This window comes from Trichosurus vulpecula, chromosome 7 (assembly GCF_011100635.1).
Source record: "Trichosurus vulpecula isolate mTriVul1 chromosome 7, mTriVul1.pri, whole genome shotgun sequence".
Lineage (NCBI taxonomy): Eukaryota > Metazoa > Chordata > Mammalia > Diprotodontia > Phalangeridae > Trichosurus > Trichosurus vulpecula.
The window spans coordinates 251,782,809-251,923,565 of NC_050579.1; the positions used below are offsets into that span (position 1 = coordinate 251,782,809).

The 140,757-nt window shown below is 44.2% G+C and overlaps 1 protein-coding gene across 1 annotated transcript; it reads left to right on the top strand.

The window, feature by feature from the left end:
* Nucleotides 1-28,725: 28,725 nt before the first annotated feature.
* MDGA1 (MAM domain containing glycosylphosphatidylinositol anchor 1) lies at nucleotides 28,726-113,078 on the top strand. Its single transcript, XM_036768721.1, has 17 exons — nucleotides 28,726-28,792; nucleotides 82,765-82,904; nucleotides 87,802-87,976; nucleotides 89,425-89,621; nucleotides 90,932-91,064; nucleotides 91,466-91,735; nucleotides 93,832-94,161; nucleotides 96,155-96,451; nucleotides 98,493-98,771; nucleotides 100,940-101,091; nucleotides 102,850-103,027; nucleotides 103,595-103,618; nucleotides 104,329-104,481; nucleotides 104,982-105,116; nucleotides 111,172-111,302; nucleotides 111,723-111,831; nucleotides 112,987-113,078. Exons 1-17 carry the CDS (start codon nucleotides 28,726-28,728, stop codon nucleotides 113,076-113,078), a joined length of 2,862 nt encoding a protein of 953 aa, XP_036624616.1.
* The last annotated feature ends 27,679 nt before the right edge of the window (nucleotides 113,079-140,757 follow it).

Here is a 140,757-nt window from a genome sequence, read left to right on the forward strand (position 1 = left end):
ATGGTATTCTCCTATCCCCATTCTCTTCATGGTTTTACTATAGAATCATAGAACAAGATCCCTCCAGGTCTGATTATTTCAGTCTGTTGTTGTTCAGTCATTTCAGTCATGTCCAATTTTTCATGACCCCATTGGAGGTTTTCTTGGCAGAGATACTAGAGTGGTTTGCCATTATCTTCTCGAGATCATTTTATAGATGAGGAACTGAGACAAACAGGGTTAGGTGACTTGCCCTGGTTCACGCAGTCAGTAAATATTTGAGGGCAGGTTTGAACTCAGGAATATGAGCCTTCCTGATTCCAGGCCTGGCACTCTATCTACTGTGCCACCTAGCTGCTCTAGGTTCCCCTATCCCAATTGTTTTCATGGTTTTATCCCAGAATCATAGAACAGGATACTTCTCGGTCTGATAGTTTAGTCTGTCTCCCTTCTTTTACTGAGGAAACAGGGGCCAAGAGAAAGGAAATGACTTGCCCAAAGTCCTGCAAGCTATTCAGTAGCTCAGCAGCAAATCAAATCTTCATGGTGCTAAGTTCCCTCAGCACTTCTTGATCCTTACCCTCAAGGAGCTTACTGTCTAGTTGGGGGAGACAAAATTAATACTTATAGAACAGCTAAGTGACAATGCAAGACCAGGCTATAATTAACGAGCAAACTGTGAGATAAGATTTAAATCTCTGTGGTAGAGAGAGCTCCCTGGAGTATGACTCCATGTGCCATCCCTTGCCACCGTCTCTGCAAGGCGAATCTCATACTTAAATCAACCTAAATTCTTCCCAACATTCAAATTGGCGACTTTGATTTCCCTTCAAGGGTTGCCCTTGGTGTTCACCATAATGTGATTTTGAAGGATCAGAACTGGAAGGGACTTTCAGGTTGATCTAGTCCAGGGGAGTCCTGGTAAATATTTAATAATTGGCTCTCAGAAATAAAAGGTGTATGCAGGAGGCACTTTTAAATTTGATCTTCGTCATTAACATTTTCTCTATCACATTCTTAAATCTAGACAGTCAACAAAACAATTAACCAAGCCTTGATGTGTAATATTTTCTGATATCTGAAGTGCAAATACCCACACTGAAAATTTAACAATCAGCTTTGAGCTCCAGCATACCCCTGATCTGGTTCTCTCCTTTCCCTTTATAGATGAAAGTGAGGCTCATGGCTATTAAGAGACTTGTTCAAGCTCACCCTATGAGAAAGGGGTAGGTTCTCTAACTTTAAAACCAGTTTCTTTCCTCAATGCACTTTATTGGCTGAAAAGTAGGAGGTGGGCACACAGTGTATTTTCTCTTTCCAACTTCCTAATCTCTTGAACCCTCTCATGCCCAGGCCATCTGAATCATGAAGCCATAGGATTTAGAGCTGTGAGGATCATAGGTTTATAGAATTAGGGATTTTAGGGATCATCTATTTCAACCCCTTCATTTTACAGATGAGGAAACTGAGGCCTACGGAGATTAAGTGATTTTATCCAAGGTCACACAGATTACAGTGCAAAACTGAGATTTGAACTGAGAACTTCTCACTCCAATTTTCTGTGGTCTTCCTACTGCACCACACTGACATTCTGACTTATAGAAAGGATAATTTTTATAGTTAACTCCACTTTCATTTTACTGAGAGTTACAAAGGTCAAGTGATTTGTCCAAGGTCACACAGGAGCTGTGATTTGAATGCAGGTCCACATAATGGAGCTGGGGGAGAATGTTTGAACTCATTTTTTTGAGTCCCAGCTGAGTCTGAAATGAAATCTCTTGAATAAGCAGACAGAAAATAAGGAGGGGGAGCATTTTTTTTTTCTGGGAAAGGTGGAGGAACGGTGGGTGAAGGAAGAAATGCCCCTCCTCCTTCCTCGCTGTTGACATTTGAAAAGGGCAAAATTAGGAGAAAGGTAAATGTTACTCTTCTATTACTGGGATCAGGGAACAAGGGGGTGGAAACAAATAGTTATTATTGTTTAACATTTGTGGGCAGGGAGAGTCCCTGAAGGACACTGGACGGAGACAAAAGCTTGCCTTTCATAGGGCCAGGCAGAGACACAAGTCCAGTTTGGGTCTCTCTGCTCGTTGTGGTTAGAGTACTGCTGGATATGTTTCATTATGCCCCACTGGGGTTTTGGGTGTGGAGGGCTGAAGGAGATAGAGGAAGAGTGATGCCCCCTTAAATGGTAGGAGAGTAGGGGTGCTCAGTACGTTCCTTTCTCTTTCCAGGACTGCAAGCTGGTGGAAAATTGGCATATGGAGGGTAGTCAGCCCCCCACCAGAGGCAATGGAGGGGGGCAGGGGAAAGATGGAGCCTTAGGCATTCAGCTAGCTTGCCAGGTTCAATGTTAATGAAAGCCTCCCTCACGTCTGACCCAGGACACACCTCTTAGCTCAGCAGCTTACTGGCGATTCGCTAGTGTCTGGCTCAGCTTGGCCGAGTCTGGTTGGAGAAAAGAGTGGCAACAGTCATGGCAAGGAGAAAGATTTGGAATCTTCAGAAAGTCTTCCTAGATTGATCAAGGACTTATCCTTTTAACTCTCAACCAGCCTACCCATGAAGTTGCTTCCCTTTCTCCCCAAACATTATCCAAATAGTTATAAACCTGCTGGAATACTCTTCACCCATATGCTTTTGTTTAATGCATCATATCCTGTTAGCCTCGTATGTGTGTTTGTGTGTGTGTGTGTATGTGTCTTTTGTGGGAGTCTGTTCCACTTGTTCCATCTGTCTCAGACTGTGAGCTCCCTAAGGACAAGAATTGGATCTGTTTAATCATGGAGTGCTCATATGTAGGGAGATTACAAAGCAGTGATAATGACAAGGAGAATGATATCGATAGTGATGGTGATGCCAATCGTGATCAAGATAGTGGTAATTGTGACAGCAATGGTGGTAACGGTAAGGGAGATGACAAATAGCTGGAGATTACAACATTGACAAGATTAATATTCTGATCGTGAAGAGGAGGATGAATGAGTGTTTACCTAATAGAGATGTGGATAGCGGTTGTGGGGTTGATGGAGAAAATAATGGTGATGATGGTTATAGTAGGAATGGCAGTGATAAGTTATTATGGTGATGGGGATAATGATGAAAGTGAGAATGCTAAATCAGTGATAATGATTTGGATAATAATGATGACAGCGGTAGTGCTGATGAGGAGGGTGAGGTAGTGATACTGTTGGTAATGCTAATGGTAGTGCTCATAATTCTGATAATGGTGGTGGTAATTACAATGATGTCATTAAGAGTAATGGTGATGTTAAGGGTAAAGATGAATCAGTTGGTGGTAAGAGTGGTAATAAGAGTGATCACGAAGTTAAGTTACAGTGAAGGTGGTGTTGAGTCAGTGGTAGAGACAGTTGTGTTCCTTTCTTGCTTCTCTCCTTCCTTCTTACTCCATCATCTAGGGCCATTTTCTAGAAGAGATAGAGAGTGAAGCTGAGAAAGAAGAAAAAGAAGGGGTAGAAATACAGGAAGTCTCCTCATCCTTAATGTTTATTTAGGAACTTCAACCAGGAACCCCAATCCAAATGTTCATTCTTAGGAGGGGCGTGGTGGTGCAGTGGATAGATTAGTAGATTTGGACTCAGGAATACTTGAGTTTGAATCCTTACATGCTTACTAGCTGTGTGTCCCTGGGCAAGTCATTTAACCTCTCTCAGACTCAGATTCCCTATCTGCAAAATAGACATAATATTTTCACCTATCTCATAGGGGTGATGTAAGGACCAAACAAGGTAACATATGTAAAACACTTTGCCAACCTTAAAATGCTATATAAATTCTAGTTATTGTTATTAGGGAACCCCCTTTCAAGGAAATAATATCCTAGGGAAGGAGGAGCTAGGAGGATCCTGTACAGTCTACTCTTTCCCTAATCATCAGCAGAGGCTTGAGCCTTCAAAAAGACCATCATCATCAGAGTCACTGCCATCACTGTCCCCACTATCACCAGTGTCATCATCATCATTAGGATCAGTAGCATCCGCATCATCCGTCTACATAACCATCATCACTATTATCATCATTATCCCTATCACCACCAAGATCACCATCACTGCCATGACCTCCATACTCATCACTATCACCATCATTTTTACCATCATCACAATGGTCATTGTCACTCTAAGCATCACAACCATTATTATTACCCTCAGCATTACTACCACCACCACTATCATAACATCCTGACTACAGCCATTATCATCCCACCACAATTATCACCATTATCATTCCTACTACTGCCATCAACACCATTACTTCCATCTCTAGTACAATTTTCACTATTGTCATTATCATTATCATCAACACTGATTCCAAGTTGTCTGGGTCTCCCCTTGTTTCTGATTCGTTGTATGTGTGTGTATGTGTCTGTCCCTTTTACAAGCCCTCCGACACGATCGTGATCGTCGATAACATTTACGCAGTGCTTTAAGGTTTGAAAACCGCTTTACATAAATTATCTCATTACTATAGTTTCACTACTATAACCGTCTTGGCAAGCCCAGCTTGCCCTATAACAATGGGTGTGGCAAATGGTGGAGGCTGATGTTGAGAACTCAACATTTTCCTTTGGGTTGCTTTTCCTGGGATTTTCACTGAAATGCTGAGTCTAACCACCGTATTTTCTTATAAACAACCCATAACGATAACTAATTTGTTTTCTTTGGTAAGCTTGCCCTCCACCCCCCAATCATAACAAAATAAGCATTAATTAGTTATTGGAAAAAAGGAACAACTAGCTTTGGAGCCAAAGAAAGTAAAGTGTGTGGAAGAAAGGGAAATAGTTAGCTATGGGTGTTATGGTTATTAGGATGGGACTTTTTTGCTGTTCTCTCTTGGAATGCTAAGGCCATCAAGTGCCTCTCATGAATCTTGCCTTTGTTGGAATGGGGCTGGTAAAGTGGGACCTTTTTGTCTTTTGTTTTGGAGCGCTTCTCAGTGCTGAGGTAATCAAGTACCTTTGATGAAGTCTTGCCTTTCAAATGTAGTGGCAAGCAAAATAGGACTTTTTGCTGATTTTTGTTTTAGTGCTTCTCAGCACTGAGGTAATCAAGTGCCCCAGGGCCTTGACATGTATATATAAGATCTGAGGTTGGCATTTTGTTTTGGGGGCACATTCATTGAAAGAGTGTTGGTGACGAGACTCTGGGTAGCCGTTGAAGCAGCCCCCCCCCCCACCTGCTTTGAAAGCTCAGATGTTGGTGCTTTCTCTCTCTGGTAACCATTTGTGTACGACTTGGACAGACAGCTAGAAGCCTGTCTGCTGATCTGTTTATTTGCTCTGTTTATATAATGTATGCTTGTAATTTCTGTTTATATTCTCTCTGAAGTTCAGGGTGCTGGCTTTTCCCCCCTGAACTAAGTGAATGATATATGTGTGTTTAATTAAAGTAAGATTGTTAACCCCTTAAAGTTGCTTTCCTTAGAAAAGCAGATCAAAGGACTTGTGCTAGCAGCTCTCCTGTGTGCCCTTGTTGTTGGTCTTGTTGGTCTTATGCCCCCACAGGAGCTGCTAGCAACATTTTTGTTACAATGGGTAAGGAGAAGTAGACTGGATAAGTTGCCCCTTCCAGGGGAGAAATAACTGAACAGAATGATTATTGGCACCAGACCAGGTCTGGGCAGCAACTTCTACTCAGTGGACTGATCATTTTCTATCCATACAGGTTGTGTTTGTCCTTCATTCTTGAAGAGGACCATGACATCAGGGAAGTGATGACATGACTTGCAGTTGACTTTGATTTGAGTGAGGGAGGACTGTGCAAGGTCACTGGCCTCACTTTCTCCTCCAGAGCCATCTGGGTCCAGGGGCCTAAAATTTACCAGGATGACTGGAGATAGTCCAGGATGCAATGGGAGACCCTGGCCCTTTTAGGCTAAGGTCTTTTCAGGTTTTCACTTTGAGTGAGGTAACTGCCCATTCAGTGAATAGGCCTCTTTAAGAAGTTAATTAAGGGTCAGCCCCTTTAATCAAAACTCAAAAAAAAATATCAAACTGGGAGGTAAAGACCCTTAGGGTTCCTGTCCAAAAGGGAAACAGTTACTATTTAATATTTACAACTTGACCCTTGGGAGGAGTTTCTGGGTGTGGAACTTCAGTGGGGAGGGTGGGGCTTCCAGGGACTAAAGGGACTAATCTTCTGTAACCTTACTAGGGAAGATTCTCCTTGTGGGCTTACTTCCTACCACAAGGAAAATACAGGATGTTCCCAAAGTCTGGACACATAGGCAAAAATGCATATTTTCAAGAAATGAAATGAATGAAATTTTCAACTACATTTTATTTAATTGGAATATTAACAATTAACATCTTCAACATGATTTCCATCATTTGTGATGCAAAGGTTGATGCGCTTTGCAAGATTCACGTGAACTCAACACAATAACTCCACATTGCTGTCAATTTCCTGTGTTCAGACTTTAGGGACACCCTGTAGTACACTGCCCTCACAGGGAGGGACTTGTTTTTTTTTTGGCAGGGTAATTGGGGTTAAATGACTTGCCCAAGGTCGCACAGCTAGTACCTGTGTCAGGTGTCTGAGGCTGGATTTGAACTCAGGTTTTCCTGACTCTAGGGGCCTGTGCTCTACTCACTGTGCCACCTAGCTGCCCCATAGGGAGGGACTTGTGAGAGCTAAGGGTAGGGTAGTAATTGCGGGGCTGGGCTCTGACCTCAGAAGGAAGAAGAATTTTGGACTTGACATTCATAGAAATTCAAGCTGGAAATACCCTCTTTAGATCTTCTTAGTCCAGCTTCCTCATTTATCTGGTGAGGCTGATGGACCTCACTCTCAAAATTATATTTTAAAATGCCTAAAGTAAAATACATAGGGTTACAAAGGAAACATGTTTCTCAAACCTACCTTTCTTGCCCTAATCTCTCCACTGAACCCTAATCCTGCATCTCCAGCTACTTTTCAGACATCTTGAACCAGATGTCCAGTAGACATCTTGAACTCCATGTATCCAAAACAGAACTTGTTATCTTTCTCCAGAAACCTTCCCCCTGACTCCTTCCCTATTACTGTAGAGGGCAACACCATCCCCCTTAGTCCTTCAGGCTCACAACCTAAGAGTCATCCTGGGTTCCTCATGATATCTCACGCCCCATGTCCAATCCATTGCCGAGGCCTGTTGATTTCACCTTTGCAACAGTTCTTGAGCACTCGCCCTTCTCTCCTCTGACCCTGCCACCACTTCAGTGAAGGTCCTTATCACCTCATGCCTGGACCATTGCAATAGCCTCCTTTAGGAAAATCACTTTAGTGGCTGAATGGAGGATGGATTGGACTGGGCTAAATTGATTTTCCTAAAGTACAAGTCTGATTGTGTTACTTCTCGCCCCCAATAAACTTCAGTGATTTCCTCTTACCTCCAGGATCAAATACAGAATGTTCTGCTTGGCCTTCAAAGCCCTTCATAAACTAGTGCCTTCCTACCTTTCCAATTTTCTTACACCTTCCTCCCTGACACATATTCTTTAATTAAGTGACACTGGTCTCCTGGCTGTTCTACAAACAAGACACTCCACCCCTCAGCTCTCGGCATTCTCTCTGGCTGTCCCTACACTTGAGATGTTCTCCCTCCTCCGCTTCGACTGCTGACCTCCTTGGCTTCCTTTAAGTCCCAACTAAAATCCCACCTTCTATAGGAAGCCCTCCCCAACCCCTCTTAATTCTAGCATCTTCACTCTCTTGCTTATTTCCTATTTATCCTGTATATGGCTTGCTTTGTATATACGTGTTTGCATGTTGCCTTATAAGCTCCTTGAGGGCAGAAAGTCACAATTGTAAGCTCCTTGCCTCCTTTTGTATCACCATCTCTTAGCACAGTGCCTAACACATAGAAGGTGCTTAATAAATTGATTGATTGAAATAAAGATGCATTTTTCTCCATCCAAATTTGTGACCTCTAGGTGTTTGTGGATTTCAAATTAAGAACACCTGTTCTAAGGGCAATCCAGTTGTCTTGCTGCTAATCCACAAAAATAATTATTCACATATACACTCCCATACACAAATATTCATTCATGCAAACACATACCTTCGTTCACAAACCTGTACATATGTTAGGTGTGAGTAGAGGAGAATGTCTAGGGTAAGGGGGCTGGCCGATCCATTCTGAAGAATGTTAGGATCTAGATATTGGAGAGAAGGCAGTATCCTGAGCTGGGTGGGTCCCACCTCCTTTCCTGAGTTGTCTCTACCACCCTTCTTCTTCTCCTCCAGGGCAGAGAGGAAGGAGTACATTTCCCTAGAAGGAGAAGAGAGCTTAGGGCCTGGTGGAAGGTGCCCAGAATTTCTGGGCTCTGGCCCAACCAGGAGCAGTGCAGGCTGCTGTTAATGGAGTTAATCAAAAGGGCAGGAGGCTTTTCCCATGTAAATAAATGAGAGCAGGAGAAGCTCAGAACATAGCCCAGGGAGTGATTCCCCAGCTCCTTCTCTTAGATCCCTTCCTGACAGTACAGAAGTGTGCAATCTCCTACCCTTCTCAATACTGGGAATCCACAGGGTTGCCAATCAGCTTGGGCACCTTCCCAGGGCAGAGCCCAAATTGTCACAGCATACACTGAGGGAGATGTGAAAGGACTTAGGGGACACTGGAGAAGTGATGGAGGGCAAGAGACAAGGTACTAGAGAGTGGAAGGAGCTAGGGCACATTGGAAAAGACATCCGGAAACCCTTGGGGATAAGGAGGGTGCTGGAAGATTTTAAAGGAAGAAGAAAGGAAACTAGTATTTATTAAGCACCTACTAAATGCCAGGCATAGTGCTTTACAAATATTACCTCATTTGATCCTCAAACAACCCTGGCAGTGAGGGGCTATTATTAGGAGGCAGACTGAGGTTAAGTGACTTGTCCAAGGTCTTAGTAAGTATCTGAATCCACATTTAAACTCAGATCTTCCTAACCACGGTGCCACTTAGCTGTCTCTAGGGAGGGGATGGGACTGGTGACTTCTATGTATTTTGCATATGGAAATGAGACCTTGTGCTCTCCTTTTTCTTTTTTGACAGTAACTAGAATGGTAGATTAAGGAAATGCTTTTTACCCAGGACAAGGGCTGCTAGGTGATGCAGGGGATAGAGCATTGGGCTTGGAATCAGGAATATTCATCTTCCTGAGTTCAAATCTGGCCTCAGAAACTTCTGAGCTGGGCAAGTCACTTAACCTTATTTGCCTCAGTTTCCTCTTCTTTAAATGAACTAGAGAAGGAAATGGCAAACCACTCTAGTATCTTTGCCAAGAAAACCTCAAATGGGGTCACAAAGGGTCAGAATCAATTGAACCACAACAAAAGAAATGTATAATGCCATATACATTCTAGTCCTCAGACCACATACTATATGTTTTTTTTTGAGACTGGGTCTCTTAATCTGGGAGTGCAGAAGCTATTCATAAGGCCTAATGACTGGCAAGGAAGCTTTGACTTGATCCATTTCTGACCTAGGCTTGTTTGCCACTCCTTATGCAGTCTGGTGGCCCTTCTGCCTTAGAGGATCATCATATTGTTGCTAGATTTAGTGCAGATGCCCAACTGGCTTAGCCCACTGCAGCTCAGAACTCCAGAGCTCCAGGAATCTATCTACCCTGAGCCACTTCCGTAGAAGAGATTATAGCCATGGGCCATCACACCCCGCCATGTTCTGGGGACCACATTTAAGTAAGGATATAGATCAGTTAGAATGTTTCTAGAAGAGATCAGTGTGGGGTGGTCAGGGGCCTGGAGACCATTCAGTAGGCAGATGACTTGAAGGAACTGAATGTTTATTTTGGAAAAAGGAAGACTTTGGCAGGACACATAGATAGCAGTTTCAAATATCACAGGGCTTAGATTTTTTCTGTTTGGTAGAACTAGGAATAATGGGTGGAAGGGGTGGGAGATGCAGAATTAGGATATAGGATGAACCTCTCGACCATCAGGGTTGTGTAGAAGTGGAATGGACTTCCAGGGGAGGTGGAAGCATGAGAGTGGAGCTCTTCAAAATCATTTCCCATTTCCCTTCCCCACTAAGTTCATTCAGACTCTGTGGGATGATGACTTGCCAGGCGTACATTGGAGGGAATTCTAATTTAGGTACAGATCACATTAGATGGCCTGTGAGGTTCCTGCCAACTCAGAGAGTCTGAGATTCTATGATTCTGTAAAGATGCCAGACAATATGAAATCAGCTAGGTCTGGGAATGGAACCAGCAGAGGGGGCAGTTGAGTGTTGTCCTTGAGAAATCAATCAATCAATAAACATTTAGATAATAATTTAGAAAATAAATTAGGGGCAGCTAGGAGGCACATTGGATAGAGTGTTGGACCTGGAGTCAGCAAGCCCTAAGTTCAAATTCAACCTCCGACACTTATTAGAGGAGTGATCCAGGGCAAGTGACTTACCCTTTGTCTGCCTCAGTTTCCTTAACTGTAAAATGGGGATAATAAGAACACTTACCTCCCAGGGTTGTTGTGAGGATCAAATGCGATATTTGTAAAACGCTTAAGAAATGTTTGTCCTTTCCTCCCTACTTCCCTTCCCATAGGCTAACAGGTGACAAGGTGAAGGAATTTATAAAAAGGCAGAATTTTATTGGATGAATCCTAGCAGAAAGGATGTGTTGGGGAACTTAGGACCTCCAAGATATTTGAGTTCCTGTCCCTTAACTCTTCTCTCTAGGCCAGACTCCTTTTCTAGCCTTCTACTTCTTTGCATCTTTAAGATCCTCTTTCCTCCCCTCCTGTCTCATCTTTAGGCCCTGGCCCTGATCCCAGTTTTGCTGAGCTATTAAACATTTGATCCACTTTCTCCCTGAGCCAGAGGTGAGGGAGAGAGTAAAAAAGAGAAGACCTCAGCGAAACTAGATCTCACTCCATCAGTCCAGGGTGGGCAGGGACAGACAGGGGATGAGGAGGGTGGGACATGGCAAGTGGGGCAATAAATGAAGGGTAACAGTGGAGCTAAAGACACTGAACCTCCTTCGAAAAGATCCTTGGTCCAGATTGGGTTCATTTCAAAATGACTTGGGATTAAATTAATAAATTGGTATTGATTGATTGATTAAATGTTCAGCCCCATCTTTCTCTTCAGGCTCAGCTGAGTGTCCATTACACTTGCATTGTCTTTGCCCTTTACCAAGGAGATAACTTCCCTTACCTTACTTGTTTAAAGAAGAATTTTCCAGGACTCAGCCCCTGTCTGCCCCCATTTCCCTTCCCCACTAAGGAATGGGCTGTCCCTTTAGCAAGCCTAAACAAAGTCCAAGCATTTATTTCATCTTGTCTGTTTATTCTAACAAGCTGGTCTGGTCCAGGGATTTCATTAATGGAGGGAACTTTTGGTGAGGAAATTCCTTCTCCCAATGCAGATAAACAACTGTTTTGTAACTTAGAATATTAGACAGGTGCCTGCGGCAATCAAGGAGTTCAGTGATTTGTCCAGAATCAGAACCCTAGTAAGAAGTCAGAGGTGAGAACTGAACCTAGCTCTTCCTGGTTTCAAGGTGGGTTCTCTGTTCATTATTCCAGGCAGACTCATTACACAATAACTCATGGCCAGTATTATTATCCCCATTTTACTGATAAGAAAACCAAGACTCAGAAGGAGGGAAGTGACTTGCCTAGGGCCACATAACTAGTAAATGACAGAACCAGCCCCGAGCCTAGATCTTCTGAATCCTGGGAGTAATGGATTTTCTTTTTTTTTTTTAATTTTTTTTTTTTGGGTAGGGCAATTGGGGTTAAGTGACTTGTCCAAGGTCACACAGCTAGTACATGTGTCAAGTGTCTGAGGCCGGATTTGAACTCAGGTCCTCCTGACTCCAGGGCCAGTACTCTACTCACTGCACCACCTAGTTGCCCCCATGAATTTTCCAATATACCACTATTTATTTGTCCTGCGTCTATATGTACAAATTACCTAGGCAATTTTGTCCTCCAATTTCTAAATAATTCAAACTGTGCCAACTTTCAACTTAAATATTCGAATAATTCAGTTATTTTGATGAACATTTTATTAGCATGAAAAGAAGCCAATGGAAAGAGGTCTGGATTTGAAGTCAGAGGACCTAGGCAGGTTTGTACTGGGTTTGTGTGACCTTGGGCAAAGTACTTAATCCCTCTAGGTCTCAGCTTTCTCTTCTGTAAAGGGAGGGGGCTGGATTAGATCATTTTAGACTGGAAGGCCTCTTCCAGTCTCCATGTTGATCCATGAACTAGACACTCCATCTCTCTGCTCTGGGTATTTTCTCTGGCTGTCCCTTATGCCTAGAATTCTCTCCCTCCTCATCTCTTCTTTCTTTCATTTCCAACTAAAATCCTATCTTTGACAGGAAGTCTTTCCCAACCCCTCTTAATTCTAGTGCCTTTCCTCTCTCAATTATTTCCTATATATAGCTTGTTTGTCTCCCTCACTAGATTGTGAGCTTCTTGAGGGCAGAGACTGTCTCTTACTTTCTTACATATCCCCAACACTTAGAACAGTTCCTGGCACATAATAGGTACTTTGTAAATGTTTATTGACTGACATGATCTAAGATCATATGATTATAAATCTATGATACTTAATAAAGACAGATCTAGATAATTGGAGAAATATTAATTGCTTATAGGTAGGCTGAGTCAAAATAATAAAATAACAATACCATATAAATAAATTTACTTAATTCAGTGTCATACCAATTAGACAACCAAAGGATTATGTTGTAAGGCCAGAAAAAAATAACAACAAACTTCATCTGGAGGAACAAAAGGCCAAAAATCTCAAGGGGAATAGTGAGAAAAGTGATAAGGTAAGGTTTAGCATAAGCAGATTTCAAACTATAACACAAAACAGTAGTCATTAAAAGAATTTGGTACCGTGTAAAAAATAGACAGGTCCATCAGTGGTACATATTGGGTACACAACATACAGAAACAAACAGAAACTAGTCTAGTGTCTGATTAAACCCTAAGACCCCAGTTACTGAGGTAGAAGTCACTATTCAACAAAAACTGTTGGGAAATCTCGACAGCAGTCCAGCAGAAACTAAATATAGACCAACATCTTGCACTATGCAACAAGATGAACTCAAAATGTGTGCATGACTTAGAAATAAAGGGTGACATCATAAACAAATTAGAAGAGCAAGAAAGAAACTATTTTTCAGATATATAGAGAGGAATAGAGTTCATGACCAAACAAGAGATAGAAAGAATCACAGGACATAAATGGATACAACTTTTTTTTTAAAGTTTGTATACAAACAAAACTGATGCAACTAAAATGAAAAGAGAAGCAGGTAACTGGGAAAAAATCTTGGCAGCAGGTTTCTTTGATGTAGATTTTCTTTTCAAGTTATATAAGGAATTGATTCAAATTTGGAAGAATAAGTGCTATTCCCTAATAGATAGTCAAAGGGCATGAACAAGCAGTTTTCAAAGGAAGAAATATAAGCAAGCTATCAATAGCCATATATAAAATATTCAAATCCCTAATAATTACAGAATTGAAAATTAAAGCAACTCCGAGGTTCCATCTTACACTCATCAAATTGACAAAGCGGACAAAAAAGGAAAATAATAAATGTAAGGGCTTTGGGAAAGTCGTTAGATTAATGTACTTCTGATAGAGTCGTGAATTGATCCAGCAATTAAACGCTTGTTGGTCTATGCACTGGGTGTTCCCAGCTTGATCTGCAGCCTTGGTTTCTTGTTTGGTTGTGGTTGTTGTTATTTGGAGGGAGGCAGGGTTACTGTGCCCTGGTAAGAGTTAACAGGGGCAGTTAGGTGGCACAGTGAATAGAGCATCAGCTCTAGAGTCAAGAGGACCTAGGTTCAAATCCAGCCTCAGACACTTACTAGCTCTGTGACCCTGGGCAAGGCACTTAACCCTGATTGCCTCCAAAAAGGGAGTTAACTGGGGAAAAACTTTATGAAGAGTGTGAGATTGTAAAATCACTGAACTAGAAGGGGCCTTAGAAGTCATGTAATCCATCCCCCTCATTCCACAGATGAAGAAACTGAGGCCCAAGTGATTGCCCAAGGTCAAACAAGAATTTGAATCCCGGTGCTTGGACTCATATCCAGTAATTTCCCCACTGTAGTATCAGGCTGGGAGCCTTGGAAATTAAAATGTATTTTGTGGCTAGAGGTGTGGGGGCAAAAATCTTAGGCTTCCCAGAGGCATTCTGATAGATCTCAGGATGAGGTTGATGGAAATGAGGTGGAAATGGGAATTCTTGTGGGATGGGGGGGTGGTATCAAAAAGAAGCCCAAAGGGCTGAGCTCCCTCTTTAGGAGGATCATGACCAGTCCTCTTGCAGGTTTTCCATTTCTCTCCCTGCAAACACTCTTGGTTCCCAGAAGCACATGGAGACATTTGAATTAGAAGAAAATATCCAAATGAAAACACCAGTTTGCTCCCCCTGGGTCTAGCTGCAACTTGGCAGTCTAGAGTCAACAAGATTTGAAAGGTATGAAACAGTTGTAAGAATAAGTACCAAAAAATGTAAACAGTACCAAGCTCAGTCCTTGGCTCCCACGCCCTTCAGCACTTAAGGAATCCAGTGGGCAACTGATCAATCTATCAACCATTTGCGTTTATTTAGAGCTTACCATGTGCCAGGCATTGTGCAAGATGATAGGCATGCAAAGACAAAAATGAAATAGTTTCTGCTCTCGAGGGGCTTGTAGTCTAATGGAGGAGAGAACATATATGCATATAATCATATACAGAGGGAATACAAAATTAATGCAAAGTAATTTGGGCAGGGAGGGCACTAGCAGTCAGGGGAATGAGGAAAGATTTCAGGTTGAAGGTGTCTTTAACCAAGTCTTGAAGGAAGTAAGGTATTTTATAAGGTAGAGATGAGGAAGAAGTGTATTGCAGGTGTGGGGGACAGACAGACCAGATAATTGGAGGAGGAGAGGAGTGCTATATGAGAGGAACAAGAGAAGGCCAGTTTGACTAGACCATTGAGTGCAGAGAGGGGAGTGATGCATAATGAATGAGGCTGGAGAGGTAAGCTGGATCCAGATTGTGAAGGGCTCTAAAAGCTCAGCAGAGGAGTTTATATTTTATCTTAGAGGCAGAACCACAGTAATTTATTGAGTAGGGGAGTGACAGGATCAGACCTTCGCTTCAGGAAAATCACTTTGGCAGCTGTGTGGAGAATGGATTGGCATGGTGAGAGATAGGAGGCAGGGAAAACAACCAGGAGGCCATTGCAATAGTCTAGGAGATGGTTATGTAAATAGTGAGAAGGTAGTGGATGTAAGAGATCTCATGGAGGTAAAATGGTAAGGTCTGTCAACTGTCTGGGTATATGGAAGAGCTGAGAATGACATTAAGAGTGCAAACCTGTGAGCCTAGAAGGTTAGAGGTGCCTATGACAGAAACAGGAACATTTGAGAGAGGGGTAGACTTCAGGGAGGGAAGACGGAGAGTTATCTTTTTTGACAGGTTAAGGTTGAGATGTCTCTGGTTCAACCATTTCTGAAATGTCCAAAAGGTAGTTGGTAATTCAGGACTGGAATTTAATAAAAAGACAGGATGGATACACAGAACTGGAAGTTTTCAGAATAGAGATCATTACTAAACCCACAGGAGGAGATGGTCTCACCAAATGAGACAGTGTAGGGAGATAAGAATCAGAGCCTTGGGGTATATAGCCAGTTAAGGAACATGATGATGAGCTAGTAAAGGAGACCAAGGAGGAGCTGTCTGACATGTAGGAGGGAAACTAAGAGAGAAGAGTGTCACAAAAACCCTGGAGAGAGTGCAGTCAGAAGGAGAGGGTGGTCAGCAGTGTCAAATGCTGTAGAGAGATCAAGAAGGATGAGTACTGAGAAAAGACATTAGACTTGCCAATGAACAGATCACTGGTAGCTTTGCAGAGACAAGTTTCACTTGAGTGATGAGGACAAAGGCTTGTTTGCGAAGGATTGAGAAGTGAGAGGAAAGGAAGTTGAAGCAATGAACGTAGATGGCTTTTTATGAGTCTGGAGAAAGGGAGGAGAGATATATGCAGAGTTGTTTGTGCCAGAGCCCTCTCTAACCAGAAATTTGAAATGTGAGAATTTATATTTCAAAAATTAGCAATTGCTACAAATAAGGGCTTGATTTATCATTTTGTTGACTGTACAGATTTAATAAAGTATTAATAAGGCAGATTAAACTTAAAAGTGTGTGTGTGTGTGTGTGTGTATGTGTGTATAAAACCGAGAGAGTCCATTGTTAAATATTTACCATCACATCCCTGTATTGCTCTCTGCTTGAGCTCAGCAGAAGTGCAGTAGAAGGCTCAGAGAATGAAGTTATCACCAAACTGAAGGCTTTGTGACTATATGATAAGAATAATATTATTACTGTATATAATAAAATACACAATAATAATAACTGGCATTTAAGTACCACTTTAAGGCTTTAGAGTGCTTTAAACACATTATCTAGGGAGTAGCTAGGTGGAGCAGGGGATAGAGCACCAGCTCTGAAGTCAGGAGGACCTGAGGTCAAATCCTACCTCAGACATTTACTGGTTGTGTGACCCTGCTTGCCTTCTTAGGGAGGGTGGGTGGGGAGGGAAGGGTGGAGAGAATTTGGAACTCAAAGTTTTAAAAACATGTTCAAAAACAAAAAAAGGTTTTTGCATGCAACTAGGAAATAAGATACACAGGCAATGGGGCATAGAAATTTATCTTGCCCTATAAGAAAGTAAGGGAAAAGGGGATGGGAGGGGAGTGGGGTGACAGAAGGGAGGGCTGACTGGGGAATTGGGCAACCAGAATATATGCCATCTGGGAGTGGGCAGGAGGATAGAAATGGGGAGAAAATTTGTAATCCAAACTCTTGTGAAAATCAATGCTGAAAACTAAATATATTAAATAAAAAAATAAAAATAAAAAAATAAAAAAGAAGAAAAAAATTTAAAAAATGTAAAAAGAAGTGATCTGGCAAAACTAATCGACACATCCACTGTATCTGACAGTATACACATTATTCCATACCTAGAGCCTTCCATCTCTGCAAAGAAGGGAGAGAGGTACATTTTCTTGATTCTTCTCCAGAGCCAAGTTTGGTCATTTGAGTCTTTTGTTCTTTCCATTACATCGTTGAAGCAAAGTGCACATTGTTTTCCTGGTTCTGGTTACCCCCCTCCCCATCAGGTCATTTAAGTTTCTCCATGTTTCTCTCAATTCTGCATATTTATATTTTTCTTGCTCCAAGAAGCTGTAGCATACACAGTGGCCACAATCTGGTAAAACTATCTTGGCAGACCAGCTAAATAAGGTTGAGGATAACTGACAGGCCTCAAACCTGTTGGTTAATTAGGGGGATGTCTATCACAAGTTAGTTAAGAGTTCCCCTGACAGAATGGATGGATGAAAACAATTTGTTCCAATGGCTGTGAAGGTAGAGGAAGCAGGTGCTGTGGAGCACTTAGAGCTTAGTCAGACACTGAAGATACCAAGGTCATCTACTTCATCCTGAGCCATTGCCACTTGTTCTGACTTTTCTCTTTCCACTAGACTCTGATGATCCTGGAAGAAAGAATGAGGCTGACAAATTTGTGCGACTCTGCAACTCAAGACATCACCTGTGATGCCATTGGTCCTCTTTGAAAATGAATGGATGAACAACAGTAACATCACATAAATTGTTTAGCAATTCCTCAATCAAATGATATTCATTCCAGTTTTTTTTCGCTATTAAAAATGCATGCAGTTAACATCAAAACACCAAGGGGGGAGGAGCCAAAATGGCTGCTGGAAAGCAGGGACTTGCATGAGCTCCCCCCCCAGGTCCCTCCAAAAACCTATAAAAATGGCTCTGAACAAATTCTAGAGCTGCAGAACCCACGGAATAGCAGAGGGAAGCAGGGCTCCAGCCCAGGACAGCCTGGATGGTCTCTGCATAAGGCCTATCGTGGAGCTGGGAGCGGATGTGGAGCAGAGTCCAGCATGGGCTGTGCCCGGACCAACCAGACCAGGAGCTGGGCAGAACAGGCCCTAGTGCCCTGAATCAGTGAGCTGTGGCAGTTACTAGACTTCTCAACCCACAAACACCAAAGACAACAGAAAAGGTTAGTGGGAAAAGCTGCTGGGACAGAGTGAAAGGAGTTCCCGGTTCAGCCACCACCCTGGGGGCAGCAGGGGTGGTGCAGCTACAGAACTACAGCTGCAGTTGCTTCCCGCCCCAGGCCCACCTGGCGGGAGGAAATAAGTGGCGGATCAGAGTGGGAGTGCAGAGCCTGCTTAAGATCTGAGTTGCGACTGGGGCTGGTGGTTCTTGGGGGAGGAGGAGCACTAGTGTGGCAGAGTTTGCTGTGCAGAAATAGCTCTGAAAACAACAGTGCAACCCCTCAAGCTTGGGACAAAGTACTCTCTACTCTACAAGCAGTCATACACCAACGAAAAACTCAAGGGTCAAGTAGTTGGCTGGGAACATGGCCAGGCAGCGAAAATGCACTCAGAGTCAGACTCACACTTTGGAATCTTTCTTTGGAGATAAAGAAGACCAAGACATACAGCCAGAAGAAGTCAACAAAGTCAAAGAGCCTACATCAAAAGTCTCCAAGAAAAACATGAACTGGTCTCAGGCCATGGAAGAGCTCAAAAAGGATTTGGAAAAGTAAGTTAGAGAAGTAGAGGAGAAATTGGGAAGATAAATGAGAGCAATGCAAGAAAACCATGAAAAACAAGTCAATGACTTGCTAAAGGAGACCCCCCAAAATACTGAAGAAAATAACACCTTAAAAATAGACTAACTCAAATGGCAAGAGAGCTCCAAAAAGCCAGTGAGGAGAAGAATGCCTTGAAAGGCAGAATTAGCCAAATGAAAAAGGAGGTCCAAAAGACCACTGAAGAAAATACTACCTTAAAAATTAGACTGGAGCAAGTGGAAGCTAGTGACTTTATGAGAAATCAAGATATTATAAAACAGAACCAAAGGAATGAAAAAATGGAAGACAATGTGAAATATCTCATTGGAAAAACCACTGACCTGGAAAATAGATCCAGGAGAGATAATTTAAAAATTACTGGACTACCTGAAAGCCATGACCAAAAGAAGACCCTAGATATCATCTTTCAAGAAATTATCAAGGAGAACTGCCCTGATATTCTAGAGCCAGAGGGTAAAATAGAAATTGAAAGAATCTACTGATCATCTCCTGAAAAAGAACCCAAAAACAAAACTCCTAGGAATATTGTTGCCAAATTCCAGAGCCCCCAGATCAAGGAGAAAATACTGCAAGCAGCCAAAAAGAAACCAATTTGAGTATTGTGGAAACACAATCAGAATAACACAACATCTAGCAGCTTCTACATTAAGGGATTGAAGGGCTTGGAATATGATATTCCAGAGGTCAATGGAGCTAGGATTAAAACCAAGAATCACCTACCCAGCAACACTGAATATCATGCTCCAAGGCAAAATATGGACTTTCAGTAAAATAGAGGACTTCCAAGCTTTCTCCGTGAAAAGACCAGAACTGAATAGAAAATTTGACTTTCAAACACAAGAAACAAGAGAAGCATGAAAAGGTAATCAAGAAAGAAATCATAAGGGACTTGCTAAAGTTGAACTGTTTTGTTTACATTCCTACATGGAAAGATGATGTGTATAATTCATGAGACCTCAGTATTAGGGTAGCTGAAGGGAATATACATACATACACACACACACACACACACACACACACACACATATATACATACATACATACATATATATATATATATATATATATAGACAGAGGGCACAGGGTGAGTTGAATATGAAGGGATGATATTTAAAAAATAAAATCAAATTAAGGGATGAGAGAAGAATATATTGAGAGAGGGAGAAAGGGAAAGATAGAATTTGGTAAATTATCTCACATAAAAGTGGCAGTTCTGTTGGGAGGGAAGAGGGGGAATGAGTGTATCTTGCTTTCATCGGATTTGACCTGAGGAGGGAATAACATACACACTCAATTGGGTATCTTACCCCACAGGAAAGGAGGAAGGAGATAGAAAAGGGGGGAAGATAGAAGGGAGGGCAGATAGGGGGAGGAGGTAATCAAAAACAAACACTTTTGAAAAGGGACAGGGTCAAGGGAGATAAAGAAGAATAGGATAGGAAGGAGCAAAATATGGTTAGTCTTTCACAGCATGAGTATTGTGGAAGGGTTTTCCATAATGATACACATGTGGCCTATGTTGAATTGCTTGCCTTCTTAGGGAGGGTGGGTGGGGAGGGAAGGGTGGAGAGAATTTGGAACTCAAAGTTTTAAAAGCAGATGTTCAAAAAAAAGTTTTTGCGTGCAACTAGGAAACACGATATACAGGCAATGGGGCATAAAAATCTATCTTGCCCTACAAGAAAGTAAGGGAAAAGGGGATGGGGGGGAGTGCGGTGACAGAAGGAAGGGTTGACTGGGGAATGGGGCAATCAGAATATATGCCATCTTGGAGTGGGGGGGAGGGTAGAAATGGGGAGAAAATTTGTAATTTAAAGTCTTGTGAAATTAATGCTGAAAACTAAAAATAGTAAATAAATAAATAATGATTTTTTTAAAAAAACATCAAAACACCAAGAGATATGTCCCTCAAAACTGAAGGGCATGAAGGACCAGTGGATATGGGACAAGCTGAGAAAATTTCAGGGATGAGAAAAAAAAGATAGAATAATTAACCTGTAGAGTCAAGTCAACAAGCATTTATTAAGTGACTATTACGTGTGAGACACTGAGCTAAGTACTGGGAATACAAAGAAAGACAGAAGATAGTCCTTGCTCTCAAGGAGCTCACAGTCTAATGTGGGAGACAAAATGTAAACAACTATAGGCAAGCAAGATAAGAATAGGATCAATTAGAGATAATTACAGAGATTAGAGGTGAAAGGGATCTTAGAGCCAAAAGAGCTGTCATTTGTTCAAGATCAAGAGACAGATTTGATGAGTAATGTGGTTTATCTGGAATTATCACAACTACAAGAAATAGAGAAGATCTCAGAACCCTCCTTAAAGTCAGGGACTACAAAGCATAGATTCGTAGAAAGGGAAGCATACCACTGGAACTGCCTTGGACCTATTGGAGATTGGTAAATTTTCAGAGAGAAAAATTGCACCTTGGAAAACAACAAAACTACAAATCAGGGTTAAATTTATCATTTTGCTGATGGTTTAGACTTAAGAAAGCAATGGAGAAAATGTTAATGACATATATTAAACTTAAAAGTGTGTCTTGCATACATTCTCCTAGAGCTCATTGTTAAACATTTACCAGCACACCCCTGGTGGAATGGAGCTTAACTGTTGTTGTTTGGTTGTATCTGACTTTTCACGATCCTGTGGACTATATTATCTATGGGGTTTTCTTGGTAAAGATACCAGAGTGAGTGGTTTGCCACTTCCTTCTTCAGTGGATTGAGGCAAACAAGTTAAGTGATTTGGCCAAGTTCACATAGCTGGTGAATGTCTGGGGCCAGATTTGAACTCAGGTCTACCTGACTCAGGCCCAGTGCTCTAGCCACTAAGCCATCTAGCTGCCTCTTGGAACAGAGCTTAGGCTTCATAAATGGAAGCAGTCTTAGATATCATCTAGTCAATTTCCTCCTGCCTCTACACACTTGTTTTACAGAGACCAAGACCTATGGAGGGAGAAGCCCAAGGTCACACAGTATTAGCCTGCTACTGAAGAGTTTTCTACTTCCTAGCACACCTCACCTTGTGTCTCTGTTATGTCTAGCCATAGCTTCGGGTTCTAGTTCTAACCCTGTCATGCAGTTTCTAGGTGAGCTGGGTTACTGATAGGGTGATAATAACTGCTTTACCTTCTCACCAGGTCATTTTGAGGCTCAAATGAGATGGAAGAGTGACACAGGAGTCTGGTAATATTATTAACAGCACCACAGTTTTCTCTAGCAGTAGACATTAGCCGGTTGCTGACTGGCGGGAGGGAAGGAGTAATCAGGAGAGAGGGAGGAGCCGAGGGTCATTTTCTCATGGTTTAGTTCTGTAATTATGGGCATCAGGGCAGAACTGGAGGTACAGGGCAAGGAAAGGGGGGTGGATGGGTTCACAGCAGTGAAAACAAGGCCTAAGAATCCCTGGATACATCCCTTCTCCAGAGGAGTTATCATGGGCTCACCTCATTGCTGCTCTCTGGCTGCCCGATTTATAATGGGAGTTAACTGCTTACTAATTAGCAGCTGGAGCCATTAATTGGCTATTTGTTAGAGCCTGAATTAATAAACCTGGTCTTTCTGCGGGGTCATAACTCTCTCTCTAACTCCCCCTATCAGTTCCACTCCTACCTGACTGGGAAGATGTCTTATTCTAGGCATGAATCGATACCTTGCCCCTGTATTGTTTTCAAAGACAATTTCCCTCACCCAAAGCTGTTCCTCCCTAGAAAAGCCTCCCCTCTCTCCTTTTCTCTGTATATGGTTTAGAAGGCTCTGATTCTGGGAGGTGGGGCAGCAGGAAGGGATGGTAACCCTGAAGGCTGGAGTCTGCCTTTCAATTAATGTTTTAATGGCAAACATATTGTTATCCACCACAGATGAAGGATCATAGCTCTGGAGCTGGAAAGGCAAACCCCTCATTTTACAGATGAGGGAATTTAGGCTCTGCCACTTGCCCATGGTCAGACAGCTGGTAAATGGATAGAATTTGGTGTGATTATTTCTTTGGCCACAAGACCTAGAATTAAGGAAGGGTCCCGAAATAATGGGTACTATCCAAGGACAAAAACCAAATGCTTAGTCTTCTTTCCTCCACCCTTCATAAATAGAGATGAAGAAGTGTTAAGATTTGGACTGGACCTAGGTCTTCCTGAATTCAAAGTCAGCATTCTATGCAATAGACTAAATACACACATACACACACACACACACACACACATACAACACACACACATACACATATACCTTCTTTCTCTTAGGGCTTTATACTCCTAGTCATTTCTAAAACACCCTTCCCAACTCTTGTATCATAGAAAGCAAAGCAGTTTAATGGAAAGAACATTGCTCTGGAGCAGAAGATCTGAGTTCAAAACCCAGAGCCCTGTTATTTAGAACATAAATGATTTGGTACAAATAATTTCACTTCCCTGGGTTTCAATTTCCTCTGGGCTAAATGACCTCTAAAGTTCCTTCCAGCTCTAAATATTGTGAACCAATATGTACTGGGCACATGCTAGGTTCAAGGCTGTAAGTTAGAAATATGCTAATAGTACCCCCTTCCCCATCATCAACGGCATGTGTGTGGCAAACACACACAAAATTCTTCCCACATTTTCACTTAACCCAGTGGTAGGGATGGGTTGCCCTGATCAACTACAATGTCAGCTGGCAGGTCTGTAGGAATTGAACTGGTCCATACAGGCTTGACTTCATCACTGAGGTTCAAAGCTGGCACAAAATAATTGTTTTGCTTTAGGCGAGGTTTGAAAATTTCATCTGTTGTGTTACTGGTTTTTGTGGCTTTACTATAATATGAGGCTTGACTTATCACAGGAGCCCAGGATTGAGAGCTAGAAACCATTGTCTTACAGATGAGAAAGTGGAAGTCCACAGAGATTAAATCATTTGTCCAAGGTCATGGAGATTACAGAGGCCTGGAGACATAGTAGATAGAGTGCTTGACCTGGAGTCAGGAAGACACCCCTTCAGACACTTACCAGCTGTGATCCTGGGCAAGTCACTTGCCTTTTGGGGGCCTCAGTTTCCCCCAACTATATTATGGAGATAATAGCACATATCTTCCAGGGTTGTTGTGAGGATCAAAGGAGCTAATATTTATAAGGTATTTACAAACCTTAAAGTGCTGTATAAATGCTAGGTACTGTTACTGTTTTAAAATAAATATTTAGAGAACATGGAAAATAATTTTCTGGTATTGAAAATCTCTGTATTTGTAAAAAGTATAAAAACTAAAAATGACTTTTGTGTGCACTTTCATCATCATGGAATGTTTGGCCGTAGGCAGGTACCTACTCTGAGATCTGGCTCTTTTTTGGTTCTTTTATTGGCTCTCACCTCTAGGGTTAGTAGGAGTGTTCTCATCACTGAGCCAAACAAAGGCAGATGAACCTGGGCTGCTTCACAAACCTATGGGTCTTCCCCAGGCAAGAGTCCTGCCAAGCTTTGAATGGCTTCCAGGTTAATCTCTATGCCACTCAATTTGGCACATGGGGGTGGGAGGGAAGAGAAGAGTTCTCTTTATATTAAGGAGATTACAGGAACTCTTTTTCATTTTCTATCCCTGACACATGGCAGGCACGGACTCTGCCCTCATTCCAAGGCAGATGCATGAATATAGACAGACATGGGGAGGAGATGGCAGGATTTAGAAGAGGTTTTTTTTAAGCTAAACACAAAAATAGGTTATAAAGGTGTTTACTCTGCATACAACCAGCTCTCCAGGATTCAGGTATGGATTATTTGCAGTAAATATACAGGCCCAGACTGGCTACTCTCTATCCCTCTTACTGTTCCCCCCAAAGACAATAACAAATCTTCCTCCAATCCATAGGTGGGCATGTGTTCAGAGAAGACAAACGCAATTTAATGGCCACCTGAGCCAAATGGAATTAAGAAAAGAAATCTTTTTCTTCCCCCACCCAGTGAAAAAGAAGCCACAGTGTGGTAAAGCCAAATATTAATGATTTTTAAAAATTCTTCCCTGGGCTTTTTATTTGCGATATTTTTGATACCCTGATGACTGAGAAGTGGCTTCACATGACAAGAAGCAGTGTTTTTCTGAGGTGAAGAAAAAGGAAAGTTGCATGTGGAGGGGGGAGGAAGAGTGGATAGGGGTTCTATACTTAGATCAGACAGAGGAAAGTCAGAAGCACTCACTCTTCTTACTCTAGAAGGCATCTTGGAGGAGGTTGGATTTCCAAAACTGTTTAAATAATGAGAAGTAAATGGGGGGAGGAGCAGTAGAGTGTCTTGACATTTTTCCCAGGTGTGGTACCCCTCCTCCAACCAAAAGATGCCATTTCTGTGAGGAAACTCTCTACTAATGTAATTTGTAGTTTTGGAGAGTTGCACAGAGAGGTTAAATGATCTGCCAGGGTCACACAGCCAGTGTATGTCAGAAGCAGGACTCTATTCTAGGTCTTCTTGGCCTTCAGGCCTGCTTTCTATCGACTATGTCTTAAAATATACTAGATGCAACTCTCTCCTTTTGGTGGAAGAATAGCATTAACTTGAGAAATGATCCTGGACTCTTGATTTCTCTGTTGGGATAAATTACGGTCTTTTGGGTAGTCCTAGTCCTGGGTGTGAAGGCTGTGTGTGAGAGGTGGGGTGGTGGTGGGGTATTTGGTGTTGGACCTGAAAAGGGCATCAATCCTGATACTGTCTAATCCAAGAGGCAAAGCTGGTGAAGGAAGGGGTGTTGGTGATAATGGAGGAGGGGTGTGGGAGGAGACATATGCAGAGAAAGGTCTGGATGATCACCCCTCTATGGAGAGCACCCATCCGTGATGCCAGGCCAGGAGCCAAGGACCAAGGGGTTCGGGCCACTGCTGCTAGAACGGGGAAATTAAGACAGGTGCCCCAAGCTTTAGGGGGAGAGTGTCACCCTACATTTAGAAGGAGACTGGGAGTCAGGTAGTCGAGTGGGGTTGTGTGCAAAGACTGTTCTTAATCTTCCCTGTTGTTACCAACTCCCCGAATCAGAGCTCCCACGGGCCTCCCTAATAAAAGCCATGTAGGTACGCAGACATAAATAACAGCTACAGGAGAAGCAGGTTAGATTAGACAGGCTGCCTGTGTGCATGCGTGTGAGGGCAGGGGCAGGCACAAAACGGGTTTAGGAAAAATAGAAACCAGGACAGAGAGTAGTGCCAGGCAACTGAAGGAGAGTGACCCAGCTGTCCTCTCAGTAATCTGTACCGCCCCGCCTGCTCCCTTGCCCCAGGGGAAGCGGGGACACCAGCCCTAAGTGCAGCTCTCTACCGCCGCCCTCCTCCAGGCTCCAGAGCCCGGGGTATGCTCTCGGTCCTCAGGACATAGATGTACGCTAAGGGGCGGGGAAGGGGGCGCTAGACTCCCAGGGACTGGAAGGGTCGGGCGTCCCTTATGTGTCTGCCCGGAGGTGGAGGGTAGGCTAGTCTCCCTAAACCAGCTGCTAGAAGTCCATGGAGAACCTAGAAGACGCAAGAATCCCAGTGCAAGGAGATGGCAGGAGTATGAGATGGTCGGGTGGAAGCGGGAGCCGGGCCGCGGGCAAACCTGTTGGCATCTTTGGGGCAGCAAGGGCGAATGTCGCGCTCTGTCTCCGCCTTCGGGCTTCGTCCCTTACTCGGGTGACTTCAGAGGCTGGATGCTGACTGCCAGAGCCAGCGGAAAGAGCCTGCCGGGGCTGGCTGGAGGAAGGGCAGGGACTCCGACCTAGGTCGGGGCCCTGCGGAGGACAGCGCGCAGACAGGCGAAAGCTGTAGGGGCCAAATCCCTGGCAGCCGAGAGGGCGCACACAAGTCTCCAGGAGCATTTCGCTCCTCTGGTCACCATCTCTCCATCCCTACCCTATAGCCGCCCTCAGACCCCAGCCTCCTGTCAGAGAGACGTTCACCTTCTCCATTCCCCACCCCACTCTTCCATAGTGAAGAAAGTGGACCAAAAAAAAAGGGAAAGAAAAAATAGCGTTCAATACCCCGCGGGCTTCAGTTCCTTGTCTATGCATTCACACTGAGTATGCTACGATTGCACACTTTCCGTGCGACCATGCAATGCAGCCTGCGTGTGCAGCAGCAGCTCGGTTCTGTGTGTGTGTGTGTGTGTGTGTGTGTGTGTGTGTGTGCACGCGCGCGCGTGCGAGTGCGGCTTCCTAAACCAGTTCTTCAGCTTGCTAAAGCCCACGTCCCTCTCTCTCTCAGGGTCCTCAGGATAGATGGATCCATTTCTGCTTTCTGACATTTCCTTGCCGGGGGGTGGGGGTGGGGGTGGGGGGGAGAGGGGCAGCGAGAGCAAGAGCAAAGGAGGGAGGGGGCGAAGGGGGAGAGAGGGAGGAAGGGGTGGGAAGGAAGGGAGAAGCGGGGGAGGGGGAGAGAGAGAGAGAGAGAGAGAGAGAGAGAGAGAGAGAGAGAGAGAGAGAGAGAGAGAGGGAGAGAGAAAGGGTAAGAAGCCGGCTGCTACCCCATTCTTGTTTTGTTTTCTCTAATTGGTCCTGGGGGAGGCGAGGAAATTGGACAGAGGCAGGGCTCTGCCAGAGCTCCGCTCATTTTAATTGGCTCCTTTTTTTTTAACTGGAGGGGAATCAAACAGGAGAACGAGCGACAAAGGGAGGGAGAGCGAGAGACCGAAGGAAGGAGAGGGAGAAGCGGGGGGAGGCTGTTGAAATAAAAAGCTCGAGGGGAGGGGGGTACGGATGAAAACCACACGGAAGGTGAAGTTACTGAGAAGGAAGGTCTAGTGCGATCGGGGCTCTCGAACCTACTGGACTGCTCTGCTCCGCCCCGGGGGGAGCCCCCAGCCAGCGCCCCACCCCGCCCGAGAGGGCCCCCAGCAGCTGGCCTGGGAGGGAGGCAGGCGGGGGCGGGGGCGGGGGGAGCTGGCCAACTTCGGGGAAGGCTAAGCCCTGTTCTCCTGAGAGCTACCGAGCCAGCTAGCGCCAGTCACGGACAGACAGCGGCAGAGGAGGAGAGCCGAGCCGGGAGAGAGAGCTCGCGGAGCTCACCACCGCCGGGCCAGGGTCGAGCCCGAGGCTGCAGGAGGAAGAAGCTGGTCGTTTTCATATTTTTAAAACAACCCAAACTTTTCTTTCCTTTTTTTCTTTTTGGGGGCTGTCTTCTCATGAATTTCCCCCTCCCTCTCTTTCGCGCGGGTCCCTGGAGGGGACGAGACCTCGGATTTCTTCGGAGCCGAAGCCTCCTCTAACTTTGCTCTCTGAAGCTCCAGGATCCAAGGAGGAGAAGAATAGGGAAGCTCCGAGGACAGTCGGAGGTGAAGAGCTGCCCCTCCCTGGGGGAATCCTCGGCACTAGTTCCAAGGAGACTGAACCGCCTCCTCCATTCCCGCCACTCCGGGAGTAGAAAACCTGCCGGGCTTGGAGGCTTCTCTGTTTTGAAGCGGGGGGCCTGCCTGTGTCCGGCCGTCTCCTACTTTGCCCGGGCGTGAATACCTTAGATCAGCTGGGCTCTGACTAAAGCTGTCAGATTAATTTATTTGGCGCGGGAGACACCTCTTGTTCTGTTCCCTCACTCCTCCCTCCCCACGGGGAGTGGGAGAAGACCGCCAAGTTTGACTCTTTTTGGTCACCAATTTGTCAGACGCTCCATAGAAGAAGGGACCCCACTGACTCGCCCCCTCCCACAGAAGGGGGAGGAGTCCTCCGCCTCCCCCGAACTCCCACGTCTTTCGCCCCCAGAGTGGAGCGGGGCAAGCTCCTTGTTCTTACTCCTCACCTCGACCCTCCCCGCTAGCCCCCGGAGATCTGCGACTGAGCCTCGCTGTCCTTAGGTTACTGCTGCCCCTGGGCGAAGGGCCCGGGGCGCTGGCTGGATTGTCGGGGTGGACCGAGCCGCCCTGCTCCCGGCCAGCGCCCCCTGGATCTCCGCTTTGACAGCGGCGTTTCTGGAGGAGCAGCTTTAGCTGTTGTCGCTGCCGCCGCCGCAGCTGTCGCGGCCTCAGTCTCTTGCTCTGGTCGCCGCAGCCACTGTCTCCAAGCGCAGCTTCGGGGGACAAACGGAAGGCAAGGAGGCACCCTGGTGGATGCGCTCCTCGCCGCCTCTGTCGCTGCACTGCCGCGCGGGGATGAGGCACCGGCGGTGAAGATGGAGGTGACTTGCCTTCTATTACTGACCCTGGTCCCTATGTACTGCAAGGGACAAGGTGTCTACGGTAAGATATCCCTCCTGACTGACGTCCCTTGCCAGCTGGGCTGCAGAGAGCCTAAAGTTTGCCGGGGGCGCAAAGTGCGCGTGGTTGTGAGGGCGGGCGGGGGATTGCTGTTCTGGTCCTGGCTCCCTCCAAGGAGCCTAAGGAAATGAAAGCTTGGAAACTGGCAGCCCTGGAACTCTGCTGCCAATTGGGGGTTGTGACCGGGAGGTGACTGCAGGTGAGAGGTCCATGATGTCCATCTCTCCCTGGCAGTCCCTGGCGAGGCGCAGGGAGTGGGGCTCAGGAAAGCAGTCTTAGCTCAAAGTTGGCGGGCGCGCCCAGGTTCTTTATACGGCAACCTCTTCCTCCCAGGCCTTGCTCCCACAAGGCTTGGTCTCATAAATGAAAATTGAGAGGAATTTGGGTTGTGTAGCGACTGGGTTGTGTGTGGCGGGTAACATATAAGGAGGCTGCTAGGCGAGCCAGTTTCCAGTTCCCCAGGCCGCTCTAGAGTTACCTCTGCACCCCGATTTCGCCTCTACTACCAGCTTTGTCTTTTCCAGCTTCTCCTAGGCTTGGGAGGGCAAAGGGCTCCTGTGCCTGACTCTCGGCTTCCCCTAGCACCGTCGGAACAATCTGCTGAGACACTCCTTTCCCAGACACCCCTGTTATTTACAGAACACATACCCCGATATTCCTTCTCCCGATACTCCCTGTAGCCCAGGAAAACACACACACGCAGCGACAACTTAGCAACACCCCCCTACAGACACACACACACACACACACACACACACACACACACACACACACAAATGCACACTTTCTCTCGGAAAACAGAAACACAACACGTACCCACAAGGTACCTATTTGTACAGATCGTAGTACACATCACGCCACACCACGCCACACCGCACACACATACACACATACGCACACACCAGGGTCCTTCTTGAAAATGTTTTCAGAGCTCTTGTCAGGAAGAAAATCATCAATGCCTGCCCTTTTTTCCCTCCCTCCCCCGCTTCCCCCTCTCCCCAATTAAGTGTCCCCTTAGATTTGCCGAGAAGACCAGGGAGCTGGTGCACCCGTTCTCTTTGCCTCTCTGGCCCCTGTCTTCCCGTTCCTCCGCCCCTTCCCTGGCAGGCCTTCTCCGAGACAAGCAGAGCTCGCTCGTTCGGGGGAGGTGGGGTTAGTTGGTAGTTGTGGTTATGGGGCTGTTGGACAGTTCGAAAGACAAGAGGGGGTGTTCTCCCCCGGAGTCCCAGGAGCATAGGCAGTCAACCACCCCATGGCTCTTGCTTTGCTTCCCCTAACGCTGTGGCTGTCTTTGTAGGACACTTTTTAATGATGTGTTGCTTTGATGGGAGGAACGAAGCTCTTGCTTGTACTTTCTTTCTCTCTCTCACTATCTCGAGGGCTAGGGGGCTTATAATGTGAAGCTCAGCTCTGATGGTGGTCAGTACAGTTTGGGATGTGTGTGTGTGTGTGTGTGTGTCTGTAGGGGGGTGTTGCTAAGTTGTCGCTTTCTTCCCAGAAATGCCAGACTTGAGGTAGAAAAGAAATCTATTTCCCGGTGTGTGTGTGTGTGTGTGTGTGTGTGTGTGTGTGTGTGTGTGTTTAGCCTTCTTGGTGGGAACACCTTGTAAGGAGGAGAAGGCCAGCATGTCTGGAGGTGCGGTGGGGAAGTAATATGTTCCCAGAGACTAGAACGGCCAGTGCAGGTTTAATTCCCCCCAGGGCGGGGCTGGCAGAGGCTTTCAGCCAAACTCTCAGCTTCTTAATTAGTTTGCGATTCTACTGCTGCCTGGTCCTCCGGAGTGGCCAGTGTGGGCAAAGAAGGAGGAAGAAAGAAGCTGGAGGCGGAAAAGCCAGCAGAAGACCTCCACCCACCCAGTGGCTAGAGTGCTGAGGTAGAGGGAAAAGAGAAATTCAGGAACAGCTCTTTCCTTCCTTCCTTTCTTCGTTCCTTCGTCCTTTCCTTCCTTCGTTCTTTCCTTCTTTCCTTCCTGCTTTCCTTCTTTCTCCTTTCTTTCTTCCTATCTCCTTCTTCCTTCTCTCTTTTGTCTCATTTCTTCTTTCTTACTTTCTCCCTCTCTCTTCCTCTCTCCCCAACTCTCGTTGTCCTTTCTCTCTTTCCTTACCTTTCTCTCTTCCTTTCCTCTTTTCTTTCCTTTTCCTGCTTTTCTTCCTTCTTCCCCTCTTTCTTTCTTCTTTTCTTTTTCCAGTCTCCTTCCCCTGTCTTGCTTTATCCTTTCTTTCCCCTTCATTTCTCCATCACTCCATTCCATCTTTCCTTTTTCCCTTTCTTTTACCTTTCCTCCTTCCCCTTCCTTTCTACCTTTCCTTTCTGCCTTTCTTCTTCGTCACTCTTTCCTTCCTTCCCCTCCTTTCCTTCTTCCCTCTCTTTCTCCGTTCTCTTCCATCCTTTCACACTTCCTTTAGTGTTTAAACCTTCTCTTTACTCTCCCTCATATGTTTCCTGAGGAGAAACTACAGATTTTTTCCAGCCAGTCTGCTTGCAAAGAGGACCTGGGTGGGTAGGAGGAATGGGAAAAGCCTTTTTTTTTCCCCTGCTATGTTATCATAGCCGTTCCCAAAGTCTCCCTCTCACTACTCATTGGCATTATTCTGTGATAAGTCCATTATCTCCATCTAGTAACTGTTCTCTACCTCTCTGCTAGATCAACTAGTCTTTTTCAAAGCTTCTTAATTTGGAGAACCTTGGCCATGACAGCTTGCTAGACCATTCTCCTGGGAACACGGAGAATTTGCAAGGTGTATAGTCTCAGGGGACTATCACTTTGGAGGGCTTTGGGGTGGGGTTCAGGAATAGCTTTATAAACCTTGTTTCTATGTTTCCTCCCCTCCTGGTGTCCCCTAGGATCTCAACTTGAGCAAATCAGGGAAAAGGCAATTGAACAAAGTTAGCTCCAGACTCTTTGATGATAGAAGCCTACACCTCCTTTGAGAATTTCCATCCCTGTAGCTTCCAGCAGGACAGAACTTAAGAGGACAGGTTGGGCTGTAAGGTTTTATTAAGATGGATGGGCCAAGGGGAAGCTTATATGCAGGAGGTGGGGATAGCAGGTGACAGCACATTTAATTGAGATACAGGAAACTCCAGACAGATGCAGGGGGAAGGGAGATTCTCTTACTGAAATATAGTTTGATTTTAAGAATTGCAGGTCAGAGACCAGAATTTCTGCTTTACTCACTTCCAGATGGTCTCTTCTCAAAGCAGAAAGATTTGCTGTGGAGAAAGGAAGATGTGTTCGAAGAAAGCCCTAGGCTTTGGTTAGGGTTCTGGGGTAAAGGAGAAGGGCCAGAAGATTATTAGATTTCTGGAGGTAGGTGTGACATTGGTTTGGAAGAACTGGACTGGGAAAAAGACTTTGATGGACATCTGCAGCTTTTTCTGAAACCAGATGAAATGGGCAAGGTTGATGGGAACAACCCTGCAAGTCAGTGGGAGGAAAAGGGTGACAGGCCATCCCTGGAGTAGTTTGGATAGGGAAGTTATAGGAAGCTCAGTCTTATACTGAAGATCCTATAGGGCAGCAGAGAACTGGAACCAAGCCCCAGGAAATCTAGGCAGGAGAAGAAATGGGGAACTGTCCAGAGCTACCCACTGATTGACTTTGTAGCTGGGGATGTGGACCTTGGAGAAACAGATGAGGGAGAGCAGATGTCCATCAAAGTCCAGTAAAGAAACCATCCTTTCTCCAAATATTCACTTACCCAGTGTTGGGGGAGAGGATAACAATAATATGAACATTTGCATACCAAGTTGAGGTTTACAGAGCACTTCCCTCACAAAAATCTTATGGCTTACGAAGTACAAATAGTGTTATTTCCATTTGCTAGATGAGGCTTGGCAAAGGTAAATGATTTGTCTAGGGTCATACAGCTAGAAAATGTCAAGGCTAGGACTCTAATCCAGATCTCCTGACTTTTGTCCCCCTGCTCTCCATTACCCTAGTTTGTCAAGGTGTGTGTGTGTGTGTGTGTGTGTGTGTGTGTGTGTGTGTACTGATGCTATGTGACATTAGTGAGGCAAAAAGGTCAGTATTTTAATCTTGGGGCAGGGGACCAGTTTAGAACACTTAGGGGTTTCTATTTAGAGGAGAACTATGATAAATGGATCTGGCACAGCCTCCGATGGCATAGTACAATGGAAAGAGAGCTGAATTTGAAGTCAGAGGACTGAGTTCAAATTTTGCCTGACACTTACTACCCATTTGACCATAGGCAAGTCTCTTTACTCCCCCAGACCTCAGTTTCCTCATCTATAAAATGGGGAGGATTAAAATAGATGCTTCTAAAGTCCCTTCCATTTCTAAATTGCTGACCCTAAGAACCATTGTAATCAGAACTTTCTCCAAGTGGGGGTACAGTTGACATATGCAGAGTCTAGGAACTCAAGAACTGGTACTTTGTTAGCTGAGATGGGATGCTCAGCCTGCTTTCTCAAACCCCTTAATCCACTTCTTGGCTCTGTCATAAACTCTGTTGCCATTTCACTTAATAGCAGATCCCTTGGACTTTAGGAGTTATCACTTGAGATCCTTCTCCTCTTCCCTGCTCCTTTCTCCTGGGGGTAATCCCGAGTGGGGAGATGGAGGGGCATGAGGAGAAGGGAAAGAGAATCTTCATCAGATGTTCTGTTTTCTCCACCTTTGTCCCATTGTCTTCTGGCCCTGTTCTTCCTGCCTGATGTAGATGCTATAGTGGTTGAGTTCTAGGGCCAGATGATCCGTTGGTGGCTGGGCCCCTTCCTATCTCCTTCCTCATCCCTTCCTAATCTCCCTGTTCCCATTTGTCATCCTCTAGGGTCAGCCTGTATGTTTGGCTTCTTGGTAGGCTGATGGGGAAAGTCAGGGTTTTGGGTGGGGCTCCCATCTTGGGGACAATCAGCTTGCTAGGCAGAGCAGAATGGAGTAAGGTGAGGATTAGCTTCTGTTCAGAAAGCTTCCTTTCTTAGTCTCCTCCTCCTTCCTTCATACCCACCCCCGCAAGCCTTCCAACCATTTAGAGGGCAAGGATTACTCTCTCCCACAAAAGCACAACAAACCTCTGGATTATTTAATATGCAGGAGTGGAAATTGACATTATCCTTACGACAGGTTGTTTGCAACTTACTGGTAGAAGTCAAAATATTTCACCAAAGGTGTCATCAGAAACTACTCTCCTATGCTAATTTTTGTGGGAACATGAAGACAGATGTTGAATAATTTGACAAGAGCAACATAGCTTATAAAATTATCACCATGTCAGGTTTTTTAAAAGGGGATTGGGGGAGAAAAAAATTTCAAGAAGTGTGTCTCCTAGGGACTTGGGAGGATAGAATGTGATTCCCATCTCCACTTCCCCCACCCCCAACTCCGTTCCCATCTCCCAATCGCAGTGTGTATGTTTAGGAAAACATACTGACGATTTTCAATGATTTTTCTGTACCTAGCAGTTGTCAAGGTAGTCTTGGAAACTTGGCCCATCAGTGAGCACCGCCATCTGAAATGGGCTCAAGGAGGTGCTTTGCCACAGGGAGGAATGAGGGCAGTGGAGATCCAGGTAGTCTTGATTCTGGAGAGCTGGGTTGCTACAGACCTGTTTTATTGTCAAGAGAGAGTTTTCCTCAAGGGCCCAAAGGCCTTCAGTTGAAAAAAACCTGTGCTTTTTTTTTGCCCTTGCCCTCCAGCTGTGACAATTGTACTGGGGAGTGTGCGCATGTGTGTGTGCATGTGCGTGTGTGTTTCATGGAGAAAGGATCTATCTCAGCACAAATATGCAGGGTTTGGGTAGGAGGAGCAATATTCTGTGCCATTCTGGGATTGCAGTCGTCCAACCCTCCTGAGAGAAGGCTGTGGCCAATGCCCTCCAGCCCAGCCTGTTTGTGGTAAGGAGTAAAACCGGAGGGATGGGAAGAGGAGTCTAGGGCTGTGTTGGTGCAGCCCTGTGCCTACACCTGTACTCCACCGTGAATATGGCAGTCTTTTCTCCCCAAAAAGGTGGTGGATCTGGCCTTCGGGGGCACTGCTGCTGTAAGGAGGAAGAGTGGGAATTTAATTAGAGGAAGGCACCCTGGGGAAGGGGAGATGGGGCAATAGGGGTGGGCTCTGTCTAGGGACCTGGATTAATTGTTCAGCCCTGGCTATAATCCTCATCTCACTGGGGATAGGTTTCTTGATTGAGAGTCCTGTATTAGCTCTGCTTTTCTGAAACAAGGGGACTGTTCTCAGGCTTTACCGGGAGATGGGAGGGAGCTAATCATACCTGCCACTCCTAGCAAATGAATGATGTGGGAAATCAATAGCTGGAGCTGGGAGTAGAAACCCAGGGCCATGACTGAGGCCCAGTCAAAGACTTCCTTCTGCTCCAAAAACTGTTGATGTGCAATAGGAGGACACAGGGCTTAGTTGGGTCATTTGGAATGGAGTCATGGAGGGGTATGAGGCATACAGTCATATGCTTGATGCCTGGAGTCAGGGACTTACATCCTCTCCAAGCTCCTTCTGTCTTGATCTGGGAAGGATGCAGGTGGGGAGGTGGAATAACTCCATCTCGCAGCCCCGTTATGGGAGGAGCTGGCCTCTAGAGTCTCAGGTTTCCCCATTACCTGGCTCTTCCTTCTTCTCTTTCTTCCCACTCTACTAGGTTTTCTCTTTATTTTATTTTTATTAAATACACCTGGCCAAGTGTGTCTTCCAGGGCCACAAGTGCAATGGGGTGTACAGCTGGCTGGGCGGTTGCCACTGCTGCTGTGGATCCAGATGTGGCCAGCAGGGGGAGCACTTGGCCACCATATTTCCCCCATTGTCTTTCCTGTTCCCCCCCACCCCTCCTTATTCTGCCTCACCTCTGCCTGAACCAGAACTGAACCAGTGCGCGGCATCATTCCTGAGCCTAGGTCAAGGCCAAATGTCCTAGGGCCCTCCCTGAAGCCCTCAGCATAGCTCCAGTTACCTCTATTACCCCCAAGGAACCCAGACTGTGGCCACATTCACATTGGCTATATCCTTAACATGGCCCTACCTTTAAATTAGAGAAATATGTATCATCTTCTAACTCAGCTTGGTTTAGGCTGACTCATATCCTGTACTATGTTTTCATGCCTCCCTTAGAGGCTTATAGACAGTATTTCTAATAAAAAAATCAGAATATAAGGATTGATAAAGGGCCATACCTTTGATACCAACTGTATCACCTCCCACTGAAAATCAGGATTGATTGAGAAATCGGTTATATGGTCTAGGAACTCATACATACATTCTCCTAGTCCTCTCTCTCATGTCCTCCATCAGAATACCTGAAGATTTCATGCTTTTTTTTTTTTTCGTATTCAGGGCTGGTCCTTGGCAAAATTGTGAATTCAATGAAGGTCAAGAAACTTTAGGCCTTGAGCTTCCTTCCTCTACATTCTCCCTCTTCCTTCCTCCTCTCTCCAGCTTTCCAGGAAGCCGTTGATCCAGCAGATTTCTTGCTGCTCCAATCCAGTCCCAATAAGCAGAAGTGTTTAGGTACTTTAAATGACACACTGAGGTGTTAAGGAATTATTACTTTTAAGAACATTTGCATTTTAATAGAGAACAGGCAGGAAAAAATGCTTAGTCCAAAGGAATGAATTTCTAACACTGAAATTTCAAGGAAGAGATTGGGGGAGAGGAATGGGGGAGGAAGCAATCTTGGTACACTTTAAATTAGATAATGCAGATCATAATTGCAGGCTGTTGAATGCTTGGGGCAGGGCAGAAAAGAGACAAACCCAATGTGCTAGGAAAGTCTGCTTGTTCCCACAGTCCTCTTGTCTTTTTTCAGGATCAAAATGGTAGTAAAATGATGAGTAGGAGACTATGTAGGCAACCCATCAGAATGAGAACAAACAACAGTAACTGTTCAGATTTAAGTAGTACTTTGAGACTAGGCTTTATAGACATTAATAGACATTACCTTATTCAGTCCTCACAAATGACCTGTAAGGTAACTAATACAAGGATTATTATTCCTATTTCATATTCCTATGTAGCCCCATAATCTGGATATTTCTCCCTGCTACTAGTTTCTTAGCTTCATTTCTTCAGGACCATGTGATGCTACTCTCAACTTCAGTCTGCTAGAGACAGTGGTTAGAATCTCTTTCTAAGGAGAAGCTGACGACCCTTTGGTCATAGCCACACTAAGCAATTAATAAAAACCAGGGAGAGTTTATTCAAGCTAATATTACATCTTTGTTATCCCTATTTCTGGGCAAAGAGCAGAGCCCTCTGTTCCAGACAATTGTCTTTCTTAGGATTAGACATTCTTCAAATCCTCCCTCACTCAGTGCACAAATGAAATTGAGCAAGAACAAAAGGCAAACCAAGGAAGCAGAATCTTTGTTCCTTACCTATCTAGTCCTCATTTTTGCCTTTTAAAAAATTATTGCTAACAACAAAACCCTTTCACCCTGTTGTGATATTTTTAACACTGAAAAGCCTACTGCCTCCCTACATAGATGGGAAAACTAAGTTCTCTGAAACTTGCCTAGAGTCACCTAATTACAGTCAGGGGGATTCCAACCCAGGACTCCCTGTGACCCATTTCTCTTGAGTTCAAGCTCAGAACTTTTTTCTCTATATGAAACTGTCTTAGGCCAAAGTAGGATTTTTTTCTTCTTTTGCAATTCAGAACCATAGATTCTCAGAATCTAAGAAGTGAAAAGAGTCTCAGAGGCCATATAGTCCAACCCAGACTTGACAGAGAATCTATTCAACAATAGCCCCAAAAAGTAGATGGATCGAATCTTCACTTAAGGACCTCAAGGGAAAGGGAAACTACTGCCTTGCCAGATAGTCCATTTCACTGTTGCATAGCTCTAATTGGAATGAAGTTTTCCTTATATGGAACCTAAATCTGTCTTTGATTTCCACCCATTGTACCTGGTTCTGCCCTTCGGAGGACAAGCAGAAAAAGTTTGGCCCCTATTCCATGTAATAGTCCTTCAAATTCTTGAAAGAAACAAGCATTAAATACCTACTATGTGCCTCATTTAATTCTCATAATAACTCTGGGTGGTAGGTGTTATTATCACCATCATTTTACATTTGAGAACACTGAGGCAGACAAAGGTTAAGTGACTTGACTGGGGTCACATAGCCATTAAATGTCTGAGACTAGATTTAAACTCAGATCTTCACGTCTTCAAACCCAGAACATTATACACTGCACCACCCCACTGCCTTCTTGAATATGGACATCATGATCTCTCTAGATCATTTTCTTCAGATTAAACACTCCTACTTCCTTCATCTGATTTTTTATGGCATATTTTTGAGAGCCATCACCATACCAGTGACCTTTCTCAAATGCTTCAGATGAAGGTTCACCAGTGCAGAGAGTAGTGGTACTACCACCTACTGGTTGCTAAATGCCATGTTGGTCTTAATGTGGTCCGAGCTCACACTAGTTGTTTTGGCCGCCATATTCCTCTATTAACTCCTGTTGAACTTGCATTCTATTAAAATCTTCTATCTTTTTCATAGAGTGCGTGAGGAGGGGGAGTGATGAGTCAGCATTTCCAGACAAACCATCCTATTTGTTGGTATCCATCCATACTATTTAACCTCCCATCTCTTCGCACAAGTCATCCTCCATCCTTGGAATGCTCTTCCCCTTCACCTCTCCCTCTTGGACTCCTTTGCTCCCTTCAGAGTTCAGTTTAAGAGCTATTTCTTATAAGAAGTCTTTGCTTATTTCCCACTAGTTCTTCCTCTCAGTTACTTTGTATTTATTTTGTATATATTTTGCATTCATTTATATGTGTACATGTTGTTTCCCCCCAGTAAAATGTAAGGTCCTTGAGGGCAGGGGATGTTTCAGATTTTTTTACCTTTGTGTCCTCAGTACATAGTACAGTGCCTGGCACATAGTTTCTTCTTAAATTCTTGCTGAACCCAATAGACTTGGCCCTATTGTCTAGTCTTACTCCTCCCACCTTGAACTCTTAAATTTGACCAGCCCTGCTGGGATGGTTTGGACTTTTGAGGTGAGACCAAGTCTTTGCTCCCATCAGACAGACTCAGACCCTGGAACTTTTGTTTAAAAGCTACCATATCCCTTTTCCTTTGAAGGTAGAATTTCCATTGTAATAGGGTTAATGTTGGAGAAGGAAATGGCAAACCATTTCAGTATCTTTGCCAAGAAAACCCCAAATAGGGTCATGAAGAATTGGACATGACTGAACAATAAGAAGTGTTAATGTGGTCTGAATTAATTACTAATCGTATGACCCTGGGCAAGTCACTTAATCTCGATGATCTTCAGTTTCCTTAGTATAAAACGAGGAGGATAAAACTTGTAATACCAACCTCACAGGATTATATTGAGGCTCAGAAAGGGATAGCTCTTACTTTTTTCCTCCCAACTTTTCAGGGAATTTCTACTCTAATCCCAGGTTTGGATGACCAGCTATTCAATTGTCAACGGCAATTTTTTTGTTTTTGCAGGGGGGAAGGCAGGGCAATTGGGGTTAAGTGACTTGCCCAAGGTCACACAACTAGTAAATGTGTCAAGTGTCTGAGGCCAGATTTGAACTCAGGTCCTCCTGACTCCAGGGCAAGTGCTCTACTCATTGAACCACCTAGCTACCTGTCAAAGGCTTTTGATTGAAACTTGCAACTTTTTTTTCAAATGTGGTTTTTTGTTCCTTGTTTCATTTACATTTAGAATAGATCAGGTAGAGTTGGATAGGGCCTTAGGAGAAGGATCAACCCCCTTCATTTAACAGGAGAGGAAACTGAAGCCCAGAGAAGTAGAGGTGGCACCCTGTCCAAGGTCATGCATTGAGTTAGTGGAAATATCCTGGGCTTTCTAATCTCTCGACCACTCTGCTCTCTCACTGAGCCATTTATCCTTTTCTTTAGAGATGGTAATTCTTTATGATGAATTCTTTAGAGGGTGATTCCCCTCTCTCTGCCTCCTTTCCCTCTACCTCCACGCCTGGATCATATGTCACACACACATAAGATTATGCTCCAGGACAGTTGCATAGGGAAAACCAGGTAAATTCCACATCTGTTCTTTCATAGGAATCACAGAATCATTTAGAGTTGGGAGGGATCTTGGCAGCTGTCTGAGTCCAATTCATGTCTCCCAAAAGAACCCCTCATCCCCGACAACCTTGAGGACCTCTAAGAAGTTACCTTTCAAGGCAGACCATCCACCTTTCAGAGAGCTTAAATTAAGAAGTTTTTCCTCCATACAAGCCTACATTTTTCCCTTTGCAATATCCATCTGTTGATCTTGCCTCTGCCTTCTAGGAGTCAGCATAGTACAGGGAAAAGAATAGCACCTCTGGAGTCAGAGGGTCTGAGTTCAAATCCTACCTCTGAGGCTTACCTTGCATGACCTTGAATGAGTCACTTAAACTTCCTGAGCCTCAGTTTCTTCATTTATAAAATGAGGGAGTTGATGGCAATGACCTCTGAGATATCTTGCAGCTCTAAATCTATGTCTAATCCTTCTTTCATATTGTTTTAGTGCTTGAAGACAGTGATTATGCCCCACTAAGCCTTCTCCAGGCTAAACATGTCCTGCTTCTTGAACCAGTTCTCACAGGACATAGTCTCAAGGCTATTCACCATCCTGGTTGCCCGTTGCCAGTCAGAATCAATGGATTGTGGTCCAAACGGAGCAGATTGCAGAACACTGTCCCAGATATTATGCCTTTCAAAACCACCCAAAATTTTATCAGCTTTTTTTTAACTCATTGAGCTAGCAGTCCCCAGATCTTCTCCAGGGGAAAAAATCTGTCTAACCATGGGACTGTGTATTTATTCCCTATTCCATCCCCATGCTGTTCTTGGGAAGTTGATTTCTTGAACTCAAGACTTTATATTTATCTCTATTGAATTTCACCTTGTTAGATTTGGCCCACTGCTCTAACCTGTCAAGAAATTGTCTAGACTTTGTAAACGAGTGCAGTATCTTCTGTGGGAAGATTGCCAATGACAACTCAAACACCTCCGATAAGAGGGAATTCGCCAACTCCAAAGGCAACTCACTGCAAATTTAGATGACTCTAGTTATTGGGGAAGTTTTTCCTGACATCAAGCCTAAATTTGCCTCTTTGGAATTTCCATGCATTGTTCCTGCTCTTTCCCTCTGGGACAGAACAGCATAAAGTTCTCTTCCATGTGACGGCCTATCAAATTCTCAAAGATGGCTCTCCATGGCAGTGTGATGAGGCGGACCAAGTTCTGGACTTGGAATCAGGAAGACTTGGGTTGGAATTCCAGCTCAGACACTAGAGGTGTGACCTTAGGCAAGTCTGTTAACTTCTCTCAAACTCGGTTTCCTCGTCTGTAAAATGAGGATAATATCTGTAGCATTTACATCAATGGGAAAATTATGAGCATCAAATGAGATCATTTACATAATGTTTTGCGAACCGTAAAGCCCTATATGAGTACCAGCTGTTATTATTATGACTAAAGAAAGTTGCTCAACTTCTCTGAGACCTCACTTCTTCATCTGTAAAATGGGTGTATAATCCTTAGGCTAGCTTGCCTAGTCCATTAGATATGTTATGAAGCTCAAATGAGATAATGCATGCAAAGCATGACATAGGGAGTAAACTACTGTTGTGATTTATTCTTATCTGATAGGACACTCTAAGAACTGGTTTTGTTCAGTCTGAATCCAATCCAAGCAATCTCTTCCCCTTTCACCTTTCCCTCTCCACTTCCTTCCACAGTAAATTTTCATGGAAATGAATCCCCTCCTACCTCTCGGGTAGAGTCACCCATTCTGTGCTGGGGTTATCAAAACACTCCATGGAGGGGATAGAGTGGAAAAAACTTTGGACTTGGAGTCAGGAGATCTGTTTCTAATATCAGTTCTGTCCCTTTGGCGCATTGCTATGCGACCTTGAGTCATAGTTTGCCAACCTATAAAAATGAGGTAATAATTCCTGTCCCCTTAATTCATTGGATTGTTCTGTGAACTCTGCAGAACCAAGAATAGAATGCTTCAAAGGAAGAATGACTCCTGAATTGGAGCAAGAGGATATGAGTTCAAATCTCTATAACCTGTGTGATCTTTATTAAGTCACTTCTTTTCTCTGGGTTTCGGTTTCCTTATCTATAAAATGAGAGGACTGGACCAGGACTGAAATTTCTTCTAGCTCTTAATCTATGATCCTGTGAGATCTGGGTTCAAATCCTGATTCTACCATTTATTAGCAGAATAGACTTGGACGAATTTATCCAGTGGATCCAGGATCCGGTGAAAATTGAATAAGTCACTTATCCCATCAAGACCTTTCTTTATCTACAAAATAAAGCATGTGGGTGAGATGATTTCCCCCCCGCCCAGAACTTTGAGGACCTTTTTTTAACCTTCATTTAAAAATTTCATTTATTTTATTTTCAGTTTCGAAGTCTCTCCCTCTCTCCACCTCTTTTCCCACTCACTGAGAAAGCAAGAAATGTGATAACTGTTATATATATATAAAGTCATGTGAAACATGTTTCCACATTAGCCATGTTGCAAAAAAGCAAGGGGACATCTACATGGCACAGTGAGTAGAGCACCGGCCTGATTCCCTGGAGTCAGGAGGACCTGAGTTCAAATCCAGCCTCAGACACTTGACACACTTACTAGCTGTGTGACCTTGGGCAAGTCACTTAACCCCAATTGCCCTGCCTTCCTCCCCCTCCCCAAAAGCAAGAAAATTAAAAAGAAAAAAAATGTGCTTCAATCTGCACCCAGAGTACATCAGTACTTAATCTTAATTTGGAAGTGAATAACATCTTTCATCATGAGTCCTTTGGAATTGTTTTGAATCATTGTATTGATCAGAATTGCTAAGTCTTTCCCAGTTGATTGTCATTACAATATTGCTGTTCCTGTGTGAATTGGTCTCCTGGTTCTGCTTGCTTCACTTTGCATCAGTTCACATAAGTCTTCCTAGGTTTTTCAGAAACCATCCCCTTTATTGAGATGATCTTTAAGGCCCCTTTCATCTCAGGCATTCTAAGATTCCAAACAAGTTTACTTCAGCATCTCTCTGGGGGGTGGCTCTTGAGAAGTAATGTCATCTTCAGGAAGGATGGCACATAAATTGTCTCAGATGAGATGGACCCCTCCTGTTTCTAAAGTCCTCTGGAGAAGGAGGAGGCTGACCCCAGAACCCCTTCTGTTTAGCTCTTCAGTATCTAGTATCTAGTATTCAGTGCTGAGTATCCTCTCGCTGCAGGGTCTCTCATGATGGATAGCTGCTTTCCTTCCTGCTGTAGTCTATGCCTGTTTCTTTCATTTCTGCTCTCAGTGGAGTTGAAGAAACGACTTTTTTTTCTGACAACTCTTTAGGAAAAATGGAGATTTCTTAGTTTTTCTTTCATTCAAATTCTCTCCACTTAACCTTATCTCAGAAGCTTTAGTTTTAGTGTTGAATCTCTAAACTTACTTTATGCTCTGAGAAGTTCCTACCTGGTGTGTTGCCCTGGAGTGATCAAATGAGCTAATAGATGCAAAAATGCTTTTAAAAGTATGAAGTGCTATGCAAATGTGACTACCACTGTCAAAGACCTTTTACTGCCTTCGCAGCCTGGCATTTACATTCTGACACTCTCATTTCGCTCCAGACTTAACTGTTACTCCCTTCACGCACCAAATTGGCCTTGCTATTCCCCAAACCTAGGCCATCTCCTGCCTTTTTTTCTTGCCACTGGACTTCAGTGACTCTGGAAGAGAGTGAGGCTGATGACTTTCTGCAACTTGGCCTCACTTAAATCCAGTTCACACACAAATCAAGACATTACCCCAGGGTGTCATTGGTCCTCTTCAAAACAAAGGAGAAACAACAGTATTTGCAAAGGCCGCCTGGAATGCGCTCATTGGATCATAGATTTAGGTCTATAAGACCTCATTTTACAGATGAGAAGACTGAGGCCCAGAGAAGTTAAGTGATTTATCCAAGTTTGCACAACTAGTAAGTAGCAGACCTTGAATTTAGACTCAGGTCCTCTAACTCCAAATCTGGAAACTTTACCACTTATACCCTCCTCCTTCCTCACCTCTGTCATTCATAATCCCTATATTCTTTCAAGGATTAGCTCAGGGGTCATATCCTTAGGGAAGCTTTGTCTGAACCCTGTAATGACAACCACATCGGCATACCCAGGATGGCTGCTAATGCAGGTTCTTTTATCTATTTTACTAGGAAAGACAACTGTTTCAGGGGTCAACAGTTTTCTTTAATTAAACAGAAAAAATATAGAGAAGAGAAATAAAGACCAACAGACAGGGCTCTACTGCCTGAATCAAAGCAATACTGCTATGTATATTTTACATTCACTGCTGGATAGAGAGAGACTTTACCTCTGAGCAGTCGGGGAGCTCCAAACATATGGATACTCAGAGTCTTGACCAGGGAATCACAAGATTCTTCTTGTAAGTGAGCCCCCAAAGCAAAAGCTCACCTCTCAGAATATATATTCTTTCAGGTAATAGGCTCAGAGCCAGAACCCTCCTGACTCAATGCATAATTAGAAATTAACAAAAAGTGTGTAAGCCTTCTTACAAGCAAGCAAGCTTCCCTTAATGGGTTCCACATGAGGCCTATTGATGGGTAAGGAAGATCTTATTCCCTATTAACCTTACATCCCCTAGTAGCTAGTGTTCTGTTATCTTCTTAAGTTATATTGCATTTCCTTATCTTGATACATGTTGTATCTTCCCTGTAGAATGTAAGTACTTTGAGGGTGGGATTATAGTTTTTCATTTTGTCTTTGCGAGCCCTGTATGCACAGTGCCTTGCATATAGTGGCCAATTAATGTTTGCTGAATTGAGTTGACTGAAGTGTTTCCCTGTTCAGGATGCTGCCTTAAAGAGCTCCCAGTTTGAATCAGATTTAAACAGAGAGACTAAGGACAGATTGTATAAAAAAAGAGTCTCTGTATTGAGAGCAAGCAGAAGAGGTCAATATATCGAATTAGAGAATCACAGAGTGTTAGAGCAGGAAGAGACATTTACTGTCATCTAGGCAACGATGCAACTCAATTCCACAAACACTATCAAGTGCTTGGGATGCGTTCAGGGCTGAGCATACCAAGACAAAATGTCCCCTAGGAACTTAGATTCTATTGAAGAATCTTACATTCTATTGGGGGACATACAGAATCTATACGGGTAAAAATGTACAAAGTCATTTAGGGAGGGAGACAGCACTAGCAATGGGAGAGACTGAGGAAGACTTCCTGAATGAGGCAGCCTTTGAGATGAAGCTTGAAGGAAGACAGGGATGCTGAGAGGTGGAGATGAGGTGGGAGTGCATTCCAGGCTTTGGGGATGGCCTAGGCAAAGGAACAGAGGTGGTGGGCTGAGTTTGGGGAAGGTTATAGGTGCATAGATATAGAGCTGAAAGAGACTGTCACTCTCATTTTGCATATGAGGAAACTGAGGCCCAAGGACTTTAAGTGGCTTGCCAAGGTCACACAGGTGGCAGAATCAGGTACTATAACTTCCATTCGAGAAACTTTTCCACTCATGGCTGGAATAAGAACTCCAGAAGGGGAAGAAGGGTATATAAGACCAGAAAGTCAGATGGGGAAGGCTAAGGAATTTGTATTTTATCTTTTAGTCCATAGAGACCCCTGAAAGCTTTTGGGCAGGGAAGCAAGATGGTCAGCTTGGTGTCATTTTGGTGGATTGGAGAGGGAGAGAAGACTGCATTCAGGAGGCTAGTGCAACAGTACTGCCCAGAGGGGATGAGGACCTGAACAAGAATGACTGTTCTGTGAATGTAGAAAAGAGGTCACATGGAAGAGATGAACCAACAAGTCCTGAAACCTGTATACGGATAAGGCTCATAAGAGTGAAGAATTGAGGATGAGTCTGAGGTTTTGAGTGGGATGATGGTGGCATCCTTAATGTAAATAACTTAGTAGGTGGCAAAGTGGGTAGAGCCAGGAAGAACTGAGTTAGAATCCAGCCTCAGCCACGTATTGCTGTGTGACTCTGGATAAGTCACTAAACCACTGTCTTCCTCAGTTTCCTCAACTGTAAAACGGAATTGACAGTAACTTCTCCTTCACCGAGTTGTTGTGAGGATAAGATGAAAGTTTGCAAGGGCTGCTTGGTGGCAAAGCGGATAGCGTGCTGGGCCTGGAGTCAGGATCTTCTTGAGTTCAAATCTGCCCTCAGACACTTACCAGCTGTGTGACCCTGGGTCAAATCACTTAAGCCTGTTTGCCTCAATTTCCTCATCTGTAAAATGAGCTGGAGAAGGAACTGGCAAATCATTCCAGTGCCTTTGCCAAGAAAACCCCAAGCGGGGTCACGAAGAGTCGAACATGACTGAAGACAACTGAGCAACAACAAAAATGGTGTTTGCAAACCTTAAAGCACCGTATAAAGGAGGGTTGTTATTATTATTATGGACAATTGTATGTTTTACAAAGCCTCACACTAGGTTGTGAAGTGTCTGGTATACCATACCTGTTATACAAATGAGGAAATAGTTTCTGAGAATGTCAATTATCTTGCTTATGGTTGTATAGATAGTCTGAAGCTGATTCAGTTAATCAGTAGATCAATGAGCATTTATTAAACACCCACTGTGTGCCACAAACTGTGCTATGTACTGGGCTATAAAGACAAAGATGAAAATGTCCTTGCTCTCAAGGGTTTTCCATGCTATCAAACTCAAATCTCCTAATTCCAAATCTAGGACTCTTTCTATTCTATCATCAGCCAAGAAACTCAGTCTCATTTCCTCAGAGTACAAAAAGAAATTAAGTATCACGGTAAATAGCTTAGAATCAGATCAGGAAGACCTGAGTTTGAATCTGGTCCCTGATACTTATTAGCTGGGTGACTTTGGGTAAGTCTGTCTACCTCACTTTCCTTAACTGTAAAAATGGGGATTAGTAATGGCACCTATCACTCAGGGTTGTTGTGAGGACAAAATGAGAGAATATTTGTAAAGTGCTTAGCACAGTCCCTGGAACACATTTGGTGCTTAATAAATGCTTGTTTTGTTCCTTTTTAGTCAAATATTCAATGCACATTTCTCATGTGCTTCTTAAGAGACAGACCCAGTACTTGACACTTGACACTGGGGGCGCAGGGTACAAAGATAAAAGTACAATAGAGTCCCTCCCTGCCCTCAGGGAGGTTACTTGAAACCAAATCCTTTCTGTTGGGGCTCCAGCTTCATCTTCCTGAGTTCCTGCTTGAAGCTACTTCTTCAAGGTTACCTAGTTGTCCACTGTGAAAAATGAATCTTCCCAGGTACATTGAGGGAAATTATATCATGACTACAGATACATTATTATACTTCATCAATTTGTTTTAGAAATCAGACTTAAAACAGACCTCTTGGGGCAGCTAGGCGGCACAGTGAGTAGAGCACCAGTCCTGGAGTCAGGGGGACCTGAGTTCAAATCCGGCCTCAGACACTTGACACACTTACTAGCTGTGTGACCTTGGGCAAGTCACTTAATCCCAATTACCCTGCCTTCTCCCTTCAAAACAAAAACAAAAACAAAGAACCCACCTCTTCCCCCTGCCTTAGAACTGGACATTCATGTCCTCACCTCCACTCACCTGGACTCCTTTCCATTGCTCTGCAATTAATAATAGCTCATATTTCTATAAGGCTTTATGTTTACAAAAACACTCTTGCCACAACAACCCCAAGCTGTCACCCCCATTTTATAGATTGTGAAACTGAGGCTCAGAGAGGAGAAATGGCTTTGTCAGCAAGTTAAGTAGCCTGGACTCAAAACCAGATAATCTGACTCAAAAGCCCAGGGCTTTTGTCACTATACCACAGATTTTCCCCTCCCCTCCCCCAATAGAATGTCAGCTCCCTGAGGGCAGGGGCCATTTAATTTTTTTTTGTCTTCCTATCCCTAGTGCTTAGAATAGTGCCTGTCACATAGTAGGTTCATCCTACTATGCTTATTAAATGGAGCAGGGACTCTAGTTGCTTTCCCTAGGTTTCTGCTCTCTAACTTACCTCTTCCTTTACTCCCCTACCAAAGGCTAATGTCTTTATTCTCCCTAGTTTTGACTAATTTTCACAGTCTTTTGTGACACTTCTGGTCACCACCTTCCAAACTGGGTTGTCTTTCTTACCAGTTCCTCCACTAACAGTTCTGCTTCTGAACCACAGAGTCACAGAAATCATGGAATGTCAGAGATGGCAAGGGACCTTTGAGATGGTCTAATCCAATTCCCTTATTTTATTTATTTTTCATTAATTAATACAATCATTTACTATCTCTTTTTACTGCTACCCCTCCTCCAAATTGAATAATAAAAAAATCCCCAAATAAAACCCTCATAACAAATACTCATAGTTCAGCAAAACAAATCCTCACATCGGCCAAGGCCAGAAATGTGTGACTCATTCTGCACCTTGTCCATCAACTCTCTCTATCAGGAGGCAGGTGTCGTGTTTCATCTTCTATTCTCTGGATTCCTGGCTTATCATTGCATTGATCAGAGTTCTAAAGTCTTTCAAAGTTATTTTTCTCTATGACATTGCTATCATTTGTTAAAAAATTGTTTTCCCAATTTTGCTTACTTTACTCACATCAGCTCATAGAGGTCTGTCCAATTTCCTCTGAAACCATCCATTTCATCATTTTTTATGGCACAGTAATATTCTATTACATATATGTAGCATAATTTGTTTAGCCATTCCCTAGTAGGTGAGAACCCTCTTTGTTTCCAGGTTTTAGATACTATGAAAAGTGCTTCTATTAATATCTCTGTGCGTAGATCTTTTTTCTTTTTTCATTGATCCCCTTGGGTCATAGGCCTAGAAGTGGCAGAGTTGGGTGAAAGGGCATTCACAATTTACTAACTCTGGGGGCATAGTTCCAAATTGCTCTCCAGAATGGCTGGACCACCAATGGTGAACTTGTGTGACTTATTCCCGCCACCCCCCGCCCCAGGCACTCCAACATTTGGTGAAAGGATATAAACAAAGGACCCACATGTACAAAAATATTTATAGCAGCTCTTTTTATGGTCGCAAAGAATTGGAAATTGAGGGGTGCCCATCAACTGGGGCATGACTGAACAAGTTGTGGTATATGAATATAATAGAATTCTGTTGTGCTATAAGAAATGATGAGCAGGCAGACCTCAGAAAAACCTAGAAAGACTTATATGAACTGATGCTGAGTGAAGTGAGCAGAACCAGGAGAAGATTGTACACTGTAACAGCCACATTGTGTGATGACTGACCTTGACAGACTTAGGCCTTCTCAGTAATGCAAGGATTTAAGACAACTCCTAAAGACTTATGATGGAAAATGCCATCTACATCCAGAGAAAGAACTTTGGAGTCTGAATGCAGATGGAAGCATACTATTTGCTCTCCTTTTCTTTTGTTGTTTTGTTTTGTTTCTTCTTTCTTATGGTTCCTCCCATTAGTTCTAATTGTTCTTCATATCATGGCTAATGTGAAAATATGTTTAATAAGAATATATAAGTAAAGCCTGTGTCAGATTGCACACTGTCTTGGGGATGGGGGAGCAGAAGGTGGGGTAAAAATTCAAAACTCAAAATCTCATAGAAAGAAATGCTAAAAACTAAAAATAAATTATTAAAAAATAAAAGATATAAACAGGTCATTTTTTGAAGAAATAAATCCAAATTACCAACAGCCATATAAAAATACTCTAAATTACTAATTAGAGAAATACAACTAAAGCAACTCTGAGTTTTCACTTCATATCCATCAGATTGGTCTAGTTTGTATTTCTCTAATTAGTGATTTAGAGCCTTTTTTTCCATATAGCTATTGGTAGTTTGGATTTATTTCTTCAAAAAATGACCTATTCATATCCTTTCACCACTTATTTATTGAAGAATGTCTCTTAGTCATTTTTCCAGAGGAAGAAGAGGAGGTACAGAGGGGAGAAGCAATTTTCCTGAGGTCATCCTTCCAAATGACCTCATTCCCAGGCATTCCCTTCTCAGGTTCTTTTTGTACTCTCTTCATTTTCTTGGCCTTCAGCTCTCTTAGTGTTAACCTGTCTGATGCCTGCTTCTCCCACCCTTCACGCTCTTCCTGCCTGCTGCTTGTCTGACCTTGCTAAGTATCTCAGAAATCTAGATTTATGTATCCTGTGCCATATCACATTCATAAACCAACTTTGCTTTCAGCCAGACAGAAAATACACTTAGATGACCAAAGTGATAGAAAGAGAATTATTCAATATACTTTATACTAGGAGATCTTAACCTTTGTTTGTGTGTGTGTGTGTCACAGACTCCTTTGACAGTCTGGTGAAGGCGATGGAAATCTTCTCAGAATAATGTTTTTTAACTCCCAAAATAAAGTATGGATTACAAGGAAACCAATTCTACTGAAATCCAGTTATCAAAATATATTGAAAAACAAGTTCATGGACCTTTGGTTAAGAACCCCATTCTCCATGAGCAAGAACCCTACTTCTGTCTTTGGGATGAGGCACTTGCCAATTGTTCACATGATCTCTGGGACTGGTGAAACTAGCAGAGATAACCATAAGGAATAGGAACTTGTACATTGGAGTGATCTCTCTGAGCCTCTCTTTTTATCCCCACCTCCACTTCCTTACTCGGTGCTGAGATGCAAGATCTTTCCACAGCCCATCTCAGGTTGCGCCTTTGTAACCATGGACTCATGGAGTATAGAACATGGAATGTAAGAACTGGAGAGGTCATCTATTCATATGTCAGGATTATACAATTCAGGGCTGAAGGAATTGCAAAGATCTTCAATCCAATTCCTTTCTTGTTTTCTCCCTCAGATCAGTCATTTTTCAGTCATGTTTGACTCTTCATGACCCCATTTGGGGTTTTCTTGGCAAAGATACCAGAGTGGTTTGCCATTTCCTTCTCCAGTTCATTTTTACAGATGAGGAAGCTGAGGCAAACAGGGTGAAGTGACTTGCCCAGGGTTGCAAAGCTAGTAAGTCTCTGAGGCTGGATTTAAATTCAGTTCTACCTGACTCCAGGCCCAGGCTCTATCCATTATGCCACCTAGCTGCCCCTGAAGTGTTATATACATAAAAGCAATCTACACATTTGAAAAAACAGATTCAATTCAGTTTACGATTCTGTATAATTGTTTTTAAGTTTTTTTGTGTGTATTTGAATGCTTGTTTTTGTTGGTAGTTATTAAGTACAGAATTTTTAAAATGTTGTGGTTGGAGAAGATGGAACCTCCACTATATTCCTTGGGGCCCAAGATCTCCAAGGATGGCTATGATGGGTGTGGCTGGCATTGACCCCTAAGAGGACTGTGAAAATTCTTAGTGCATTTATACATAGATCCCATGAGGATGGGAAAGCTCATCAGTTAGATCAGGGCAGTACCTAGCAGTACCATAACACAGTGTCATAGTATTTAGTGCATAGTAGGTACTTAATTTGTTATGTGTTGATTAACTGGAAAACTGAGCCAGTCACAGACAGAAGAAAGTGCTTTCTCCTTTCCTGACTGGTCTACGTCCTTGGTCCTGAACTGTATGATTCTGCTAGCCAGCTGATTCACCTTTGACCCTGACTCACCCTGAAGGAGCCAGGCAGAAGTTAATTTTTTTTTTTCTTCTTAGTAGCATGGATTCCTTTGGCAATCTGGAGATGCCAAAATAGAGGGGGATGGGCAGGAAATTTAGCAAGCTTAATCACAAAGAAGAGGCAATGTGGTGGAGGGGAAAGAGTCCTAGCTCTGGAGTCAAAGGACTTGGTTCAAATCCTACCTCTGACACTTACTAGTTATGTGACCATGGACAAGTCACTTAATCTCTCTTAAGCCTTAGTTCCATTGTCTGTAAACTGAAGAGGTCAGACTAGATGGCCTCTAATATCCCTTCCAGTACTAAATCTATGATCCAGTGTTGACAAAGTATGATATTATACCCAATGTTCCACACCCATTGCCTCCCACCTCTGCAAAGAAGTGAAAGGGAGTGAGATGTTTTATCAAAGCTCATCCTCGGTGCTGACCTTGGCCATTGTAGCTCGTTATGAGCGAGGCTTGCTTAATTCTTCATACTTGGGTCCCCAGTGCCTACCACAGTATCTGGCACATAATAGGTGCTTAATAAATACTTATCAATTATAATTAGCAGAATTCATTTTCATTGTTAGTGTTTCACCATTGTTGCTCTTTACATTTTTATCTCTTCTACACATATTGATTCAGCACCAGTACTATCCACTGAGGAAAAGAGGGAAATGAAGCTTAATCAAGACAGGGTCCTTGCCCTTATGGAGATTCTTAGAGGGCTAGGACATTTGATCACATAACTATGATACAAAACAAGTCATTATTGGAAATGACCCAATATGTTGTATTTGCTTAATTGTGCTTCTTTCTTACAGGGAAAGGTTCTCCTGCAGAGTAGGGTGGGGAGAATTATTGAAGGGTGACAGTGATTTAAGAAATGACAAAGCATCACTGGAACATTTCTAAACCTTCAAGTAATACATGATAAATGCATCAGAGCTGTGAACAAAACACTATGTTAGAACTGAATGGAGAAAGGACATTACTGATGAGGGGAAGCATATTTGAGCTGCATTTTAAAGAATGGGTAAGAATTCAACAGACAGAAGCGGGAGAGTACAGTTGAGGGGGGTGCATTTCAAGCTTAGGAAGTGGTATGAAACTAGAATGTGTGAAAGGGATGCAAGGTGGCACAGTGAAAAGAAGATTTGTTCTGAAGTCAGGGTACATGGGTTCAACTCCCTCTGATGATTGCTACTTGTGTGATCTTGGACAAGTCACTTAGCCTCTTTGGGCTTCAGTTTCCTCATCTGTGAAATGAGATGACCTCTGAGTACCTTTCCAGTTTGAGATCTATGTGAGGTAAGGCTGGGAAGGAAGGATGGTGCCAGATTGTGGAGGTCCTTGAATGACAAGCTAAGGATTTTGAACTTTGCTTGGTAGGAAATAGGTAGGTATTGAAGGATCTTGAGTAAAGGAATGGCATAGCCAGTTTTATGCATAAGGAATATGTGTGGCAGTTGTGTGAAGAAAAGATAATGGATAGAAATGGTGGAAACAGCTGTCAGGAGGCTATTGTAATAGCTCAGGTGGGTGTCACTCAAGAGTTGCATAAGGGTGGTAATAACTAAAATTATTGTTTGTCTTTTGTTCTTGAAGAGGACCATGACATCAAGGAGGTGATGCCATGACTAGCAAGTGAGTTGGATTTAAGTGAGGGAGGGCTGTGCAAGGTCACCAGCCTCACTCTCTCCTCCAGAGTGGCAAGATATAGATCAGGACAGCTGGAGATGGTCCTGGATGCAGTGGGAGACTAGAATAGAGAGAAAGTGAATGGTGTGAGGGATATCAGAGAGAATGGATAGGACTTAATAACTAGATATAAGAAATGGAAGAGTGGGAGGTGACAAGAAGGCTTCAAATGTGGGAGACTGGATGATGTTGGCCAAACAATGGAATCAAAGGTAGATGTGAATTTTGGGGGAAAGATAAGAAATCTAGTTTTGGACATGTTGTCTTTGAGGTGTCAGTGGAATATGGAGGTAAAACTGCCCTGTAGGCAAGTGGAGTTGTGCTCTAGAGCACAGGCACAATAGATTTAGTAATCTTCTTCACAGAAATGGGAGTTGAAGGTGTGGGAATGAGTAAGATTTCCAGAGGGACACATTGTAGTGACCAAGGCCATATCCCTGGGGAATATCCACCTTAAGTGTTTGGAAAGAGGGTGAAGGACCAATAACAGAGATGAGAAAAAGTGATTTAAAAAAACCCCGGGAACGTAGTGTCTTTGGAACCAAGGGAAAAGAAATTATGTAGAATGGTGGAGGTGATCAGCAGTTTAAAATATTGAAGAAAAGGTCAAGGAGAATGAAAACCTGGAGCCAAAAGGGAAGTCATGGGGTCTGGTGATTTCTGAGGTCAATAGTGACCTTTGAAAGAGCAATTTCAGTAGATTTTGGGGGCAGAAGCCAGATTACAAGGAGTCAGAGGAGAGAGCAGGTAGTGAGGAAGTGGAGGCATGGGTAATAGACAACCTTTGCAAGAAGTTTGGCTGTGGAGAGGAGGAAAGGAAAAGGGAAATAAATATAGCAAGATCAAGAAGTTTTTTTTCTTTTTAGGATTGTAGGCAAATGGGAAGGAAGCCAGTAGGAGAGAGAGATGGAAGATCCGTGACAAATAGGGGTTTACTGCTACAGCAAGGTCCTGGAGAATGGGGAGGTGATAAGGAGGGCATACCAGTATGTCCTGGTTCTGCTTGTACTGAAACAAAAGATTGGTTAGAGAATTTTGGAGGAAAACAAGGAGGGTGTGGTATCTCCGAGGGAGGAGAGTAATGAGAAAGGTGTGATTAACACTCTCAAAAGCTCCAGAGAAGTCAAAAAGAATGAGGACTCTCTTCCTCTCTCTTCATACATATATACATATACATATGTGTGCATATATATGTATATATATATAATGCCGTGTTTATATAATGCTTAAGGTGATTAAGAAATACTTGTTGAACAAATGAATGAATGATAAGAGAATGAAAAGGAACCATAACAGAAGTGACCTCTCTCTCTCTCTCTCTCTCTGTCTCTCTCTCTCTCTCTCTCTCTCTCCCTTTCTCTCTCTCCCTCTCTTTCTCTCCTCCCCCTCTTCTTTCTCTCTCTCTTTTCTCTCTCCTCTCTCTTCTCTTTTTCTCTCTCTCCTCTCTCTTTCTCCATACATATCTATATACATACATATGTGTGTATGTGTGTGTATATATATATATATATATTTGTATAAAATGCTTTAGGTGCTTAAAATACTTGTTGAACAAATAAATGAACTATAAGAAGAGAATGAAAAAGAACCATAAGAGAAGTGGAAATAGAACTAGGAGAGAGCAGTGCCTTAGAAGCCGTGGGATAGATTGGCTAGGAGGAGAAGGTGGAACACAGTGTCACATGAAGAAGAGAGATCAAGGCCCACTTAGATCAAATCACAGGATTTGGTAACTAGCAGGTCTCTAGTGATCTTGTAAAGAGACATTTCAGTAGTATGTGCTGTAGTGTAAAGAGGAATTGGCTCTACTTACTACTTACCATCTGTGTGACCTTGGGTAAGTCATTCAGCCTCTCTGGGTCTCAGTTTCCTCATCTGTAAAATGAGGCTGTCGAACAAGATGGCCTCTGAAGTCTTCCCTCATTTAAAATCAACAAGACTATGAAAGGGTCTTTCTTTAGTTAATGTGTGCCATTTACTATGTGCCAGCCACTATACTAAGTGCTAAGGACATGAAGAAAGACAGACAGCTCCCTTCCTCAAGGAACTCACATTCCGGTGGCTCAGGTGTGTGTGTGGGTAGTGGGGATGCAGGAACAGTAGGGATGGATTTCTCTTTCTAAAAGTTTGGTGGTGTAGGGGAAGAGAAAGACAGAACAATAGCTTGACGGGGTAAGAGGGGCAAAGGAAGATTTTGTTTTTAGGAAAGGTGGGGAAGAGGGGGAAGAGCCAGTAGCCTGGGAGAAACTGAAATTGAAAGAGATAGAGAGGGTGGAGATGACTAAAAATTTGGAGTGTCCAGAGGAAGGTAACCAGGTGGTGAAAGGCCTTGAGTCCATACCATGGGAGAACTGACTGAAGGAAGTGGGCATATTTACTCTGAAGAGAAGACTTGGGGGGGGGAGGGGGAGGAGACATGATAGCTGTGTTCAGGTATTTATCTGAAAGGTTGCCCAGTGGAAGGCAGATTATGCTTATTCAGTTTGGTCTCAGTGGACAACCCAGGAGTAAGGAGAGGGAGTTGGGAAAAGCTAAATTTAGGCTTTATGACAGGAAAATGTCTTCCCAACAATCAGGGCTATGCTAAGCTGGAACGTGGTGACTTGGGAGGTGGCAGATTTCCCTCCAGTGTTGGTTTTCAAGAAGAGGCTGGATGACCACTAGTCTGTGGATTGGACTGCGTGGCCACTGAGGTCCCCTGCAACTCTTAAATGTGGTGACTCTGTGATTGATGGAGCAAAGCCATGAAGAGAGAAAGGAAGGAATGAGATCAAGGGTGAAGAAGGTAGAGGACAACCAACTCATCCTCTGAAATAGGAGAGAAGGAAGGAGGAAAGTATGAGTAAATAAAGGCACAGAATAACTATGGAGTCTAGAGTAGCTCATGTGGGCATGGCCTTAATCTTCTTGGTTAAGGACAAAGTGAGACCGTCTGTTAGAAGGCAGCTAGCTAGGTGGCACAGGGAATAGAATGTTGAACTTGGAATCACTAAGACCTGAGTTCAAATCCAGTCCCAGGTAGTTGCTAGCTGTATGACCCTGGGCAACTTAACCTCTGTCTGCCTCAGCTCTTCATCTGTAAAGTGGGGATAATGATAGTGCCTTCCTCCCAGGGTTGTTGTGAGCTTCAAATGAGATAATATTTGTACAGTACTTTGCAAACCTTAAAGCATTATATAAATGCCGGCTAGAAGGGGGTAGTAGTGGAAGTGGATTTGGGGACTTAAGGATGGAAGGGAAGATTTTGATCAATCACTTGGGGACATAGGCTAGGGAATCTATCAGAAATGAGTAAAAGGATTGCCTTCCAGCAGTAAGTGCCTAAGTGAGGTCAGATAACATGAATTTGTAGCAAATGCAGCCAACAGCCCTTTGTGATTTCTGGAGTAGGAGCAGAGACAATCGGTGGAATTTAACCAGGGTTAGTGATTAGCTGGGCCAGAACATTAGAAGAACAAGAGTTTTGTAGGATTTACGGGCCTAGGAGAATATGGTATTGATTTAGCTAACTGGAAGTTTTAGGCTCTTTCGGAGGCAAGTGAAGCCAGAATAAGGGTGAAGGACTGGCAGAACAGGGAGGGATTGTGGGAGTGAAGATCATAAATACAGGAGTGAGGCCGTAAGAGGGGAGAGAGGACAGATGGCAATTTATCGTCAGAGACATATGACATTTCTAAGTTCTATTATTCTATATTATGAAGGGTCTGAAAATAAGACCCTTAGTCCATCTCCCTTTAGCATGAACCCCAGGAGACCCTTTTCAGGTTGATGCCTGAAGATTCAAGGGTAGCAGGCCTGGCCCTGGGGAGCTGGGGAGCCTCAAATTTACTGCCTCAGGCCAAGCCCTTCCCCTGCTCAGGCACCTGAAGATTAGGTGAGCAAGGCATAGGACATAGGGTAAATAAAGGGAGCTATAATAATAAAGAAAATATTTAAATAAATATAATGACTAAAAATAAAAGGAGTAGATGGAGGGACTGACAAGTCTAACTACCTGGGTGAACAAGGAAATGCTCTCATTCTAGAACTCAGGGTCTTGGAAGGTCCTGTGGGCTCTGTTTTGACGTTATTAGTATCTGGCTCTCTTCCCTGCCCCCAACCTCTTCCTACATGTGTCCTCTCCAAGTTCAGAAGCCATGATCAAAGCCATGTAAAAGAGTCTGATCCATAGCCTGGGCTGGAAAGAAATCGGTCAGTAGTTCCAAAGGATATTTTTATAACCATCTCCTCCTTCTCAGTGGAATTCTCTCTTACAGAGTTTGTGTCTGATAGTCCAAGCTGTGCTGAGACAAGCCTGTGGGATGTGGAAGGAGTTCTGTCTGCCCTTCGAGTAAGAGGCCTGAGGCTGAGCCCTTCACTCACTGGCTTTGTATGTCAAGCAGCTCATTTCTTCTTTGTGAACTTCAGTTTCCTTATCCATAAAATGAGGAGGGTAACACTTGCTCTACCTTCCTTACATGACTGTTAGGAAGAAAGAAAGGGAGGGAAGAAAGAAGGTAGGAAAGAAGGAAGGAAGAGAGAGAGGGAAGAAGGAAGGGAGAGAGGGAGGGAAGAAGGAAGGAAGGAAAGAAGGAAGGAAGGGAGAGAGGGAGGAAAGAAGGAAGGGAGGAAGGAAGGAAAGAAGGAAGGAAGGGAGAGAGGGAGGAAGGAAGGGAGAGAGGGAGGGAAGAAGGAAGGAAGGAAAGAAGGAAGGAAGAGAGAGGGAGGGGAGAAGGAAGGCAGGAAGGAAAAGAGGGAGGGAAGAAGGAAGGAAGGGAGGGAGGAAGGAAGAAAGGAAGAAAGGGAGAGACAGAGGAAGGAAGGGAGGAAGAGAGAGAGGGAGGAAGGAAGGAAGGAAAAGAGGGAGGGAAGAAGGAAGGCAGGCAGGAAGGAAGGAAAAAAGGAAGGAAGCCCTTTGTTCTTTGCCTTTTAAAACTCTTCATAACTTGGATACTTCCTACTTTTCCAGGCTTTTTTTACCCTTTCCTGGAATGCTCTCCCTCCTTACTTCTGCCTCCTAGAATCTGTGGCATCCTTCAGGATTCAGTTCTTAAGACCAAAAGGTTGTTAATGCCTTCCTTTCTAAGGCTACCTGCCATCTACTCTGTGTATGTCTTGTACATACTTTTATGTATCTGTTGCCTTCCCCATAAGAATGTTAGCTTCTTGAGGCAGGCACATTTGCTTTTATATTTTTCTCCTCTGCATCCCTACCACTTAGCAAAGTGTCTGGCAAATAGTAAATGCTTAATAAATGCTTATTAATTGATAATCTTAAAGCAGTGTACAAACATGAGCCACTTTATGGTCCCACTCCCTCTTTCCATAGGTTCGCCTGTTATGTCCTTGGGAGAACCACCCAGCTGCCTCATTTCTCCAACTGAGCTATTGAGGGCAGCATTGTGGGGCAGATTTTTCTCAGACACTTCAACCCAAATCTTCAGAGATAGAGGTGGCTCTAACCTTGGGGCAGAGTGGTAACCAAAGGCAGGGGCTACAGCATCATGAAGGAAACGATTGAGGGAAGGGCACAGACTGGTTTATCTGGAGCTTTACCCATTTCTATTGTTCCTGAAGGATGGCATGAGAACTGTTTGGTCATAGGGTAGTCCTGTCCTCCTCCCATGGCCCTTGGCATCACTGCTAGGCTCTCAGGTCACACTAGGGATCTTGAGAACAAATGCTTAAGCCAATTTCCACCCTGTCTTCCGTTCTCATCTTTCTTTTCCAATTTCTCTTTCTTTGGAGAAAGAGGAAGAAAAGGTAGAGGCAGGTAAGGAGTAAATAGCATCCAGAAAAATCAGAGGCAGTGTGGAGAAGGCTGGGAAGTACTGGGGTTGAATTCCACCGTCACAGTCCAGCCCCTCAAATCAGTTTCAGTGATGGTGGTAGCTGTGGGCAGCAGGGTGGCTGTCCAGGAAGCTCTTTCTGACTCCTTTGAAGGGGGTTAGGGAGAAAAAAGGAACAAGCATTTATTAGGCACCTACCATATGCCAGGCACTGTGCTAAACACTATAATATTAATAATAATAACTAATATAGGCACTGCACTAAAAACTTTACAATTATTATACAACCAAGGGAGGTAGCTGCTATTATTATCATCCTCATTTTACAAATGAGGAAAGTGAGGTAAACAGAGGTTAACTGATTTGCCCAGGATCACACAGCTGTTGTTGTTCAGTTGTTTCAATCATGTCCAATTCTTTGGGACCTCATTTGGGGTTTTCTTGGCAAAGATACTGAAGTGTTTTGCCATTTCCTTCTCCACCTCATTTTACAGATGGAGAAACTGAGGCAAACAGGGGCAAGTGACTTGCCCAGGATCACACAGCTAGTAAGTGTCTGAGGCTGGATTTGAACTCAGGAAGATGACTCCATGTCCAGCACTCTATCTACTGCGCCACCTGTCTGAAGACAAATTTGAATTTGGGTCTTTCTGACTCTGGGCCCAGTGCTCTATCCAATGTATCTCCTAGCTGCCTCCAGTGTCACGTGTGATGACTTGTCTTTGTGTTGGGTGAGAGGACTGGGGAAACATTTTTGGAGATATTATGGAGTCAATCCAGGATGCCCTGAAAGGTCTTGGAATGCATTATGCATTCCTCATCACTCTTCTCTCCTTAGGGTGTGTGTGTGTGTGTGTGTGCGCGCGCGTGTGTGCGTGCAATATTTACATGTGTGACTATGCATTTATAGGGTGAATGCATGTGCATGTGGGTAAAGGAAGGTGGATGTTCATGTGTTCTAGATGAGTGGGTGAATGAATGAATAAGGCATATATTAAGTATGCAGCAGGTGCAAAGCTCCGTGATAGGTCCTGGAGATACAGTTAGAAAACAGTCCCTGCTCTCAAGAAGCTCAACGTCTATTTGTGCATGTAAATCCTTTTGGGACATTTTCGGTTTCTCCCTTATTCCTTTCTCCCATCAAAACCTTTTTGCTTCTCAAATGATGATCTTCCAAAATAGGGTGGGTCAAGCAGTGCCAAGCTGTTTTCCTGCCTTTTTCCTCCTCTTGCCTCCTACTTAGACTCTGCCCTCTTGAGCCTCCAAGATTGTCCCCCTCTCCTCTCTCTCAGGATTAGTTTCTACCCTCCTGAGACCCACCCCCTTTTCCTTGCGGCACCCCGCTCCCCTCCTCACCCCCTACATAGATAGTAGATTCTCTCCAGTTCAGCTCTCTAGTGCTGGATAGCCATCTATCCCTGGGTGGAGTGAGGGGTAAAGTGAGGGGAAGGTGGGAAGAGCTGGGGAACCCAAATGGGAGCTGGCCTGAAGCCAGCATTTGAGTTCCTGGCTAATCTTCGTATTGGCCCATCGATCCAGCAGCTTCTCTCGAGTCTATTAGCAGTCAGCGAGTGAAAATATTCCCCATCGGGAGCCCTGACCTGAGACAGGGGGGAATCCATAGCAATTTGTTCAAACAGGGGAAAGCTTTTGCTTCTGATTTGTATTCCAATTTATGCCAAGCAGGAAGAGGGCAAAGGGGTGGGGTGGGCATTGCTGGTCAAACGCTTTATGGGGAGGGTGACCCTAGGCCCTTCAGGGCTCCTACCCTTGGCCCTGCTCCTGCCCAGAGGAGCAGCTGGCGCTCTCCTTGGGCCCAGGGGAAGTTGGGGGAAGGGACTGCTTGGAGGGTAGGGAGTGGAACAGCCCGGCAGGGGAAGAAAGGAAGGCAGTCTTGCCAAAACTTCCTAGCAGGCTCTGCTTGGTTGGAGAACACATTATTGTATTTGGTTTTCACAAAATACACAGCAGCCCCAGGAGTTTTCCTCCCCAGCATCAGCTTCTGTGCTAGTCCTGTGCTAATCCATTATCCTGGAGCCAGCATGGGAGACGGGGCTGGGCCAGGATCACGGGGACCTCCTCCAAAAACCTCCGGTTAGCCAACACCAGAGATTATTGTGATTCAGTGAGGGAGAATAGGCATCTCTGAAATGTAGCTTCATGGAGTCAGATGTCCCTGACCTGAATTAACCATTTGCTGCTGGCAGTCACTTTTTTATAGCACTTCAATGTTTAGGAAGCATTTTTGTCGTAACTAACTACTTTATGCGCTGGATAGAGACAGCTAGGTTCTGGAGTCAGGAAGACTCTACCTTCCTGAGGTCAAATCTGGCCTCGGACACTTACTTACTAGCTGTGTGATCCTAGGCAAGTCATTTTACCCTGTTTCCTCCCATTTCCTCATCTGTAAAGCGAGCTGGAGAAGAAAATGGCAAACCACTCGAGTATCTTTGCCAAGAAAACCCCAAATGGAGTCGCAAACAGTTGGACATGACTGCAACACGACTGAACAATTCTGTGAAATATAGGTTGCTATTATTCTTCACCCGAAGAGACCTGTAAGTTTTGGAAGTGGGATGTGAATCCACTTCTCCTGATTCTAAATCCAGCGTCCTTTCCGCCCGCATCATCCCAAGATCCCACATTGGTGTCTCATCAAGAGCAGCGTTAGTCTTCCCGTCGCTCTATCAGTCAGTCAGCACGGCAACGATGTCCCAATCAAATATTGAACACCTGCTGTGTGCTTAGCCCTGGGATAGGAGTAATAGGATAAATAAGAGAAGGCAGGGGCGTAGTGTCTACTTTTCATTTTTTTAAATTTTTATTTGTTATTTTAATTTTTTTCGTCATAGCGTCTACTTTTAAAGATCTGAGTGTCTTTGACCCCAGGATTTTCATGCAGACCTGCTATCACCTTGGCCATGTCAATTAACCTCCCTCTGATTTCTCTTCCCCTACCCAACAACTACCGATTTCACTATGTTCTACCCCTTCTTGCCCCATGATCTTTTTTTGGTTTCCCTCCATTTTCCTCTCCTATAGCAAAAAAGTACACTGGACTTAAAATCAGAATTGGATGCCAGTTCTAGCTTTGCCAGCTCTATAACCTGGGGCAAATTGTCATATCTCTGAAGCTCAGATTCTACGCTGAATTTTATTTTAGTTTCGGATCTGCCTTCTCATCCTTCCCACCTCACTCCACAATTGAGAAAACAAGAAAACAAAACTCTTGTTACAAACATGTGTAATCGAGTAAAATAAGTTCCCACACTGACCATATTTAAAGAAAATCACAATCTGCACTCATCTATCTATCATGAGATAGGAAGCATATTTCATCTTAAGTCTTCGGGAATTGTTTTTGGTCATTGTGTCAATGCAGTTTCTGTTCAAAGCTGTTTTCCTTTACAATGTTGCTGGTGATTGTATAAATTGTTCTCCTGGTTTTGCTCACTTTACTCTGCGTCAGTTCATACAAGATTTCCCATGTTTCTCTGAAATCTTCCCCTTCCTCAATTTCTTACAGCACCATAATATCACATTCATAACTCTAACTTGTTCAACCATTCCCCAGTTGATGGGCATCTCCTCAGTTTCCAATTCTTTGCCACCACAGAAAGATAAATATTTTTTGTACATGTGGGTCATTTTCCTCTTTTTTTGATCTCTTTGGGTGTATGGACCTAGTTGTACATCACTGGATCAAAGGGTATTCACAGTTTAGTAGATTTTTGGTGCGTAGTTCCAAATTGCTCTCCAGCATGGACCACGAACTCCAGATCCTGAATCCGTAAGCTAGATATGTAATACACATCCAATGTACCTCACAGGATTGTTGTGAGGCAAAGTGGTTGGTGACTAAGAAGTTATATAATTATAATTTTTATTGCTGTCATATCTTCCTTCCCAGACTTCAGTCTTCCCTATAGCAGGATGTGACTGAAGATTCCCTCATAAACCTGAGGGGCTAGAGTGAGAGGAAGGTCAAGCAAACCTTCCGTCCCTCCCTCTGGTTGGGCTCAGTCCTTCTTAACCCCATGACTGGCTCCTTCTTTCTCTCCCTGGTTGGGCTCTGCCCTTTCAGGCTTGAATAGTATGTAGAGGTTCCTATATATGAGAGTTATGCTAAAGATTCAGCTGGAATCCTCTCCCCTAACACTTCGAGATTGATCTCTAGTCTTTTCTTTTCCAGCTTTCTTTTTAAGTCTGAGAAGCTCCTAGTCTCTCTTCTTATACCCTACTCTCGGAGGAAGACTAGGACCAACTTGGGCAGCTAAGTGGAACAGTGATAGAGTGCCAGTCTGGAATGGGGAGGACCTGAATTTAAATGCGGCCTCAGATACTTATTAGCTGTGTGATCCTTCAAATCACTTCATTCTGTTTGCCTCAGTTTCCTCATTTGTAAAATGAACTGGAGAAGGAAATGGCAAACCACTATAGTATCTTTGCCAAGGAAACCCCGAATAGAGATTCTTAGAGGAATATAAGTTGGTAACCAGGCACCTACAGGGGGGAAATTCTGGGAAACCAGCTGGCTACAAGGAGGCCTATTCGCATTAAGGTACCCCTCCCAGGAGTGTTTGCATCTTAAAAGAAAAAGGGCAATACTTAACTCAATGGTAGAATTCCAGGCATCAGCAGCATAGGGACTCACGGTGAAGTCTGGAATTTGTTTGGTGGAGACTGTTTTGGAAGTAGGGATGGGGTAGGCTTCCTGAGACTCACAACTACCTATAGGTAAGGCTGATCCTTCTACCCACGAAGGAATGATAGACACTTGGGAATTTTGAGCAGCAGCTGGGCTGTTGCAGTAGATAAAATTCTGGACTTGTCAGAAAGACCTGAGTTGGAATCCTTGTCAGATATGTAATAGCTGTGTGACCCTGGGCAAGTCACTTAACTCTCAGCCTGTTTCCTCCTCTGTAAAATGGAGATGATAATTGTACCTACTTCATAGGGTGGCTGTGAGGATCATATGAAATGACCTTTACAACCTTTAAAGCACTATTTAATTCTAGCTATCATCATCGTCTTCTTCATCAACGTAACACAACTGGAGGGGATAGGAGTGGGAGAGTGGATAGAAAGCTGGGGGGGTTGAGGACTGGGGTGGGGTAGGGAGCAAGTGCAGCTGCCAGTGATTTAGGGCTTGAAATGAGGGGGATGAGTGCGTGAGGGAATAAAGGTAAGGAGGATGTTAAATCTCAGTGCTGCTCGGTTTTAAACCTCGGAGTTTATCCTTCTCTTTGCTTTGGCAGCCTGGGCCAAGGCCCGGAGCCCTGGGAGAGTTGTAACTCCCCACCCACAGCTTTATGAGGTTTTAAAACAGCCTGGCTAAGGGGCCCTGGAGCTGGGCTGGGGATCTGAGGAGGAGGGGAAGACGGGGAGGATTTAATGGCATCAGGAATTGGAAATAGGTATTAGGGGTGGTTATGGGCCACTGAGGGCTCGTTGGGTTGGCTGGGGGATGGGAAGAATATGACAAGAGAGTTGTGTCTCATCACTCCCATCTGTCCTTTCTCACCACCCCTCCCCCCAACACCTGGGCCTAATTTGCTAAGTAATTGGAGCTTCCAATCCCCACCTCTTGAACCCAGATTTAGGACTCTTGGGGCATCTAGGGCCATTGGTAAGCCCTGTTCTTCCCAAAGGCCCATATTCCAGTCTGATCTCCCATTCTTAATACTGGGCTCTCTAGCAGCTGATACCCAGCTCCTAGTGCCCAGCACTACTTTCCCCTGGGACTCGCAATGGTGGAGGTCTGTACTATGAAAAGCTGCTCTTGTAGAGGCCTGGGAGGAATCCAGGGTTTTATCTCCGCCCATCTGAGATGAGAAGTGCTGGAGTTCTTGAGGACTTTGCCTCCCCCTCTGACTGGCAGCTTCTCAAGGCTAGAGGCTATATCTCCCCATTCAATTGGAGGTTCTCTGAGCATAGGAACTCTGTCTCCCTATCAAAATGGGGGTTCCGAAAGAGCAGAGATTACGTATTCCCATCAGACTAAGGGCTTCCTGAGGGCAGATGCTGCGGCCTTCCCATCAGCTTTAGAGGCTCCGTAGGGTCAGGGACTATGTCTCCCTGATCATATTGGATACTCCCTGAGGACAATGTAGTATAATTGATAGGGGGCATTGGACTTGGAGTCAGGAAGACCTGAATTCAAATCTTGCCTCAGACTCTTATTGACTGGATGACCCTGGTCAAGTCATTTGGCCTCTTGGTAACTCAGTTTCCTCCTCTGTAAACCAAGAGAGTTGAACTAAAACAATGATCCTCAAGATCTCTTTCAGCTCTAAATCTTGTGTTCCTATAATCTTATTTCCTATCAACCTGGGTAGGGAAAGGTCTCTAGAGGCAGGGACCTTGTCACCCACAGAGAGCTGAGTTCACTTCAGGACGGGCACTGTGTGTCTCTTCTAGCTGACTTGGAACTGCCTGAGTGCAGAAACCTGATCTGTCCATCAAATGAGGGGGTGGGAGCGAGGGGTGCTCTCAGGGTCTCTCTATGAAAGAACCAGCAGAACCTTGAAGAATTTCACAGCTCCAAGCAGTTACAGATGGAGCCACTGAATGTCCCCACATACTTTCTTGCACTTCTACTGACTGGAGACACCCTGGGGCTTGGCTCTCACAGAGACGAGAGACATTTAATTCAATAGGGACAGAGTTGAACAGAGAAGAGCAGTGAGGAGCCAGGCAGGGAGGGAACCCAAAGACTGTCAATTCTTCCATATATTTCTTCTATAGCTTTGGAGCAATTTGTATGGAGGGGAGGCGGGAAGAAGGATAGCAATGCCTATCTATCTCTCAGGGCTGTCGTGAGAATCAAGAGAGATAATATTTGTAAAATGCTTAGCATAGTGCCTGGCACATAATAAGTACTTAATAAATGTTTGTTGAGCAGCTAGGTGGTGCAGTGGATAGAGCGTTGATCTTGGAATGGGAAAGATTCATCTCGCTGAGTTCAAATCTGGCCTCAGACACTTCCTAGCTTTGTGACTCTGGGCAAGTCACTTAACCCGGTTTGCCTCAGTTTCCTCATCTGTAAAATGAGCTGGAGAAGGAAATGGCAAACGCTTCCAGTATCTTTGCCAGGAAAACCCCAAATGGGGTCATGAAGAGTCAGGCATGACTGAAACGACTCAACAACAGCAGACAGCTAAAGACTAAGCTTCTGGAAAATCTGCTGTATGTTTGTCTATCATGTCTGTCTGTCTATCTGTCTGTCTATCATATCTGTCTGTCTATCATGTCTGTCTGTCTATCATGTCTGTCTGTCTATCTGTCTGTCTGTCATGTCTGTCTGTCTGTCATGTCTGTCTATCTGTCTGTCTATCATATCTGTCTGTCTATCATGTCTGTCTGTCTATCATGTCTGTCTGTCTGTCTGTCATGTCTGTCTGTCTATCATGTCTGTCTGTCTATCATGTCTGTCTGTCTATCTGTCTGTCTGTCTGACTCAACAACAACAACAACATTCTACATTATTGATAATGTAGAGTTTTCCAGAAGTGACTGGGATATGACTGATCCCAGGGTCTCTCCCCCAAGATGAGGCTTCTATAACAAGTGTCAGATCAGCCATTATCCTGGAAACTAAGGCAGGACTGGAGAGGCACAGGGTTCTTGTGCACGATCTCCAAAGGAGGGGTTAAGTAGGTGCCAAATTGCTGAGAAGTCATAATACATCTGCTGGAGAAAGCAGGAGCTCACTGACTTGAGTAACATCATAAGCTCTGAAACTCCTGGGTGCCTATGATTAAGTACTCTGGGAAGCTGGGTTAAGAAAACACTCAGGAAGCCTCTCAGATTCCCCCCGGGGTCACACATCAAGACTGAATCTGTCCCATAGGTGATAAGGATGGGGGATTATTTAGTCCTACTAGCCCAATGGTCATCTGAAGCTGAGTAGCAGGGTGCACTCTAGCCTTTAAGCTCCTGTTTCCCTTTAATACCGGTACCCCACCATTTCTGAGTAGCCTTCCACCTTCATGTGAGTTTCTATGACGTGCCCAAACTCTCCTCTACTGTAGCTGAAGCTAGACCTTTATCGTTGCCCCCGATCCTGGGGTAAGGAAAAAGAAGGAGGGTGTATTAATTTGTAGCAATTGCCTGACACTCAGAAGGATAGTTCACTCACCATGAAATTCACAGATACCAAGCATTTCAAGAGTCATCTCTATGCAAATGACTCCCTAAATAGATAAATAAAGGAGTGTTGAAAGCCCCGGACCTAATCAAAGAAAAGGGGCAGACCAGGAAGTGTTAAATTAACAGTAAAAGTGATTCCTTTATGAGATGTGAATTGGTCCCTTGAATGAATCAAAAAAGGAATCAACAGGACAGAGTGAGTAATAAGCCACACCTCAGGGTGACCTTTAAAAGTCAGCTCCTGATGGGATGCACGGAGCTGGAGAAAGGGAAATTGTAAGAAGGCATGTGGAGAGGGAGAGGAGAAGTGCAGTCAGAGGCAAAGACCTCAAAGAAAAGGTCTAGGGCTATAGGAACAAGGCTGCTTGTGCAGAGGAGTGTTGGAACAGATGTTTATTGGGGTTTTTCTCTGAAGCCCCTGGATTACAAACCCCAAAGCCATACTCCTTTATTTTCTTTTTCCCTTTAGGCTCTCTCAACTGAAGTCTGAAATCTTTCACTCTAGGCACAGGAAAGTCTGTTTACCTTTCTTTGTTTTAGACATTTACTTTGTCTTTATAAATAGTCATCAACCAAGGGCCTTTGTTAGTCTGAGTATACTTATTGGAAATGCAGTTGGGAAGGGAAAACATCCCCAGAGGAGAGATAGAGGTAGGTGTTTTTTTCCAGAAGCTTAATCTTTAGCTGGGGGCTTTGAGCTAACAAAATAGTAAAAAGAATTATAGATCTTTAATACTATTTTCCAGAATGGAGAAGGAATGTTTATTTGGATAAACCTAGGCAATGAGTCAGTGGTAGGGTGAGGAGCAAATAGGAAAGGATGAGCAACTCTGATTATCACTCCACTCCACTCCACTCCACCACTGCTACATATATCTCTATTACCCCTATCTGTTGGTCTGTCTATCATGTCTGTCTGTCTGTCTGTCTATCATGTCTGTCTGTCTGTCATGTCTGTCTGTCTATCATGTCTGTCTGTCTATCTGTTTGTCTATCATGTCTGTTCATCTATCTGTCGGTCTATCATGTCTGTCTGTCTATCATGTCTGTCTGTCTGTCAATCTGTCTTGCTCTCATATCTCTCCTGATTTCTGACCCTGCATCCATGACTGGAAGATAGTGGATGCTTTCTGGATGTGGACATCTCAAACTCAATGTATCTAAAAAAAAATCATGTCCATCTCCCCTCATTCTGCACCTTCTGCAGGTTTCCCAAGTTTCTTTTCAGAGTGCTAATATCCTTCCAGTCACCTAAGGATGTGTCTTCAGAGCCTTACTACACTCCTCCCATATCCGTTCAGTTGCTAAGTCTTGTTGATTCAGACTTCGAAAACTCTCCTATTTGTCCCCTTTTCTTCTCTCCCTTCGCCACCACTCTTAAGGTTCTCATCACTTTGGTCCTGGGCTTCTGCAATAAAAATAACTTCCTAATTTTTGCTTCCAATCTCTTTCTTCCCCAATTCATCTTCCACACAGTGCTAAGTCTAGTGCTTAATAAATGCTACTTGACTGACTGACACATGTACATACTGCCTACTATGTACCAGGCACTGTGCTAGGCGCTTTACAATTGTTATCTCATTTGATTCTCACAACAATCCTGGGAGTTAAGTGCTATGATTATCCTCATTTTATAGTTAAGGAAACTGAGACAAATAGAGATTTGCCCAGAGTCACACAGCTAGTCTAAGACTGGATTTGAACTCAGGTCTTCTTGACTCCAGACCAGGGACTTTATCCACTGCACCACCTAGCTGCCCTCTTTCTTTATCATGAAGGATGTTCTCTGAGTAGGAATTGAAAATGTAAAAACAAAAGATATCAATAATTTAAAAAAGAACATAAGCTCTTTGAAGGCAAGGATGGTTTAATTTTTGTCTTAGTATCCCCAGTGCCCTCCTTGTAATAGGTGCTCAATAGTTAGTGGTCTCTTCTATCCCCAAATTTCCAACACTGGGCTAGAGTCACTAGGTCTCTGGGGTAAAGGCTGGAGAGTTAAGATACAATTCAAAACTGCTAGAAGGTTAATCTTTCTTTTTAGGCTTCCAGCTCCTTCTTTCATATACTTCCCTTCCCTTTTCTCCCCCTTCCCCCATCACCTCATGACTGCACTGTTGAGTAGCCTGCTGGTTGGTCTCCCTCCCTGCCTCCAGTCTTTCCTTACTCTAATCCATTCTCCATTTGGCTGCCAGAATGATTTTCTTAAAGGTCAGAGCTGACCAAGTCACCTCTGCCCTCACACACATACACAATGAGCTACCCTGTATACTCCCTATTACATTCAGAATTGAATATAAAATCCTCTTTTGATGATTTAAATCCTTCACAACCTGGACCTTTCCTACCTTTCCAGTCATCATATACTTTAGTTATCCCTCCATGTCCTCTACAATCCAGCAACAGTCTTGATGCTCCTCACACGGGACACTTTACCAACATGTCTTGCACTGGATGTCCAACCCCCCCCTCCACCCCCACCTCAAATGCTTTCCCTCTTCCACCTCTGCTCAAATTTCACCTTCTTTAAGGTATTTCCCTTGAATTCCACCCCTCTCCACCAGTGCTAGTACTAGTCCTGGACCATCAGTCCTGTTTCCAGCCATCTTCCAGGGAAATAACTCCTGTGGAGAAGAGGCTAGCAATCACCATCAGCTGCCAACCTACTGTTACAAGTAAGGCAGGAAAGTCAACCTGGCTGGAGCAGCACCTCATGACTGCCCTGTCTTTCCCTACTCCAATCCATTCTCCATTCAGTTACCCAAAATGATTTTCTTAAAGGTTAGATATGACTAAGTCACTCAATTCCCCCCCCCCCGCCCCTCCACAATGATCTCTCCTCAAGGTGTCCTGAGAGAAACAAGAGGTGGCATGTGCCAGACAAGACAGTCCACCACCACCTTAAACACTATTCCCCTCAGACTTTCATGGAGACAGCCCAGGATCCTGAACCCAAGAGCCTTGTGCCCTGGCTATTGTGTTGAGAGGCAATCTTTAAGACTGAAGCCTGGCCGCTGTGCTGGCAGGTGCTACAGCCCACATCTACTGAAGATCCAGCCAAGAAAGTCCTTGGTCCTGTCAAATATTTCAGTATCAGAAACTGATGTCATTTTATCTGTGGAAATGGCATTCAAGAGAAGGCATTATGATCTGTTTTTGCCACTGCTCCCTAAGGACCATGGGAGCTTTCCATCTAACTTGGAGTTGAAAACTCAAATTTGTGTTGTCTCTCCCATTAACCTGTGAGTTCCTTGAGAGTAGGATTTCTGCTTGTAACTCTAGTGCTTAGAATTGTGCTTTATCCATAGTAAGTGCTTAAGCTGCAGCTAGGTGGATAGAGCACCAGCCCTAGAGTCAGGGGGATCTGAGTTCAAATCCATTCTCAGACTCTTATTAGCTGTGTGACCCTGGGCAAGTCACTTAACCCCATTTGCCTCAAAAACAAAAAATATAGTAAGTGCTTAATAAATAAATTTCTTTTTCCATTCATTTATCAGAGCCTTCTCTCTGACATTATTTTCCACTTACACTGTATCTATCTTGTTTGTATGTAGTTGTTATCATGTTGTTTCCTCCATTGAACTGTGAACTCTTGAAGGCAGGGGGACTGGGCTGTTGCCTTCCTTTGTACCCAGAGTACTTAGTACAGTGCCTGGCACATAGTAAATACTTAATGCATGCTTGCTGACTGACTGACTGACTGACTTTTTAAAACCAGCTCCAGTGAAGTTGGGATACAGCATTGCTTCGGAGCCTCATTAGCTTCTAGGGCCCTCCAGCAGGTGTCTGGTTCATCCCCTTGCCTGCAGGCAAGCCTGTAGCTTTCTGAAACTTACCTTGCGTGGGGGCTCCATGCCATTGTGTCCGGGCAACAGTGAAAAGCACAGCTGGACTTAGACATTTGGGCCATGGAAGGACTTATAATCAGTCTTGCTGTGGGAAGGTTGTTTTGATGAAGCAGGAGGGCTGAGTCCTCTGATGAGGTCCCACAAGGTCCCCCTCTCAGCCTGGGTTCTTGGGCTTCCACCAACCATAAGTCCAGAAAGTTACTGGCTGGGTGCCCTTCAGCCAAGCAGCCTCCCAGGCTCGTGACTGGGGCTCACTCTGCTGCTAATTAAAAGAGAAAAGCCCGTTAATATTTCAGCACTGTTAACTCAGTTAAATTATTAAGTGTCCATTTGCATTACATGCATAAAAGGATCAATAAACATTCTTGCACAGAGGAGCTGGGCAGAGGAGGGGGGCCAAAAATAGGAGGGGTGGTTTCTGAGAAAGGCCAATGAACATGGCTCAATGGATCCATCCAGCAAAGTCTAAAGAGAGGGGGCTTGATGTTGTGCCCAGTGCTACGTTAAATACTTGAGGTCAGGGGAGAAGGGAGGAAACTAAGCCATATGACAAGAGGGTCTGAACATATGGTCTCTAGCTCACAGTGATTCTCCCTCCTCTGAATTCCTATAGCCTTCTTTTCTCTCATTGCTCACCATATGCTGCATCATATTGCTATTTCATCTTTTTATGTACCTGTTCATGTCCTGTCTCCCCAGCTAGACTCCTAGAGGACATGTCCTGTCTCCTTAGCACATAGGTTAGCACCCCTGCTGCATTGCAGGTGTTTAATAAATATTGATCATAAGGTCTATGGCCCCTGCCTTCAAGGATCTTATAGTCTAGTAGTCAGTCAAACTTCCCCCACCCTCTTTAAGTTTGCTTGACCTGAGATTTCAATCAACTGTGCAAATGCGGCCAACTCTCCTTTATCCAGCTGGTGATCATCCTGGCTATAGATTGTTCCCATCCCCCACATCTTACACAATCATAGAATTAAATAATTCCCCCTAGAACACCTAGTTTCTTTCCAAGCTCAGCTTAAATGCTTCCTCCTACATGAGGCCTTTCCTAATTCCCTCTCCCCTGCTCCCCCCACTGCTGCTAGTGCCTCCCCTCTTAATTGCCTTCTGCTTATTTTACATATATTTTGTATACACTCATTTTACATATAAATCAGTTGACTAGCATTTATTAAGGTCCTACTATGTACCAGGCACTATGCTAAGCACTGGGGATGCAGAGAAAAACAAAAAATAAAAACTGTCTCTGCTCACAAGGAGCTCACAGTCTAAGGGATAAGACAACAAAATGCAAACAATCATGTACAAACACAATATATACAGGATAAATTGGGGATAGTCTCGGAGGGAAGGCACTAAGATTAAGGAGAACTGGGATAGGCTTGTTGAAGAAGGTTAGACTTTAGCCTAGACTTGAAAGAAGCCAGGAGCAGAGGTGAGGAAGGAGATCATTTCAGGAATGGGCAGAGAATGCCCTGACTGGAGTTGAGAACTGGAGTATTACATGCTGTATATATCTGCCCCCCAAATAACCTAAGTTCCTTGAGGTAAGAGAATGTTTCACTTTTGTATTTTGTATCTCCAGATCCTAGTGCAGTGCTGGCACATAATAGGAACTTAGTAAGTACTTTTTGATTGATTCAAGGGATCTCAGGGGTCCACTCAATCTTTACTAGACAATAAGAATTCCATCTACAACACCCCCAATAAATGATCATCCATCTACTGCTCAAACATCTCAACTGGTAGGGAATTCATTTTTCCTTACCCTAAAGGCAGCCCTTTTTATTTTTGGAGTATAGAAAGGTGGGGCTGGTGGACTGATATAGGTCTTGGTAAACTCTATGAGGTGAGACATAGAGTCATATCCTAACACATCTCCTTAAACTTCTAGCACAGTGCTCTACATAGACTAGGTGCCTAGTAAATGTTGATCAATTTAGCAAAGCAGGGAAAATAGGATTTTATCTCCCAAGGTAAGGAAATTTCCATTCAAAGACCTTCCAGTCTACTGTGGTAACTTCCAAGAAAAGATGCAAAAAGAATCCAAAATCAAGCCTAGAGTTCCTCCTTTCCCTACCCCACCATGTCTTCCTGTTACCTTGTTGTCAAGTTAACTTACAAGTTACATTAGCAGTCACTGACTGTAGGGGAAAATTCACACAGGAGCAAGTGCTTCTGGGAAATAGAAATGCTCCTTGAGGGCTTGTAGGTACCATGGACAGCGCAATCCTGTTTATAGCCTTTCTAAGTGCTCTAGAAGGAGGAGTCCCAAACTTATGTCCACTAAGTGGTAAAATCTCCCCAACTGTCCAGTTATACCTACATACAGCATCCCTTCAGCAGAGAACATAGCCTTAATGGAATTCATCCACTAATTTTGGGACTGGATTAGGTGACCCCTAATGAAGTCCTGTCACCTCTAAAATTCTATGGGCCTTGTGATTCTCACATTCTATGATTGTAAGATTCTATGAATTCAGGTTCAATTTGAAGGATTCCAGCAGACAGTGTAGAATACTGTATGACCTAAAACGTTGAAGTTGGAGCTACTGGGTAGGATTCCTGGGAAGGAAGAGAAGCCCTTGATAAACCAGACGTGTTCTCCCTGCTGAGAACTTCAGTTTCCTGCCTCAATATTCTGGTTTTAGGTTTTGCAATAAGGTTTTCATCCTTTAGGGGCTGTCCAGAATGGGAGGGAGGGATGGCCAGAGGGAGATAGGGATGGGTTTACTGTCTGGATTCTGGAAAACACGGCTCTGGTACTCTTCTCCCAAACTTGTCTATCCATGATAAACCTTTTGCTTTTCTAATTGGCCTAGTACAGTGGGAAGAGTTCTGGGCTGGGAGTCAGGAGACTTGGGTTCTTTTGCTGACATCACTATTAACTCTCTGTGTGACATGGGGCTTATCACTGCCTTTCTAGGCCTCATCTGTAAAGTAAGGAAGAGGAATACATGCCCTTGCTTACCTCAAGGAATTTTTATGAGGCAAGAAAAAGTTTCTGGAAATAAAAGTTTTGGAAAATATGAAATCCTTTATAAATGTAAGGAACTATTATATTTATCTGTGGATTTTGGCTACCTAGAATAGAACAAACATGGCCTTTATCCCCAGAATCTCCAGGGGAATGAAGAGAGAAGAGAAAGAGAACACACGTGTCCCTGGTGGCAAAGTGGATATTGTCGAGGCAGTTGGTGGTACAATGAATAGAGCACAGGAAGACCTGAGTTCAAAATGGTCCTCAGACACTTTCTAGCTGTGTGACTCTGGGCAAATTACTTAATCTCTATTTATCTCAGTTTCCTCAATTGTAAAAGATAATCAAATGTCATAATATTTGAAGAGGAGGAAAAGAATTACAGGAAGAAAGATGAGGAGAAGTAAGAGGAAGAGGAGGAGAAAAAAGAGGAGGAGGAGGAGGGAAGAGGAAGAGAAGAAAGGGAGGAGGAGAAGGAGGAGAAAAAGGAGGAGGAGGAGGAGGTGAAGGAGGGAAAGGAGGAGGAGGAGGGAGGAGAAGTAGAACAACTTAGTATAGTGCCTGGCACATTGTAGGTCCTATATAAATGTTTCTTCTGTTCTCTTAATCCCTCTGTGCACTAATCCTTGGGTCAATGTAGGGGACTTCCAGGTGTGGAAACTCCCTCCATGTATGTAGAGCATCAATTTCTCTGATATTTTATTGTCTTGAAGAATGCCTGGGGTAGTAAGGTTAAGTGCCTTGCATATGGTCACATAGCTATTATGTGACAAAACGTGGACTCTGGTCTTTGGATTCTAAGGCTAATGCTCTATTGACCATGTTAGACTCCCATTCACCTCCATTCCTATAATGTATTTCTGATGTTTATTTAATGTCTATCCTAAATGTTCCCTTAAACTCTATCTCAGGGTTTGAGGCAACCAAGTCCCTTTGGGCAGGGTTCATGCCCAAATTGATTTATCTGTTCATCCCAGTACCATATACAGTTCAGCAATTATTTTATAAGGCTCTGGGGACACAGGGATAAAGAAAAAGACATTCTTTGCCCTCTGGTAGCTTACATTCTACTGAGGATGTAACACATAGAAAAGGATCCTGTTGTCACAGAATTTTACAGATCAATTAATGAGCATTTATTAAATACCTACTATGTGCTGGACATTGTGCTAAGTGCAGGTGAGGAGACTGCAGCTCAGAGAGATGAAGCTATTTGACCCAGTAAGGTAGTGGCAGAGCCAGGATTAAAATTCAGGCCTGATGTTCTTTCCAGTGTTGTACCTTGCCCCGGGAGATAAGACTTTTGGGTAATCTTCACCCCCACCCCTGCTCTCTATCTATACAGCTGTAAATTGTGGGCAGAGCTATTGTTTCAGAGTTCATCCCAGCTTGTAGATCCTGGGTCCACTGGCGACTGCCTTTCTATCTGCCTCCAAGTGAGCCTAATATCTTTGCTCACCCAGATTTCCCCATTCCCCTACTCCTATTCATTCCTCATTACTGTTCTCCTTCGAGGCTGTTGCTGCTGGTGCTGCTGTTGCTCTGTCTGCCCTCCAGACTCCCTTAGCAATGACCCATTGTTTGATATTGGACTTCAGGGCATCCTGACGGCATTTCTTTGACCCTCCCTGCCCGGCATGACAGGCACTTAAAAGCTTTTTGCTGGAGGCTGAGATCACGACCCACAGCATTGTAGAGCACTTGTACTTGACAAAACACTTTCCATCTAGTCTATGATTTTACTGTCACTGTGATCCCCTTGGGTCTTCAGATCAGGCAGAGATGAGTCTCTCTTTTTTACAGATGGGGAAACCAAGGCCTGCAATGAGTCAGTAGTTAGTACTGGAGACAAGTCTAGAACACAAATCTATGACTCCCAGGCAAGGGCAAAACGCACACATTCCCAAATGCATAATTCGTCACTCTGAGATTTTAGATCTAGAAGACATTTTAGAAGTCATCTAGTCCAATGCTTCCATTTTACAGATGAGGAAACTGAGGCCCAGGAATGTTATGTGACTTTCCTAGAGTCATATAGGCATTCAGTGAGGTAGAAATTAAACCCAATTCCTCTGATTCCAAATCCTGTGCTCTTTTCACTGTATCGCAATGCCTTCTGTTATGAGGAGTAATTATAATACCATGTTATAAATAAAAAGAAATAAAGGGCCAAGAAATACAAAGCATTTATACAGTGCTTAAAGGTTTTGCAAAGCAGACTATAAATGTCATCGCGTTTGATCCTCACAACAATACTGTGATATAGGTGGTATTATTATGCCCATTTCAGATGGCTGAGAGGCTGAGAGCAACTACGTAACTTGCTCAGGTTCACATAGCTAGTAAGTATCTGAGGCAGGATTAGAACACTGGTCTTCCTGACTCAAATCTAGATCTCTATGCACTGTGGCATCAAACCAAATCAAATGAAAGAATGTATGTGCAAGCGTCTGTATAGATGTAAGCTGCTATTACTCTTTTATTGTCATTATTATGGCTGGCACTGCTCCATTCACTAGGTAGTGAAGAGTGTTTGTCCCCGAGCTTGGAGGAAAGGCATCTTCCTAGAGCGTATTAAGGGTCAGATAGAAACCAGGGGAGAGGTGGGAAATATTGTAGGTCTCTGAAGTTGGGCAAACCACTTTAGAAGTAAAAGCTTTGAGGTAGGGGGAAGGGAAGATGTTCCTGGGATTCTAAAAATGGTGTTTTGAGCACAACAGGGAAAACTTCATTATTCTCCTAGAACCATTATTCTTACTGGGAGCTGGGCTTGGATTGGCTACCCGGACAGCATCCCACCCCAGAGGCTATGAATTCAGGGATTATGTCCTGTATCATCTTCCCTTATGGAGTTGGGAGGGAATAGAGGAGGAAAGTTCCTATCTCTGGGGATTCTCTGGTCTGATGGAGGGACAGTTCCTTCTTTTCCATGTTGCTCCCCATCTGACAGAGAGACACAGTCTCTGTCATCAAGAAGCCCTTAGTCTAATTGGGGAGATATATTTCCTGCCCCCAAGGTGGCCCTTAGTCTGTTTGAAAGACATAGTCGCTGCTCTCAGAAAGCCTCCAGTGTGAAGAGAGAGACAAATCCCTTGACCTCAAGAAGACAAAAGAAGTATAAGATGTGCCATAATCCCTGTCTTCAAAGAGTTTGAAATCTATGGAACATTATGGTGCTACAAAAAATTATAAATATGAAGCATACAATCACAATGAAATGACATAGAGTGAAACTGGTAGAATCAGAACTATATACACAGTTGCCCAGCTATATTTTTTAAAGTAGAAAGGAAGAAAGGAAAATGAGAGGGAGGAAAGCAGAAGGGGACACAGAAAAAAGTTTCTCCTTTGCTTTCTTGTTTACTTATTTGAAGAACCTAAACTAGGGCAGGGTGAATGGGGCTTTGCCCTAGGGTACTTAATTTAAAGTGTGCTGACAGCACTTTCAAGCTTTCAAAACCTTCCTTAACAAGATTAATTAGTTAAAATAGGAAGATACCAGATGGTAGGCTGGAATAAGTTGCCTTCCCCACTCTGTATGTCCCCCTCCTCTCCGTTTCTCTCATCATGGCAGCCATCTTAACAGTAACAGGCGTCCTAAGGTCATACTGGAGGCAAGAACAAGGCTGACTTGAACAGGGAGCTGAATGGCTCTTTCACATCAGGATTACTAACCAAAAGGGGAAAAGAATGTTTTCTTTGATATGATTCCATAGAAATCAGAGATAACATTTAAATTTAAGTGGGGGATCATAAGTGCTTAAGGGAGGCAGTGTGGTACAGTGGAAAAAACACTGACTCCAAAGTCAGGACTTTGGTTCGAAGACCACTTCTGTCACTTACTACCTGTGTGACCATGGACAAGTCTCAACTCAAGTCTCAACAATTTCCTCAACTGTAAAATAAGAAGGTTGTACTAGGCGGCCCCTGAGATTGCTTCCAATTCTAGACCTATGATGCCATAAGGTTTAGATGAAAGAAATGAATATGTTTATCCTGCAAAAGAAAAGATTTAGGGGAGAGAAAAGAGAGCTGTCTTTCAGCATTTGACTAGCTTTCATGCAGAAGGAGGATTGCACTTATTTCACTTTGACCCCAAAGGTTGAACTAGAAGCAATGGGTAGAAGATTCTGGGAAGCAAGAAGAATCTTCCTATTAGAGCTATTTAAATAAGGAATCAGCTACTTCAGGATACTATAACTCCTAAGACAGCTAGTTAATTCAGGGGATAGAATGCTAGACCTAGAGACAAGTTCTTTGAGGATGAGAACTTACTGTCTGCCCCATCAGATTGAGAGTTTCAGCATCACAGAACCAGCCTTGAAGTTGGAAGGCATCTGCTCCAATAAAAAGCTGGATAGAAATCCAGCCTCCAAATGAAGACCCAACAAACATGCACACACACAGACACACAGACACACACACAACACCACCACCACCACCACTACCACCATGAGGGGGAGCACACTAATAATAACAGCTAGCATTTAAGTGTTGGTGCTAGTGATTTAAGGTTTACAAAACGCTTTAGATATGTTATCTCATTTGGTTTTATGAAGGTGCTATTTTTATCCCTATTTGACAAATGAGGAAACTGAGGCAGAAAAGGATGAAAGGACTTGACGAGAGTCATAGAGTCTGAGGCTAGATTTGAACTTACTAGCTATGTGACTCATATGTGACTCATACTAGCTATGTTTCCTCATTTGGCAAATAAGGAGGAAAAAAACACCTTCACAAGGATTGTTCTAAAGACCAAATAAGATAACATATAAAGCATTTCATAAATGTTAAAGCACTTTATAAATGCTAGATATTATTATTATCATGCTCCACTCATGAGGTTGGGTGGAGAGGGAGGGAGGAGGTGGTGAGGTTCTTAAATTGGAGGCTGGATGACCATCTGGGAATGATACAGAGGGCATTTCTATTCATCTTTGTGTTAGTGTAGATGACCATTGAGGTCCCTTCCAACTTTGAGACTGATTCTGTGATCTTGGAACTCTCAATCTGATGGGGTAGACAGTTAAGTTTCTGTTCTCAAAGAACTCCCCTTATATGGCCCCCTTTGAGGGACCATCCTATCTTGAGCCCACCATTCCTCCTCTACCTCCCACTGCTTCCCAAATCTTCTCAACTGTGAAGTGAGTGACCAATGAACTAAAGACTCAGACTAGAGACTGAGCAACTTCCAGCAAGGAATCTAAGACCTTTCCCTTTTCCCCAGCTCATACAGCTGCAGTGGGATACAGACATAGAGAATGGTTTCCTTCTAGGACACTAGGGACAGGGAACAAGGGGCTTTGTCCTGGAAGATGGTGGACATCTGAGGGCTCACTGAAGGTGCAATAAGGCATAATGAGTAGATCATTGAACTTGGAGTTATGAAGACCTGGGTTCAAATCTCACCTTAGACACAAGCGGTGTGACCCTTGGCAGGTCATTTGACCTCTCTGTCCTTCATTTCCCTCACTTATAAAATGGAAGAGTTGGACTTGATGGTCTCTAAGTTCTCTTCTAGCTCTGAATCTATGATCCTATTATCCAATGACACTGTGAAATGGTATCCATCCAATCATTTTCTGAGTTTGGACCAACTCAAAAGTACATTGCTCAGACAAAGTCAACTTTGGATTGAACATCATCCTTGCAAAGAACCCTGTCCATACTAGGAATTGTGTGTGTGCCTGGTACAGAGAGAGTTAAGGATTAAGGAAGAAAACAACCCCCAAGCTGATGAGAGGAGACATAGTCCCTACTCTTAGGGATCTCTCACTCTTATGAGAGGAGACATTGTTCCTACCATCCTAGGCTGATGGAAGGATATCATCATATCACACCCCTAGCTGTGGATGTTCCTAAAGTTGTGTCCTAGGCTTTCTTCTCTTCTCCCTCTATGTTCTCTTTCTTGATAACCTCTTTAGCTCCTGTGGGTTTAACTATCTTCTCTATGCAGATGGTTTTTCAGTCCCACATCACCATTTGCTTATTGGATATTTCAAACTGGATGCCCTTGAGACATTTCAGAGTCAACATGTACACAACTGTCCTCATTATCCTTCCCCTGCCCTAACTCTTCACTCTTCCAAACTTCCCTGTTTCACCATCCTTCTTATCTCCCAGGTTCATAATGTTGGCATTATTAACTCCTCACTCTCTCTCACTTAACATATCCAATCAGTTGCCAAATTTTGCCATTTCTACCTTTACAGCATCTCTGCTATCCAACTGCTTCCCTCCACTCACACAACTATCACTTTAGTTCAGACCTTCATGTCTTCTCACTTAATTGGCCTCCCTGCCTCAAGTCTCTTCCCCATTCCAGTTCATCCCCACACTGCTGCCAACATATGACTCCTCAACTCAGTCAACTCCAGTGGTTTCCTATTGCCTCTGAGATAAAATAAAAACCCTTCTATTTAGTGTTTTAAACCCCTTGTAATTACCCCTTGTAATCTAGAGCCTACATATCTGCCCAGCCTCTTAGACACTACTCCCCTCCCACACTCTTCTGCAAAGAGCTATCTATTCCAGATCATCAGAGTCAGTCATCAGTCAACAAACATTTATTAAGCACTTGTTATTAGCCAACTTTTGTGCTAACCACTGAGGATACAAACAAAGAAAAAAAAAACAGTTCCTGACTTCAAAGATCTATACAGAATGGGAGTAAGGCAATCTGAGAGGGTAAGACACTAGCAGCTGGGAGAGTATTGGGAAAGGACTTTGGGCTTTGATCCGAGTATAGAAAAAAGCCAAGGAAACTGAGAGGCAGAGAGTTAAGAGGGCAGACCATTCCAGACGTGGGGGACAGTCATTGCGAAAGTACAGAGATGGGAGATAGTATATAAGATTTTGTGTATGAGGAATGAAAGCAGGGCAGTAAATTTGGATGGCAAAGAATTGTAAAGTGTAAGAACACTGAAAAGATAGGAAGGAGAAGTTTATGAAGAGTTTTAAATGTTAAATAGAGGAGTTTAAATTTGATCCTGGAGGTAATAGAGAGCTACTGGAGTTCTTTGAGCAGGGGGTTACATGGGCAGAATAATCACTTTGTCAGCGGAGTGGAGGATGGATTGGAGTAGAGAGAGAGAGAGATTTGAGGTAGAGATAAATCCGGATGAGAGGTGATGAGGGCTTGCACCAGAGTGGTGGCAATATGAATAGAGAGAAGGGGATGTCAGTGTTGAAGGGAGAAATGATAAAATTTGACAATGGATTGGATACGGATGAAGAACCAACAAAGGAGATTGAGAAGAAGCAGTCATACAGATAGGACCAGAAGAGAGCAGTGTCGTGAAGACCTTGAGAAGACAGAGTATTTAAAAGAAGTTGATCAACAGAGTCAAATGCAACAGAGAAGTCAAGAAGGGCATGGGTTGAGAAATGCCCACTAGATTCTGCAATTAAGAGATCACTGGTAACTTTGAAAAGAGTTACATTCAGTTGAATGATGAGGTCAATTCAGACTATGGAGAGTTAGGAGTGAGAGGAGAGGAAGTGGAGGCATTTAGTGTTGATTGCTTTCTCAGAGTTATTTATTCAGAAAAGGAAAAAGAGATAAAGGATAATAGCCATCTATCAGGATGATAGGATCAAGTGTGGATTTTTTTAAAGGATAGACCTGTTTTGTACGAAGAGTCAGCAGTTAGGGAGAGAATAAAGATAAAAGAGAGTGGGGAAGTAGGGGGAGCGATCTGTTAGAGAGCTTAGAAGAGGATGGAATTAAGGGTGAGTGAAGAGGGGTTGGCTTTGGTGAGGAGAAAGACCACCTCTTTAAATGAGACCCACATGAAGGAGATGCTGGGGAAGATGTCTCAATGATGTGAGATAAGGAAGAGGGAAAAAGGAGGAATTCTTGGGGAATAGAACCAATCTTTTTGTAGTGTTCTCCATCCCAAACTACCTTGTACATAATATTTTTGTATTTGTTCATTTTATATTTATGCTGTATATATCTCATATATTCTGTATACATTTTCTGTATGCCTATATTTTCAAACATAGTCTCCCCCATTTAAAAGTAAGCTCCTTGTGTGTAGGGTTTGTTTTATTCTTTATAATTGCAGTCCTAACCGGTAGCACAGTGCCTAGCACTGTGTGTGCTTAATAAAGATTTGTTGATTGACTTGTGATTCCTGCCCTTAGGGAACTTCCAATCTGGTGGAAGAATTGTAATTCCCACCTTCAAGTGCTCTTTGTTGGGTGGAGGAGACATAGACCCTTCCTTCAGGGAGTATCCACTGTCTCATCCTTCCTTCCGCCCTCCCACACCCACAAGGAATAGGGGGGTCTGCTGTAGTGATGAATCCAAATGCAAGTGGGTATACTTCAAACTGAATCTATAGGGGTAGCAGAGATGTAGAATAAAAGAGTTTTCAAAACCTCCATTTTAAGGAAGGGTCCAGATCAGCCATCCTCCATTCTCCAGACTTTGACATAGTGATGCAGCTGCCTCTTCCTATCACTCCTTTGACCCACTCCTCTCGTTGGTAAGTTTTTCACCTCTACTTTTGAGGGAGTGCCCAGATCAACCATTTTTTCATTCTCTGGACTTTGCCAACATGCCACTGCTAGGGTACCTTCCTTTTACTCTTCCCATTTTGTCTCCCTGTTATGTATCTTCCCCCCATTGGAATGTAAGCTCCTTGAGGGCAGGAACTATATTTTTTTGCCTTTCTTTATATCCCCAATCCTTAACACAGTACCTGACCAATAGTAAACCTTAATAAAGTCTTGTTGACTAGATTTGGCTTGATTTGTTGTAGGGAAAGGGGACAGCCTAATCCTAACCTCATTTTCCACACCTTCTCTGGACTGGGACCCCGGGAGAGTCTGAGATAGGAGAGTCCCACGATTCAGGTCATATCTCTATTGCCTACCTGTCATCCTGGGACTTGGATTTATCCTTAGACATCTCCTTCGTCCCTAACCCACCCACTTTTCTCTCTTTCCCCTCCTTCTTTTCTCTAATATTCGCTTCCTTCTTTTTCTTCAGCTCCAGCTCAGGCTCAGATTGTCCATGCAGGCCAGGCATGTGTAGTGAAAGAGGACAACATCAGTGAACGTGTCTACACTATTCGTGAGGGGGATACCCTTGTTTTGCAGTGCCTTGTCACTGGGCACCCACGACCCCAGGTAATGCTTCCTTCCTTACAGTGGGCTGGATCAGAAGCCTCTGCTCACTCATGACCCTGTTTCTCATTCCAATTAGTCCTTTGATCAGGGCTGTTGTAAGGTTTAAAGGAGAAAATGCATGTAAAGTGTTTTGTAAACTGTAAAGTGTCCTGTTAATGTCAGGTATTATGAATGATATCATCCACACCTTTAATACTTCCAGCCTTTTCCCACAGACTTAATTGTCCAACTATTTCCCCATCTCTGTGTCATAGATTCATAGATTGCTAGAACTGGAAAAGAATTTAGAGGTCTCATCCAGTCCACTTTCCACATTTTACAGAAGAGGAAACTGAGACTCACAAAACTGGGTCATGTTTATAGTCCCATAGGGAGTTCATGGCACAGCCAGGACTTGAATCCATATCTTCTGACTCCTAGTTCCATGTTTTTGTACTAAGCAATCCTCCCTCCTCTCCTGTCCTCCTAATGCCTCAAAGGCAAGAGTGAGCCCATAGCTGGATCACTTTAACACCAGAGCAGGACCCTGGGCTCAGGACACAGACCTGGGCTCAGGCCTATAGCTAACTAACCAGGATACAGGGTTGGAACCCAAAGCAAGACTGAATTGAAGTTCTTTTTAATGAATCAGCTAGTTGATAAAGGCTGACAGTTGTCTGGGGCCAGTAACTGTTTCCAGGAGTTCCAACCAGGGGTAAGCCTTTAGTTGTGTTGATCAGACCCAAACTGTTGGTGAGGATCTTGCAAAGCCCAGACCAGGAGGGCAGCAATCAAACTACACCCTAGATCAGACTGATTAGGGCATGTTGAAAACTTAAATTGAAAAATGCTTGTGAGAATAATACCCATAAAATCCACCAAGCAGGCTTGATATGAGGATAAAATGAGATATTTGAAAAACCTTGAAATGTTATGTAAAGAAAGGATGGCCATTACTGTGAGTAACAAGATAGGGAAAGGTCATTGTCAGATGTAGTTTCACAGAGAAGTTGGAGAAGTATGGGAAGAATTTGGTACTCAGCTGCTGTTCTCCTTCCCACTGAGAAAATGGTCTTAAGCTGCAGTAGAAGTTATTATAGTTGGACTCTAAGAAAGACTTCCTGACCATGGGGTTATGAGATACTAGAATAGAAAACAATGGATCCTTTTATTTTTTCCTTTTATATATTTTATTGATGCTATTTTTAAAAATAATATTACTTACTTCCCAAAGATGCCCTCTGGCCTCAATAGATCTCTCTTTTGTAATAAATAAGTATAGTTACTCAAAACATAAAGACAATCATTATTCTTATAATAAATCAGCAGTAAGTATTTATTGAGCTCCTATTTGGAAATGGAATGGAAAAATATTTTTAAAGTGCTTTCTAAGTCAATAAACATTTATTAAGTGACTGTTATGTGCCAGGTGCTGTGCTGAGCTCCGGGGATACAAAAAGAGGCAAAAGACAGTCCTTGCCATCAAGGAGCTCACAATTTAATCAGAGAGACTACAAGCCAACATATATGTATGAACAAGCTATATACAGGATAATTAGGAAATAATTAAGAGAGGGAAGGCACTATTAAGCATTAAGAGGGGTTGGAAAGGCTTCCTGTAGAAGAAGGGATTTTAATTCAGACCTAAAAGAAGCCAGAGAATCCAGGAGGTGAAGATGAGGAAGGAAATCATTCTAGGCATGGAGGACAGCCTGAGAAAATGTCCAGAGCAGAGAGATGGAGTGTTTTGTTTGTGGAATATCCAGGAGGCCAGTGTCATTGGATTGAAGAGTATGTGGTGTGGACTAATGTGTAAAAAGGCTGAAAAGAGTGGTAGGTAGATGGGGCAATGGATAGAGCACGGGCCTTGGAGTTAGGAGGACCTGAGTTCAAATCCAACCTCAGACCAGACATTTGTCACTAGCTGTGTGACCCTGGGCAAGTCATTTAACCCCAACTGCCTCAAAAAAAGTATGGAAAGGTAGGAGGGGCTAGGTTACAAAGGGCTTTGAATGCCAAGCACTGGGCATATACACAGAAAATCTAGAGTCTGAGGACAAACTTCACAGAACAAACCCCTTTAATAAAAGGATTTGTTCTGTAAAACTTGGACTTAGTCAAAAGTACTACCCAAAGATCTACAAGGCCACTCCTGATCTAGACAGTCCCTGCTCCAAGGAGCTCACATTCTTCTGTACAGTTGATAGAGTGCTAGACTTGGAATCAGGAAGACCAGAGTTCAAACCCTGCCTTTGACCCTTACTAGCTCTGTGACTCTGGGTAAAAGTCATTTAAACCATCTTAGCCTTCATTTCCTTATCTGTAAATCTATAAGTTGTTGAGTAGGCATGGACCTACATTGGTCAAGGGAGATCCCCATACTAATGAAATCACAGGCTCAATCCTTATCTCTAGTGAAGTGCCAGGCACACATTGGCTTTGTCTGGAAATGTCTGCCTTTCTCTGGAGATTTTTGGAAATAGAACAAAACTTAAATAGTTTGACCTTGAGGCAGGGAATTGAATAAAATGGTGTGTGAAGAGACTTGCTAATGTGTCCTCTTTCCCTTGAGTTTGTTTAGAAACAGTGTTGCTAGTCAAAGAAGTCTCTTTTGGATCAAGTCTTGGTTGTGAAAGGGGAAAGAGCCCTCACTTGAGCCAGGGAGGAGGCTTTGGGTCAGGATCCATGTAGTTCTACAGACTGTGTGTCCATGGATATGTGTACATGTCTACATCCATTTTAGTCTCTTTGTATACTGACAATAGTATTTCTTTCAGTAGTATCATCATTCTGTCCCTAACTTCCTTCTTACAGTTCCATCTCCCCAACTCTACCATAACCATTTTTTCCTAATGTTTCTGGCTTGCCTACTATTCACTTACATGATCAGATACAGAAAGGAGACCATAGTATTTAACATGCTACATTTTCCACATGCCTTATCTGTGACCATATAGATCCAAACAGAAGATTTTTTTTTCTCCACTTGGCTCATCTTAGTCCCAGTGGCCCTCATCCCCTATGGCCCAGACTACTGAAGTGGTCTCCTAGCCTCCAGTCTAATCCCTCTAATTCAGTCTAATTCCCTCTAATCTTTTCTTCAAATACCTTAATCTCCCATTTTAATCTTTCCAAAATACCACTTTGATCATATTGTTCCTCTTTTCAAAAATCCTCAATGGCTCCTCATTGCCAACTGCAGCGGTCTCCAAAATGAGGGATCCTATCTCAGGCGTTAATGGCATGTTCCTAAGAGACATGTGGCCAACCAATCAGAGGGTGGAAAGACGGGTCACATCCCACCCTGGTTGTGATAGTCATCCAAGGGCTTAACTCCAACAGGGCCCTCCATTTCCTTCACTCATTATCATCCGGCACTCAACCTCTTCCCAAAATTGACTTCTGAAACTGTGTAAACTTCCAGTTTTTCCCTCTCTGAACTAGGCGCTGAGCCCCTCAGGGCAGTTTTCACTCAGTTTTGACCCACATCCGTAGTTGCAGAGATACTGTTGAGAAAACTCCCCACTCCTAGGATAGCTACTCTGCTCCCCAGATCACCCTGTGGCTGCTACATGCATCCCTTAGATCAGACTCTGTGTCCTGAGGCAGTTTATATGAGTAAAGATCCTTTTATTTGGTGGGGCAGAGTACACACAGGCATATATGTATGGATTATAATCTTACTCACAGAGTTCATTATATTATCTTATTCCACTAAGCTCATCTTTCTTCTGAACTTCCCTGTTTTTGTCTTTGGCATAATATTCTGGTCTTCCAGGTTAGCAAAATCTGTGTCATCCTCAACATTTCACTCCCAGCACATGGACAGTCAGTTGTCAAATCTGATCATTTTTCCCAACGCATCTTACAATCTGTACTTTCTCTCTACTCATTCAGTCACCACCCAACTCATGTCCTTTGCTCCTCTGGACTAAATTCTCCCAGCAGTTTCTTCATTGATTTCCTTGCCTCTAGTCTTTCTTCACTCCAATCTCTCCTCTACACAGAGGCCAAAGTGATATTCCTAAAGTTCAGTAGGACTGAAAGATGTGTGTGTGTGTGTGTGTGTGTGTGTGTGTGTGTGTGTGTGTGTGTTTCTGTCTGATCTCCCCACTTAAAATGTAAATTCCATGAAGGCAGAAGCTAACTTAGACACCTCTGCATAGCCCACAGCACTAGTACTGTGCCTTGAACACAGTAAATAGCCCATGAATCCTTTTAAATGATTTGATTGGATGTGAATCTATATGTATTAATCAATCCAGAAGTATTGATTAAGTATATACTATGGCTCAGGCTCCATGGCAGGTGCTACAGGTAGAATACAGTTGAAACTCTGTACTAACAAGGAATTTACATTCTAAGGGGAAAACAAGTATAAATATAAGTATATAAGGAACAAGTACAAATAAATACAAGATGGTTAGTGGGGGGACTAAGAGTAGGGGATTGGGAAAGACTTTATATGTCTTTTTATATTTGTATTTCTTTATATGTCTAAGATGTCAGCTCAGGGGATCAGAATGTGGCAGGGCAGCTTTGCTGGTGGGGGGGAGTTGGTCTCAATTCTTCTGGGGTGCAGTTAAGTGCCACTTCCATGACAGGAGTGACCTCTGAGGTTGGCTCAGTATACCTAATGCCACTTAGGAGTCCTTGGACAGTTTTGGACTTCAGCTTAATAATCTAAAATTTAGAGGTTTGGGTTAGATCACCTCTGAGGTTCCTTCCAACTCAAAACTTATGATCCTGTGAATGTGTGTATATCTGTGTCACTGTCTATGTGTGTAAATAGTGTGGAAGGCATAGATGGAAGGGGTAGTGATGGTGGGGGGAAGTGCTGTGGCTGGGACCACATATGAGTTTCCCACAGTCTGACTTTGGTCCTGAATCTGATCCCATCCTTTTTCCTCTCCCTCAGGTTCGGTGGACAAAGACAGCTGGGAGTGCCTCGGATAAGTTCCAGGAGACATCAGTGTTTAACGAGACCCTTCGAATTGAGCGCATTGCTCGAACACAGGGTGGCCGCTACTACTGTAAAGCCGAGAATGGGGTGGGGGTCCCTGCAATCAAGTCCATCCGAGTAGATGTGCAGTGTAAGTCTGGGAGGCAGACACCTGCCCCCACTTGCCCTCTCCCAGCTCCACCAGCCACCCTCATCCAGGTCCTTTGCAGCAGCCTGCATCCTAACCCCCTTCCACCTCCTCTGCTAAGGGGACAAGACATGTAGCACTCTTGGGGACCATCACTGTTTTGGTGGTGACCATCACATAGAGAAGAAGGATGTATGGGAGTGAGTGAGTAGGAAGGGGAAGGAAAGAAAGGGAAAAGAAAAAGAAAGGTACCTTTGGTTGGGGAGGGCTTAGAAATCTCCTCCTCCTCACCCCACCCCACTTGGCATGTTCTGATGCTACTGCCAGGCATCAGCCCTCCATGAGTTTTTCCAGCCCTCCACCCTCCATGTCCATAGGGACCTGCTTGCCTCTGTACACTTGTCAATGTCTGTGTTATGTGTCTGTTTACACCTACCTAGCACAGGGCTCTAGAGAATAAGCCAGCTCAGGCTAAAAGGGATGAGTTGAAGAGTTTTCTTCTCTGAGGTTTAGGGCCCTTACAGGGAGAAAGAAGAATAAAAGCCCATCTAGCTGGTACAAGTTACAGGATGGAGCCTGCCTACCCAGAGCTAACCTACACTTATCTCCATCGCTCCTCTCCACGCCAGCTCCTAGGCTGGGGAATATGGCCTGCAAGAGCACCCTGTAGTCTCTGGCCTCTGCCAAGTCCCTGATGTTGAGGGGGCCCCATTTGATGCTGGTGGAACTGGAGGGGGGGCCTGGCCAGAGCAACTGGGGACTCACTGTGACCCACATCTACTCTGCACATGGACTTGGTAACTGCCCCTTCTCAAGATGGGGTGGGTTGTGGGGGGCTGTGACAGTGAGCATTGCCTTATTTGGATCTAGATTTTTGACATAGGGTGCTCAGGTCCTTGGGCAGGGACAGCTAAATGATAAATGGAAGAGGGATAGGAGAGGCAAGATTGTCCAGAATCCCAAAGGAATCTTAAGAATTCAACAAATACAGACCCCTACCTTCAGTTTATTTAAATTCAACATTGATTAAGCACCTAGCAAGTGCCAAAAGCTATGGTAGGCACTAGGAATGGGATATAGAAATGAAAAATGATTCAGGCCCTGCCCTCAAGGAGTTTACAGATTAATTGGGTGGATACAACATATACACAAATAAATGATTCAGGATAGAGTATAATAAGGGAAAAGAAGAAATCCAAAATGCTCCAGGGAAATTTAAGGTGGGTAAGAGAAGACTTGAGCTCAGGGAATCAGAATCTAGACAGAGAAGCTTGAAGGGGGTGGGGAGTTGGTCTTAAATCCCCTGGGGTGCATTAAATGCCACTTCCCTGACAGAAGTGACCAGTGAGGTTGGTTCAGCTCTCCTTCTTAAGGGGGGCAGTAGCTGGTGCGTAAGCTCACCTCAAAACCTCCTGGCATGACATCCTCTTGGCGGGGTCCTACTCTTCCAGACCTGGATGAACCAGTTTTAACAGTGCACCAGACAGTGAGTGATGTTCGGGGTAGCTTCTACCAGGAGAAGACAGTGTTTCTTCGATGCACCGTCAACTCCAACCCACCAGCCCGATTCATCTGGAAGCGAGGCTCCAGCACCCTGTCCCACAGCCAGGATGATGGGGTTGACATCTATGAACCTCTCTACACTCAGGTCAGCAGGGACAGTTCCCCATTTCCACCCTTCTACCACTTATATGCCTCTACCTCTAGGATGGAATGCTGTAGAGAAAGGCATGGAAGAGAGATGTTCCTAATAGTGTACCAGAGGAGAACGATGGGAGGGAGGGAAAGCCCTGCCTCATTTTCTCTTTGGTAGGGGGCCATTGTTGGGTGGAGTAGCAGTGACCTGAGGCTTCAGACCCCTCCCAACTGTGGCTGCTCTTAATGAATTCTGAGTGTGGTATGGCCTTTAGATTGTTTAGAGATGTATGTTGGAGTGGGGAGGTTGGAGGTGGATGCTGGGGAAGGCAGAGTGTGGTAAGGGACAGGAAAGGAGAAATACAGACCTCTCTTTAGCTTCTGATATTGTGTATAGAACTGATGGAGAGGCAGGAGACTGGAGTCCTGTTTCAACAATCCGGCTAGCAGCTTCTGTGGGGGTGTAAGATCCACCCACAGCCAGCACCCAGAACTTCAGAACAAAATACAAACAAATTACAAACATCAACAGACACACCAAATACAGGTTCATAGTTACCAACATCTAGGTTCAGCCCAGAAGCTCAGAACAAGGGCTGGCCCAGAGTCACTCATGCCACCACTGCTGTGGGGAACAGCTCCAAAGAGGAGATGGCCAACCCCTGGTTTTATATCTTTTTCAGCGTCAGGGGTGAGTCACACATGCGACTCACCTACGTGACCTAAAATCAAGGTGACTTAAACCCATGTGGTCTAAGAGCCTCTGCTGTCCCAGACATGTAAACTAGGCCCTCCCTGGAGTTAGCCCCACCTTGGGCCCCACCTTAGTTGCCAATCCATACCCACTAAGGTTTTACACCTAATAGGGGTTTGGGTCTGGGGCTTAGCACCTAGTAAGGCTCAATGAAATGCACTGAATTACTCAAAGGAAACAAACCAATCTTTTCAAGGGCACTTGTTGAACTAAGTGCTAAGAACCCATTTTGCTTACCAACACAAGTCCATCTATTGATTCCACAGAGGGAGGGGGTGCTACAGGGCAACCTCAGAGCCAGAGAATGGCTCCAGGGATGGAGGGTTGGTACAGGGAGAGCAGTAGGTACAGTGAGAGAGGAGGAAATCCTATAGAAGGTGTGGTGAGTATAGAATTTCATGCTAGATTAGAGTCTCTTGAGGGTGACTGGTGTCTAGGAAAGTGTGGACGGTAGAGATTAGGATCAGAGACCAGTAAAATCCCTTAGATTGTATGCCCAGTGCAGTCTGTCCCAGATGCCTCATGGATATCAAATCTACCACTACATCCTATCCACGATCCCTCCCCAGGGGGAGACCAAGGTTCTAAAGCTGAAGAATCTGCGGCCCCAGGACTATGCCAGCTACACCTGCCAGGTGTCTGTTCGGAATGTGTGTGGCATTCCTGACAAGGCCATTACCTTCCGTCTCACCAACACCACAGGTAGGACATTAAGGTGTGGCACAGTCCCCCAGTCCAAAAGCACATCCCTGATTCCCAGAGGAACTTTTACCACTATGCTACCACTACTCTCTCCCTGTGTCCTCCCAGTGTCTCTCCTCTAGTGCCCCCCACCCTTTCCACCATTCTTTGGGTTCCCTCCAGGCCCTTCTTCTCCCCCAGTATCCTCCAATCCCTTCTCTTGCTTAGTTTTCCCCAGATCCAGCCCTGTCTCTTTCTCAAGGGGTTTCTTAATTCCTTCCCTTCTCCCTCAGTGTCTCCCAGTCCTCTTTCCTCCTCCCAGGTATTCTCTAATACTATCCTCTCTCTTCTAGTGCCTCTCAATCCCCCCTTCCCAAGTCCCCATAACCATTCTGTTACCTTCTTCCTACTGCCTTATCCAGCACCTCCCACCCTGAAGCTGTCAGTGAATGAGACATTGGTGGTGAATCCTGGAGAGAATGTGACAGTGCACTGTTTCCTGACTGGGGGTGACCCTCAGCCCCAGGTGCTATGGTCCCATGGTCCAGGTCCCCTGCCTCTAGGCAGCAGGGCCCAAGGTGGCACCCTTACCATCCCATCTGTTCGAGCCCAGGACTCTGGCTACTACAATTGCACGGCTATTAATAATGTGGGCAACCCAGCCAAGAAGACAGTCAACCTGCTGGTTCGATGTAAGTGACTGCTTCCATTGGGAGGTGGGGATAAGAGAATTCAGCTGGGGTCTAGGGAGGGAAACCAGAGGGAAAATATCATGGGAGGACCTACAGTCCTTGCCCTCAGGGTGGGGGGAAGGGGCTCCCAGTCTGATCTCCCCAATCACCTCTAACTATGCAGGTTAGCACCTTTTTTGCAACTTATTGTGTTAGAGATACCTATAACCAGATGTGTCAAACTCAGAGCCCCATGCTGCCTGTCGTTGTTATCGTTTGTCCTTCAAAGAGGACCAATGACATTATGGGGTGATGTCTTGACTTGTGTGGGAACTGGATTTAAGTGAAGCAGAGTTGCACAAAGTCAGCAGCCTCAAATCTTGGAGTACTGCTGAAATTTGATTAAAATATAATTGAGAAATGTTTAATAAAATTAAAATACAACAAACTGTTGATCAGTTGTGCCCGACTCTTTGTGACCCTGTGGACCATAGTACACCCATACTGTCCATGGGGTTTTCTTGGCAAAGATATTGAAGTGGTTTGCCATTTCCTTCTCCAGTGGATTAAAGCAAACAGAGGTTAAGTGACTTGCTCAAGGCCACGCAGCTAATAAGTGGCTGGATTCTGAACTCAGGTCTTCCTGACCCCTGACCTAGTGCTCTATCCACCGAGCCATCTAGCTGCTCCACAATAATACATAGATAATGTTTGTTTGTGGCTTTTCAAAGTCAATATGCAGCCACAGGGGTCTGTTTCTATTTGAATTGGATATCACTGGACTAGGGGTTGCATCTTGCCCAGAGTTCTATAGCCAGGTATGTGTCAAAGGTAGCATTTGAATCCAGTCCTCCTGACTCAAAGACCAACTCTAACCACTACTGTCAGGCTGCCTCTCACCAGAGTATATAACTCTATAACAAAGTATTAGAATGAATGTGAGGAAAGTACTTTGTAAACTTAAATCATCTTATAAATAGGTAATTATTATCACTGTAGAGAGAGAGCAAGATCTAATGAAATACAAATATCAAGATGCTATTAAGCACTCATGGATGTTCCTCACTAAATTTAATTTTTATCAGCAATTGCATCGTCTAATCCTAATTTTTCCTACTCTGCTTTAAAGACAAATCTTTTGCTTTTCTCACTTGCAGCACATTGGGTTTGGGGCTTGAGGAAGGTTTCCTGGCTCTCTGGTAGTAAATTGTTACCATAGTCTCTCTTCTGCAGCCAGTTTTAACTAAGATAATCCTGATGGCAAAGGCTTTCTCCTTCTACTAGCTCTGATCAGCTACACAGTCCCTCTCTGTCTCTAAAGAAACTGACCCTTTCAGGATCAAAAACATAGGGCGATCACAGTTAGGAACATGCCACATTTCCCCATGACTTTCCTGTGATTGTATATTTCCAATGGGAAGAGTTCTTTTTTTTCTTCCACCTGGCTCATTTCTCTTTCTCTTTGAAGCCTGGGATGGTTTAAAATCTTAATTTACATCAAATACTTAAGGTCATCCATTAACAACTCTAAGCAGACTCCCAGCATCCTTCAAACATGCTTTTAATGTTTTAAAGAGGCAGATCCTTTTGTTTCAGGGATAAAAAAATTTTTTAAAAGCAGAACAGTTTTCAAAAGGAGTTATGTAGTGGTTTCTGTACAAGGAAATAGTCATGGCATCATAGAGATAGACTTGGAAGAGACCTCAGAGGTTATATACTCCAACCCCCTCATTTTTACAGATGAGGAAACTGAGGCCCAGGATGGATCACAAAGACAGTGAACATTAGAAGTGGAGTTTGAACCCAGGTCCTTAACCCCTGGAGCCAGCAGTCTCTCCACAGTGCAACACTGCTTCTAGGGGCTAGATTTTTTGTCTAGTAGAACATTTCCAGTCCCTTTCTTCAGTGAGTTAACATTCTGATGAGAGAGATACAGTCTTTGTACTCAGCTTCTGGTCTTTTAATAGAGACCCAGTTCCTGCCCTCAAGGGAGAACACATATACTTTTTTTTTAATATGATGGCACAGTGCCTGCTTACAGGATCTCTGACCTATGAGGAAATGCAATTTCTCTGGTATTTTTCCCATGCACACAAACACCTCTGTTGTCTTTACAGCAATGAGGAATGCTACCTTCCAAATCACACCAGATGTGATCAAGGAGAGTGAGAGTATTCAGCTGGGTCAGGACCTGAAACTCTCATGCCACGTGGATGCTGTGCCTCAGGAGAAGGTGTCGTATCAGTGGTACAAGAATGGCAAGCTTGCCCGGATATCTGACCGACTGCTGGTGACTCGCAATGATCCTGAGCTGCCTGCTGTCACTAGCAGCTTGGAGCTCATTGACTTACGCTTCAGCGACTATGGCACCTACCTCTGTGTCGCCTCCTTTCAGGGTGCACCTGTGCCAGACCTTAGTGTTGAGGTCAACATCTCATCTGAGACAGGTTAGCATCCTGCAGGAAGTGCCTGCAGGTGAACTAGGAGGCACCTGGGGAAGGGAGGATGAAGAAAGAGCTTACCCAAGGGAAGGAAGGATGAGAGGGTGACTGGGGAAATGAGGGGATTACTCGAGGGGAAGGAGTATGGGGACGTATCTTGGGGAAAGAACATTGGGGTACAACTTAGCAAAAGAGAAGAAGAAGGATCACATGATGGAACAGAAGAAAGTCACCTTAGAGAAAGGAGAATGAGAGGTCACTCAAGGGAAGGGCTTGAGGAAGGGGGAATTGTTTAAGTTCCCAGTCTTGACCAGATCTGCCTATCTTGAGCCTGCGTAAAGAAATTTCCCTATCAGTCTCTCCATAGGCATCATCTGATTTCTCTCAAATTCAAGAGATGTGTGTTGGGTGGAGAGAGAAAGATGGTAATGAAAACCCCTATTTCCCACTCTAACCTGAATCAATTGCCTTCAGGAAAAGAATTGTGGTGGGATTTGAATCCATGTTCACTACTTCCTATCTCTGTGTGACCTTGGACAAGTCATTCACCTCATAGATTTAGGGCTGGAAGGAACCTTAGAGGTCATTTAGTCTAACCTCTTGTTTACAAATGGAGAAACTGAGTCCCAAGGAGGTTACATCATTTTAATAAGATCACATAGGTGTCGCTATAGGAAGCTCTCTATTTGGGAAACTTCCTCTAACCATGCAGGTCATCATCTTCTTTGCAATTCATTGCCTTAGAGAGTTTATCTTGAGGACAGAAAGGGTTAAGTGGCTTGCTCAGGGTCCTACAGTGACAGGCATGTGTCAGAAATAGCACTTGAAACCAAGTCTTCCTGGCTCAAAGGCCAACTCTAACCACTACCAGAATCAGAACCCGGGTCTTCTGACTGCAAATCCAATGTTCTTCTGTTGCAACACAATATCTCCCTTTGAGTCTCAATTTCCTGCTCTCAAGGGTTGGACTACAACATCTCAAAGGCATCTTTTATCTCTAAATTCTTTGATCCAATGAATGAGCGTTTCAGCCTATGGAAATGATAGGAATAAGAACCGGACCTAGGATTTCACTGATATAGGGAACTCCGGGTAGGGCAAGGAACTTGCTACAGTTTCAGTTGGGCACCTTCTCTGCAATTTAGTCTAAAGAGTTATCTAGAGAATTGAGATGTTAAGTGACTTGCCCAGGGTCACGCAGACAATATGTCAGGGGCAGGACTCAAACCCAAGCCTTCCTGACTTCAAGGTCAGCTCTCTATCCACCATGCCACATTGCTTCTTGGTAGGGATGAACACAATACAAACCTGCACCTAAGAAGAGATGCTTGGGTTCTATTACAGTCAGGGTTGGTTTTCGAATGAGGGAGGGCTTGATTTGGACCTTGAGAAACAGGTAAGATTTGGATTCAGGGGGAACCTGCAGCCTTGAGGCCACATGGAGCCCTCTAGGTCCTCAAGTGTGGCCCTTGGACTGAATCTGTGAAACTTGGATTCAGTCAAAAGACTGCACTCAAGGACCTAGAAGGCCACATGTGGCCTCAAGTACACAGGTTTCCCACCCCTGGTGATGGAGTACAGTCTAAAGCATATTCCAGGCAGTGTCCAGGCAGGACATTATTGCATGAGTCCTCCACCATCATGGGGACAATGAGAAAATCAACTTGGTGGAATGGATAGTGCACTGGACTTGGAGTCAGGAAGACCTAAAGTTGAGTCTTGCCTTGGGAGCTAATCCTCTAGGCAGGGCAAGTGACATCATCTCTCAGCTTCAGTTTCCTCATCTGTGAAATAGGAAGGATGATAACCATGACAATAACAACACCTCCAGAAGGGTTATTGTGAAAATTAGGTGAGATACGTTATGTAAAGCACTTTGAAAATCTTAAAGCACCATGTAAATGTTAGCTATAGGGCAGAGAATGAGTCTTGGGAAATATTGGAAGGGAAGGCAGAGGTGGGAAGTTCTCCCTCTGATCCTCCTCATCCACCTTTTCAGTGCCCCCCACGATCAGCGTCCCCAAGGGCAGGTCAGTGGTGATGGTTCGTGAGGGGTCTTCCGTGGAGCTGCAGTGTGAAGTTCGGGGGAAGCCCAGGCCTCCCGTATTGTGGTCCCGAGTGGATAAGGAGGCTGGCCTGCTGCCCTCTGGAGCTGCCATGGAGGAGACGCCAGACGGGAAGCTACGGGTGGAACGAGTGAGCCGGGAGATGAGTGGGACCTACCGCTGTCAGACTGCTCGGTACAATGGCTTCAATGTTAGGTCCAGGGAAGCGCAGGTGCAGCTCAATGTGCAGTGTGAGTGTCTCCTGGAAGCATCTTCAAGACACCCATTGAACATACCCCCACTGTCCCCCACCCCAAACTCTACTACCCAACAACGTATCTCAACTGTCTTGCCAGGACAGCGCTGCTGTCAATCTTCCCGGTTCTTGGAACTCCCACGCCAACACCTCTCCTCATTAAGTTTTCCATGACCTCCCCTCCACTTTTCAGCCAACAATCCAGTTTGATAAAGAATAGGTGTCCCCACTACCTGTAGCCCAACCCCAAACTCTCTGAGACATCCCAACCCTGATACCCCAAGTCCATAGATGTCTGTCCCCAACCAATCAATCAATCAAACTTAGCACAGTGCCTGGCACATAGTAATGGCTTAATAAAAGTTTGCTAACTGACTGCTAAGCATCTACTATGTGCCAAGCACTCCATACAAAGATAAAGAACAGTGAGTTCCTGGCATCAAGGACCTCACAGCCCAGGATGTCATGAAAACATCTCTTCAATCTAAAATCCTCACACACCTGGCATTCTTAGGAAACTCAGCATGGATTTTGGGGCAAAGCTATGGGAAGAGGTTCTCCAGGCAGTGGGAATGGTTGGAAAGGAATGTGTATGACCTTCAAGGTTTGTCAGTCAGTCAAGAGCATCAACTACAGTGTGGGAAGTCTTATCCTGAATCCTAGGAAAGCGTTGGTGAATGTGAATGGGGAGAGGTATGAGGTGTATGTATTTAAGCATATGTGTGTGCTTATGATGTGTGTGTACAAGTGCATAGCAGGGTACATTTGTAAGTGGGCCAAATCTTTTAAAAAAATCTAACAGAAATAAATGTAAATTCTTATGCTTGGGTTCAAAAAATCAACTTTGAGTTATAAAATTGAGGAGATTTGATGAGTGAAACAGTTTGTCTGAAAAAAGATCTGGGTCTTTGACAAAGGTCAATAAAAATGAATAGCATCACATGGCTTCCCCCCCCCTCCAAAAAAGCTGCTGTAATTTTCTACTGTATTAAGAGGAACAGTATATGGAACAAGGGAGGCAAGAAGTCCCAATGTACTTTGCCCAGGTCAACCCCACATCTGAAGTATTTCATTCATTTTTGAGCACCCCTTAGGAGAGACACTAAAAATGAGAGAGAATCCAAAAGAGGCTTGAATAAGAGAAAACTTGTGAAGTAACAGTTGCATTTTCTGTATATGAAGGACTGTTTTGTGGACGAGGACAACACTTATTTCTGCTTGGTCTGTGGGCAGAAGTAGACAAAATGAGTGAATGTTGCAGAAAGGCAGTTTTAGGCTCCGTGTATGGAAAACCTTGCACAAAATTGGAGCTATCCAACCCAAGAAATAGCAGAGTCCTTCTTAATAGCGATCTTCTTGTTGCTGTCTTTATTTCCATTTCATTTCATTTTTATTCTGAATTCAACAAAAACCAGCTAAAATGAGCACTTTCATATGCATAGTGGAATAGAAGGAGAGGATTGTACAGGAAACTGGGAATCTCCACTGAGTACAGATACTTTTATATGTAATAAAGTCACCACCTTGATCTTCAAGAGAAGGCTCCATGACTACTTGCTAGGGATGTCATAGATGTTGAGGTACAACTAGTTTGGACTAGATGAACTTCAAGGATTGCCCCACCAGCCCCAAGGTTCTATAATTCTGAGGGTGTTCTACTGCAGGTATATTTATTGAAAGTTTTTCTATTTATGTCTGTTTACCCCTGCATCTGTATCTCTTCTTGCTGAAGGGGTGTGTGTGTGTGTGTGTGTGTGTGTGTGTGTGTGTGTGAGTGTGTATCTGTATACATGCATTTGTGTATATGAGTGCCTGAGTATCGGTTCCTATGCTATGGATATATAGGCTGTCACTTTCTCAGGGAGCCCCAGATTCTACTTTGAAGCCGGCGTATGTCCTCCTAGAGGAAACCCCAACCCCTATCCTATGCCAATCCCCTCCAGTCTACTGGCTTGGGGAGAGGGAGGAGCAAGGAGAAACGGAGGAGGACTCCTGCTGACTCTGTGGTGTGTCTCCTCCTACCCGGTCTCCCCCAGTTCCTCCAGTGGTGGAACCAACCAACCAGGACGTGCGCCAGGCCCTGGGCCGACCTGTACTGCTGCGTTGCACCTTGCTTCGAGGTAGCCCCCTGCGCATCGCCTCCGCTGTGTGGCGCTTCAATGGGCACCTCCTGCCAACGGCACCCGCTCCCCCTAACGAAGCCCCAGACCACGCAGAGCTGCGCCTTGACCCCCTCACCCGCGACAGCAGCGGCAGCTATGAGTGCACTATCTCCAACGATGTGGGCGCCGCCTCCTGCCTCTTCCAGGTGTCCGGTGAGTGGCCCTCACCTGTCCCTCTTCCCCAAATGGTGTCCTCTTTTCTGGTTCGCCCTCCTCTCAACCTGGGCTGTTTCTTGTTGGCAAAGGGCTGCCGCTAGGCCTGGTCTCGAAAGCCCAATCGCCATCCCTCAGCCAAGGTCTTGACCTCTCAGCCCAGTCCCTGTGTCTAAGCCTAGTTCTCACCTCCCGGCCGTGGTTCCTATTTCTCAACCTTGTCTCTCCCTGTCACTCACTACACATTGCCCTTTCCAGTTTAATCTCAGTCCAGCTCTACTAAGTGGTCCTTTGCTCATCTCAGCCCCTCCCCCTCCATCAGCACCTTCCCCCCAGGTGCCTTGGACCATTTGGCCAGAGGAGGAGAGTTTAGTGCTCATCTCCGGTCACCCCTTCCTTTTTTATTTCTCTACATGGAAGCTGCAGGTCAAATGCCGAGGGTTTGAGCTCCAGACCTGAGCAGCAAAAGTAGCTTCCAGGAGGTTATTCTCCACAATATAAGGTGGACGCTTCACTGGTCCGTCAGTCAACAGATGCTTTAGTTTGTACTTCGTATTACTTCGTAGCAAAGGCCACTTTATTCACAAAATCTCTCTAGTCCCCTCCGGTGTCCCCCACCTCCGTCTCTTCTGCCCGCAATGTGCTCCAGCCCCTTTCCTGGTATCTCCAGTCTCCTCCCCCCTCCCCTATATGCCCGAGCCTCTCCCCAGTGCAACCCCTTTCCCTCTTCTGTCCTTTTCCCTTCCAAGCGTCCTCCAGTTCTTCCTTTTCAGCCCCTGCCAAGTGCCCTCCAGTTCCCTATCCTGTCCCGTAGTTGTCTTCCCTCTTCCTCCTTCCCTCGTGTCTCGCGGGTCCCTCCCCTCTCTCCACAGTGAACCCAGCCTCCTTCTTTCCCTCAGTTCCCAGCGCCATTCTCCCCAGTGTTCCGTCCAGATCCCTCGGTGTTCCCTTTCCCTTCTCTCCAGTGTTTCTTCATCTCTATGCCGCTCCTGGGTGTATGGTAACCCTATCCTCCCTAGTGTTACCTCATCCCTATTCCTCTACCCTCCTGTCCCTCCAGCCTTTTCCTGTTTCTCCTACATTATCTCTGCAGGCCCTTTCCCTCTCCCCCCTCCCTGTTACCACAGTTCCCTTCCTTTCTCACCTAGTCTTCCCTTTTCTTCCTCCCCTCTCTTCCTGCAGCCCTGATCCCCATTTCTTTTTGTCTTCTCAACCTTCTGACCCAATCCCTGCCAAGCCAGGTTGGAATGGTTGGGTGCTGTCTCTGGGCTGCTGGCCTGGACTTCAACAGAAATGGGGACATATGGGTTGGTGGGTTGGGGGAAGTATAGAGGGACTGGGGAGGGAGGGAAGTGATATCCTTGGGATTGTAAGAATTGAGAGTTACAGGGTATTGGGGGCATTCCAGACTCCTCCATTACATCTTCCCTTCAAGGAGATTCAATGCATTATAATGACATTATGCTCAAATGGCATTAAACTCTGTGGAAAGGCATCTAGTGTGCCGGCTCCCACACCTCCAACTTCCAGCCTCACCCCATTCCTACCCCCTTGTCTGGTCAGCACCTCCAGCAGTTGTGGGAATATTCTCCTTCACCCTTACCCCCACACACCTTCCAGGGTGTCCAACACCCTGAGTGGTTGAGGGACTGGGGCCTCAGATCACTGGTTACCTTCCTCATCCCTTCCCCTCCCTACCCTTCACCAGCCAGAGGGCCCCTGTGACATTTCCCACCTCCCTCCCCTCTCCCCTCTTCTCCCTATACTCCTCCCTATCTCCTTTACTCCCTTTCTGTCTCTCCCTCCCTCTCTCCATTCCCTGTTTCTACCTAATATCCTGTTTCCCCACAATTCTCCCCTCTCATTTCCGTCTCCCCTATTCTTCCTTTCTCTCGATTCCTCTTAATCATTTCACCTTCTACCCTCTTGATTCTCCTTACCATGTCCTTTCTTTCCTTCCTCTCTCCTCCTCACTCCCCTGGAACCTTCTGCAACTATCCCCTCTCTTCCTTCTTTGTCTCCCCAACTATCCTCTCTCTTCATTCTGTATCCCCCAACTATCCCCTCTCTGTCTCACCCCAATCTCCTCCCTCTCCTCCTCTGTCTCTACCTTGTCCTTCCCTGTCCCCCATGGCCCCAAACCCCCTTCCACACACCCACCCTCTCAGCCAAAGCCTACAGCCCGGAGTTTTACTACGACACCCCCAACCCCACCCGCAGCCACAAGCTGTCCAAGAACTACTCCTACGTGCTTCAGTGGACGCAGAAGGAGCCGGACGCCGTGGATCCTGTCCTCAGCTACCGGCTGGACATCCGCCAGGTGGGCTGGAGACATACAGGCTAGCAGAGGAGGAGGCAAGGGGTGTAATGAGGATGGGAGAGAATGTCCTCATCCTCACAAGGATATAGGACTGGACAGTGGAGCTAGTGCTCCCCAAAATCCTCGTTAAGAAGTTGGGAGAGTACCACTTCTGACACATACTAGCTTGTGTGACCCTGGGCAAGTCACTTAATCTTGCAGTGTCCCCAGGAAACTCTTTAAGGCTTGTGATCATAAGATAATAGATTTGGCGTGGGTCTAACACTTTCACCCACAGATGAAGAAACTGAGGCTTAGAGGGAAGTTACTTGCCCAATGTCATAGATATATTATCAGAGGTAGAATTTCAACCTGGCTCTCCAGTTGGAGTGCTGCTCTCCATTAGTATGGGGAGTTTTCTCATTGGAAGTTCTCTAAGTCAATAAAATCACTGGTCCCATTTTAATTTTAAAAAAGAGACTGAGTGAGGAAAGTGACTGTGTCCCATGATTCTTGGGGTGTTGAAAGATGTCTGAGTTCATGGGATTGGGGGTGGGGGGAGGAGTAGGAAAGACTGACCAAAAAGCAGTGAGATAAACCAACATGTATCTCCTGACGTTGGCATCTGCCTTTTCAGAGTCCAGAAGACTGCACAAACTCTGGGGACCCTGGTATATGTCTCATCCCACCCCACACTCCCTCAATTGTGACTAATATAAATGATATGTCCTGGCCTGGGCTGCTTATTAATCTAAGAACTTGGAAAGATCAGTGATATGTGTATGCGAGAGTATACCAGCTTTTTCCACAGGACAAAGGGTTTTGGCCATAGAATCATCTTTTTTGGTATCCTACCATGTTACAGAAATGCTTGTTTTATTTCTTAGGTTCAGAATTAAATAAATGATTTAAAAAGAGAACAAAAAAAGAGAATGAAGTTAGAGCTTGTCTTTAGTCTTTGAGATTTTGGTGAAAGGGGCTCAGACACACTAAGCTCTCTCACCTATTATGGCATAGTGGATGGGACACTAGATTTAGAATCAGGAAGAGCTAGGTTCAAGTCTTGCCTTAGACATTTACTAGTTGTGTGACCCTGGGAAAGTCGCTTAATTTCTCCATGCCCCAATTTCCTCATTTATAAAATGAGGAGTGATCTCTAAGGTCCCTTCCAGCTCTTACCTCTTGGGCTTTAGGGTTGCAAGAGAATCAAAATCAGGTAAGAGGGTGAATATTTTATATTTCTATAGAACTGGGTGCATCCACTGTCTCATTAGTTCTTATGACAATCCAGTGTAGTAGTCTGAGTTGGGGCTTATTATCCCCTTTGGATGGAGGAGGAAATGGAGTCCCAAAGATGGGAAGTGTTTTGCCTAGTCACACAGCTTGTTCATGGTAGAGCTTGGATTCAAACTTAGCTCTCAAGATTTCCAATTCAGAACTCCTTTTTCCCCCATAGTTAATGAGAGCCATGCTCAGTGGGTTCTGCAGTTTTAGTTGTTATTTCATTTTATTTCATTTCATTTTCTATGAGAGCTAATTTCTCCATGCTTTGTTCATTTTAATTTTTATATTTTTGTTATGAATTTATTCATCAAACATTTCAATATACAAAGACAAAGAAAAATAAGGGTAGTGTATGAAACCATGGGCTTTCTCCATTATACCATGGCACTGAGGGCATCCTTGGAGAGTAGGGGCCAATGTGGGTTGGGGGAAAGGAAGGGGAGAAGGGACTCAAGAGCCCATAATTGATGGGGACCCTAATGCCTATGTCCCCAGCTAAGCCTTCGGACGTCTGTAACGAAGCCAATCCCAGTTCGCCGAGTGGAGAAGGGGCAGTTGCTTGAATACATACTGACTGACCTGAAGGTGCCCCATAGCTATGAGGTCCGCCTCACACCCATCACCACCTTTGGGGCTGGAGACATGGCTGCCCGCATTATCCGATACATGGAGCGTAGGTGGCTGGGGGACTGAGCATGGGGGAAACGGGGTAGGAGGAGATCCCTTTCTTTGGTCCCAAAGTACTGTTTCCCCTCAGCTTTCCAGAGGGCTGGAGGCTACTCCATTTCCCCTGCTCTATTTGGAGACACTCACAGCTCTGCTTGGAAAGTATCTTTCTCTCCAGAGTAGCATCTTCCCCAGGGCAGACCCCTCCCAAACCTGTTTCCAGGCTGCTTGACTCTGGGAACAGGAATAGAATCAGGCTAGCTAGGTCTTTTTGATCAGCTTTGAGGTCCAGATACATACAATGTTTGAGCCATGGACTTATTTGCTCACACATGCAGGCAAGCGTGTGGATTTGCATAATGTTTCGAATCTCATTTGATTTGCATGCTATTTATTTCTTGTCAAAATGTACTGAAACCTTTCCAGTCCTGCCCTCTCTCCCCTCAGGCACTGGTTCTAGCCCAACCTTGTGTTTAATTTCTAAGTGCCCCATTACCAACCCCCCTTCCCCCATCTTTACAATGGTATCACTACCACAAGGCTCTAACTTGGTGTTTTTGTTTTGTTTTCTCAGCAACCAACTCTCCGAACCTATCTGGTGAGGGTCCTTTCATTTTCTTTCACAAGAGCACATTTTGACACCTCCCTGGTGATGTGGTGGTGCTGGTGGTGGTGGTGGTGAGAGTATCCCAGGTCAGAATGGCATTGAATTCAGGTTCTCATTAGAAGCAGGAAAATTTGTCTGGGAAGAAGGGGAGAATGGATTTTCTCTCTATCTCCAAGAGATCGAAGAAGGGGTCAGGGTTGGGTGAAGAGAAGAGGAAATACCCAGCAAGCAATTGGGAAGAGGAGACCCAGGGCACTAAGATTAGAGCTGAGCACGACTTTATTAATGGGAGAGTCTCATCCCTTCCTACATTGGCATCAGGCCTTATAATCTAAAGGTATGGTTTTATGTTTGCCCTACTTTTCCCTGCCCTTGACTTGGGCTCTCTCTTTATCCCTGCCTCCAAGTGGCCCTTTCCTTGTCCTCCTGAGCTGGTGAGGGGAATAGCTGACTCAATTTCCTTTAGGTATGCGGTCCCATTTCCTTTAGGTGCTGTTGCCTGGTTTTGTTTAGCCCTAAAAATGTAGAAACATGTTCATTCACATGCTTGCTTGAACTATGGGTCAAACAGGACTTGAGAGTGGGCGACTGGATTGGAAACAGAGAAGGGACAATGACAGCAGCTGACCCTCTTCTCCAGCCTCCCTCCTCTCCTTCTATGTACATCTTCCCTCTCTTTCTTTCTTGACTCTTCCCCGTAGATAATACCTGCCACTTTGAGGATGAGAAGATCTGTGGCTACACCCAGGATCGGGCAGACAACTTTGACTGGACTCGACAGAATGCCCTCACCCAGAACCCCAAACGCTCCCCCAACACTGGCCCCCCAACTGATATAAGTGGGACTCCAGAGGGTGAGTGAGGGAAGAAGGGGGGACAGAGAATTCAGAAGATATAGAGCTGGAAGGGATCTCAGAGACATCTAGTCCAGCCTCCATATTTTACAGTTAAAGAAGCTGAGGCCCAGCAAGGTTAATGACCTGTCAAGGTTACATAGGTAACAAGTTTCAGTGGTAGATTTGAACCCAGGTTCTCTGGCTCCATAGAATGTTCCCTTTCTACTGTACCATGCTGTCTTGGTGCTGCTAGGAAGAAGGGGGAAGAGGCATGGAGGGAGGAGGCACTGTTCAGCCTTCAGGGAGCTATCCAGCTGATGCTGAGAGATGGTCTTCGGGTGTATACAGTCTGAGAAGGCTTCTCAGAGAAGGGGATCTTTGAGCAGATTTTGGTGTAAGGGGAAGAGATAGAAAGAAAGTGGGAAGGGCATCTCAGATGGGGGGGATGATCTTTGGGAAAATTCTGAAGGAGGACTTTGAGGTGGTGGTGAGCAATCTCTTCCCTCTTTCTTCTCAAGGTTATTACATGTTTATTGAGACATCCAGGCCCCGGGAGTTGGGGGACCGGGCAAGGCTTGTGAGCCCATTGTATAACATCAGTGCTAAGCTCTACTGTGTCTCCTTCTTCTACCACATGTACGGGAAGCACATTGGTGAGTCTGGGGCAGGAGCTGGAGTAGGGAGGGATGGTCTCGGCTCCATGTGTACTGATTTCAGGACTGTGATGAGAAAGTTGCCACATGGCCTTCCCTCAGAGGGCTAAAAGTGGTTATCTTGAGTGGTGGGGGCTTGTGTTCAACCCTGGTTGAGAGCAAGATTAGAAATCTGTGAGGGCAAAGGACATAGGAAGATGCAGGAGAAGAAGACAAGGTCAAAGTTGTAACATCATGGATAGGATCATAAATCCAGAGGGAACCTTGGTCCTCTTCTAAACATAGGATCATAGGGCTAGAGATGAAAGGAATCTGAGAGGCCACCTAGTCTAATCCTCTCATTTTACAGATGAGGAAACCAAGGCTGGAGTGGGAGGAAGTGGTTAACTGACTTGCCCAAGGTCACACTGGTAGTAAATAACAAAGTCAGGATTTGACTACAGTGGCATTTGCCAGTCACCAGTTTAAAAATCCACAAAATTTTGTGAAATCCACAAACCTTTACCTACCAAAGGACCAAAGGTCCTAATTTTTTTTAGAACTTATGATAATGGCTAGCATTTATATAGTGGTTTAAGGTCCACAAAAGCACTTTAAAAATATATCATCTGATCCTCCCAACACCTCTGAGAAATAGGTTCTATTATTATCCCCATTTTACAGTTGAGGAAATTGAGGCAGACAGGTTAAATGACTTTCCCAGAGTTACACAAGTATTTAATTTATGAAGCTGAATTTGAACTCAGGTCTTCTTGACTCCAGGTCCAGTGCTCTACCCATTGAGCATCCCTAGTTGTCTCTTAAATTTTAAAAACTGGCTCTTTTCTTTCTTTCTTCCTTCCTTCCTGTCTTTCTCTTTCTTTCTTTTTCTTCCTTCCTTCCTTTCTTTCTTTCTATTTCTTTCTTTCTTTCTTTCTTTCTTTCTTTCTTTCTTTCTTTCTTATTTGTCCTTCCTTCCTTCCTTCCTTCCTTCCTTCCTTCCTTCCTTCCTTCCTTCCTTCCTTCCTTCCTTTCTTTCTTTCTTTCTTTCTTTCTTTCTTTCTTTCTTTCTTTCTTTTTCTTTCATCCTGTTCTTTCCACCCTGGGCTTCAGGAACTGGGAGAATAATTAACACAGAATATTATTACAGCTTTTTATCTGTTGAATTCATAGCTTTATAGAATAATAATAACTAAAATATGGATAGCGATTTACATACACTATTTCATTTGAGCACAGCTAATGTCAGAGAAGGGATTTTATCCCAGGATGCTGACTCCAGTTCCAGTGTTTACTATGCCATAGTCCTCCTTGGGATCATAGATTACAGTATGTTGGAGCTTCAAGGGACCTTTGACATTATCTAGTACAAAACTCTCATTTATAAAAGGAAACTGAGGGATAGATTAGGGGAAATGACTTGGCCAATGTCACACAGATAGTAAGTTGCAGAGCCAGGAGCTGGGTGAGAAAATATTGATCTAAAGATTGTTGAAGCCTGTTCAGGTTAGCAGGATGAAGGTAGAGATAGCATCAATGGCCGTATAGTGACAGGAGATGAAGAAATGAATAAAAAAGCACTTATTAAGTGCTTACTATGTGCCAAATCTGGTGCGAAATTCTGGGGATACAGATAGAAAGAAGAAGACAGTCTCTGCTTTCATGAAGCTTATACTGTAACCAGAGAAGACAATGCAGTTAATATATAGGGTGAATGAAAAGACTCAGAGATCCTAAGGGTTCAGCTACAGGGCAGCTGGAAAGTCCCTGGAGTCCTTAGGATGTATGAGCTCCACAGGGGGGTCCACCATCATTGGGAAGTGAGAAGGGAGTCTAAGGATCAGGGAGGAAAGGGAATTCTGGGTTCCCTCTGGTAGAGGTGGAGGTAAGGGTTCAGTGTCTCTAGGAGGGGAAGGGGGAAGCAGGAAAGTCGAGGTAGTCTTTGGGGCAGGAGGAGGGAGAAGTGATTGGAGTCTGAGATGGATGAAGAAATACCAAATCTGCCTAGGAGGCAAATATTAAATAAGGTCATTTCAGGGCAAATAAAAGGCCGCTCTACTTCATACACTGGGGGAATGGCAGAGTTCAGTAACTCCAGGAACCAGGAATAGCAGGAAATTTGGGTCTGGTCGTAATGAATTTCTGGGTAACAGATGTAAAATTAGTTGTTCAGAGGAGCTAGGGGCATTGATAAGCCCATACTCTCCAACATCTAAACCCTGGGGGCATGGGTCAGAGACAGAACCATAGGGTCAATAACCCAGGGTGGGAACTCCATCGTTATCTAGGGGAACAGAGACTAATTTCCCAACCTGGAACTAATGAAGTGAGGACTGGGATTGGATCAGAGGGAAGGTAATGATGGGGAGAAGTGTGTGTGTGTGTGTGTGTGTGTGTATACGTATCTACATACATACATACATTACTATATACGAGAGGGGAAACTATAATTTGGGGTTGTCTCTCGTGGGCAGGAGGGACCCTCTGTAGGGGCTGGAATTGGACAAATCCCTAAAGCTAGGGGTGCTTGATCAGGAGAGTGCTCCTCTTCCCTTGGCTCCCAAATATGAATGTTAGAGTTGAAAGAAAGGGACCCCAAAGGTTATCATCAGAGCTTTCCATTTTTACAGATGAGGAAACTGAGGCACAGAGAAGTTAAGAGTTTTGTCCAAGGTCACACAGCCAGGTAGCACAGTAAGGATTTCAATGAGTAATAGAGATGAGATTTGAACTTAGGATCTAATTTCAAAACCCATGTTCTTTTTCATCACACCATGGCACTCCCACCCCTTCCAATGTTATCTTTTGTGGCTGCCAGGATGGAGTAAGGGGAAGTATCTTCTCCCTCCTTAAAGTCTCTAGTCTGCAAAGTTCTTACCCTGCCTCCAATCTCTGTGGAGTTCCTCATTTTGCAAGTCCCTAGCTATTTCTCCTGTCCCCCTAAGCTTGCCATCCACTCATGCCCTATCCAGCCTGGCAGCTTCAGGGCACCAGCTGTCTTTGGTCTTTGTGTGTCTTTCCACAGCTAACATCCCTCCCTCCCCACCCCAGCCAGATTAAAGCCAACTGCTTTCATCCCCAGGCAGGTAACATTTGGCGGCCCCCTCCTCCCTGAGGGGGCCTATCTGGCATCCCAGCTGGTGTGGCTTTGTCTGTGGGCAGCGCCATGTAAATGCCAGCCCCAGTGCTCGGGCACCAGAGCCAGCCCCTCTCCGATAGATGATTGATTTCCCATCCCTCAGCGCCAGCTCTTTCTTCTTCAATCTTAGATGATGGGAGGGGGAGCTGAGAGCGGAAAGAGCTCATGGGGGAACAATACAAAGGAGGGTTGATGCTAAAAAGGCTGGGGAGAGACACCAGTTGGACAGTGGTCCCGCCTCAAACCTCTTCCTTGTGCCACCATTAGATAGAGCCAGATTGGGGTTCAAGCCCTTTGTCCGTACCCCAACAAGACAGCAGCTCAGGTCCGAGGGTTCAGATGGCTGAGCTACCCCAAGAAAGGGGAAGCAGGGAAGCATCCCTCCCCCTCATGTGAGTCCTGGGCTCTGTTACCCCCAGGCTTGTCTTCCCTGCCATCTGGAAATGGGCAGTGGACACAATACTGAACTTGGGGGTTCAAAGAAACACTTACTTGAATTACTGGCTCCACTATGAACTTGATGTGTGACTTTAGACAAGTTGCTTCCTCCTCTCTGAGGCTCAGCTTTCCCATTGCTTGAATGTGAGGTTGGACCACCTAATTTCTGAGGTCCTTTACAGCTTTTTATAATATGCTGTGATTCCAAAGGAAAGGGGATGTTAAAGAGAGCTAAGGATCGGGCTCTGACAATCAGGAAGAACATGATAAGGGATGGCCTGTTCTAGGTCGTTAGGGGTCATTCTCTTCTCACTGACACCAAGGGGCAGAGTCCTTCAAAGCTGGGCTGAGAGCTTTCTTCCCAAAACCCAGGTGTCCTGACTCCCAGTACAGTGTTTTCTTTCCACTAGTAATAGCAACCCATATTTCTTTTTTTTTATTTTTTTATTTTTTTGGTTTGTTTTTGGCAGGGCACTTGGGGTTAAGTGACTTGCCCAAGGTCACACAGCTAGTACATGTGTCAAGTGTCTGAGGCCAGATTTGAACTCAGGTCCTCCTGACTCCAAGGCCAGTGCTCTACTCACTACGCCACCTAGCTGCCCCCCGCAACCCATATTTCTATAGCATCTCACAAAGCAATTTCCTCCCACAGCCTTGTGAGGTAGATAGGGCGAGCACTATTATTCTGCCCCCTAATTTTACACATTGGGAAGCTGAGACTCAGACTAAGTAACTTACCTCTGGTTCCCTAGTCTAGAGGGAATGAGGCATCCACAGATTGTTTAGGCTGGAATTCCAGCTTTCACCTGTGTGACCTCAGGCAAATCACTGATCTATTAAGTGAGGGGATTGAACTAGAGGATTTCTGAACTCCCTCCCCACTCTAAAGCTGCAATCCCCAAGCCAGTGCTTTTCTGGTTACCCACACAACTTTCCTTTGTAGACAAGGCTGGAATTTTCTCAGAGGAGCTTTCGCTAAGCTATTAAAGGCTAGATTGGCAAAGCAGATAGAGAGATGCCAGCAGAGCCAGCAAGCTGGTTTCAAGTACATGCTACCCATGTGACCCTGGGCAAGTCACTTAACTCCTAAATGTCCTAGGCTACTCTCTCTAAGACTATAAGTTAGAGACCATCTGCATTAGTACTGGGAGTTTGCTATGACAATGAAATCTCCAGGTCCAATTTGACTGTGCCACCTAGCTGGTCTGTTTCCTCATCTGTAAAGTGGACCAGAAGTCCTCTGGCCTCTGTTCCTAGGGCTGAGGCAGCTAGGTGGATAGAACCTGGAGTTAGGCAGACCTCAGTTTCTTCAACTGTCAAATAGGGATAAGAATAGCACCTAACCCAGAGTTGCTGTAAGGATCAAATGGAATAATATTTGTAAAAAAAGCCTCATTAGCATAGTTCCTGACATGTAGTAGGCACTTAATAAATGCTTGTTTCCTTCCTAAAGGAGAAAAATAAAATACACATAACTTCAAATAGTGCAAATTTGAATACATACAACCCTTTCAAGGGATTCATTAATCTCAGTAATTGGGATCTCACTGCATAGAAGCAAGCAGGTTTAGGGGACAAACTCCTTTACATTAAGCCACAGATTGATTGTAACTGCATTTAAGTTGAGAGGAGGGGGCATATTCTTTTTCCTTAACTAAATATTGTTTGGGGGAACTTCGCTTCATACTCCACCCTTTTATTTGTGAGTCATTTCCCTATGCTCTTCTTTCCTTTGGTCTCTTCCTATCTAAGGTTGAAATAAAATTCCTATTCTAACTTATTGGATTAGATGTAGAAGACCTGGGTTTGAATCCTCTCTCAGAAATTTACTGTTGATAATGGTAAGAGCTAATAGTAGTAGTATTAGTAATAGAATTAATAATAATAGTAAAAGGTAACATGCATATGGCACCTTTGCAAAGTCCTTTACAAACATTGTCTCCTTTATTCTCACAACAACCCTGAGACATAGGTACTATGGTTATTCCCACCCTACAGAGAGAAGGTAAGTGACTTGCCTGGTGTCACACAGCTAGTGTCTGAGGCTGGATTTAAATTCGAGTGTTCCTGACTCCACCTCCAGCATCATATCCACTTCACCACCTAGTTATGTGACCCCAACTTCTCTGGGCCTTAATTTACTTATCTGTAAGATGACGGGGTTCGACTTGAGCTCTGAGATCTTTTCCAGCTCTCAGTCTATTATCTATGAACCCTGGTGGAGGGTAACATCCAGGTGTCAACCACATTTTCAAACACTAACAAGTCTGTTTCCTTCTATCAAGGATAAAGAGCTTCTTCCCCACATCTTCTCTGCCCTGTCTGTACCTTCTCTTCTGGGTCAGTATGAGAACATAGGGTATCCCCACTCCTTCCACGTACCAGGTGTGCCCATGGCCTGGGAGTAGGAGGAAAAGGGATCTGAATGTAGACCTACCCTTTTCCCCAAAGATAGTTCCTTGATGGCCATCCCTCCTTCCCCTCTCATCTCTCAACTAGGTTCTCTCAATCTTCTGGTGCGATCCCGGAACAAGGGGGCCCTGGAGACCCACGCATGGTCCCTGAGTGGTAATAGGGGCAACTCCTGGCAACAGGCTCATGTGCCCATCAACCCCAGTGGGCCTTTCCAGGTGAGTATGGGATGGTTTTTCTGCATGACTTTGAGGGTCAACAATATGTCATTCCTTCACTCCTACAGTCACTATATGTTAAGACCCTGTACCAGGATGGTAATGTCCTGGTCCATCCTCCCTCCTCACATTCAGCAAGGACATTCTCCCCCGACCACTGGGCATACTGGTTACCAAGACAAAGATATAGGGAAGAGCCATGTCCTAAGGCAGGGCATGGCTGAAATGACTCAAAGTATTTCCATGCAGGAGGAGTCTCTCATTTCTGGTGACTGCTTATTATTTTGTTGGGTTTCTTCTGAACACAATGGGAGAAGGAGCTGCTGCTGAAGAGGGCTTTGATGGAAAACTAGCCTCTGCTCTGGCAGTATCTTCCTCAACCTCCCCTTCTCTTTTTTCTTTGATTCCATTTCCCACCAGATTATCTTTGAAGGGGTTCGAGGCTCAGGTTATTTGGGAGACATTGCCATCGATGACGTCAGTCTGAAGAAGGGAGAGTGTCCTAGGAAGCAAGTGGACCCCAACAAAGGTTTGGGGCTTGGAGGCGGAGGAGAATTAAGGGGAAGTTATGAAAGTCTGATGAATTTGCATTCAGATTTGTATGACTCAGTCAACTGTCTTTATTAAATAAAAAGAAAAAGAAAGGAGGAAGAAAAAGAAAGAGAAAGAAAAGAAAGAATGAACAAAGAAAGAAAGAGAAAAAGAAAGAGAGAAAGAAAGAAAGAAAGAAAGAAAAGAAAGAAAGAAAGAAAGAAAGGAAAGAAAGAAATAGAGAAAGAAAGAAAGAAGGAAGGAAAAAGAAGGAAAGAAGGAAGGAAAGAAAGAAAGAAAATTTATTAAGTGCTTACTGTGGGCCAGTCACTGCACTAAACTTTGGGTATACACAAACAAGTAAACAAATCAAACCTGTCCCTCAAGGGGTTTACATTCAAATAGAAGACAACGCAAAGGGAAGCTGGAAAAGGGGGAGAGGGAAAGGTCCTTGGGTTGTTGTTGTTGTTGTTTGCCCTTTGTTCTGGAAGAGACCATAACATGGGGAAGGTGATGTCAGGACTTGCAAGTGACTTGGATTTAAGTGAGGCAGGGTTGTGCAAAGCCAACAGCCTCACTCTCTCCACCAAAACCATCTGGGTCCAATGACAAGATGTAAATCAGGATGACTGGAGACAGCCCCAGATGCAGTGGGGATGTTGGTCTTTTTAAGTTAAGGTCTTTCCCAGGTCTCAGTTTGTCTGATTGGCCATTGAGGAGTAGTCTAGAGAGTGAACCCAGGCATGAGGGCAGTGAGTGATGGCAGGGATCTTTCCTAAAATGGTAATCCTGGAGAGAGAGTCACAAAAAATGAGAGTAGGGCCTAAGAATAGAAGTTTCTCTGGGGTAACTATTAAACAGCTAGCTATGTGTGCCTGGCCCTAATCTGGGTACAGTGGCAGAGAAAGAGGTGTGTGTATGTGTGTGTGTTTATGTTTGTCTGAGTAAAGACAAGCAGTGGGTCTGTTCAGAGTCACTAGAGAGAAGGGTCAGGAATTGGAGGAGAGGGGCTGGAGGACAGGGACCTAGGAGGCTGCTTAGGCCACTTAATCCCTTGGCATCACGCTCTCTAGGCTAGATAGACACATTGTTCATCATATACGAATTCTCTTACTAATGTTCATTATGTGTCTCCTTTCTCTCTCCCTCATAGTGGTGGTGATGCCTGGCAGTGGTGCCTCCTGCCCACCTGGCCCCTTGTCCTTTGGGCCCCTCGCTGTCTTCCTCTTGGCAATGCTGAGATGATGAGCGCTGTCCAACCCTCTCCTATGCCCCTCCCCAGCCCCCCCCCCCGGCACACCAAAGTGTCTACATCGTACCAAAGACTGACCCCCCCACAGCCGGGGTGCCCAGGGGGACAGGGCCATAGTGCCATTGAGGGGGGGGCTTGTCGTGGCCGAACAAAGGAGGAGAGTGTGGGTGAGGCCCATCTCCTGAGATCCTGGAGACACTGGTTTGATGCACACGTGTGTGCACATACACATACACACACACACACACTTACACACACATTATATATATACATATATATATTAAAGCACAAGTTTCTATCTGAGCTACCAGAACTTTCTTTAACATGGAAACACAGGGGACTTGCCCTATTGTTGTTGGTTGGCACAGCACTGACCCCTGCCTGCCCATACAGCCACCCCCAGGGACTTTGGTGGCAGGACAGCTGGGCTGTGTTCCCCAGCGGCCTTTTGCAGTATTCTCTTCTTCCTTCTTTTCTTCTCCCGTTGCCCTGTGTGTCTCCCTGCTCTCCTCCTGCTACCTACCGCTCTCCCTAACGGTTAAACAGCAGCTTGGCAGCACCAGGTATGGCACAGAGGCAACTACCTAACCTGGATAGAAGCAAGTGCCTGGGCCCTGCCTGGGGTGTGCCTCAATTCCTCTACCCCCATGCCCTTAGACAAGAGAGGGTTCAATTGTATTTGCTTTATCTGGGGACCTGGTTCTAACACTCAATTTTCAAGGGTTATGAGAGTATTCCGGGGAGGGAGTGCTGGAGTGTAGAAATCCTCTAAATCCCTTATCTCAGCCTGGGGCTCTCTGGCTTCTTTCCTCAAGTTACCCAACAAAGGCTGGAGTTTCCCCCTTTCTCTCCCTGTCCCAGACCTGAGTAATCCGCAGAATGCCTTGGTAGTCACCCAGCTAATTGAGTTAGCTGTATAGAGCCCCCACCCTGACATCAACCAGAAGAAGCCTCTTTTTCTTCCCCTTCTCCTTAAACATATCTATACATAGTACCCTGGACTGGCCTCCATTTGGACTTTGGTGGAATCTGAGAGGGGGCCAAACGGGATCGAAGTGGGGAGGAGGGAGGGAGTAAGTGGTGTAACAAGTAACTTTGAACCCATCTTCTCTAGGCTGGACACTAAGAGATGGGGGAATGGAGTTATGTTTAAGACCCCCCCCCCCATGAAATGTGACATGGGAGGGGTGTGTGTAGGAGGGATCCTGTTCTGTCTCCCTCACCCCTCCAGTTTCTATAATTCCCTGCTCCATTAATGGAAACTAATATCTATTGTAATTCCAATAGCCTGCCCTCCCTCCCCCAGTCTCTGCCTAATCCACCCAAAACAGACCTCATACCACTACCAACCCCAGAAACACCCCCTAGATTTGTACTGATGCAGAGGTCAGCTCAGTGGCTGCCCTTCACTGTCAGTGGCTGTGGCAGGGATGGGGGGGTAGGAGGACAGACTTTCAATCTTTGGCTTGCGCCCAAGTTTGTGGGGATCTTTCCCTCTAAGTCCTTTCCTTGGTTCTGGAGAAAGGAGAAGTGGGGCCTGCACTTCAGGAACCAAATGCTTCCCAACCCAATCCTCTTTTTCCTCTCCTCCAACAACCTTCTGAGGTCAGAGAGAGAGAGAGAGAGAGAGAGAGAGTGGAAGTTTTAACCACATACCATCTTTGTGGGCCTCTGAGTAAGTGGGCCTGGGTGTGTGTATTTGTGCACATAGGTGAACGTATGTATGTATCCATCTCTGTGTGTGACTCAGCATGCATCTGTCTCTCTGTATGTTTGTGGCTATACTACATATATGTATCCCTAGCTGAGTAGGTGTCTGATATGACTTGAGGGGTGTTGGGCGGGCCCCACTACCCCAACATATCTACCCACATTGGTCTGAAATTCTACCACTAGCGATTCATTGCCTAGGGTGCTGAAGGATTCTCTCTTAATAGAAAGCACACTGGCTCTTAAACCAGAGGACTGAGGTTCAGTAAATTATTTAATCTCTCTGGGTCTCCATTTCCTCATCTGAAAAATGAGGCAGTTGGACTCTATGACTTGTGACGTCTCTCTCTGTTCTAGATCTATGATTCTATTAAAAGTAAAATACTTGCGAGAAGGGGTCACACCCCCCATACCACTCAGCACCTTAGTTATTAATCAACATATTGCTATCAGCTAACCTTAGTTATCAGCCAATGGATTACCAACCCAGAAGTGTTCCTATCAGCTAACTTTAGTTTATCAGCTAACATTACTTATCAGCAAATCTCAGTTATCAGCTAATTAGTTATTAGCTAATCACCTTATTCCTCAGCTAGCTGCCGGAGCCATCAGCGGACCCTTACTTATCAGCTAACACCTGGCTAATCAGATTAAGACTTGGTTATCAGTGAAACTGCCTTCAGTTTTCCTCTCACACCTTCCCTTCTACAAAAGCCTTGGGAAAAGATGCACAAGATAGGCAGTCCCCTTAGACAGCAGCGAGGGCTGGACCAGGCCAGAGTGGCTGAAATGGGAGGCAGGAACAAACTTGCTCTAGAGTTGCTCATATCATATCATCGCCAGCCAATTTCTTTAGCAGCTCATTGGTGACTAGCCCTTTCTTCTCAGAACTTTCCCCAATCCTTTTGTTCTAAATGAACTCCTTTCTTCACTTTCTGCTGCTCTGGCTATAGGGCTATGTTCCTAGAAATCTCGTCACCCCTTTCTGTCCTGTATTGCTGTCCAAGTATTCTGTTAAACCATCTGCATCTCGGGGGCACAGTCTGGGTCTTCTATTTCTGTTTGTCTCTGTCTCTCTCTGTCTCCATCTCTGTATCTCTGTCTCTGTCTTCCTCCCCTGCCCCTTCCCCTCCCCTCCCCTGTCCCCTCCCGTCCTTTCCCCTTCCCTCCTCTCCCCTCCTCTGCTCTCCTCTCCTCTTCTGTCTCTGTCTCTCTCTCTTTCTGTATCTTTCTGCCTCTGTCTCTCTTTCTGTAGCTCTCTGTCTCTGTCTCTCTCTTTCTGTATCTCTCTGTCTTTCTGTATTTCTCTGTCTCTCTTTCTGTATCTCTCTGTCTCTGTGTCTGTCTGTCTCTCTTTCCTTCCACCAGCGCAGGGCCTGGGCACATGGCAGATTGAGAATATGGATGGAATAAATATCTATTTTCACCCTTCTGTATGCCCCCAAACTAAGCTAGGCCCTAGGATAAAATAGAAGCAGAACTGCTGCCCTCCAGGAACTTAGAATGTAATGAAAGGAGTACACACATGGGAAAAGATAGGCTCCACAGGGTATTATAAAGGATGCTTTGGAGTTGAAGGAAGAAAGAGAGATTCTTGGAAGGTGATGAGGTTAATGAAGATGTTGGGGAAGAGATGAATGTAGCAGAATGGACTTCAGCATCTGTGTGTGTCTAGATGTGTGACATCTCTGTGTGTACAGGAGTGTATTCACGTACCTGTGTGTTATGTGAGTGTGCACCCAAGCCAATGTTGCCATGGCTGGACCCAAGGCAGTCCCTTCCTCCAGGCTGGCAAAACCTGGGGCATTTTGTGGCCTTAAAATGGGGATTATTCCAGGTCAGATTCCAGGGGTATGTCACCCCAAACCCTCTCCCTCTCCACTGTCTGGGCAGCTGGGAGAAGCTTGGCAAGGGGAGAGTGTCCCAGGACTACTATCCCACCAGGGAGGAGGCTAAAGCTTGGGTCTGAAAGCCTATGCCCCCTGCTTGGGTCCCAGCATCGATTCTGTAGAGGAGATGATGACTCAGTCTCTTCTCTAGCCCTATTGCACTGTGGGGACCTCAGGACACACAACCCCAGAAAGTAAAAACTGGAAAGAACCCTGGAGCTCATCTAATCCAAACTTCACTTTTACAGGTGGGGAACCAGAGGCCCTAAAGGGGGAAATGATTTGCTCAGGTTACACAATGAGTTAACGACAGTAGGAGGATTAAAATTCTTTTCATTTAGCTCAGGGTGAAGGACCTGGGGGCCCCATGTAGGCTGCTGGGGCAAGTGATCTCTGTTTGGATCTTTCCTCCTGGTGCTGGTAGACTCTGGGAGTAGTGACTGTCAGGGCGCTGTTATTTTCCTTTCTCCCCACTGCCATCCAATGTAGCCTTTCTTACCCCCTGCCTATTCCTAGCCCACTTCCCAGCTACTAGGGCTCACTGGAACAGGTATAAAGTGAGAGACTTCCTCTGAGATACTCAATACTATAGGGATATGACCTGGATTTAGTAGCTGTCCAGTCTCCACCTATTATCTGTCAGACCCTTCTAGTCTAGGACTTCTGACCCTCCCTTCCCAGTGGTCCCCAGATAACAGAGATAGTGCTATCTCCTCTCCCTCCTTTCTTCCCCCCTCCATCATCGCTGGAACTTAAGTTGGACTGGGGGTTGCAGGTCAGCCCTTCCCCATCCTATACCCTAGCTTCTTTCCTTTTTGAACCAGGGTCTCTAGTGGGGAACCACGTCTGTGTTGCTATGGGATGGAGCATGCCTGGGTAAATCTCCCCTTTTGGGCTATAGTTGATGTGTATGTTAGGTGTAGGTTGTTAGGGAGGGGCATTGAGAGGTAAATCCTTTGAGGGATCCTAGAGGGAACTAGGTAGGAATGCTGAGGTTGGCCTGTGGTTTAGAATGTGGGAGGAAGGTTCTGAATCTGGAGGCTGTGGCAGGGCTGCCCCCTCCCCAGCTCTCAGGGTTAGGAGGTCTGGGTTATGGAGAAGGGGGTCAGGCAGGGGAGCTACTTACTGGGAACCTTTTAAGAGGTCCTCTTCCTTTCCCCCTTCGCACTAAGGACCTTGGCAACTCTGGGAGAAAAAAAATTCTTACTATCTCTCCTGCCAGCCAAGCCACAAACACCCCTCCCCCACCTCATCCAATTCATTCCTCCTCCTCCACCAAGGAATCTCTAAACATCTATCTCTCAGTGGCCTTTATCCTTAGCTCCCCCAAAACAATCCAGTGAAATGGGGTTGGAGGGAAGGGGACATGGAGAAAAAGCAATGAAGGAAGACTGACTCAGAGAGAGCTACTGCTTCAGCTAAGACCAGGAGACCTAGGAGAAAAGCCAACAAGTCTCACCACAAGCTCCAATGTCTCTTTGTCTACCCCACCTTCCCCTCTCAATAGGTACAAAGCACAACAGAATTGGAGCCCCCTTATTAACAGGGTGAAATATGTTGGTGTTTTTTTAAAAATAAACCACCCATTTTCCCCTCCCCCTCTGCCCCTCTCCCTGTCTCCCATCTCTTTTTACCCCTTCACTCTTTACCCCATCCCTATCTCCCCAGTGTAACCTCTAGTTGAGAATAAAATTTGTTTCACTCAATAAAGCTGCAGTATTCTAATCTGTCAGGAGTCCATTTGTCTGTGTTGAGAAGGATGGGTGAATGCAGCCCATCATGTGAGGGCATGTCCAGAAAGCTGGGCTCCTCCCACACCTGTGTGTCTTCAGAGAGGTTGCTGCCCCTCTCTGGACTTTTTTTTGAGGGGGGGGTCAAGGAGACAATGCGGACAATTCACCCCTCTCTCTGTCTAGCCTGTGAGGGTCTGAATGAAGGGAAATCGGACTAAAATGACTTTAGAAATCAAGGAAGGAAGTGCCCAGGCAGCTTGAATTTGGTTTATGACTTATGTGATCTTGAGAAAGTCACCCAACTCTTTATGTGTCAGTTTTTTCATCTATGAAGTTGGTTGGACTAGAAATGATCATATCTGATGCATCTTCCTGCTCTACATGCTGTGAACTTGTGAGTGTTGTTGGTATTTTCAAGGCCAGAGAAGAATCTGGAAAAATAAACCCTTTAGCTCACAGGATGGGTTTCATTCTTGATCTATCACACATCCTAGAGCCAGGAGAGCCTTTAGAGGCAATCGAGAGAAACAATTATTTTTCTCTTATATTAATAGCCAATTATTGAATTAGGACTAAGGTGTTCCCCCTTTTCTCATTTAGAAATCAGTCTCTGAAGGGCAGGACTGATAAAGAGATGCAATTTTGTTCAGACCCCACACCACCAGGAAAACTAGTTTAGGTGAATTGATGGCTTCTGGTCCATTGTGTTTTACTCAGACAGTTCTAGGTAAAAGTGGATTCCCTCCTTTTGTTCCGATTACCCTAGACAGGGCAATGTGGGTATAGATAAGTCTCTTTGACCAAGACTGAGTAATCAGTCATGTCCCTCAGACTCTCATTAGAATAAGCCCACCTCTCATTATAATATTCAGTCTTTTCATTAATTGGTAATCAATCAGAGTTGATTGCCACCCTCAGGAACACCCACTCTTCCATGAGTGAGGGTCATGCATTGCATGGGTTCCATGAGGGATCTTTGGCATTCAAGAGTGTCACTGATCCCCTTTTGTTAATTATTGCTAGCATGATTAATAAAATGATTTATTACCCAGAAACTATGTCTCTCAAACTTTTTATACATCACACAATCCAATCCTCTCATTTTACCCAAAAGAAAACCCAAGAAAGGGGAAAGTACTTGTCTAAGGTCACTCAACAAGCTTGTAAGCCCCACCCAACAACCTTACATACAACAGCTTATAGCCCATTTCCTCACAAACTTTACCTTCCCGGATCAGCCTCTCTGCATGCCCACCTCAGTCTATGCCTCAATAGTCATTAATTCTCTCCACTGTTCTTTACATCTGCCTCTTCCCTTCTCCCCTGGGTCTCTCCCCAACAGTGTTATAGGATCATTGATATAGAGCTGGAAGGGACCATAAAGTCCAACCTCCTCATTATAGGAAAGAAAAAGCTGAGGGACAAGCAGATTAAGTGATTTGCTCATTGACATGCAGGTAGTAAGCCTCAGAAGCAAGATTTGAACTCAAGGCCTTTGATTCCCTTTTTAACTCAACAAACGTTTATTTACTTCTCACTACTTAGAAGACATTGTACTAGGTGCTGGGAATACAAAGATGAGAAAACACCCAGCAGTCAGGCATTGCGTCAAATGCCTGTAATACCAGGTTGCCTAAGGAGGGGTCAACCCACCCGGGTGGGGCAGAGCAGATCAAAGCTCCCCTACCAATTAGTAGTAATGATTGGGCCCATGAGTAGTGACTATACTTCTATTTTTTATCAATTTTAAACTCAGACACAATCTTTAAAAAAGAAAAGACATGATACAACATCCTGAGAAGTTTACAATTTAGCAAGAAGAATATGATATTAGAAGAGGCAATGTGGCATAATGTCCTGAAGTTGGAGTAAGGAAAACCTAGGTTCAAATCCCATCTCAGACACTTCCTAGCTGTGTGACCCTGGGCAAGTCACTTGATCCTGTTTGCCTCAGTTTCCTCATTTCATTTTTTGGAGGGGGGAGCAAAGCAATCGGAGTTCAGTGACTTGCTTGAGATCATACAGCTAGTAAGTGTCAAGTGAATGAGTCTGGATTTGAACTCAGGTCCTTCTGATTCCAGGGCCAGTGCTCTACTCACTGTGCCACCTAGCTGTGCCTGTTTCCTTATTTCTAAAATGAGCTGGAGAAGGAAATGGCAAACCACTCCAGTATCTTTGCCAAGAAAACACCATATGGAGTCACAAAGAGTTGGCCACGAACTCTTGACGTGAAGAGCTGGATGCGAACTTGAAAAAATGACTGAGGAACAACAAAAGGGAGGGAAGCTTGGGTTTGCAAACTCTATATTTAATTCCTATTTCCATGGCCCTGTGATCTCATTCAGGCTGGTTACAGAGCTCAATTGGCCCATACCTTCTCATCCTGTACTGCCCCCATCTTTGTTGTTCTCCTCAGTGCCTACTGCTCCCCCTTGAAATTACCCTGTAAAAGATGAACCGTGCATTATTTTACCTCTACCTAAATGTGTATATACTGTCGAGATATTAGGAGACACCCTGTTTTTCAGAGCTAAGACCCAGCAAGCAAGCTTGGCATAACAACAATCCTTTGCATTGGCTCACCTTCTGGAACTGATGGTCCCTGAGTTTGGGCAAGCACCCACAGACCCAGGCATGAAGCTCTGCTATGAATGGACTTTTGGTCACTAGACGACCTTGCCTCACTGTTGCTGGTGTGTCTCACTACTGTTGCTACACTATACTGTCTGACTCTTTGCCCAGCCACAAGTATATAAATTAAGGTTCAGCCCCACTGCCTCGAGTCCCTCCACTAGGGGTGGGGCCCTGGCACATGTGTCCTTGCTTGCAAGCCATTTCCCTCACTTTGAAATTAAACTTCTGTTTGATTCCTGACTCTCCTGTCTCTAGCCTGCTCTCTTCAGCCCTGGCCATCCACAGGTTAGAGGCTGGTTGGGTCTGGTTAACAATACTGTCTTCCTCCAATATAACATAAGCTGCTCCAAAGTAGACTTCTTTATTTTTTTTCTCTGAGTCTCCAGCACCTGGGACAGTACCCAGGTTTTGGGTGGATTTTGTTGTTGTTCAGTCATTTCAGTCTCGTCTGACTCTTTGTGACCCCGATTGGGATTTTCTTGGCAAAAAGATACTGGACCAGTTTGCTATTACCTTCTCTAGCTCACTTTACAGATGAAGAAACTGAGGCAAATTGGGTTAAGTGACTTGCCCAGAGTCACACAGCTAGTAAGTGTCTGAGACTGGATTTCAACTCAGTCTTCCTGACTCCAGGCCCAGTAGTCTATCTACTGCACTACCTGGCTGCCCCACCTAGGGAGAGAAATACCCGTTATTTCATTGATATAAAGGACTCCTGAGTGAGAAAATTTCCTCCGATAGGGTAGATCAGTACCTTCCTTGCAACTTAGAATGATCCTAGTATCAATTTAGAGTTCAAAGGAACCTTTGAGTCCAACCCCCTGATTTTTTAGATGAGGACAATGAGGCACAAAGAGAGATTAAATTACCCTAGAGATGAGCACAGAGTTTAGCATATAGTGGATGCTTAACTAATGCTTGTTGATTCATTGATTATCCTTTGCTCTTGCTACATTGGCCAGCCTTCCGATACATGACCACCCTAAATGATGTCTTTTCTACCAGTTGGCAGATTGTGCACCCTACTTAAGCCCTCCATGTATCTTTCTATTGCCTTGTGGGTCACCTGACACTCTGAATCTTTTCAGATCATGGTGTTCCATATGCAGATCAGACAAATTAACATCACTTAATAAGCCAGACTTGGCTTCAAACACTGATCAGGGTCCCTTCCAGGCATTCCTGATTTCATCCCCTTTCAGTACAGCTAGTTCTTTCTTTAGTTCCAATCAGGTCCCCTTGTCCCTTCCCTGACAGCTCTCCTCTGCTCTCACCCCTAATCCAAAGCTTAACTGTTTCTTTCCACGCCTTTGGTCCATGAAGAAGTTGAGCCCTTCTCTGGCTGGATCCCAGGTCCACCTTTCAGTTTCATGCCAGACATCCTCTCCTCAAACTCCTCTGAATCCTGACAGCAATACCAGGACCATGCCTGTACCCTTCTCACAGAATTTCTTTGCAACAAACAGCTCTTTTCTGGAATCCCCAGACCTTGGAGTTAGCTCTCTTGAGTAGTGCCTGCTTTAAAGCCTTCTCAACAGGCCTAGTCATGCAGATCCAGCATCTTTCATTGTCTCCCAAATTTTCTTAAGGCAGCATGGTGCAAGGGAAAGTATCCTAAATCTGAAGTCAGAGGGCTCCATCCATTCATCCATCCATCCATCCATCCATCCATCCATCCATCCATCTATTCCAGAAGCATTTATTGAGTGTTATTACGTGTCAGGCACTGTGCTAGAAGATTGAGATACAAAGACAAAAATATAACCCTCCAGGAGTTAGAGAGAGGGTAAGATAGGGAGGGGGAGGGATTGAAAACTAATTCTACCATATATTACCTACATGAACTTGGACAAGCAACTTAACTTCCCTGGACCTAAATTTTCTCATCAGTAAAATGAGAGAGTCAGACTAGGTGACCTGGAAGGTCCTTTCCAGCTCTTAATCTGTATTTCTTTGTGCTGAACTAAAAACCCTTAAATTTCCTCTATATTTCCATTCCCACCTTTACCTCTCTCCTGGGAGGCAGAGAAGGAGCTCACCTAAGTACACATTGACCTTTTAGAAGTCCTCGTTCAACCCCACAAATCATTCCTAGTGTGGTTTCCTCTCTAGCAGATCAGCATTCTCAGAATCCCACACAGATGTTAAAGTTATCTATATACCAGAAGGCTGGCACATCTTCCAGCTCCCTCTGCCTTCCTCCCTCCCCTCTCCACTTTAATGCATCTCCATTCAGAGGGCAGAGGATGGGCTGGTATCTGGTAGGGATGAATGGGCTGTAATACATTACCAACAGCATTTTATCTGCATCTATTGTCCTAAAAATACGATCAGAGTCATGTATGACTGGAAAAGGATGTGGGCCAGTCAGTCACACAGCCATTTGGAGGGATAACAGACGGACAGGCCATGTGCTACGTTGCTATTCACAAAATGATAAAAAGAGGCCCCTTTGCATGTTGGATAAAACCTCTATGGGAGGTTTACAGAAAAACTTAAACCAGAATCATGTAGGGGAAGAATGATGGCTTGCATTCTGCACCAGGGGAGTGTGTACCCCCATCAATAAGGTCAAGGGTCAGTGAAATAAGTATTGAAGGAAGGGTTGTCAAAACAGGATTCACAGACACTACACTTAGGGTATTTTCAGTGGGGAGTTAAACATGTATTAGTATCCACACAAAAACACAGGCTAAGATGCCTAACAGGTAAGCACTTAGTGATATAGCCAACACTTGTTTATCCAAGGCAAATCTTGGCTTCAAACCCTCTTGACATATAAGAATCTATGCTTGGATATATAAAAATGTATTTATGTAAAATGCAAACAACTTGTTGACATATCAACTCCCTCTGTTAATTGAGCAAGCAGAGAAATCCGTCAGAATCTTCTGCCCCAAGGGAAGGTGTGAGAGACAGCAGACCTTGTATTTTCTGAGAGGTGAGGCTTTTTATTCCCAGTAGGACATGATTATCTAGGAGGATTGGAGCAGGGGCCAGAAGGTAGAAATTGGACTGGCTCCCAGTCTCTCCTGAGCCAGAGTTTTAGTGGTCAGCTTTAATATTTGCAGCAAATAAAATTTGTAGCCAATCTATACCCAAATATAAGTGTGTAAACCTACTGTACTACTTCATAGAAATGGTTTTTGGATTATTCACTATTCGAGATGCTCTTTTGAGTTTAACCCTCTCCATTAGGAAGGTGTGGTGGGAAAAATATCCTAACCCTCTCCCCAGGGCAAGTTAGGCTAATTTTTCATTAAAAGGTATTGAAATTATCCTTGAGATTGGCTCAGGGGACTAAGAGTCAGAACATTGACATTGCTTCCTGGTCATTCGAGAACACAAGGGTTGCTGAAGCCTCTCCCTAAGGGGTCATATAGTCATAGTCGTACCATTTTCCAGTCATGTCTGACTCTTTGGGACCCCATTTGGGGTTTTCTTGACAAACATACTGGAGTGGTGTGCCATTTCCTTCTCCAGCTCATTTTTCAGATGAGGAAATTGAGGCAAACAAGATCAAGTGACTTGCCAAGGTCACATGCCTAGTAAATGTCTGAGGTCAAATTTGGACTCAGGTCTTCCTCACTCCAGGCTCAGCACTCTATCCACTGTGTCACCTAGTGGCCTGTTATACCATAAACCAGCAGCAAGAATACAAAACTGGAAAGCTGTACTCTACTGAATCAATGCTTTGTTCTAAATGAGCATCACATCCTTTCTCTGAACATCCTTTCTCTGATATGGATAAGTAAACCTCTTCTTATTAACTGTTGAAAGTATTCTGAGGTTCTAATTTCACCTTAATTTCCTACCTAAAACACCAGAGGACCAGTGTGAGTCAGGTCCTGCCTATTACTAGACACTATTAGAAACTGAAGGGAAGCTGAATCCAGTGGTGCTGGGGGATGGGATGGGAAGGGAAGGGAAGAGATGGCAAGGGATAGCAAAGGAAGGGAAGGGAAGGGAAGGGAAGGGAAGGGAAGGGAAGGGAAGGGAAGGGAAGGGAAGGGAAAGGAAGGGAAGGGAAGGGAAGGGAAGGGAAGGGAAGGGAAGGGAAGGGAAGGGAAGGGAAGGGAAGGGAAGGGAAGGGAAGGGAAGGGAAGGGAAGGGAAGGGAAAGGAAGGGAAGGGAAGGGAAGGGAAGGGAAGGGAAGGGAAGGGAAGGGAAGGGAAGGGAAGGGAAGGGAAGGGAAGGATAGAAAGGGATTGCAAGGGATAACAAGGGAGGGGAAGTGATGGCAAGGGAAGGGAAGGGAAGGGAAGGGAAGGGAAGGGAAGGGAAGGGAAGGGAAGGGAAGGGAAGAGAAGGGAAGGGATGGCAAGGGATGGCAAAGGAAGCAGTTGGATGGGGGTAACCAGTCTATTGAGAAAAATGGATTCAAGTTTTAAAAGAAGGAAAGGGTTTTGGATCATTAGCAAGAAGGTGGAAATCCTAGTAATAGGTATTGGGGTGGGGTTTGTGGAGTGAGGGATGAGTCAAGGCAGGCTGAGAGAGAAAGAAGGGAGAAGAGGGTGAGATAGAACTCTATATAGAGAACTAAGAGAATAGAAAATGGGGAGTTGTTCTGAGATGAGTCCCCCATGAAAGTCAGGATACCTGAGTTTTTATTCCTGACTCTGCCACTAACTAGCTTTGTGACTGAGATTAGATAATTTCCTTTTTCTGGGCCTCAGTTTCCATATCTGTCAAATGAAAGGGTTAAATTTGGTAATCTTCTATGTCCCTCCTAGCTCAGATATTCCAATGACTTTAAAAGATTGATGATATTTAATGACGAATCAGCATCACTGGTATAAAGCCTGGAAGGCACCAAGTTATCTAGTTCAACTCCATTGATTTTGCAGATGAGGAAACTGGGGCTCAGAGAGGAAAAATGACTTGTCCAAGGTGACACAAAAGCAAGAGTCAGAGCTGGGACTCAAAACCAGGTCCTCTGACTAAAAACTCAGAACTCTTTCCATTCTATCATACCAGAATATAGAAACTAAGCCATATTTAGAATTCTAAAGCTCTCCTACTTCCCAGTCAGTATAAATACTGCTCCTTAAATTTCTCCTCATTGTAGACAACCCAACCCTCTATGGATGCCTTGAAGTATGGGCAATGTGAGCGTGGGATGGGAAGTTGGCGGGAATAGTGGTGGGTTGTTGGTGTCACAGATCATCGTGTGGTCAGTTCCTGGCAGCCCTGGTCTTGTTTCCCACCAACCACGTGTGTACCGGACTTAGGAGCTTGGGGTTAATCCCACAAATTGAGTTACCGGATGGATGGAGGAGGCTGTGTCAGCACTAAACCAGGATTTATTGCTGAAGAAGCTAAGGGAAGGAAGGGCCTAGCCATGGAGGGAGGTGAATGGGTAGGGGGGAAAGTAAATGGATAAGAGGAACACTCTGGAGGGAAGGAGGAAATGTGGTGTATCAACCTCCATTAGAAAGGCAGGAGGTCTTCTCCTCTCCTGATAGGTGATTTGATTCTAGTCCTGCCTTCCCCAATAGTCATTCTGTCTCAGGGCCCTCTATAAACACCGCTAATAGTTTTCCTCTGCCCTTCTCCCTCTTCTCCCAGCAGCAGGGATGAGGACATTTCTGTCTGGAATGATGAAAGGGTTGAGGATTGTGAAAAACACTGACATGTGGAGCAGTATTTGTGTCCTTATGGAAAGAGTGTTTTTTTTTAAACTTTAGGGATGACTTTTGTACTTAGTCAAATTATTCTGATTTTTGAGATGGCAGGAACACTCTCTACAATGCTCATTCTTGCCCTTTGGTTAAGGAGGGATCTAGTTAGCAAAGTGATTGGGAAGAGAATGGTGTAGTAGATAAAGCCCTGCACCCTGAAGCCACACTTACTAGCTGTGTGGCCTTGGGCAAGTCACTTTATCTGTAATATGAGAGAGTTAGAAACAATAACCTCGAAGGGTCTAGATCTATGGCCAGACATATGAAGATCCAGGCAAAGCACCATGATGTAATGTGGGTATATCAGGATTGAACACCAGACTTGGATGAGACCTGGGTTCAAATCCAGACTCCAACACTTACTGGATGTATAGACTGGGGGAAGTCAGTTTCCAGATTTGTAAAGTGGAGAATAACAATTTCTACTCTACCTGCCTCAGGATTTGTGAGCAAAGTGCATAATACAGTGGCAAGAACACTATATCTATGTCCATCTATGTCTATGTCTATGTCTAGAGTAATGGACTTGGGTTTGAAATCCAGCTCTGCTACATGTAAACTCCACCTCCTTGGCATACCACTCTTTTGGCCTCAGTCTCCTCTGTAAAATGATGCCATTCTGTCTCACATTTGTAGAATGCACTCCTTCCTAGACTCTGACTCTTGGAATTTCCTTCAAGGCTCAGCTCCAATACTGCTTTCAACAGGAAGTCCCTCCTGATCTCTGCAGTGGTTAGCGTCCTCCCCTCAACATTATTTTGTATATATTTTTATTAACGCATCTGTGTTCATGTTTCTCCCTCTTCCCCAATAGAATGTAAGCATAATGTTTCATTTTTACTGTTACATCCCTAAACACTTAGCATAGTGCTTGCTACAGGGTAGGTGCTTAATCCGTGTTGTTGAATAAATGAATGAATGAAAATGCAAGAACTAAGGCCCCACAAATATGTTTAACATGATTGTATATGTATAGCTTATATCAGATTGCTTGTGGTGTTATGGCAGGGAGAAGAGAGGAAAGGGGCTTGGAACTCAAAATCTTTTTTTTTTGAGAGGGAAAGACAGGACAATTGGAGTTAAGTGACTTGTCCAAGTTCACACAGCTAGTAAGTATGTCAAGTGTCTGATGACTGTTTTGAACTCAAGTCTTCCTCACTTCAGGGTTGGTGGTCTACTTACTGTGCCACCTAGCTGCCCTGGAACTCAAAATCTTACTAGAAAATGTATGTTAAAAACTATCTTTACATGTAATTGGAAAAAATAAAATGCTATTTACATAAAAAAGAACTAAGGCCCCACGACGAGAACAGGAAGGTTCCTGATTGGCTAAGGATGGATCTGGGTTTGTGGAATGGACAACGAGCTTGATCTAGTATCCACCCACGTGGGAAAATCCCTAAATCTCCCGCGGGTTTGGGATGGGAGACATCGTTTCAAAGCCTTTAGGTTTCTGGACACCATGTTACAGAACTCCCAGCCCAGAGAGAGAACATAAACTTCCTAAATTGAAGTTTAAAAGTCATCTCACTGGAGACTGGTTTTCTTTTACATACATTTAAAATTACCTTACCCTGGTGTGTTTTTTAATTTGTATATTCTCTTTCCCCTTGTAAATAAATTCTAGAAAATACACTCCTGTGATTTGAAGTGTGTCGAGTCAGGAGTAAGAGAGGAAAGAAGAAGCAGATGCCAAATTAGGACAACCAGATGGGGTGGCAGCAGGGAGAGTGCAGTTGATCTCTGAGGCTAAGGAGGCAATTGGGTTCAGAAGCCAGGATGGCCCAAAAGGCTTGAGTCTCTGGTTGGGGCTTCAGTGGTCCAGGACAGTAGGTCAATATCCTGGATCCAATGTGATCTTTCCTCCCCAAATCCACCCTCTTCAGAACTTCCCTGTTACAGTTAAGGGAGCCTCCATCCTCCCAGTCACAAAGGTCCACATCCTTGACTCCTCACTCTCATTCATCCCACAGACCCAACCAGTTGCCAAAACTTGACGTTTCTAACTCTACAACGTTTCTCCTAGACATACTCTTTTCTCTACTCACACATACCTGGACTATTTTTAAAAAAATGTAAATAGTAGTTTATTTTTTCCAATCACATGTACAATTTTTAACATTCATTTTTTATAAGATTTTGAATTCCAAATTTTTCTTCCTCCCTCCCTCCCCCCCACCCCAACCCAAGATGGCAAGCAATCTGCCTGGAGTATTACAATCGCTTTTTAATTGGTTTCCTTGACTCATATCTCCCCATTCTGGACCCATCTTCCGTACTGAATTTTTCTAAAAATAAAGGTGGAACATGGCACCCACACTGCCCTCCCTCAATAAACTCCAGTGGCTCCCTATTACTTCTAGGATCAAATATAAACTCTTGGACTATTAAAGCTTTTTTTTTAAACTTCACCCTTTCCAAGCTTTCTAGTTTTGCATATCACTCTTCTTTATGCATTCTATGGTCCAGCCATTCTGACCTACCTTCTGTTCCTCACTATTCCTCACACACAATTCTCTATCTCCAGTCCCTATGCTTTTGCAGTGGCTATCTTTCATGCTGGAATGCTTTCTTGCCTCACCTTTCTCCTTAGAATCTCTTACTTCTTTTCAGAATCAGCTCAAACTCTGACTTCTGCAGGAGGCTTTTCCTGGCCTTCCCATCTGCTGATGCCTTCCCTTCTAAGGTTACGTTTCATCTAAACTCTACCTTGCATCTGCCTATGTATGTATGTATTGTCTTTCCTATTAGAATGTAAACTCCTTGAAGGCAGAGACTGTCTTTGCTTTTTTAATTGTATCTCTAATGTTTAGAACAGTGTATCTCTAAACTTTTAAAAATTGTATCTCTAATGTTTAGGAGAGTGCCTGACATATAGTAAATGCTAAAGAAATGCTTGTTGAGCAATTGATCTATGGGCGGGTTCCAAGAAGAGAAGATGGAATTCCAGGAGTTTCAGTGAAAACTTAAGGCAAAGAGTTTGATTCCTCGTGTGTGGCAGCTGGCAGTCTCAGGATCCCAACTGCTAGCTATACTGGGGCAACCAGAAGGCCAGGGAGTTTAGAAGAGTATAGAGGTATCTTTACAACCCACACTACAAAATTTTAAAAACACAAAATCAGAGGTGAAGGAGACCTTTAATACAATTACTTTATTTGACAGAGGGATCAAGATGGTACCAGTCACCTCCCCCCTCTCTCTGTGTTTTAATTTCTTCCTATGTAAAATAAGAAGGTGGAACTCAATGTCATCTTAGATCTCTTCCAGTTTTTATATAACATGATGTAGGAATGCACACACACACACACGCACGCACGCACGCACGCACGCACACACACAATACCTACATGCCAATATCACCCACTGCACTCCCTGACTACAGGGGAAAGAGTACCTCCTAGGGAGCGCTATCACTCTCCTCTTTGGTGGTGGGGAGGGATGCATGTGCAGGAATTTGTAGATGGCCTTCTGAACTAGGATGAGAACACAGATGTGTGTGCCCATGAGTGTATATGTTCACGAACTTTTTAGTGACTTGCTGTTTCATTGGCTCGTTAAGAATTTGGTTGTTTCAGAGTGGATTCTTCATTGACACTGGTCTCCCTCTAGAGGGAGCTGAGGGGATGAAGAGAAGAAACCTTGGCCAATTAGGCTGTGAGGGACTCAGGTTCTTTCTTCCTTTCCCCCATCCCTATTCCAACACCTTTCTTTTTGGTCACCTCCTAATCTCTCTTCAGGCTTAGGACCCAGTAAGAAACCAAGGTATATGGTCCCCCTTTGACTTTGAATCACCCTACACCTGATCCCCAGAATCTCCCTTCCCTAAAGTACATCCTACAGATCACTGACCCTTTCTATGCTCCCTGTAGCTGGACTCTCCTCTCTGGGTGGGGGGCAGGTAGGGGTTAGTTCAAAATAGAACTTGAGCTCTTTGAAAGCTGGCATTGCTTTTTTGAAGTTTCTATTTGTATTCCTAGCTCTTGGCAAAGTTCTTACAGGCTTTGTGTAAGGGATAAAGACTAGACCTTTGATTTCACTGGTATAGGGAATTCTTAGGTGAAGAAACTCCCTCTATCCACTCAGGTTGGCACCTTTTCAAGTTGCCTAGAGTATTGAGAATCAAAGTGACTTAACCAAGATCATATGGCCATCAGAGGCAGGACTTGAACCCAGGTCTTCCTGGTTTTAAGGCCTGCTCTCTATGCACTATGCCATGCTTCCTCTTAAATACTTGGCATACAGTAAGCACTTAAATGTTTTTCTTTTTTCTATATTTTTTTCAATCAACAAGCATTTATTTTTTCCTTTTTGCCTCTACTCTCCAATTTATTTTTAAACATATTTCCACATTAGTCATGCTGTGAAAGAAGAAACAGAACAAAAGGAAAAAACCAGGAAAAAATAAAGAAAGTGAAAATAGTACGCTTCAATCTGCATTCAGACTCCATCAGTTCTTTCTCTGGATGTGGATAGCATTTTCCATCATGAGTCTTTTGGAATTGTCTTGGATCATTGTATTGCTGAGGAGAGCTAAGTCAATCATAGTTGATCATTGCACAATGTGGCTGTTACTATGTACAATGTTCTCCTGATTCTGCTTCCTCTCTCCAACTTAAAAGAAAAACAGAACCCTTGTAACAAGTACTCATAGTCAAACAAAGCAAATTCACACAATGGCCATGTCCAAAAATGTATGTTTCATTCTTCTTGAATCTATCAGCTATTGTCAGCAAGTGAGTAGGTAGTTAATCCTCAGTCCTCGGGAATCTTGGCTGGTGATTGCATTGATCAGAGTTCCTAAGTCTTTCAAAGCTGTTTGCCTTTACAAAATGGTTATTGCATAAATTGTTCCTGTATTTCTGCTCACTTCACTTTCCATCAGTTCATGCAGGTTTTCCCAGGTTTCTCTGAACCTATCTGTTCTATTATTTCTTACAGCATATTATATATTATATATATATTATTTATATAATATATATTATTTCTATTACAGCATAATTTGATACCTCCTTGGTTTCTAGTTATTTGCCTCTATAAAAAGAGGTTCTCTACATATTTTTGTACACATGGGTCTTTTTCCTCTTTTGCTTTTTCTGGGGATGTAGGCCTAGTGGAGTTATTGCTGGGTCAGAGTAATGCACAGTCTAGTGACATTTTGGGCCTAGTTCCAAATTGCTTTTCTGAATGGCTAGACCATTTTAGAGCTCTACCAGCAATGCATTACTATGCCTGTTTCCCCAGGTTCCCCCCTCTTCTTTTTGTTGTTATTTTCCTTGTTTTGTCATCTTTGCCAATTTGATGTGTATGAAGTAGAACCACAGAGTTACTTTAATTTGCATTTCTATAATTGTTTAGAGATTTGGAGCATTTAAAAAATATGGCTGTTGATAATTTAGATTTCTTTCTTTGAAAACTTCCCATTCATATCCTTTGATTATCATTTGGGGAATGACTGTTTTTCTTATAAATTTGAACATATATCTTGGAAAATAGACCTTTATCAGAGACACATGTATAGAGCTTTCCCAATTAATTGTTTCCCTTCTAATTTTAGCTGCATTGGTTTTATTTGTTCACTTTTTATGAGATAAATGTTTTCTATTCCAATCCATGGGTGGGAGAAGAGAAAGAAAAGGATGTTGGCAGCTGCTGGAGGCCTGGCTGGTCAAACTCATGAGCTCTTATGGCAATGTGATTGCGATGAATAACAACAATAAAAAAATTAAAACTGAATGCTGTGTAATTATAATGATAAAGTTTGGTCTCAAAGAAGAGAAAATATACCTCCCTCTCTTCTTGGCGAAGGTAGGGGACTATGGGTTTGGACCATTGCATTTACTGTCAGATTGCTGATGTGTTGATTGGTTTTGCAGAACTATTTTATGTTCTCTCTTAAAAATTCTCTATTACAAGCTATGTTTCACTGGGTAGGTATACACCCAAAAATGAAAGCAAATGTATCAATAATATTTAAAAAAAGAAACCTTGAGTTTCCTTCATAGGCTCTCTACTGTTCATTCCCAACCTCGAATTAAGGATGTTTTAGAATCATTAGATCTGGAATTGGAAAGACCTTAGTGATCATCTGCCCTACCCACCTCACTTTACAGATGAGGAAACTGAGAACCATAGAGGTTAAGTGACTTAACCAAGGTCACATGGGTAGAAAGTGGCAAAGCTGGGATTTGAACCCTGGTCACCTGACACTAAGTCTAGTCCTCTTGTTGCTATAACAGGGCTGTCTCTTCTTCTTCCCTCTTCCCTTTAGCTCAAGTCAAAAGGCCCAGCCCTAAAGAAGGCCAGGTAGCCCAGCTAGCCATCCATGCTACTGGCTTCTGCTGTCACAGGACAGCAATTGCTACTTGTCTTGGGCATAATGGGGTAAAGTTACAGAGGAGAATGTTCTCAGTTGTAAGAAAGGTTCTGGGACACCTTGGTAGAACTTAGGGGGAATTTTCCCAGGCTAGGCTGGGTCCACCTGACATGGGACAGCATGATGATGGAAGAAAAGAAAGGGATAATGTCTTAGGGAAGACAATGGAACATTTTGAGACTAATGGAGCAATGTGGAAAAGACCTAAATGCATTTACTAACAATTTTACAAGTGTAGAGAAACAGGCAAATAGTATTCTCCAAATAATGTTGGCTGGATCCAAGTAATTTTGTGGTATATCATACATACATCCTATATTTTGGAGGTATCCAAGCTAATCTCCATAGGAAAATTTCTAAGCCTTGCCAAGCTGCTCTAACATCATTATGTTGTTCACTCTGGATGCTAGTCAGATGTCTGCCTTCTCAAAAGACCCTAGTGAAGCAAGTTATTTTAATAGTCTGGAAACAGAGAGGTTTCTTTCCATTTGGAATCTAGGGCTTCCACTTTAATGATAGACTGACTATGAGTTCCTTAAGGGCAGGAAACTGTCCATTTCGTCTTTGTACCCCCACCACCTAGCACAGTGCCTGGCACTTAGTGAATGCTTAGAAGAAACATATACGTACTCCAAGGTGGGACAATGTCAACTGGCTTTGTTGTTGTTGTATTGTTCGCTTGCGTCTGACTCCTTGTGACCCTGTTGGGGATTTTCTAGGCAAAGATACTGGAGTGGTTTGCCATTTACTTCTTCAGCTCATTTTACAAAGGAGGAAACTGAGGCAAACAGGGTAAAGTGATTTGTCTAGGGTCACACAGCTAGTAAGTATTTGAGTCCAGATTTGAACTCAGTAAGATGAGTTTTCCTAACTCCAGCCTGGCACTTGATCCACTGCACCACCTAGCTGTCTGTGTCAACTATACTCCCTAATTATATGAATTGCTCCATCAACAATAGCTCTTATGCTCCAACCTCTATTACCCCATGGAAGACACAACTGCCCATAAATCACCCTTAATTCATTCTTTAGGAGGGCTATAAACTCTTAAGGAACCTATATTTTATGTTTGACATTCAAAGAATCTTCAAGATTAGCTTGATGCCCAGGTATGTATATAGAGCTGACCTGCAAGACATTTTTATTGATTCTTCTTCTTTTTCTTTTAACATGTTTATGAGAAGAAAAATCCAAGGCCTTTATGTATTATCTGGAAGTTGTTTGCTCTGGTCATCTATTCCTTAATTTATATGTCATCAAAAGAACACTTTGCCAGAAAATATAAAAAGAAGACTGAGTGCGTAAAATGTTTACAATTCTTTGTGAAATTGTAGTCTATCATTATAAAATCTTACCTGTATTTTCAAGTTACATACAATTTTTACTTTCAAAGCTGGTAGATAGGAGTTTGTGATCGAAAATAATTTTTTTTCCAGCAAGCATGGTGTCGCCTGTTGATAATCCCAGCTACTGAGACTGGTGGATTGCCTGGGAGCTACAACAGGGTTAAAGTTCATTAAGTGTCCGTGTGAAGTATATCACATGGTATAACAGAAGTATGATACTTTTTCCCTGAGTGTGGGGGTAGGGGTAGAGGGGTGCCTAAGGAGGGGCGACCTGGCCCAGGCAGAAAAATGGAGCAGGTCAAAGTTTTCATTCTGATCAGTACTGGGATCTACCCACGAGGGGTTGATGCACTTCCAACCTGGGGGAGATAGGGAGACCTAGTCTCCAAAATAAAAAAAAAATTATAAATAAAATTTATTTCCTGATTGGCAAAAATAACCCCAGGCAAGTCACAACCTCTCAGATCCCTAGGCCAGAGCAACACTCTTCAGCACTGAGGAACCAGATTAAAATGTAATAATAAATTAAATTAATAATATATTAATTAATAAATTAAATTAAAATATAATTTTGTTGTTCAGTGAAATCCAATTCTTCCTGACCCCATTTAGAGTTTTTGTGTGTTTTTTTGCAAAGGTACTAGAGTGGTTTGCCATGTACTTCTTCAGATTGTTTTACAGATGAGGAAACTGAGGCAAACAGGGTTGAGGAACTTGCCAAGGGTCACACTGCTAGTGAGCGTATGAGGCTGGATTTGAACTGAGCAAGGTGGGTCTTTCTGATTACAGCCCTAGCGATCTATGCACTATGGTACCACCTAGCTGCCCCCAAAATAGAACAATAGACTGCAGATAATTTTAATATGTGGTTTTCTAAGTCACTGGGATCCTTATTACCATTTGGGGGCTCATTTCTTTTTGAGTTTGATACCACTGCTCTTGGCAACTCTCAAGAATATAAATTGCAGAGAAAGAGTTGGCCTTCATTGATTGGTGAAGAGTTCCCTGTATCGGTGAAATTATTGGTCTGGTCTCTATCCCAACCCAATAAATGCTTCTTGATTGATTGATTGATGGATCACCTGGATGCATCCCTGATATGCCTAGTGTATATGGTTTCTAGCTACCACCAGCCCCACCAGGTGAAGACTTTCTTTTGGCTACAGCAATTCACGAAGGCCACATGATGAAGGCAGGATGCCACAGGATGGCAGAATCTCAGTCGGGGGGGACCTCAAAAAAACATCTAGACCATCTCATCCTTGACCAAGAAACCCCTCAGGGCTTTACAAAATCGATTGGGCTTGGGGTGTGGCCCTTACCTTCCTGCCCAGCCAAATTAGGAACCTACAAACACAAACCTCCCCCATTTCTAATGTAGCTGATTCTTCTTTTCCATTTTCCTTTCTTTTAAAAGAAGTTTTATGGTTGTATTTTATTTTTCCTTTACATTTACATATCACTCCCACTTTGTGAGAGTGTTTGTAACAAAATCAAACAGTTTCATAAAACTAATAACTTTCAGGCCTCACCTGAAAGTGCCTTCCTCATCTGTAGCAGCCCCCCACCTATTGAAAAATTTCTTCATTTTAAAAAAATTAACAGAAATATCTTTTCTCCCCTTCTCACCTACCACCCCCTTGGAAAAGGAAAGAAAAATAATTTTCTTCTGACAAATATGCAAAGTCAAGGGAAACAAATTTCCTTAATGTTTGTATACATATATGTATATATTTAATTTTGCATACATACACATATGCACATATCACATATACATATACATGTATATACATATCTATGTGTGTGCACATATAGAGTATAGAACATACATGTGTGTATATATATGTGTGTATAAGTATGCATGTGTTCTACATCTAAATCCCTTGCCTCTGGTTCATGGCTAGATTGTTTCATTATTCATTCATCATTCATGCATAGTTTTCACATTGATCATAGGTCATATACCTTTCAAAGTTGTTTGTTTTGTTGTGGTTGAGTTGTTCTCAGTGTCTGACTCTTTGTGACCCCATTTGGGATTTTCTTGGCAAAGATACTGGAGTAGTTTGCCATTTCCTTCTCTAGTTCAGGTTACAGATGAGGAACTGAGGCAAACAAGGTGAAGTGATTTGCCCAGGGTCACACAGCTAGTAAGTGTCTGAGGCCTTATTTGAAGTCAGGAATGTGAGTCTTCCTGACTCCTAGCCTGGCACTCTATCCACCTAGCTGCCCCATATTATAACTTATTCCTTTCCATTTTCATGGTTCTGACTGGTCACAGGTGGTAGAAGCAGACACAGCACCTGCGCCTTCCCGAGGCTCAAGGGGGGCCTTCCAACTTGGCTCTCATTGCTGTGGCTGATTCTGTTCAGCCCCAGATTTTCCATGTCACTTCTCTAAAAAGCCATATTTTGAGCTTTCATAGTCTGAATTTTGACCATCTAGGGAAGTATCTCCGATTTGAAACATTTCTAGGAGTGTAGTATTTCAGATCTGGAGAGGACCTTAGAGATCATCTAGTCCACCCCCTCACTTTACAGATGAGGAAACTGGGGCCTGAAAAGTTAGAAGACATGGTCAGAGTTGCATAGGTACTAAGAATCAAACCCAGGTCCTCTGACTCCAGATCCCATGCTATTCCCAATGTCTGTCAATGTCCCTGTTGGATTAACTACCCCCTTATAACACTGCTTCAGCTAGTATCATTGTGTTGTATGGAGACACCTGACTATGGTAAGCAAGGTATGACTACAGATACATGTAAAGGAGTCCAACGGCCCTCAGCTTCTCTTCAAGAATGTGCTGACATGTCTTTAAGTTTCCCAGTCAATTGGAACAGGCTTCCTGCCTTATAATCACTTCACTTTATCCAATGGAAGGAAGGAAATAAGCATTTATTAAGCACCTATTGCATGCCAGGTACTTCACAAATTGTATCTTATTTGACCTCACAACTATCTTGGGAAGTAGGCGGCATTATTATTCTCATTTTAAAGTTGAGGAGACAGAGGCAGGTAGAGGTTAGGTAGTTTGCCCAGGGTCACATAGCTACTAAGGGTCTAAGGCCAAATTTGAACTTGGGTCCATCTGGCTCCAGGCTCAGAGCTCTATCCACCACACCACATAGCTGCCTGTGGCTTTCCAAGATTTCTCATATGTATTCTAAGGCCTTTTGGTTGCTTAATTAAGACTTGTTCTCACCCACTTAAGGTACAGGGATAAAATGGGGTGAGGTGGTTTAGATCCCTACCTTATATAATCCTTTAAGGGAGTATAGACAAGGGTTATCAGAATAGATCATGGCTTCTCAAAGGAGGTTATTTGTGAGCTTTAAAAGGATAGAAAAAGTACTAAAAAATAAGGATAGAAGGAATATGATTTGCCAAAGCCCGCCAGTCGGTCAACAAGCATTTATTAAATGATACTCTATGCCAGGCACTGTGCTTAGTATTAGAGATACAAAGAAGAGCAAATACACAGTTCCTGACCTCAAGAAGCTTATATTCTAATGGGTAAGACAACATTCAAACAACTATGTATGTGTAAGATATATTCAGTGTAAATGAAAGGTACGATCTCAGAGGGAAGGCGCTGGCAGTGAGGGTACAGAGGGGGAAGAAGGGGAAAGAGCGGGAAAGGGGAGGGGGTGAGTGAGCAAGGGGGAGAAAGTGAGTCTTGGATTTCAGAAAAGGGACACAAGAGTGATAAGAGCAGCTTAGAGACCCTGCTTCTTCAACCTTGTTAGCTAGGCTCACCTCATTAGCTACAGCCCCTCAGCCCCCACTTAAGCACTCCCAGCTCTTTGCCTCTCTCTCATTAAGGAAAAGGCACTTTTAATTAGGCGTTGCATTTAATAAACTCCAAGTATGTGAAACAAACATCTTCCCCATCTCAGGACAGGGGGAGGGAGTGGGAAAGGAGAGCTGGGGAGAACTCCCGATTGATTCAATAGCTCTCAGGCAAATCTCCTAGCTCAGCTTACACTTTCTCCCATCTGTTACCAGGCATAAACGATACTGTCCCTCACTGGGCCCAGGTGAGGGAAAGAAATTTAGGGAAACCTTGTCCTTTGGGTCCTAAGACTCCATCACACACACACACACACACACACACACACAGACACACACACAGACACACACACACACTTTGGGGATTCAGACAGCCTTGCTCTGTCAACAAAGAAGCAGTTTCTTAATAGCCCCTCCAGAACTCACTGAGTCTAATTCCCTACATCTGGCCCAAAGCATCCTTGGGGGAAAAGTGATGGAGAGCTTGGAATTTTTCCCGTTCTTAAAGTTCTTCCGGGAAAGATGAGAGGAGACTTTCAAAGTCTCTCTTACTCCCCCAGACCTGTGTCTCAGTTGCTTCATTCCTTGGCAGGGAATCTTTTAGGGCTAACCTAGGTTCCTCTTTTTTTTTTAAAGTTAATTAATTATCATTATTTTTTAGTTTACAACACTCAGTTCCACAAGTTTTTGAGTTCCAAATTTTCCTCTGCCTCCCCGCCCCAGACGGTATGTAATATGATAGAGGTTCTACATATACCTTCACATTTAATGTATTTTCCCAATAATCAAGTTGTAAAGAAGAATTATAACCAATGAAATGAACCATGAGAAAGATGTAACAAAACCAAGACTCAAATCAAATAAAATTAAATTTAAAAAGAGAGAGCAAATAGTTTGCTTCAATCTGCATTCAGACTCAGTAACTCTTTCTCTGGATGTGGATAGCCTTTTCCATCATGAGCCTTTCGGAGCTGTCTTAGAACCTTGTGTTGCTGAGAAGAGCCAAGCCTACCAAAGTTAGTCATCACAGAAGCAATGTGTCTGTGGTTGTGTACCATGTTCTCCTGGTTCTGCTCCCTTCACTCATCATCAGATTATATAAGTTTCTCCATAACCCGGGTCCCTCTTGCTACAGCTTGCTTTATCTCCCATATGTTTGGAGGAAGGGGGAGGGGAACAAGCGTTATAAGCATTTATTAAGCACCTACTATGTGCCAGGAACTGTGCTAAGCACTTACGAAATATCACAGTTCTGAAAGGTAAGTGTTGTTATCACCATTTGACAGTTGAGGAGACAGAGGGTAAGTGACTTGCAGATAGCTAATAAGTTTCTGAGGCTGGATTTGAATTCAGGTCTCAGGTATTCCTGACTCCAGGCTTACTGCACCTAGCTCCCTCCCACCAATCAATCAATCAACAAACATTTCTCAAGTGCTTATATCGTGCGAGGCTTTGTGCCAGGCATGGGCAATTCTGTCAGGAACATGTACGATGATAAATCATGGGTCCCCATACAAAATAGATAAAAGGTATCTTGGGAAGACTAGTTGGGGGCTTAGGAAAAGCTTCTTGTAGGAGGCAGTGCTTTACTTGAGTTTTGAATGAAATTAGATAGTCTAAGAGGTGGAGGATGATCTGAGGAAAAGGGAAGAGGGAAGACACTCAAAGTGATCTGATCCAACAATGGTACTCCCGTTTGGTGCTCACCCACCTAGTGACATGTTGGTGGACTTCATCACAGGCTTGAGGAACAGACAGCTCTTTCCCTTTGACTAGAAATCAGGGGCAAGTGACTTCCTGAGCTTTTTTCCTCACGTGTGAAATAAGGATCTGTATTTGCACCAGCTCCTTCAAATAGGAAAATAAATGTGAAATAATGTAAGCTACTCCTCCCTAGAGAGTAAGAGAAACAGACTGCTAGTTAGACAGCCAACCAGGTGGGCAGGCAAGGCAGGCAGGCAACAGGCAGACCAGTCCGAGGCTGGGAGTCTGTCGGAGGTAGAAAGGCAGAAATGGGGCACAGATTTGACCTAATCTGATGGGAGGATGATAGGCTGAGTCGGGTGGCAGGGAGAGGGAGCGCTAAGGTGGGCAGCCAGGAGGAAGAGGCGAGATAGTTGGCAATGAACCTTGGGAATGGGGTGGGTGGAAGGGCGGGAGGGCGGGGCGGCGGGGGCCAGAGCACAGGCTGCAGCTCTCTCGCTCAGGGTGTCAGATGTGGGAATGAAACTCGTGCCTGCCAGTGCATTGAGTAGTGGAGTGTGTGTGGCAGGCAGAGTGCCAGGGAGGGGCAGGGCCAAGCTTGGTGCCTGGCTCCTGGCCCAGCCAGCAGGGAGGAGGGAAGTGGGAGGTTTGACTGGTTCCAGCAGCATCAGGGCGAAGAGATCTCTGGAAAAGGTGCCTCCCAATCTTCAGCACCTTCTCCCCCACTCCCTGGGAGGCTAGGAATAAGGCCAGACAGATTGCAAGGATGGGATAGGGACAAAGAGAAAGAAATAGAATGAAAGACTTATAGAAATCG

Bases quoted from the DNA above. Each gene is read 5' to 3' on its own strand.
- MDGA1 (XM_036768721.1), top strand. From the start codon at position 28,726: ATGGAGGTGACTTGCCTTCTATTACTGACCCTGGTCCCTATGTACTGC. The intron at 82,905-87,801 runs GTAATGCTTCCT...CCTCTCCCTCAG, and splicing joins CTGGGCACCCACGACCCCAG to GTTCGGTGGACAAAGACAGC. The intron at 89,622-90,931 runs GTCAGCAGGGAC...ATCCCTCCCCAG, and splicing joins ATGAACCTCTCTACACTCAG to GGGGAGACCAAGGTTCTAAA.